Source organism: Thermobia domestica, unplaced genomic scaffold (genome assembly GCF_964235325.1).
Source record: "Thermobia domestica unplaced genomic scaffold, izTheDome1.hap1.1 HAP1_SCAFFOLD_339, whole genome shotgun sequence".
Taxonomy (NCBI): Eukaryota; Metazoa; Arthropoda; class Insecta; order Zygentoma; family Lepismatidae; genus Thermobia; species Thermobia domestica.
The window spans coordinates 70,424-192,687 of record NW_027656052.1 but is presented as its reverse complement, the minus strand read 5'-3'; the positions used below and the strand labels follow the sequence as shown (position 1 = coordinate 192,687).

At 37.1% G+C, this 122,264-nt stretch overlaps 1 protein-coding gene across 1 annotated transcript; it reads right to left on the bottom strand.

The window, feature by feature from the left end:
* Nucleotides 1–10,108: 10,108 nt before the first annotated feature.
* On the bottom strand, nt 10,109–100,389 carry LOC145676757 (bestrophin-4-like). Its single transcript, XM_081747568.1, has 4 exons — nt 100,267–100,389; nt 87,205–87,376; nt 79,747–79,876; nt 10,109–10,383 (listed from the first exon to the last, which is right to left on the bottom strand). Exons 2-4 carry the CDS (start codon nt 87,322–87,324, stop codon nt 10,124–10,126), a joined length of 510 nt encoding a protein of 169 aa, XP_081603694.1. The 5' UTR covers nt 87,325–87,376; nt 100,267–100,389; the 3' UTR covers nt 10,109–10,123.
* Between the last annotated feature and the right edge of the window lie 21,875 nt (nt 100,390–122,264).

The window sequence follows — 122,264 nt, the reverse complement described above, 5'->3', positions numbered from 1 at the left end:
CCCCAACCACGATATAATTAACGAACTTTAATTGAAATGACAACACACACACATTATATTATTGTTATGTATGTATTTTTTTTTTTTTCGTGCTATGTTGGAAAATGAAATGAAACGAAATGGAATCTTAGTTTGACGTCCCAGAATTATGCTTTTTGGACTAAGTGAGACGATGATTAAGGCAAATGAATGATGGAAGAATTGGTGGAATAAGAATATGGAAGGAAACGGCGGTAACCTGAGAAAACTCATGGACACAATGTTATCCATAACAAGCTTGCTTACAAGGGACGTATGCGAACCGTGGCAGCTAGATACTTATGAAAATTGATACCCTGACTAATTGTGGATCGCTAATCATCGTGGTGACAGTCGCTCGCTGCGGAAATGCCTCGCTTACCAGCTACGTATAATATATATATATTATACGTAGCTGGTAGTAGTATATATAGTAGTATATATAGTAGTAGTAGTAGTATATATACTATATATAGTAGTATATATAGTATATAGTAGTATATATAGTAACTTTTCGGGGGTAGTATATATATATATACTACCCCCGAAAAGTTTCGGTACAAAGTAGGTTTATGTATACTTTACGTGTATTCGAGAAAAAACAGACATATCAATGGAATTTATTTTTATCTGGAACCTACAATATGTATTTGAGAGAAAAATACAGAAATTTAACAAAAATGGACCATTGTTTTGTCAAAAATTTAAATCTTCGATTCATCAAAGTAGCCTCCACGTGCTGTGTTAATAGCTTTACAGACTTTGGGCATTTGCCGTATTAGTTTCTGTATAGTTTCGAGCTTGATTGCTATCCAGGCTTTGTGAAGACCTCAAATAATTGTTTCTCGCTAGAGGGGCGCCCCACAGTAACTCAATTGGATTACGATCCGGTGATTGTGGGGACCACACCATATTTTTGAGATCCCCCTGTTGCTCTTTTGCTGACAAATACCCTCTACAATGTCGGGATGTGTGTTTTGGGTCATTGTCTTGCTGCATGATGAACCCATGACCAATAAGCCTCTTCCCAGATGGCACTGCGTGTCTGATCAAAATCTGATGGTGCTGTTCTTTCTGCATTGCACCCTGTATTTTCACTAAATCCCCCACTTGATTGTTACCAAAGCAACCCCACACCATCACAGAACCACCCCCGTGCTTTACCGTTGGCAAAATACACGACGGAAGCAGTCTTTCGCCCTTGGAGCGACGCACGAAAACCCTGCGTCTATGACTGAAGAGCTCAAACTTCGATTCGTCAGTAAATAAGCACTTGTTCCATTGCTCTGGCCCCCAGCTTGCAAATTTTCTTGCCCACAGCAATCTCTTCTTTTTGTTTTGAGGACGCAAGAGCAATTTCCCAGTTGCCACACGACCGTTTACTCCCGCCCGCGTCCGGACAGTTTCATAGCTGATCGGCTTTCCGCGAGTTTCGTTCACTTCAGCTTGTATTTGGGGCATTGTTTTCAACCTGTCGCGTTTGTTTGTAACTATAATGTACTTGTCCTCCCTTGCAGTAGTAGCTCTAGGCCTTCCAGATCTTGCTCGAGAGCGATTTCCCTCTGTTTCAGCAAATCGTTTTAAGGTATCATGCACTGTAGTATAGAGGATTTTCACTTTTGGGGCTATTTCCCGTATTGTATAGCCTTGGTCTAGTTTCAATGCCCAATTCCCTTTTCGTACGGGGCATTATTCTGACTAATAGGGAACACTTTACACCTCACTTCAACACACACACACACACACACACACACACACACACACAACTAGCGTGCAATAGACAACTCCCAACAGTGAGATCTGAGAGAGAAGTAGATAGAGCAGCTTGAGAGACACCTGTGAGGCATTTGTAGTGTGTTCGACCTTCAATTTGCAGTGTAATGGCCGTTTTGTATCGCATGCGTAGGTAATGCACCATCACATCGGCGTGATATTTAAGTTTATTTTTCTTAATTCATCCACAAGAGGCCAAGACCTTTTCTCCCGTCGGATTCTAAAATATTTCACCTTTCATGTGTGAGCAAATTGTACTTCATTCTTATGTTACATTTTGAAAATTTCTTTATTTCGTGTTTGTCCGGAAACTTTTCGGGGGTTGTATATATAGTGTTCGAAGTGGAAAAAGAGCACAGGTGGTGTGTTTTAGTATGATTTTGACTCAACATACCGGCTATTTAAATATTGTCTTGATCATTGAAAAACCAGAGACGGTATGTCCGCATAACTGAAAAACCAGAGGCGGTATGGCATACCACTACATACCGCCTCACTTCGACCACTGTGTTGTATATATATATATATATATATATATATATATATATATATACAGTAGTACGACGTCGATAATCCGAACTAATTGGGACCATAGGTAGTCTGGATTTTCAAATTGTTCAGATTTTCGAAAATGACCAAGAAAATGCCATTTAGGATTATATATACAGTACAGCATGCTCTTTTATCGATACAGTGGTTATACAGTACCTACAGTAATTACAATACCACACATAAGGCTACTTACATTTAATGTTTCTAAAGAACCTGCTCGTACATTAAATTACACTGTTCTTGTAACTCACGTTTAAAACTTACCTTGTATAGGCCTAAGGGAAAATAAAAATGTGTATGGCAAACAATTTCATGTGAATGAGCTTTTGTAAAAACACTGACTTCACACAAGTTTGTTTATCGCTAGAGTTAAGACAAAATGTAAAAAGCTCCTTGGGACCGCATTCGGATTTTATATATACATCAGTGACCGGGTGAGGCTGTGCCAAGTTATATGCCAAAAACGCCAGAGAAAGGCAGAAAATGAAAAATATATGAATGTAACCTGATACCTTGCAGGCTGAATTTCACTCCACTCCACTCCTTCTGCAGTCTTGTTGTTCTACATTTATTCGTTTCTCTGTACGGACTTCATAATTTCTCAACTTTAGACCCTCATATCTTCCTTGTTTAGCAACACTGATAACCTATCTTTTGCTTATTTTCTTTCACGTTTTATACTAATTGTTTTAATGCCATAAAATGGTATAGGTTATGTTTGAAAAAATTAGAAGTTTGTATTGGGATGGCAACATTGCTTGTGTGACACTACTGTCATGTTCTTTGTCACGTGTCCCCCTCCTTACGTACCAGGTTATCTGCATACGTTTTTTGGGGCCGCAGTGGCTCAGTGGTAGAGCGTTCACCTCTGGTGCTTGGGGTCCCGGGTTCGATCCCAACCCCGCCAAGTGAACTTTGTGGTGGACAAACACCGTGTGCGTGGGTTTTCTCGGGGTTCTCCCGTTTCCTCCGACTTTCTTCATTCCACAATTTCATTCATTACTCATCATCACCGTCTTCTTTAGCTTTTAGCCTAACCGCATAAGCGTGGGACGTAAAACTCAAAGATTTCATTTCACCCGTTTTTCATTTTCTGCCGTTTGCGGAGTTTTATATATATATACGTCTCGCATACGTCTCTTGTTGGTCGGAGATCGAACTAAGGACCCCACGCACCAGAGGTAAGCGCTCTACCACTAAGCCACAGTTTCTGGGGGAAGGGGGCACGATGTTTGAGTTTCTTCCACATTCGGTGCTACCATGATGACTGCACCACTGATTTGAACCTTTACGTGAGCTGTAGAATTAGATTTCTGGGCTTTCGGCATCTATAACCATGTAAGCCCATCACGTATGACGTCCCTCAGCGATCACACTCACCGAAAATGTGAAAATTCTGCAAGATATTTAATTTACTTTAATATAGTAAATACAATTTCGGGAGGGCTTAAGATCGAAAGCCCCTCTCAAATACGACACTGGTCAATGGTGTAAAGTGTGTCCCACAAAACGCAGATGAAGCTTTACGGGTTTCCTTATGCGACATTTCTTTCCCCCTCCCTCATTTTTGTTACTTAAAAGTTTAGTTCCATGTCTCATGATTAGGCACTGAGACTAAGGGATACGGTGATGATAAGATGGATGATAATAGTGACATGGCGTAAGTAGGAGTAAACATGAGAATCCCGAGAAAAACCCTGCACATGGGGCTTGTCCACCAGAAAACCCACCTGGCAAGAGTTGGGACCGAACCAATAACCCGTGCCAGAGGTGAGTCGCCTCAGCCGCACAAGGGAATTCTACGGTTTCATGTGTACAATAGAACATGGATGCTTCAAATGGAATTTTAATTAGGAATAAGGCTTTGATCAATAAAACCCAATTTTACTCGATAAAACCCCTGGACTGTTTTTCTTAACGGGGTTTTCACAACCTTGGTGACTGTTGCCAGTAAAATATTAATAATGAGTACAGTAATTGGATTCACTGGAGCACAGGATTCTACGAAATAGAAAATGTATAGGTAAAATACGATGTGCAAAATTTTTCATGAAGGAAAAAGAGTGTGAATATAAGTAATTATTGTCAATGCACAGCATATTGAAATGAATTTTGAGTGATAGTGAAAGTATTATAAGTGTGCTCTTTCACTATCCTCGTTTATGCGTACCCTCCGTCGCTGACGCGCATCCTCCCTACGGACGCAATCTCTCGCTACCGTTCGGGCTCTCTTGCTACACTCCTGCGCTATCTTGATTAGATAGCATTCGTGCTTTTTAGTGGTCACCTAACACAAGTTGGTTCATGTTTTATGCACTGAAGTTTTTATGTCATACGTCCACACGGTATTTATAGTGAGCCCCCTGAAATCAATCTGCTAGTAGTAATAAAATTCTTCATTTTGGGCATGCTCTGCTAAAAGAAATACAAAGCTCTAACCTAACCTGAAAATGTAAGAAATGTGTCAAAATTTGGTAGAACCGTCTGTTCAAGCAATGCCGAGTAATTTAATAGTCTACAGCTAAGCAAAGCTGTAAAAGTCAAAAAAGCATGACTGAATCTTGGCTTAAAACAACGAGATCATAAAACAAATAAATAATAAACGAACAAGAGTAAATGCATGCACAATCGTTGTCACGTGAATTCTCCTGAAGAATCCACGTGACTCGTCACGATTTGGTGCGCATCCCATTATCTTCTATAAAACGAAGGAGAAAACCAAAAAGTAACAAAAAAATATTCGCACAAGAAGGTGGGAAAAAGCTTTGGCAGCCTTTGAACTCATCAGCAGGTGACAATTGAACAATTTACAATATACTCAAGGAAATTCATTTTTAAGAATCTGTCATAGGCAGCTAATGAAAACGTAATTCATGTTCGTATATTTTATGTTTATTGATGTTACATAAGAGTTCCCAAATGGTTAGTACACTCGAATTTAATTCCCAGTGCGTGTCACTAGTTTTCGGTGTTGATCCGGCGTCAAATTAGGAAGCAAACAAACGTATGCCGGTCTAGAAGTGTCTAGCCTTGAGAGATTGATGCTAAACTATCGCCAAAGGATAGCACTATACAGTGGAGTCTCGTTAATTCGAACTTGGATAATTCGAAATATTGGATAATTCGAACAGAAGTCCATTCCCCTTGAAAACTGTATTGAAAACAATAGTAAAAAATCGTGGATAAATCGAACTTTTGAACCTATGTTTTGGGTAATTCGAAGTAAATACAGTTGAAAAATTTTAATGTTGGACAGATGTAAACAGAGAAATGCAGTTTTAACGTGTTTTCACTTATCCAGATGCAGCCATAGGGAAGAGTAATACAAAAGATAAATAGAATATCTATGTAATGATAAAGATGAAGGTGAGTTGGAAAGCAGTAAAGATAGAGAACGTGTGCCAGTCTTATCTTGTTTCAGAATTGGTTGAAAATTTAAGATGAATTATTCATAAAGTCAACCAAATGTTATTAATATCGTATTCCACGCAATACATGAAATTCAAGAATTATTGATCGTACAAAAACAATCAAATTTAAGCAAATGAGGTTTACGACTTCTTAAAAGTGAGAACAGAATATTCAAATTGTTACTGGTGTTTAATTGTTTGGGTTATTCAATGTATGTTGTAATGTTGTACGTAAATATATTTTCCATTGTACACGTAGTTTGAATTATGTGGAATCAATGTCGTCTGTTAGTTTGCGGTATTCGATCACGCAAATAATAAGGTGCTTTAAAGGTAAAGTCTACACCATATGAATATGTTCTTGATGCACAAGTACTTTGGTTTGTTTGTTGTTATATAGGCCTATGTGAAAATGAATGTTGTTGGATAATTCGAATTTTGGATAATTCGAAGTTTTTTCGTGTTCCCTTGGACTTCGAATTAAAAATAGTCTACTGTATATTCTTTATCTTTCCCCTGTATGAAAGATGATCGAAAGTTACAAAGCATAAAACTTTTATGATAATAATTATAACTTAACGAAAATTTGTTTGTAGATTAATAACATGTCTGTCTTGGTGCAGGTTCGAAGTCCTCGGATTCTGATCACGTATATACCCAAGAAGCGAGCGTCAAAAATGATAACTCGTCTGGAAAATTGGTCGAGAGTAGAAGTGAGATTAGTGGTGCGGTTCTTGTAGGCCAAAAACACTACACCTGCTGGTATTCATAGGCAGATCGTAGAGGTGTATGGAGAGGGCTAAATTTCAAAGCAACATGTAGGGAAGTGGTGTCGTGCCTTCAAAGAAAGACGGATTAATATTGTTAATGACAACACTGGACACAGTAATAGACCCAATACTTCAACTATTGACGGGTTACGATTGGAACGACTAGAGCACCCCTTTTACAGCCCTGGCCTAGCTTCAGTGACTTTCACCTTTTCCCTGTTCTAAAGCAAAAATGCCTGGCCACCATTATCTGACATGCGATTATGTCCAAACCGCTGCCTCACGTTGGCTACGAGAAATTGACGCGGATTTCCATGCAAACGGTATATAAACATACAGATGGTGTTCAGAAAAATGGAAACACCTGTAGTTGGCAACACGTCAGATGTATGGGTTGGCAGTGGTGTCGTGGCGCCCGCAGCGCCGGACCGTTGGTGGGGGTGTGTTAGGTCGGTCTCCATACTACGTCAGGCGCAGTGGAACAGCAGTATCCAGTGGCTGCAGCAGACGGAGGTAGTGTAAAATGGGATACCTCTCAGATTTTCAAAGAGGGCAAATTGTTGGTGCGCGGTTAGGTGGAATGAGTGTGAAGGCAGTGGCTACTGTGTTAGGTGTGTCGCGTGGGACAGTGTCGAAGGTGATGACGGCCTACACAACACACGGGAAAACCACATCAGGGAAGCGGAACAGTGGGCGGAAGAAAATCATGAGTGACAGGTCACGCCGGGTATTAAAGCGCATTATCACGCAGAACCGTCGTGCCACTGCGGAGCAAGTGACGGAGGAACTCAATCAGCACCTCCCCCATCCTGTTTCGACAATCACAGTCCGCCGCGAATTACATGACATGAACTTACGGGGTAGTGTTGCACGGGCCAAACCGCTCATCAGGGATCATAAGGCTTTCGCACGCCACAAATGGTGCCGCGATCATGCAACTTGGACCGTTGAGAACTGGAAACGTGTGATATGGTCGGATGAGTCATCCTTCACCCTATTCCCAACCACGGGCCGTGTTTATGTGTGGAGAACGCCCAAAGAAGCTTATGATCTGCAGTGTCTCCGCCCAACTGTGAAACATGGCGGCGGCTCGGTGATGCTGTGGGCCGCCATATGATAGTTTTCATTGGGTCCTGTGGTCACACTTAGCGGACAAATCACTGCCAACGATTATATCGCAATTTTAGGAGACCACTTGCATCCTATGGTCCGGATGTTGTTCCCGGGCAATGACGCCATCTTCCAGGATGATAATGCACCCATTCACACAGCTGGCGTTGTTGCAGCGTGGTTTGAGGAACATCAGGATGAAGTTCAACACCTCCTCTGGCCCGCCCAATCCCCAGATCTCAACATAATTGAACATCTGTGGTCCGTCTTGCAAACACGACTCCGGCGACGATTTCCACCTCCATCCTCTCTCACAGAACTGGGCGATGCCCTGCACGAGGAATGGTGTAAAATTCCACTTGCTGCCATTCACGACCTCTATGCCTCCAACTCACGTCGCATCAAGGCTGTTCTGAAGGCGAAAGGTGGCCCGACACCATATTAATCTGGTAAGTTGCAATTTCGTTCAGGTGTTTCTATTTTTCTGATCACCATCTGTATATAAACTTTATCTGCCGTTGTGATAAGCGGTTGAACAAAAACTGTGATTACATCGAAAACCAGCGTTCAGTGCCCTCTATCATCAGCTGTGTTGATCTTCGAACTATGTCTCACACATAAGCCATAATAGGCTTTTTAATCTTATTTTGATCATCCCTCGTATTTTGTAGAAAGCGACAATATTAATAATGATTAAAATCAACTTCAAGACATGAATATTCAAACTATATCAACAGACAAGTTTTGAATCAATACAAAGTCAAAGTCAAATGACAAAAACCATCCCGGGCCCGAACCTCATCTATGTTGAAAATTTGATTGAGATCGGTCGTGTGGTTCAGGAGTTATTAAGTTACAATAATACTCAGTTTCATTTTATTTATATACATTAATGAGTTAGCGTACCAGCCTGTGACATGCAAAAACCGGGTTCGATTCCCGACGGGAGCTCATGTGATTTAGATTCCACATTAATCTGTAGTTCCGCGTCTCATATAGCCTCTCTGCTGAAAGGGACGCTAAAATAAAAATCACATCACATCTACTAATTAATGCATTTTATCCTTAAAAACCTGCAAACAAAATTTTGATTCCTACACTAAACGGCGTGACAAACATCTTGGTATTTGAAGGCGGCGCTCAAGTTTCCTTTAAATGCTGCTAGCAAATGAGAGGCCAGCGGTATTGCCATGTTTATTTTGTACACATACATGTCTATCCCCTGCCACCTGATCGCGCTGTAGTTTGTCTGCTTAACATAGCCACACCCCTTTACGACTTGGCAACGTCGTGCCAGAGTTTGCGTTTTATTCGTTTAGCTGAAATGCCAAGATGTTTGTCACAGGCTTTAGTAACTATGGGTACTGCACTCTGAGTCACAAGTCCTTCACACCAGGAATAGTTTCTAATAATAACACAAGAAAAAGTGTCTCCCTCCTTGCAACCGAGACTTTCATTCCAACCATTTCGAGCTCTTCTTTTCCTCTACCGTATACGTTGCATAATGCAGTATGTAAACCAAGTTCATCAAACACGCGGGAATTCCCAACAAGACTTTCTCACAAAGATCAGAGATAGATGGATAATTCCCTCGCAGAAAACACACGTGATCATACCAACATGGACTGTATAAACCTTTGCACTCCTTGAGTTCCATGTTCGTTAGTACCAACACAGTACAGTATGTTGCAGGTAATAAGTGGGTCGCTGAACCTAATTATTATCTCAAACTGTCTTTAAGGCATGACAAATGAAGAAATCAAATTAAGGACATTCTCGCTTATACTATTTCAACACTATATCTCTTTTAATACTAGATTTCACTTGATATATTTCCATTATATGCTATACACGCACACACTGACTTCCTTCTTAATTAACAAGCCTTTCGCTAATTCCCATCAGTTTGCACACTAAAATCAGACAGGAAAGCTTAGATCAATCTCTCATTTCTTCTTTCGTCTTTTCCGATAGGATCACTTCCCTATAAAAGGGTATGGCCAGGGTCGGATTAAGGGGGGGGCTTAGGGGGCTATAGCCCCGAGCCTCCAGATGGAAGGAGCCTCCACTCTGATCAAAATCTCAACTATCTATCTAAAAAGAATCATGAAGATATAATCATCATCATAAAATAAAATATGACCAAAAATATGAAACATATTCCCTTAACCTTCCTACTGTACTTTCACAGAAAAGTATTAGGCGAAGTCAGCAGGGAGCACATATTTTTTCTTACCAGGGGCCTCCAAATGGGTTAATCCGATCCTGACACTCTTTTATATTCATAAGCTTAGTAGTTGCTTTGCAGAATTTAATTTACCTTGGTTAAAAACAGCAAAGTTTGTACGCATATAAATAACTATTACAAAGCTAGTATTGATTGTGAATTTTTGTCCTATGTCGTGACCAAGCAATTTGAAAACAACTCCATCACAGTATGCAACCCAACATTACTTATTACTACATAAGACGGTATACACTTAAGGATACTCATTCAAAAAAAACTCTTACCTGAGTGTAAACTAAAGGTACACAGACTGTATCGTATCCAATGAGACTCCCGAGTCTTTTCCTGATATCAGACAGCTCTGTGAGCATCGTTTGAACCACGTGATCGTTCTGAATTAGACTTTCTTTCCTTGCTCTGTTTATGATATTCGTCGCCCACACGAGCGGCATCCAATATTTGGACATGGAACTCTTCTCGTCCATAAGGTCGAATATCTTCTTTTCGCTTTCCATCATCAAACCTTGAACAAAAGAAAATCAAATGAAGATAATAAAACAAAACTGTATTCAATCCAAAGATTTACAAGATTATATGGTATCACTAATGTTTCTGTATATAGGAACTGCAGCTCATAGACCAAAACCGAGGCATATACAGTTTCTGCCTCAAAGTACACACATGAAACTAATTGATACAAGAAATACCTACAACTCAAAAAAAAATACTGATTGAAAGCAGTAATATTTAATATTGAAGTTCAAGAGTTAGTGATAAACGAGGGTAAGTCAAAAATTATCCGCAATGTAGCTTTAACTTTTCTTACATTGTTCGTACTCACCTCTGTCCTTGTTTATTTTATTGTTATGCTGTTGTAGTCATGCTATGAAAGTTTGATCCTAATTCCCCATTTGTATTCCTTTTGCTGCAGAGAGATCACGGGCGCTCCCTTTCAAGGGCGCCGAACCTCCCCCCCCAAAGCTCATGTGGGCCCTATTGTAGTTATGAATATACAATATTTGGCATAATTTGAATGCAATTTGTCTCAAAATCCTCACATATATACTAGGGATGGCCACAAAGTTCCGATTCCGGCGGAACCGGTTCTCGGAGATCCGCTTTCCAGAACCGGTTCAGGAACCGGCTCCGGACCTGGATTCAAATGAAATGAAATGAAATCTTTGAGTTTTACGTCCCACGGTTATGCCGGTTAGGCTAAAGGTGACGGTGAAGATGAGTAATGAATGAAATGGTGGAATGAAGAAAGTGGGAGGAAACGGGAGAACCCCGAGAAAACCCACGCACACGGTGTTTGTCCACCACAAAGTTCACTGGCGAGAAACCTGGATTCAAAACCCGGTTCCAGAACCGAATCTTAGGAACCGGTTCCAAACCTGGATCCGAAAACCCGGTTCCAGAACCGGATCTTAGGAACCGGTTATAGATCTGGATCTGAAAACCCGGTTCCAGAACCGGATCTTAGGAACCGGTTCCAGATCTGGATCTGAAAACCCGGTTCCAGAACCCGATCTTAGGAACCAGTTCCAGACCTGGATCCGAAAGTCCCCAAAGACCCGTAAAGGAGGCACAAAGTTCACCTTCAAAACACTGCCAACAGGACCATATGCTTATGCCCTCCCCGCCCAGACCCACTTGTGCTCCCTCTAAAAAAATATATTTGGTCCACCAGTGAGTGTTTGCCAATGGGTTTGCCAGTTACCCAGTTTGTTTAGCCAAATGAGATTAGCGGCCGCAGCCTGGGCGCCTGCCTGTCGCTTCCACCATTTCATCTAGCACACTGTTCACCGCCTGCCAACAGCTCGGCTTTAGCATAGGGATGGCCACGAAGTTCCGGTTCCAGCGGAACCGTTTCCGCGAGGAACCACTTCTTGCAGATCCGGTTTTCAGAACCGGTTCCAGACATGGATCCGAAAACCCGGCTCCAGAACCGGATCTTGGAAACCGGTTCCAGACCTGGATCCGAAGAACCGGCTCCCGACCTGGATCCAAAAAACGATTCCAGACCTGGATTCGAAAAACCGGTTCCGGAACTGGATCTTTTAGAACCAGATCCGTTCAGATCCGAAAACCGGTTCCACCAGGAACCGGTTCTGGCCATCCCTAATATATACTTTCTGCATCTGAATGCCCCCCCCCCAAATATACAGATAAATCGGCGCCCTTGGCTCCATTCGAAGTTTGCACCAAAGAGGAACACTGCACAGTGATCCGATTTTTGTGGTCGGGAGGTGTATCAGGAACCGCAAGCCATTGAAGACTTTTAGCATAATACGGGAACAGTGTCTTGCCGCAACGGAGTGTCTACGAATGGATTGAAGCATTGAAATTGCCCTTCCTCGCGCACAGTGGCGTATTTAGGGGTCTGCTGGGCTTAAGCCCCCCCCCCCGAAATCTTACTTACTATAGTAAAGTATATGAAATATCTTGCAGCATTTTCACATTTTCACGCAAAGCCCCCCCCCCAAAACAAAATCGTAAATACGCCACTGCTCGCGCATCACACTTGTGCGACCATTTTTGAATGTTTCCATGGAGCGGCCATGATCTATCTGCCACAAAAGGAAGACAAATGGAGGAATTAAGATCAAGCTTTCATAGCATGACCATAAGAGCATAACAATAAAATAAGCGAGGACAGAGATCAGTATGGACAATGTAAAAAAAAAAAAAAAAAAAAAGTTTATAGCTAAATTGCGCATAATTTTGGACTTAGCCTCTTACAATAACCCAAATTTATCATTAAGCACAGTATATATGTAATAACGAAAAGGGTTGATGAGGTGACGTTTTAGTATAAGTTTTACCATAATAGATGGCGTGTTCTTCTGCCTGTTAATACGATGGCTACAAATGACACATTTCTTAGCGTCATAAAAAAAAAAAAAATAGTTTGTCGATTTTAACAAAAATTACGTTCGAGGATTTGCTCTCAAGAATATAATTTTGTTCAGCTCAACGAATCAATTAATATGCATATATCTCGTCTTTGGGTGTGTTTTTTCATTATATGAAAATACCATTGTAGAATTAATAATAATAATAATAATGTTTAGTTTACCTAAACTCCTTTGTATGTTTAACCTGTCTATATATGTGTATGCCTGTAAGTGTGTATGTGTCCACCCGGGAAACAAAAAAAAAAAAAAAAAAAAAAAATCAAGAACAACTTGATAGATTACCATCAATTCTGGTCAGGATGTGGAGGAGTCAAAATTAGGAATAAATTCCATTAATTGAGGCGATATTTCAACCGGAAATGGTTGATTTCTACCATTTCCGGTTTCAACGTTGATCAGTAGATTTAGATTTCTGGGCTCTCGGCATCTAAGACCATTTAGCCAGTCACGTTTTCAGGGATGACGTCCCTCGGCGAGCACACAATCCGGGAAAAGGGACGGAAAAAAGGATGGGGGAAGGAAGGACCTATAAGTTAGCTACCACACCGGCATTTGCCTGGTGTGAAGGAGGAAAACCCAAGAAAACCTCATTCAGGGTGGTTGGCCGGCCTGAAAAAGCGGTTTACACTTCGACTGAGTGTCCCCACCGGGAATCGAACCCGACACTAGAGAGCAAAAACACTAATAGATAGCGAAAAGCGGTTTCTTGTAATATGTTAAGGGTCCCAAGAACACATTTCACTTCCATCTTTAACTCTCTACTAAAACCGGAAGTGATAGAGTTTCACTTCAATTTCCGGTTAAATAATGAACTGCATACAGGAAAAATGATAAGAGATAGTCAGAAGCCCTTTTTTGGGATCAAACAATGAAATGAAAATGGAATCTTTCAGTTTAACGCCTCATGATAGAATGAGAATGTGCGAGGAAACAGGAGTAATCCTCGAGAAAACCCACGGACAAATGCTGTCCACCACAAATTTACTTGGTCGGGGATCGACCTAGGGACTCCATCAATGGTAAGAGCTCTACCACTGAACTACCGTGCTTCTCTTTTCGGCATTGATTTAGCGTTCTTAGTATATATACACCACCTTCTATCTTAATTAAAACCGGAAGTGGCAAAAATCACCAACTTCCGGTTTTAATGTTAAATGCTCTAGAGTAAAATCGGCGGTAGATAGCAAGAAATGGTTTTCTGTAATTAAGCGTATCAAGAATATATTCCATCTGCACTCTGCTCTTTCTACTAAAACCAAAAGTGGTAGCAATCTACTACAACTTCCGGTTTCAAAATTAATTGAGAAAATATCACGTCATATAATTCAAACTTCTTCACGTAACTGTACACGTGACACTGTTACTTTTTTACTTACGTCTGTATGAAACATTGAGATTATAAGTATACTAAAATTACAGTATGATTTGAACCAATAGTCGGGAGCTTTATACAAAGAGTCTTATCCCCCCCATGTCCGTGGTTCCCCCCATTTCCTTCCACTTTCTCGTTCCACCAATTCTTCCATCATTATTCATCTGCCTTAATCATCGTCTATTTCCCTTAGCCTAAAGGGAATAATTGAGGGACTTTGAACTGAATGATTCGATTTGATTCCAGTATCATTTGAGTTGAGTTGATTTTGAGTTTAACGTCCCGTTCAGCAGCGAGGCTATATGAGACGTGGACCTAGTAATTAACGTATAATCCGAACCACATGAGCTCCCGCCGGGAATCGAACCCGGCTCTCCCACGCCAAAGGCGCGTATGCTAACCGCTTAGCCACGAAGGAGCTCCCCAGTATCATTTGAATTTGTAACCACGTGCATAGAAACCAACTCAATCTTAATGACCTGACACTAAAAATAATACAAAATTTACCATTTTTCTTTTGCTTGTTTTTCATTGAGTGAAAGATGGTGAAATGCAACTTTCTACAATCATAGATAATGTTACTCTACAATAGAAGATATGAACCTGAAGAATTTTCAGTGTTGCAATCCATATAAATTACAGTGTTGCCAGAATAATATTCCCCTCAAAATCTACGTTAAAATAACGACTAGAGGAACGAACTCAACTGCGTTTGATTACGTATCATTTTGTTTTGGTATTCTGTGAACTATTTTTTAAATAATAGTTGTATTTAATTTGTAATAAATAAAATAGTTTTAACACACAGTTATTAAAATTAAATAATAATGTTATTTAAAATATAGTTTACAGGATACCAAAACAACGTAATACGTAATCAAATGAAGTTGAAATGAAATGAAATGAAATTTTGAGTTTTACGTCCCACGGTTATGCTGGTTAGGCTAAAGGAGACGGTGATAATGAGTAATGAATGAAATGGTGGAATGAAGAAAGTGGAAGGAAACGGGAGAACCCCGAGAAAACCCACGCACACGGTGTTTGTCCACCACAAAGTTCACTTGGCGGGAGCAGGGTTTGAACCCGAGACCCCTAGCACCAGAGGTGAACGCTCTACCACTGAGCCACCGCGGCCCCCTCAAATGAAGTTGAGTTCTTTCCCCTAGTCGCTGCCTTAACTTAGATTTTGGGGAAAATGTTATTCTGGCAACACTGTAATTTCTATGGATGGCAACACTGAAAATTCTTCACGTTCATATTTTCTGTTGTAGAATAACATTATCTATAATTGTAGTAAGTTGCATTTCATCATCTTTCACTAATGAAAAACAAGCAAAATAAAAATGGTAAATTTTGTATTATTTTTAGTATGTCAGGCTCTTAAGTAATCTTAATACTGAAACTCAGAAAACGGACAAGAAAGAAGTCACGGAAGAGAAAGAAAAGTGTCTCCTAAATATTTTAAATAAGTTACTGGGAAGGCTTTACAAAGTGGGTCTCAATACTTGGAGGAAAATATTGGGCATTAGCTTCATGATAATATGATACAGTATCAATCCAAGAAAAAGTAAACCATTCAATTTTCGTAATGAATTAAACGAAATTCAGCATCCATCATAGTGAACATTATCCAGTAATTTAAACTAAACTAGAAAGACGTCGTAAAATCTTACTCCTTGGCCAATGGTCAGCCTTGTCTGCAGAATCCATTGTAATTGTGTGATCGCCCGCCATTTAACTGTTACCATGTGATAGTTTCCAAGGCCATATTATAAGCACTTGAACTCCCGTCCCGGGCGTGCTTGGCCTGTCGGATAGCCCATTACACCGTCTCAGCTGGAAGCCCTTGGAAAAGGTGTTTGCGATCGGGGAAAATGCTTATAACGTTTATAACATACATCAGCACTTTGCATTAAAAACAATATCAACGTACAATAGCAGCACCATGAGAACCGGAATTAACTGAAAGAACCAGTTACAAGGAATTAGTAAATTGTGACTGTTCCAGTTCCAATTTATTATTTTTTTCTGATTTCATGTTATTAATATTATGATTAATCTTTTTTTAAATATAATTTTAAAACTTTGTAACGGTATTCTATAGGATATACCCTAATATTTATTGCTTTTTATTCAATCTGTGCTAAAAATATAAAGGGAGTAAATGACAAATATGTTTCAATGTAAAGAATTCTTGGCAGTTGTAAGGGATAAATTTATTATTCCTAATGTGATATAATTCTTGTCTTTTTTCTAATGCATCCTTCGCCAAAGCATATGGGCTTATACTGGATTTTCAATTTGTTTCTTGAGAAACCCTAGTAGCGTGTGCCAAATTGTCTAGGATAATTTATTACACAGAACAGGCCCGTATCCACGGGGGGCTAGGGGGCCGGGCCCCCCTAAAATTTTCACGGTAGGCTTGCAAATGAACTATAATATGGTTGGGTCGGGCCTCCTTAACTTCTACCGGCCCCCCGTACATTTTTGGACTGGCTACGGGCCTGACACAGAACAACAGCTTTGTTGTGAATTCTGTGGCCCCATGTAGCATAGTCGCTAACGCTCTCGCCTTCAGTTCCGGGTTCAGTTCCCGGTGGGGGCACTTCGTCGAAAAAGTGTAAAAAGCTTTTTCAGGCAAGCCATCCTGAATGGAGGTTTTCCTGGCTTTTCCTCATTCACACCAGCAAAATGCCGGGATGGTACCTAAGATATAGGTCCCAGGCCGTTTCCTTCCTTCCCTTTTCCCGGATAATGTGCTCGCCGAGAGCTGTCATCCCTCACGTGACGGGCTTACATGGTCACAGATGCTGAAAGCCCAGAAATCTAAATCCTGTTGTGAATTCTCCCTTCACTAATGTCTTCTTACATGGTTGAATAATCGATTTTTTTTTTTTTTTTTTACGTACCAATGTCAACAATATAAATGAAAAATGAAATCTTTAAGTTTTATGTCCCACGTTTATGCCGGCTAGGCTAAAGGAGATGGTGCTGATGAGAAATAACTGAAAAGACGGAATTAAGCAAGTGGAAGTAAACGGGAGAACTCTGAGAAAAACCCAAGTACATGGTGTTTGTCCACCATGAAGTTCACTTGGCGCGAGCTGAGATCGAACCAAGGACTCTATATGCACTAGAGGTGAACGTTCTACCACTGAGCCACCGCAGCACCAACATTATAAATGTGTTCATATATTTGCGTGCATTTATGGTGACGTGAAGACACTCAGTCTTCAATGTGTATATTCGTATATACAGAGTGTTTCAAATTATGTGACAAAACTTCCAGGCTGAGTAGTTGAGGGTTCATCTTTGACGTATGGGATTCACGGTTCCATCCTAGGTCCAGCCAAGTGGACTTTGTAACGAACAAAAATGCATTTTTTTTTTAAGTTGCTCCGTTTCCTCAGAGTTTAGTCATTCCATCAATATCGTTTACGTCATCGTCACCGTCTCCCTTAGCCTGGTGTCAAGAATGGATTCCTAATATATAAATAATAAAAAAAAGTTATGGCAACATGGGCTCCAAAATGCTTGACAGGCACTTAGCTTTCGTTGGCACTTTGCAATCTAAAGGTGAGTCATTATTCTCACTAAGGTCCTTAATCCCGAGTTTTCCCTGTACTCATCCAAACGAATCCCGGGATAGAATCTTTATTTATTTTCCTTTCTTTATTAGCGATAATTTTATTCGATTACTTAAGGCACACCACGCTCCTCTTCATTTTGTTTCTTTCATTTATCTTTTACTTTCGTATGAATAAATAAACAATGAATAAGATCGAACAATTAGAATGTAGGTAATCTATAATTGGATTAAGATCGTGGAATTGTAAGACGGGCCTATACCATACACTTTGTCGTGGGCAAACGCCGTGTATGTGGGTTTTCTCAGAGTTCTCCCGTTTCCTCTCTCTTTATTCCACCATTTTATTCATTTCTCATTACCATCGTCTCCTTTAGCGTACATGACATCACAGTGGGGTGTAAAACTGAAAGATTTTTATTACATTACAATACTACATAGATTTATCCTAAACTTAGGAACCCATCGGGAACCTAACCCGAAATCACAGACACAAACAGCCCGCGCATGAGGGACTTGATCACGAGGAACACAGTGCATATTCTAGTATATATTAAATAAATATTCGAAATAATATTAAATAAATTACTAGTTTTAAGCTCTGTAATAACCGGGCCTCTTTTTATTATGTCCATTACCGAGCATTCAACTTCCGCACTAACATTAAAGCTTATGGAACCCAAAAGTTTATTTCTATAGAAGTGAAACTTCGCCACTGGATACTATCCTATGTCAGATTAAACTAGTTTGAATTATTATTCATCTCTTAAAAATCCTACTTTATATTATTCTCTCTTCTTCTTGGTCTACCCAAGGGTCTTTTTCTTCCAGCTTCCCCCATGACTATGCATTCAAAGACTTGCGATATTCGAAACTTATAGCAATTTTTTTTTAAGGAAAATCTTGTCTGGGCGGGCAGGGGGGAAAGTGTACTGAAACACTATTTGCTCAAGGAAGTGTAATGCATACGAGTGGCAAGCAATCACAATTTATTTTAGGTTAGAGTTTGATTTCCAGTGGGAGCTCATGTGGTTCGGATTCCACATTAATCAGTAGGTCCCGTCTCATATAGCCTCACTACTGAAAGGGACGCTAAAATCAACTCAACTCAATATTACCTTAAGTCCGGGAAGCCGGTTGGCCTATTCCGAGGGGCAAAGGTATCTCGCCTGAAGTATAACTTCCACCGTGATATATTCTAACCAGTTCATTCATTCATCTACATTGCCTACAAAATATTTTTTCTAAAGTCTTTTTTTAACCCACTTCCTGTTTTATACTCGCTTCAAAGTCTAACTTCCACATCCATACAATACGACATGCAAGTCCTCTCCGCTGGTCTAGTCGTTAGTACATGCTCCTTCTATGCACGTGGTCTCGTGCTCGATTTCCGGTGGGAGAGTATGAAATTCATTTCAGTCGTTCCAATTCTACCTCATAAGGCCTCGATGCTGAAGAGGAACGCTGAACTTCAATAAATAGGACGAAGTAACAGAATTATACTTCTAGAAGTGTTCACTTTACATTCTTAATGTCAGCCACAATGATAAAACGTGTATAGAGTAATAACATACATTTCCCGTTTTAATTCTGATTTCTATTTCCTCGTTGACAGCCTTTTTTAAAAAAAGAACTAGTGGCTAGGGCGGGTATCATCTTTGGTTCAAGAGGTTTAGGGTTCCATTTCAGGTACAAGAGTATCGAATCCACGAGTGATTTTGATTCGAAAACTATATATAGGTGTCGTCCTATATAGATTCGCTTCTGAAAAAAAAAAAAAGTAAAATCAATCAATTCCGCGCTGACTGGGCTATCGAAAATCCACCAATAAGCCCATTTGTGAAGAGCTGAAATCAAACCACGGACTCCATCCACCTCAATTGAATGCTCTAATACTGGACAACCACGGCCCTCCTTGTGAAGCAAAGTTACACGTTCCACTTTCTTCCTATATCTATAATTAATATATAGATCGATTCATTCAATCGCCAATTGTTTCTGTCTTTTCAATATTGTTTCCAATATTCCCATATCTCAAGAGTTTTTCCTTAATTGTTTATCCTTAAAAAAAAAAAAAAAAAAATAGAACGCGTTTAAACATCGATAAATAAATCCACGACTCTAACAGTGACAATATTCGTTCACTTCCGCGTTCCGGAACAAAACAGTTCCGTTCCACGAAAAGTGATTGTGACTCATTTTCCTGATTGGTGTTGCTGAAAATGTTCGACAGCAACTGAATGAACGACCTCGTTGTTGGATCACGCTCTTGGACAACTTTCCTGCCTCGTGCAAGAACAACCACAAACAACACAAGTAACACTGCTGACTGATGGTGATGATTATGATTGAGCAATATTCACGTATTGGGTGACCCCTATGGGCCAATTTTTGATTCCACTCATAAATTTGAATTAACAATCCACAACACCAATGGTTTTGGCAATGATTTGGAGAGGTTATAAGAGAAATTTATTGGTTTCGCCATTGCTAACCAAACAACGTTCTTCAAGTCAAGGGAAGGTCTTTGATTTATTGGACACCATGCAATGATTGAAACATTAAAACCAATGTTTTTCTTGTAGGATATCCCGTTCTCTAATTTCATTAAAGGTGATGGTAATCTATTGAATTTGGATACGGCCATAGTATACCCAAACAGCTACTAAAAACTAAATGAAGCTATTTGTTTGCTTCTTATTGTTTGGAGATTAAAAACAACCCTTTGCAATATCGAGGCTATATGATACATGGTCTAGCAGCCTTAAAAAATTACTTTATATAGTAATATATTTTTTATGTTAACTTCCATGAGACATGGATATCTCTGGGGCAGTACTGAATACATATAGCTTAAAAATCAGATGAATCGAGACAGCACACAATAATACATATTACAATGATTGCACAGTGTATAAAGTGAGAGAGGCACAGTGCTTCAGTGGCAGAGCGTTTACTTTAAATAGGAGCTACCGTGGTTGTATCCCAGGCCATGTGAATTTGTGGCACACAACAGTGTCCGTGGATCTTCTCAGGATTCTCCAGTTCCCTCCCACATTCTCATCCTACAATTTCATAATAATTCGCTTTAAGTATTATGATTATCGGTATACTCATACTAAAGAATACCGACAAAATATATTTATCAGTATTCTTTAGCATGAAGGGCAAAATCAAGGGATGTTGATTTTTTTCCCCACATATTACGATTAGGATCGGTTTGTTTTACGGGTGCCTCGTTGGGAAGAATCTGTGTACTTTCTGAGCATATGATCCCGGGTTCGATTTCCAGAGGATATATTTGCCTCGGATACATACCCAAGCAGAATTTCAGATCCCATTTTGAACAGTAGGTTTGTCTCGAATAGTCTCAATGCTAAAAGGGAATGTTAAGCTAAACTTAATCTAAACCGCCTTACATGAGTTTACCACAGAACAACGAATGCAGGAACAATCTGAGAAAAGTATAAATACTGAAGATAGGAGGGAGGGGAAGGAAGGGGAGGGGGAGCGAGTATTGGCAGTATACGCGTAGCCATAAATCCACGAACAGTATGCTTGCAAAACCATCAACCAAAACTACCGTTGTTACTGTTTGCCTGACTCTACTATTTTATCAGGTTACCTGCTAGCTCCCTATTCTCTTCGTACGATTTAGAGAAGAAGGGGAGCCGCAGAGTGTGTCGTCACAGAGCACTTTCATAGAAAATTACTGATACAGGCCAAGTTACTATACCCACCAGCTATAAAGTAATTCTAGTTACTTCAACGTCGTACTTTTACGACAATGATAAATGACATGTAACGGAGGAATTTGTGGGATCGGGATAGTGAGAATTAATGGAGGTCAGTGACACGATTGAGCTTAACACCACCGATACACAGAGCTCCCTCGTAGTTAAGCGGTTAGCGTATGCGCCTTTGGTGTAGTAGGCCCGGGTTCGAGTTCATATAGTTCGGATTCCGTGTTAAACTGCAGGTCCACGTCTCATTGCCCCACTGCTGAAAGGGACGCCAAATTCAACTCAATCGCCAATACTCAGAGTCTCAGTAGCCAGCGCGTACGCAGAATTCCATCTAGAGGCGGTTCTAGCACTCAATCCCATATTCTTTCAGGCCAAGCGTGATCTTTTTGTGCATATACTGTATGTATCCTAATACAGTAAATTTTTATTTTTCCATAATATCTTGCTCAAGAGGCGGGTTAATCTCCGAAACCTGCGCCTTGTGTACGCCACAGAACACGATTTTAAGCTCCAAGCAGCAACACAGAGAAACACATAGAACTGAGAAAGGTAGACAGAAGTGTTGTTATTACATTAGTAATTATAGATCTAGACCCTATCAATTGAGTACAAATAAAACGTCAATTCTTGGCAAACAATAACAAGAAAAAAAAGGTAGAAACATGTCTAAATCACTAGTGGGTCCAGAAAGGTCGTTTGGGACGAATGGATTGTCTCCTGGACGATGAATGTATCTTAATAGGGTAAGAGTGGCTCTAAGATATTTGTAATATATTTATTGGTAGTCATATACGCATATTAAACTGTAGATCCCATCCTAAATAGTCCCGCTGCTGATTAAAAATGTCAGAAGAAATCAATCAATCAATTCGAAAGTCCCAGTCCCAAACATTTTTCTTAAGATTCTATTTTTAAAAAAATCAAGCTGAAGGGGAGACAACGTAATTCATGGAACTAAAACAAAAAATCACATTAAATTATGTTTTGAAACTATCATGATCGTAGTGATACTATCATGATAACGCGAGGAAACCACCTACAATGGTTTTATTACGAAACCTATTTCTGTTTTCTCTGTAATTTCGCTTCCGCCTCAATATCAGATTCGGTTTTGATCACGGAACCGATTTGCTCCGTAAATTAAATTCGGCGTCTAATCCGAAAGTTTTTAATCGGAAAATATCCTTAGATTCCGCGGCGGAATCATTTTATTCGGGAAAATCAGTATCGGTCCGGAACCGAAACTTAGTAGAACCCATTTATCGCTATCGGTTCCTTTACTGTTACTGCTGGCAACCCGAAAGGCACTCATCCTCCCAAGGGCTTGGGCACAATTTCCCAATTTGATTATTCTGTCCCCCAAATTTACTATTCAGCAGTTTAATTGTACCATTTTCAATAATTATAAAAATAAGCCCTACAAATACTCTCATGGGCGCAACTTTCATCTTAAAAACTCCTTTTAGGTACCCCTATCTGTGAGTAGCGAGTCACATAACCGTGACGGTTGTAGGAAACAGGGCCGGCCCTAGGCAATTTGCCATCCCTCTTTTCCAAATAAGAACCAATCTTAAAAGTCACGATTTTAAGTATGCTGCCCTATCATGAAGGAGAGAAAAAGTGCACTCGCACTCAGAAAGACCTGAACACTACAAATACAATCGCGTTGTGTTTATCTTTTCTTTAAATAATAATCTATTATGTTAGTAAACCATAAAGCAAACTACCTGCAGAGGAAAGATGGTAATCCTCTTTATAGAATTCAATATCAGCTTCAAATTCAATACATCAGCTTGCAATTCCAGTGTAACTAGCTTTTTTTATCTTTATTTCTTGTTTTTACCTTTCACGATAAAGAACTTTTTTGTGACAATGACAAGACTAGTCTTCATATCAAAAACGGTGATAACGAACTAAATGGAACAGGTGTTCGCTACTGTTCAAGAATAGATTTCTTGTATTTGACAACAATCAAGAAATTCATATCCATGTGACCTTAAAATAATGCGCCCTAAACATGATTTTTGAATGTAGAATTCAAATAGATCAGCTTAGTGAATTTAACTACCATCATCATGAAATCTGTTTCAAACAACAAATATTTATTTTAAATAATATAGTTATGACAGATTTTGTCGCCCCTCGAAACTTTGTCGCTCCGTGCAATATGCACATGTTGCACATATAATAGAGCCGGCCCTGGTAGGAAAAGCAGTTTCTGAAATTGCAAAACGAAGATGCAAAAAGAAGCAGATATGAATTTAGTAAAGGCTTTTTTCTTGAAGTATATGTAGTGATGTAAGGTGGAAAATTTTCCATTTTAGAACATTTTCCGCCATATTACTTCAGAAAATTTTCCGTTTTAAACAAATATCAGTGATCAAATAATTTCTCATTAACTTTAGAATTCACATAAGAAATGTTAAAGTGAAAGGATCGTCTAAAGAATCTGAAATTTTTCATGGCTCAGAAAATTCCCTGTAGTATGTAGGAACAACTGAAACAACTTTTCATGAATCGATTTTTTTTGACGTGTATGGAAAAATTGAAAAACTTTTTTATGAGTCGGAAACGTATATAAATGTTGGTTTGTGTAATCAGTATATTGGCAGATATTTTGTATTGTAAAACTACTATTATTATGTATAAAAATGTGTTAAAAGTAATAACTATTCTCGAGAGCAAGTACATATATAACTTAGAAATATTTATTTTTTTTTATTTTGTAAATTAAAATGAAATTACTTCTTGGTTTTAGAACGCAGCGCTGATAGAGCAGCTTTTTACGTTTATTATTTTCTTAAATAAGTTATATTTTACTTTCTCTTCTGAATATATATATGAATAAATATTTATTTTCAGAAAATGTTCAGTATTTGTTTTCATGAGTTATTTAAAATGGAATTGGCCCCTTTTACTTTTTACAGTACTTTACAGCCAAAAATTTACAGTACTTTATATTATCTTTATTTGTTTATATATGTTGCAAGTATGAAAATCCAGAAAAGTATAGGTATGTATTATACCTATGAGAAAACTTAGTCTTACGTGTATTGCACTGACGAAAAGTTTTGTGAGATTAAAGATGAATTCTGAGGGTAGAATACACTGAGGTTTTTGAAACATTTTTGCAGAAATGAAGAAGTGTTAGACTTTCACTTCAGGAGACTTTTTTTCTGATAATTTTTATTACAAATAAATTTTACGGCTAAACAACGATATGTTTTTTTATGAATCGGAAAATTTTCCGTTTCAAACTTTTCCGGAAAATTTTCATCACTGACTATATGTAAACATACAAGAGAAATAACGGTTTACTGCACACATTACATTACGTCGTCTCCTCACACCGCTCTGAAACACACACACGGCCTACCCCAACGCGGATCCAAGCCATTGACTTCCTTGGTAGTTCAAGAACATAAGAATACGGAAGCCCATGGAAGACAAGTTGCAGCACAGGAGGCCTCTTAATTTATAATCCACTGAACATGTCCTCGTTTTAACGACAAAAATTTCATTCTATGTAACAGTTTTTCCTCGCAATAAATCTTTTTAGGTGAAAAAAAGGAAAATGTTATTTGATCATTATTGTTATTGCAATGAAGCCTCAAGGCGTGTTGCGTTCTGACAGAACTTGGCACTGGCTCTCTGAATCTGAAGGTCCTTGCTCCGGCCTTGAGTGACCTCCGTCAAGTGTTTGTGGATGACTCATGACTTTTTTCCTCTCGCTGCTTGCCTTCCACCCATTTCGTGGATTCTCTCGAGCTCTTTGGTGGGACCACAAGCAGTTTCGTTCCATTTAGTTCCATGTGCGCTGTGCAGCATCAGACTCCTCCAGTCACGAACACTACATTCCTTTGGCATTCTTTAATCGGCCACAAAAAGAATACAAAAATACGCCACATCCACAACAGTGGCGATGCGTGCACTGTGTTATGAGGCTCTGACGCCAGATTCACCTTCAAGGTTTCTTCCAGGAATATTTCCGGGAAGTTTTGCCGTCACTGAGTTAGATAATTGTCTTGGATTTAGGTCCAGGAGGTCCTTACATTTCACGCTTGTGCAAAGCACGTTCGTTAGCAACTAGAGTTCCAGTGCATTCCCTTCACATTTTGATTTTGCTCCTCCTCCTGACAAAATATTCTGGAAGAAAGCCTGTTCACGTTGATAATTGACGCATTTCTATTTAGTTTTGTTTTAACCAATTCACTTGTTGGCGCTTTACGTATTAAAATTTGATTTTCTTGATAATATATAGTTAGATGGCATCACTGGTGGACACCAGTTTCGCTATGTTCGAATAGAGAAGCGAAACTTGTAGAAACACAGCAAGGACTATGGAAATTCTCCCTGCCTCCTTGGATGATACTTTTTTTTTATTTAAAAAAACGTGTAGTACTACCAAAATTATAATTAAGTGGGGTACTCAACTCATTATCCTTCAATAAACCTGACAGTATAAGCAAAATCGTAAGTTGCAAAGGGGCAACAAAACATTATTCGCGTTTGTATCGAGGCACATATCATCAACGGGAGTCGAACCCGGGGATCACGCGCACAGAAAGCATTCACTTTGTACTTAGTCACAAAGGGATAGATTATATTATGACAAAAAAGTATACATTACATACTGAAATAAATTATTTTTTTTAAAAAAATATTCCCCTATAATCGGATTTTACAATTAAACTGGACACGATCAATTAAAAACATTGGTGACACAATTCTACGAACTGATCGACGCAGAATTTGCTGACCTGTAAAAAGCATTTGACATTATAGCCGTAAGTTAAGGGACCAACTGCAGCATTGTCACTTGTTTGACTGGGTCCTTTGTCAGCACGGAAGCAATATGGGACATCTACCGTTTAAAGCAGAATCTGAACTACTGTGGTGCTCTCCCATCGGGAATCGAATGCGGGACATCGTACAAAAATGTATGAAATCCCTCCGTTTAACGTCTCACGATATGCCTGTTAGATTAAGTATATGGATGATTAAGGCAAGTGAATGATGACGGAATAATTGGTGGAATGAAACTATGGGAGGAAACGGGAGTATCTTGAGAAACCCCACGGGCACGATGTTATCCACCACAAACTTACTTGGCCAGAGATCGAACCAAGGACCCCACGCACCAGAGGTGGGCGCTTTACCACTGAGCTACCATGTCCCCTGCAGGACATTGTGCACTTAAGGCACACACTCTTGTTTTTATAATAGTTCCAATCTAAACATCTCTCTAATTAACCTTATATAATTTTCTACTTAATCCAATATGAGAGGGACACGAACACAGAAACATCGAAGACAGGGACTCGAACCCCCAATCGGTTTCGCCTCCAATCATCAGCCTATCATCTCAGACATCTTGCTATAGCAAATCGGCTCCGTTAGACCAGTGAGGAAGGCTTTATGACATGTGGCTCTAATGTAGACATTCCCATATAACCGGCCAATGTATAACGTCAGACTACGCCTTTATGCTTGGAGCATTGACACGGAGAAATAGAAATAGCCAAAGAGGGAAGGGAGAAAGGCGTACAGAAACGTTTGCCAGTGGATGAATATTTGATGATTTGTCACTTCATAGTTCGCTTCTCTCCATTGAATTGATTCCTTTCAATTTGTTCCAAAAAGGGATTCGTTTATCCTGAATGAATCCTTTCGTTCTGATAAGTAGTATGATTCCGAGTTTTTTGGTTTTCCAACTTGATTCCTCCAAATGAAGATTCGATTCTTCCTTTGGATCAAACCCTTTGGTTCTTTTTACTTGAATTGTGGTGGATCAATGAGTGGTGCACTCATACAAAACGATCAATAACGTCATAGACGTTCTTGTTTGCATGCTACTACTACCACTGCCTCTGTAAATCACTGGGTTGCTATATTACTGGTTATTAGTGATAAGCAGATCCGGAACAAGCTCGTTCAAAAGAACGATTTCTCTAGTGGAATGACAGGACCGAATCTCTGAAAGGAGTCGGACTAACTCGGACGGAATCAAGAGACGGATTCACTCAAGGGAATACGAGTAAAAAAACGGACTCACTCAGTCTAGCTGACGGAATGAATCAATGGATTCAGTTGATGGATTGATTTGGATGAAATCGGATGAAAGCAATACTTCAGAGCGACGCACGACGAAGAATCAAATAATAAACCTATTTTTTATAATTAGAACAGTCAAACCTTTTTTCTTCGTTTTTCTATTCCTTCTTTCCATATAACAAAACAAGCACTAGAAACCAGTTAAACTTTGTGATGTATCGAAACATGGCAATCCATCCTTGTACACTTCTACTTATTGTCACCGAAACTAACTTTGCAATACATTCTCAGTCGGTAATAATGGTCTGACTAGTTTCGTTGAAAAGAGGAATCATAAAAAAGGAGCATACTGGAGAACCATACCGGAAATAGGAATAATTCAATTGATTAGAACTAAAGGATTCGATCCAGAGGATTGAAGGAATCAAATTGGAAAACCAAGAAACTCGAGATAATCGGAACTTATATAACTTATCGGAACGAGACGATTCGAACAGAAGAAACGAATCCCTCTTTGAAACAAACTGAAAGGAGTCTTTGCAACAAATTGAAAGGAGTCGATTCCTGGAGTTCTGATGTCTGAGAATGTGAAGAAGCGAACTATGACATGACAAAACATGAATTTGGAAATCAGCATTCTTATATAGAGCCATGAACTGAAAGTGATAGAGCCCTGAGAAGAATAAAGCAAGTCACTGCCACCATGAAACGGCTCCATATATGGACACTGAAGCATTAGTCAACACACATTGTATTAACGTATTAAAAAAAAAAAAAAAAAGTGTGCGCTTGAACCTATGCTGATAAAATTATCAAGTTACCAGTAAGATGTTCTTTAACATTGCTAATTTTGGGTGTGATCAGCAAAGAAGGCGCGGCTCTGTTTCATACAGAGTTCATTGGAACCAACTGGTTTTTCTTTTCCTTTCTTTCTTTTAGTTTTATTCAAATTTTCCCTTCTTTTTGTTTGTTTATCTAGTTCCAACTTTGCATTCAAATTTTCGCCCATTTCTACCGACCCTCCGCTGACAGACACCCGAACAAAAACACTTTTACGTGACGGGCTAAGGGTATCGATATCATTTAGTGGTGGTGGTTAAAGTTTTTCAGCTTCCCGGAATCGGCTATATTATATATACAGAGACTCACTTTAATATTCGGCCACCCCATATTGTTGTCATTTGTGTAAAAGGACGCATTATTGTAAATACATAGGAATTTGTAAGCGATGACAGGGAACAACTATCATGTCTCGTGTACTATTTCATAATGTGTAAAAGTTGTAAATGCAAACTATGCCTAACTAACTGTTATGTTTCTACAAACTGCCTTCATATAACGCCACTTTAATATTCGGCCACTAAAGTCACTTGATGATCTTACTGCTGTCTCCAGTTTACAGAGCAATATGATTGGGGGAAGGAACGTCGTATGTATAACTCATTTCTCGTCTTCGTGTTAGAAAGTGTGAGTGGGTATTGGCTTTGCAGTATAACACTTCCAATGGGGCGAAAAAGTTGTAACACAACGTTTGAATAGCGCCAGCTGGTCATTTGTCTTCATAAAAGGGGAATTCCAATATGCATATTGCCCGTCATTTGAATATACCACGAAGTACAGTTGGTTCTATCTTGCGACGCTATAAGAACGAAGACAGGATAGAATCCGAGAAGCAGAAGGGTTGCCTTAGCAAGCTAAATGAACGAGACAAACGTGTGAGTGTGAGAAAAGTTAAGAAAAGCCCAAAATTAAGTGCACCGAAGATTGCAGCGGAATTGTTGCAAGGTTGTAGAAAAAATGTACACCCAGAGATTGTTCGGAAAGTACTGAGAAACGAAGGATACCACGGTAAGGTAGCTAGAAAGAAACCATTTGTCAAGAAAATGAGCAGAAAGAAACGACTGCAGTTCACTAAAATCTACGTGCAAAAGGAACCTGAATGATTGAAAGATATTTTTGCTGAGGAAAGCAAATTCAACTTTTTAAAGTCAGATAGCAGGGTTCTAGTGTGGCGAAAGGCTAATGATGAACTAAGGAAACTGAATTTACTAGCAACAGTCAAATATGGTGGTGGTAACATAGTGGTTTGGGGGGTGCATATCTGCTGTCAGTGTCGATGAACTCAGGTTTATAAATGCTAAAATGACAAAAGAACAATACCTCAGCATTCGAAAAGAGACTTTACAGAAAAGTGCGGACAAATTTGGAGTCCGCGAGACTTTTAAGTTTTATCACGACAACGACCCAAAACATAAGGCGTATGTTATACGTGAATGGCTTCTGTACAACTGCCCCAAAGTTATCGAAACTCCACCACAATGTCCAGACCTCAATCCCATTGAAACTTTGTGGGATGAACTCAACGCTAGATTTCGGAAAGTGGCGGTAACATCAAAGGAGAAACTTGAGAGAAGGTTAACAGAAGAGTGAGCCAATATTGCTCCTGAATATACCACAAAAATAACTGGAAATATGCAAAATCACTTTAAGGAGGTGATACGCAATAAAGGGTATCCAACTAGGTATTAAAACATGTTTCTTGCTTCGAAGAAGGCGACAACAAAGTTCCACATTATGTGGTGGCCGAATATTAAAGTGATTATAATTTTTGTGTTTGAGAAGAAATATTATGATTTTTGTACGTTAGAGTTAAAATTTTATGGTTTAATTTTGGTAAAAAGTTGCAGAAAATATAGAGGTTTCATATAGCATAAACAATATTATCACTCTACTTTACTCTAGTTCATAATATAAGATAAAACGCCAATAAAATGTGGTGGCCGAATATTAAAGTGAGTCTCTGTATATATATCCGTTGGCAACATACATTATACACCGTCGGATGGTAACATGGTGTTACTGATAGCCCTAACAACATTATATGGACGTTCTCTTAAAACAAGGTATATACAATAATACGAATAGCTCTTGTCTTTCCTGGTAGATCAAATATGTCAAGTCTCTGGATCTTCCATATCAGCGCTGACTCAAACTATACTATTGTGGCCTCACATAGCATAGTCGTTAACTCTCTCGCCTTTGGTGCGAGCAGTCTCGGGTTCCATTCCCGATGAGAACACTCGGTCGAAAAAGTGTAAAACGCTTTTTCAGGCCAGCCACTCTGAACGAGGTTTTCCTCATTCACACCAGGCAAATGTGAGGGTGGTACGCGGTCCCAGGCCGCTTCCTTCCTTCCCTTTCCCCGGATTGTGTGCTCGTCGAGGGACGTCATCCCTCAGAAACATGACAGGCTAAATGGTCATAGATGAACTAAATCCTAAATCAAACTATACTATTGATTACTAGAAACGCCCTCAGCATCTTCTTCCAACTCAGAATATACACATATTGCTCAAAGTTAAGATCACATATTCATAATTGTTACTACACACACACACACACACACACACACACACACACACACACACACAAAAAAAAAAAAAATGTGCAATGGTTACATTGAAGAAATGTACAAATGCTAATGATAGGGATGGTCAGTCACCGCAACACTCTCGTACCTAATTCACCAAAAAATAGTAATGCGAACAAAGAAAATATACACATTAATAAAAATATTTGTTTTCGAAGTTTAAAGGCGGCTTGAAATTCTGAGGTTACCCGTGTTACCAACGAATATATATATATATATATATATATATATATATATATATATATATATATATATATATATATATATATATATATATATACTCCTTTGGCATGAGAGACCCGGGTTCGATTCCCGGCGGGAGCTCATGTGATTCGGATTCCACGTTAATCAGTAGGCCCACGTCTTATATAGCCTCGCTGCTGAAAGGGACGCTAAACTAAAATCAACTCAATAATTGTATACCTTTCGAGTTCTCATGTGGAGACGCGGATTGTACTAAGTGGCAACGTCGCAGATAAAGAACTAAAGGAAGGATATACTAATCCATCAAATAGTTACATCAATTCTTTCCAGATGGCAGTTAAAGTCGATAGACGTTGACACTAGCATCACTTATAAGTGTAACAATCGACGTTGCCATCGAACAGACACAGACATACATACAGACAGAGACAGACAGACACACAAATACGTGTAAATGTTGAGCCAAGATTTAAAAATGTTCGACTGTGGTTACCTGAATTACCAGTACGAATCAATTCCTACTAAAACCATAGACTAGGTATACGGATTAGGCATTTTATAAAATTTGTTTCGCTTTGAAACGCAGCAAAATATGAGGGTGATTCAGAAAATAATGCCTCTAAACCCACTACTTGGCCAATAACACTGCAAAGATTCTGAACTGTTTTATCGTTAATGCACTGATGTTTAAGCAATAGACTGTACCTTGTTTCACCTTCCTATCTCTTCTCGTTTCAGAGAAATGGAGCAATCAATGTCATCTGGTGGTGACATCCGTTTGAAACAGCGGGTTGTCTGTCATTGAATTTCTGATTGCGAAAGGTTGTGCAATCAGATTCATTGTCGGCGACGAGTCGTGAAAACACCATTACGATACGGAAACGAGGTGTCAGTAGATGGAAACCATAGGCAGACCATACGTCCTCTCGTCCACCAAAATAATTCAAAGTTGTCTCATCTGCTGACAAAGTGTTGTTCGCATTCTGCCTCATCCTGCCTATAGTCCGGATCTTGCACCCTGCGACCTTTGGCTCTTTCCCAAATTTAAGAGTCACCATAAAGGCCAACGCTACGGTTGTGACGCGGAGGTAGAAGCAGCAGTTCGACATTGGTGTCGCCAGCAGTCATAATAATAAATTCGCCGACGGCAAGGGCACCGATCCTGGGGCCAAGGGAGCCCGGGCCCCCAAAGCTCATGTGGGCCCTCATGTATTTATATGAATATATATTTTATATGTATTTTATTGTTATATGTATTTTTTATGAATGCCCCCCCCCCCAAAAAAAAGTTATAGGGAAATAGGCGCCCTTGGCCGACGGCATGAAAAACCTTATTTCGCGTTGGATAAAGTATGTTATCCGTAATGGGAACTATGTCGAAAAATAATACTACCAATTTGTAACTGACATTGCAAGTTTCCACTAATATCTATGTCGGTGCTGTCAAACACAAATAAAGGTATCACCTTGGAGGCATTACTTTCCGAATCACCCTCGTAATTAACCAGGTAAAAAGTAAAATTAATATGCTATTCGTGGAATGGAAAATTTACCGGCTGATCATGATTATGATAGAAGAGAGTGTATTAGAGGATGTATTTTTGAAACTGTTTTAAATAACTTTTTTGTGGTTTTAGACTTAGTGGAAAGTCTGAATATTGTATTGGCAGTCCTGATTCAGGGCTACCAAAAATCGTACAGGTAAGTGAATCTATTTTTAAAAATCTGGCTAGTTTTTAAGAGCAATACTCTTTCTATTGTAAACTGCGACTTATAAATGAGGGTATAGGGTACACACGACACAAATGACTATGGATTTACACGTGCAACACGTCTGTGAACTATGAACTGTCATAATGGGCACGACATACAAACATTGCTGTTCATAGAGGAGATTGCATCGTTATCATGCAATGTGTATCTTCACGGTACATATTTGCGTTGGTTGGAGAACAATAAGAGTTTGGTTATAGCAAACTTCTTTGCATAATCTTCATGCAACACACTGGTGGGCGACTCAAGTCCTGTGTTTTAGACGTAAAAGACAGGAGTGCCACCATGGTACAGTACAGGAAGGATTTTTCTCAGTCATGTCATGATTTTAATCATTTCATATTTGTTTTGGCAAAAGAGCGGATTAACGGTAATTTCAAAACAAGCACTTGCCCTCTCTCTCTCTCTGTGTGTGTGTGCTGTCAATGCGAGTTACATTTCCGTAATGCTGCCAGCTAAATTCTTATTACCTCTTTTTACTAGTTTTCAGTAGGATTGTGCACAAAACGAGATAAAATTCGAGGCAAGTCAGAGCTCTTCAAATAGAAACATGCGTTTTTCGAGACTATACAGGGTGTTACATGAATGTTTCACAATAGTTTGGAAACAGGTTCCTCACATCAAAATTTAAAAAAAAAAGTTCATATGGACCTGTGCTCAAAAGTGGATAGTTTCGGGGTTATAGGGTGCCGAAAACGTAAAATAAGTGGAATTTAGAAGTTCATAGCTCCACTCAAGGGCGCCCATCAGGGGGGTAAGGGGGGCGCTTTCCCCCCTAGAGGAAATTGTACTTCGGAATATCGAAAACTCAATAGAATTTTAGAATAGTTACAGCAAAATTTGAAACTATATTTGAAATGTCACTTTTCTTGCCCCCCCTTGGAAACCACAACATGGGCGCCCTTGGCTCCACTACTATGGAACCTATCGTAGTCTGGTCAAAACGTCACTAAGGAACTGGTACATGAACTGTCTAAATATCCATCTTTCAGAACCTCCGATACTTGCACAATCATTTTTAGAGAGGCTGTTTGGGAGACTTGATCTTGATCACCCTCCATTTACCTCTCTAAAAATTGGGTGCCAGTACGGGAGCATTCTTAAACATGGATATTTGGATAGTTCACATGCCAGTTCCTTAGTGATATCTTGACCCGACTACGATAGGTCCCATAGTAGTTGAGCTATGAACTTTTAAACTGCAAGTGCACTTTCCCCTCCCCTTCATCGTTGATGATAGGGTAGCATACTTAAAATCGTGGCTTTTAAGATTTATTATTTCTGGAGAAAGGGCAGAGGCGGCAAATGATACCATTGCATATGGCAACAAATTGCCTAGGGCCGGTACTGCCTTTTATTATGAGCAAATTTAAATCTAAAGATACGCTACATTGACTTGATCCCTAGTCTTCCGTAGCAAGCGCTGCTATCGGCTGAAGGAATTCCACTCGCTTTCTCTCGCTTAGCAACAGCTGAACCCTTATTGGCTCAACGCGTGGGTGTGTGAGGGTTTGAGCTTTAGTTCGCATTTTTGCCACGGCTCAAGACATTTTGGCAGCACAATAGTAGCTCATCGTTCATTATCATTTTTACTTGTATGGCGAAGTAGCTAATTGGCTACAAACTTTTTTTTTTCAAGTTAGAATCCTTGCAGGTACAAAACGTCTTCTTCAGGAAACTATTAGAAAAAATGCAAGAATCCAAATGACAACTTTTAAAGAACTGAATCATGGACTTGAATGTCTTTTTCACTTTTCACTTTCACCATAGCATGTATGTAAAAGGTAGGTAAGGGGCTAGATACATTGGACAAGCTGCTAATATAACAACTAGAAAGATATTTGTTTATGCTCCCTGCAGCTGTCCTACTCGAAAACCTAGATCTAACAACTCCCCTCTCCCGCCCCCCCCCCACAAAAAAAACTCTTCCATTAAACAAGCAGGTAATATTATAAATTGCTGTAATAATGACCGGTAACTAAGACACAAGATGCATAGTTACTTACTGAAAAAAGACATGCACTTGTTACTAGTGAAAGTAAAAACATTACTTTCTGCCTACAGTTAAAAAAAAAAATAATAAGTATTACCCAAGCATGGATAAGAATGTTACAGGCGCCACGGTGATATTTTTTTTAAAAAAAGGCTAAGTATGAAGGCTGGGGAGGAAATACTAGCGCACATGCTTGGCTGAAGATGTGACTTGCAAGACACGGTATTATGCTTCCAAAACCGGATTAACTTTCTTCCTTGCACCTTCTACAAATGGAAAGGAAAAAGGGGATTTTCTGAACGTTCACAAGAATGTTCTCAGACACATAATCACTATCCTTCCACCAATAATAATTATTACTATTGTTATTATATCCTTCCCCAATCAGTGAGAAAGTGATGATGGTAGCAAATTAGAAGTTATAATTTGTTGCATTAATTTTTAAGTTGATTTTCCTGTTTTCATATTACGAGTAACGGAGTGTGGGTGTCACCGTAACGAAGAATAACAAATAATGAATAGACACAACCTGCTAGTCAATAGTGTATTTCAGGTACAGAGTACCCGAATAAATGATTTTTGTTTCCATGTATGAAATTCTAGGAGTAATCTTATTCTACTAATGTAGTCTTTTCCTTTTCAGATTGACTGATTAAAACCATGGATCTGAATCAGAAAAGATCATTGAATTTCTGGCAAAAGAAGATTGTCCACCGAAGGAAATTCATAATTGCTTGAAAACTGTTTATGGAGACACTGTAATGGACATCAGCAATGGCCAGCGTTGGGTGAAGACGGAGAAAGAGAAATTAAAGATAAATTGAGAAGTGGACGTTCGACATCAGTTATAGATGCAAATCGATAACATATTGATGAATTGAATCGGGGAGAGAGGTGCACTGCAGTTCATAATGTTGCTGATACATTGAACGTCTCGTATAGCTGTGCTTAAGAAATAATTGCTGACTTGGGATATCACAAAGTTTGTGCTAAAACAGCTTTAAAGTCATGGGTCAAGAGCCAAACCCCTGAATTTTTCCAAAATGGTACTGATGCCTGGGTTCGACGATGACGCAAATATATTCCAAATCATGAGACTATATTGAACGGTGGCTTTCTGTAGAGGACAGTTCAGGCTATGATCTGTAATACCTTTTGTTGTTATATGTTCATTAATATACAGGGTTTTCAAAACAATACCGACAACGTTTAGGAGGTGATTCCTGACACTAAGATAAGGCAAAAAGTATAGACCAATTTGGATGCACAAATGCTTAATTTCAGAGTTATAGGCTGCCGAAAACATTTAAAAAAAAGTAATTTTACAGATCCATAGCTCCAAAACTATGGGACTTAACGTAGTCAGGTCACGACTTTACTTAGGAACCAATACGTTTGCTATACAAAAATCCATGTTTCAGAATCCTAAATTACTCACGCAACGATTTTTATGGAGGGAGTTTAATTATGAGCATATAATTTGAAGTACTCACCAACAACTTTATAAAAATGGTTGCGGAAGTGCCACATGATTCTGAAACATGGATATTTGGATAGGGGACCTACTAGTTCCTAAGTGAAGTCTTGACCAGACTACGGTAGTAACATAGTAACTAATCATGAGAATTCATCATAAGCATATTATCTTATTCAGCTCGATCTAACCTATCGGCTGGTATACGTGTTAATTTTGAATAGAAGTAAAATTCAGTAGTGTTACATATGCCCTCGAATCACCCTAAGAAATTAACAAATAATAATAAAAAAATACTGTATGAAATTTACTTATTTACAAAATCGTACTATGCAAGCGGTCTCGGGTTCTGCTCCAGGTGGAGATACTGAGTCAAAAAATTGTAAAGCTTTTTTCAGGCTAACAATCCTGAGATATGGTTTTACTGGTTTTTCATCATTCTTGGCAAGCAAATGTTAGGTTGGTACAGTTTGCGGCAATGAAAATGTTACGAAAAGTTAAGTCCAAATTTACTAACAAGTGGTTATCCATTCAGAAACACCGGTCTCGATCGACTATTTGCTCCTAGTACTCAATCCAACTCTTACTCCTCTCCTTGTCTAAAGCAGTCTGTGTGACGTAATATACTCTTTCCATTCAGACAAAAAAAAAAAAAAAAAAAAAAAAAACAGGAACCATGTTTACAAGTTTTATAGCTCTCTTTCATTCGTTTGTTCTGAAAGGCCTTGTAAGAGCCTGAATTTAAAAAATGTCAAAATGTTTCCATAACTTCATAAACGCCTTTATTAGGATTCTTTCCCTTTTGCAAAGACTGCATATCACATCAAGCTAGGAAGATGTTCCTTGTGAAATCTATGGAAATTGTCAATCAGGACAGTAGGGTTTGTGCTTCCCAAAGTATGTTATTCGGGCGCGAGGCTCTCTCTAAACACTACTGACAGAAATGAGTGTTATTCAATGATTAATTTAATTTCTTTTCAGTAATTACAAGCAAATGTTCCAGGGGCGTCATTTGGGCAGGGCAGGAGGGTGGAATTCCCTTTTCCCTTGAACCTAGTAATACATATTGTTTGAAGAAATGTATAATAATACACTAATAAAAAAAATTGTGAAGCTCCTATGTAGGCGTAGAATCTCCGCCTCCCCCCGGGACAAAATCTAAACTGACGCTGCTCTCAACAATAAACTATATAGTTACGATAAGCAGATTGCTAGAGCGCTTACATTTGGTTTTACGAGTCGAAGTTTGATCCTAAGCCATGTGCGTTTATAGTGAATTACATTGAGAAAGAGAGATTCAAATAAGGAGACAGAAAAATATGATTTACATATGCAAGTTTAGAATTGGAGAAAAAAAAATGATCGGATAGCATTCATATTATGATGAAATTTGTGATTTTGTGAAACAGATGAACAAAAGTTTCCAAACTGCAAGGATCACATCACACAGTTGTCGAATTAAGTTGGAGAACTCTTTTTTAGAGCATCCGATGATTGCGAAGGGAGAGAAAGATATAAAGATATGGGGAATTAAGAATTTTAAAAATCTTCAACTTACGAGACGGGTTTTGAACCACGAACCTCTAAGTTACCGAACTATAACTTTATCCATTCAGCCACGGGGAACTCTAAGTCATTCATATACTTTGCCTTTAGCTACGTTGAAAAACTTAGTAGAATGGATTATTCCAAAAGTTGACTCGGTGGGTGCGCCGTTGACATTAAACGTAGACCTCTTGTAGCTTAGTTGCAGGGTGCATAATGAACTTCCCCTTGTTAAAGAAAACTCTTTAAAGAGGCCTTGTCACTTTACAATAACTTGTAGCCGTCATAAAAAAAATCTTGAAACCCAATCTTTCTATTACTGTGTACATGCTACAACTTCTTGAAAACAAGAAACAAACAGTGAACCTCCTCATTAAAAACGTGTATTTTGGCGCACCCCCCCCCTCCCTGTCCAAAAGAATCCGTTGTTTCGGAAGCGGCGAAACTTGTTTTTCCTTTATGTCAGCGGAAGGGCGATAGCAGGTAGCAAGCAAGGCGTCCCAGAAAGTTGCACACTGTTCAACTCCTTGCAAGATGGAAAAAATGTTTTATGACCCTTTCAAGACTGTGTGTACATGGTGAAATATGGTAGGGTTTCAAGATTACTATTGTTTTTTTTTTTTTATGACAGCTACAAGTTCTTCTAAGGTGGCAACCCCCTTTAAGGCAGTAAAAGTTTGTTCGTGCCGCCATGGGTATAAAACCTCATTTGACTCGGTGTAGTTGGAAAATGTGGTGGTTGAACAACCGCGTGGGGAAAACTGGCCTAAGTTGAGATTGAAATCGGTCAAAGAGGCACTTAAGGTAAAAACTTCCAATGGAAATAAATAAATCACTCGCTTTTCTAGTGCACATTATCTCTAATTTTCCAATTTTTAACACTAAGTTTGCAGAAGTATATGCACGTATGTTTTATTGTCCCGTATTAACAGGAAATACTAAAGCTGATGCAATTTCTGACTATAAGGCATAGTTTGTGGTCATCACGAAGAGAGAAACTGGATTTAACACTTTTAAAAAAGTCCTAACAACTTGCTGGGGAGAAAAAGAGAGAGATATTAGTATGAATGAAATGGTTAAACCTAAACAACCAGCCATTTAGATACACAAATTACCTGACCTAAGATGGAACGACAAGTTGACCATTATACAGTGTATCACGTAGAATTTCACAACTAATTTGTCCTAAGCATATATTTTTTTCTCTTTTTTTTCTTTGTATATATTTAAAAATAGTACCTAAACCAGTTATAGCTTATAAGATTCTCTCTTAAACAGTCACGAAAATTTCTAAAGTTAAAACACACACACGCACACAAAACAAACTTATGCAGTAGTTATGTCCAGAAGCAATAGGTTATTGAGCAAACTGCAGGAAGTGGACTGGGAAATGCCGCTCAATCAGAGAAAAGCAAAACAAACACAAATGTTCCTTTTAATTTGAAAAAAAAAAAAAAAAAAAAACTGAAAGAACCACAGAACAGCTGAAGAAGAAGAAAAAGAGAACTTGTTCCTACACAAAGTGGCTTTAAATAAAGAATAATAATAATAATAAATGTCCTGTTTAAGAAAGGTATAGCAAAATTATAAACAAATACTAGAATGCAGTCTTATATTTTAAGTAATTGCTAACATTTTTCAAAACAAAGTATTTCAGAAATCAGACTGTATACATATACGTATATAGTAATAAAATATGATTATTTCATTAAGTTTTCTGCTAATATAAGAGACTGAAAAAAAAAAACTTAACACATGAAGACCGGAAGAAAAGCAACTAGAAAGTTACATTTGATCGACACGTGAACGATATCAAAATGTAGCCTAGAAGATTTTATAGTAGAAAAAAAGTGATGACTAAGCCTATTAGGAGTTTGCTAATTATGATTATATATGTATAAAGTATGTATAAAAAGTTGTATGAATGAATGTTTCCGGCATTCAAACAATAAGGGAAACGTCTGCATACCCTCTAATTTCTATTAGTTTAGTCTTTTTTTCTTTTTTTTTTAAGTATAAATTTAGAGGTTACTCTTGTATACGCTCATTGAAATTTTTGAGTTCATATTGAAATATTTGCGGTACAAGACTGGAAATTGAATCGGTAATCGATTCAGCGACTCAATAATGGCCGATCTTCGCTCTTAAAAGAGGAAGCAGTAGAGTGTATTATTACCATTGGTAGGAAGTGGTAGGTTTCAATGTCGGTTCCCGGACAGCCGAAACAGTTTGAAAGTTTGAGTTGAGTTGATTTTGAGTTTAACGTCCCTTTCAGTATAGAGACTACATGAGACGGAACCTACTGATTAACGGGAAATACAAACCCCATCAGCTCCCGCCGGAAATCGAACCCAGGTCTCCCACGCAAAACGTGCGTACGCAAACCGCTTAGACACGAAGGAGCTCAGTTTGAAAGGTAGCAAGAAGCAGTTTTCTGAATTCAGAGCCCAAAGAATACAATTTACTTTCTAAATTTGTCATTCTATTAAAACTAGAAGTTGCAGAAACTTACTACGTAATACTTCCGAGTTCAATAAACAGATATAAACATACTATTAGATAATTATAGGTAAGTTGGAAATAACGTTAGATGTATGTTTATAATAAAACACACACACACACACACACACACACAAAACGTGTCACATCGCCTCTCCTTATCGAAAACCTGAATCCAAGATGGCAGACATCACAATGGCCGCCATAATGGCCACTATATATTGATCAAGTATAACATTCTAGCTTATAGATTTATTCACTTCGGCTGTTCTGAGCTTAAGATATAAGTAAAAAGACATTAGGAACAAATGATAAAGAAACTAAGTCTATCTGATGGATAACAATAAAAAATGATATAAAATGCAATGAGTTGATCAGTACGGGACTGTATAACTACTTTTGGGCCACCCATGCGGCTTTACCTTCATTACCCTCATCCAAGACACCATTTTATCCACCACAAATTAGAATAACCTCTCGCATCAATGGTGAGCTTCTACGACTGAGACACTGTCTACCCTCTCTTCTTCTGGAGAGGAAGTAGCTCTGAATTGTCCCTTTAATTTAGAGGCTCTGGTTCGTTATACAGCCCGTTTGTTTTTATACGTTGTTTGTTTGTTCTATGTAATGCGTGTAAAATGCGTTGCGCTGCAAAGTTTGACCTCAGTGAACTGTTTTGGCTTATTGTCGTAAGCCCATAGAAAATACGAACAAAACAAAACAGCAATGAAGTTTTGCTATTTATATTCTTCGTGCACGTCCAAATAATCCCCCCCCTCTTCCCTCTTCTTGTTGCGTTAGAGGGACAGGAAATCCTGAAAATAATGTTGTTTGGTAAAATAATGCAAACAGTACCGTTGTTTAGTGGTGAACATCCGCATGATCGAACAAAAACGAAGTCACCCAATTTTATTTCATTGTTAAATCCATGAACTCGTTTCGATATAGTTGAATATTCCCCAAAAAAAGAAATTCCATATTTGTTGCTACAAATCCACAAATATCCACAGCGTCAAATTCAAACATATCGAGTGACATGCGCGCCAACTACGTGGGTGCTCCAGGTCTCCAACACCCACACAAATATAAAATAAATATTTCTCATTGCCATTATCAAAAAATAATAAGCAATTAAAACATTGAGATGGAAGTTAAAATTTCTAACCTCTGAAACATAGTTTGTTTTAATGTGTTTGTTGGAAAGGCAATCAAACAACACACTTAAGTTAGTCACAGAATCCTTGCAATTTACTTCTGAATAGGCTACTATTAAAATTATTTGCTTCTATGACGACTTCTTTCATTTTAATTTGTATGAATGTGGTATTTTCTTTTAGTAATGTGATCATATTATCATTGCCTCTTGTAATCACTGTGCATTATGTAAGTTGTTTAAAGTATACACTTACGATTACATATGTTGAAAATATTCATTACAGTAACTTATCCTTAACCGTAGATCCGACTTTGAATCCGTTTCTCTAGCGTTCCAGTCAGCCATGTTACCGACTGACAACTTCAACTTATCCTTATAGTACCGCTATATTTTACTTATTACGCACATCCCTCTATGATAGAGTTCATACAAGATTTTAACTAAAAGGAAATCAATCAAAAAGTATCGACACTCCCCTGAAAACATATCACACATCCCGCTGTTGATATGCACCCACATAAATTTTGGAAAGTCGGCGCCGTTGTCGAATGATGTACAGACATGTTAAAAATAACGATCATCCACACACTTTCAAGATCTTCATCTGTAGGTAAATCTGCATCTACAGGGTGTTTCAAAATGAATTTCGCCATTTTAAGGCTTTGTAATATTTATTACATTTAATATACAATTATAAGTAATGCATCAAATGAAAGAGCAACTCAAACAGTTTTGTACACATGCATGCCCATGCACTATTTCCTCTGTCTGCCGTTAGAAAGCGCTAGTAGGAAAGATGGCGACTAGTGAGCACAAAGCTTCTTGTGTTTTACATTATGCAAAGACTGAATTTGTAGTTACAATGCAACCTGCTTTCTGAAGATTTGTTCGAAACTAGATATCACCCATCACCTATGCCGATATCTCAGCGCAGCGCTATCCTCTATGGGTGCTTCTCACATATGCTAAATGCAGTTGCATACTGATATTATTATGATATTGATGACATTCCTAAAATCTCTGTTTCTCTCAATCACCAATGACCCCTTATTTTTGTTACCCTTTTTGACCAATCTCCTGAGGCTTTAGAGTCAAAATAACAGTACCTCTAGATAGGGCTTGACCAGTATTTCCTATTACATCTATTGGTCAACGTATACCTTCTGAGGCCCCTGGTAATGGGACTGTGAATAAACCTCTTTTGTATGCCTTTGTCGGGAATCGAATTCGGGACAAGAAGCGAAAAACATTCGTTCGAGAACAATTATATTAGAACAAAACTAATGAAAATGTTAATAATACATATATTGTAAGTTATTGACTAAATAAAATAGCAGGGGCACGGTGGCTCAATTGTAGTATGTTCATCTCTAATGCAAAAAGGTCCCTAGTTCTAACCTAGACCATGTGTGTTTGTGTCCGTATATTTTCACAGGGTTACTCTCGTTTCCTCCCATATTTTCATTCCACAAATTATTTTATAATCGTTCAGTTTAATTGATCATTCGTTTGACCTAGCCTAAAGGACATAACCGCGAAACCTTAAATTAAATCCCTCAAAAAGAAAATAGCGTATTTTATATACAAAAGTCAAATTTTGTTATTTTCTTTTCTTTCGAATGTACAATGCAATCGAACAAAAAAAAATAAATAAAAATTGGGACGTCCATTTCTTTTTTCTTTTTGAGATTTCTTTGAAATTCAAAGTGGGTTTATAAGCTTAGAATTCCAAGAATAAAACTCGTAAGAAGTATCAATTATGTCCTTCGGCAATAGGGGCGTGATTCTCCTTGTATCTAATATTTGATCAAAGAAGCATTCATCTCTCTTCGCATTTCTATGCACGAACTGGCTGGTGGTGAATCACTACACAAGAATATTGGTAGGGTCAGCCTAAGTCAAGTTTCAATTGTTTGGATTATTTACCTCGTGTCTGTATTAAACAGCTAGCCATAAGTTTATATTATGAGGTGTTTTTCATAAAAATAAAAATATTATAGGTAATAATAATAATAATAATAATAATAATAATAATAGCATGCGATGGAACAAGTGTTTAGAAACTACCAAATGATTCTTATAGATTTCGGGGTGCTGATTTCAACAGAATAATCAAAAAAAACTATCACATAAGGTTTTTCCACAAACCTACATCTTATTATATGCTTTGGCTCTTTCTCTGAACGCTGTGTAGAGAACACATTAAATGCGTTCTCGCTACATGGCAGGAAGAGTAGCGATAATGTAAACGGAAATGAAATCTTTAAGTTTTACGTCAAACGATTATGCCGGCTAGGCTAAAGGAGACGATGATGAGAAATGAATGAAATGGTGGAATGAATAAAGTGGGAGGAAACGGGAGAACCCTGAGAAAACTCACGCACACGGTGTTCGTCCACCACAAAGCTCACTTTGCAATGTAGTTTCAAATTTACAAGAGGAAACAAATGCTTCCTACTAATTAAAGTTATTTTTGTTAACCAAATTCGGGCACCAATATTAAATTAAATTTTGTGTAATTAGAATATCATTTGTTATTACAGCATTGTCTGTTAGTTTGTTTCTAAGTATACCTAATGCTACAGATGAATGTTAATTCGGAACACTTATACGGAAAGTACGTACGTACAAATCATACCTTCTCAGTTATAGGTTTGCTGCAGGAAGTTATATACCTATAGTCAGTCATACGTTAAGTCCGAAAACTACAAAATTTACGCATGTAACCTACGTTTTTATGTACACTCATGTCCAAAATGATTGTCGCATATCTATAACTGTTTTCTTGTAAGAATATAATTCGATACTGATTTTTCAGGGTACTTTTAATACTGATACTATGTGTATAATCGGGAAATGTATATTTATGGTAAAATTTCATAGGAAAAGAATTATAAATACGAAAATTATAATGAGTAAAACAAAATGTTGCTAAATGGACAAGAAAGTTTTATTTTCGTTTTACTCTTCTTATTTACTGTTCTTTCGACATGAAATCTACCACATACATGTCTTTGCCGATTATACACATACTAACATTATAGGAAATACGAAGCGAATTCATCAAATTATATTCCTACAACAACATATTTATAGACATGCGACAATAATTTTGGACATGAGTGTACATCACATACTTTTTTCTCAGTGTGCACCAGATTTCAGCCTAGATTAATAATATAACAGATTCTGCCCTTAATAACAGTGATGTTGCATAAGAACGTAAAACATTTTAAAAAATTACTTTTTCACGATTATCATAATTTCATCTCTCCTATCACCCTCCAAAAAGTAAAAATAGTTTTAAAAAATGAAATTATCTGACTTGCTGTTCAGAGGAAGGCCTTGCAATTCTTTCACAACACGCATGCATCACACATGAAGGAAGTTGTTAATCATTAGTTCTTTACTTTTAATCACCACGATTCCACTGCTGAGGCAACTCTCATTATAATAATATTAACTGTATTCTACGTAGTGCTCAACATGAGCAAAAGGCGAGATTAATATTTTTCGTCTCTTTTTGTACATATTTATATACAAAAAGTTATGCTCTGGTTTTCTTCTTAAATTCATCTAGAAGTTAACAGAATCCTTCTGCGTCACAAAGGGTCCACGAAGAGTGTGATATAACAACATTTAAACCATGTTTATTATTGAAATACAGGGTGACCCAAAAGTAGGTGTACATCTCTGTATCGATCAAGTATAACATTCAAGCTTATAGGTTTATTTACTTCGGCTGTTCCGAGCTTAAGATATAAGTAAAAAGACATTAAGAACAAATAATAAAGAAACTAAGTCTATATGATGGATAACAATAAGAAATGATATGAAAAACAATGCGTTGATCAGTATGGGACGGTATCCCTACTTTCGGGCCACCCTGTATATTGTGTTATGAATTGCGTATCTTCAAGCGTTGACAAACACTCTTCAACCACATTATCACTTTGTAGTTTTTACGCTATGAATCATGTATAACATTAAAACAGTTTTTGGATCTAAGAGTTGGATGAACAAGTGTTGCCAGGGACGGCCTTTGGCAATTTGCCGCCCTGTGAAATGGCATCATTTGTAATCGCCGCTTTCTCCAGAAATAACAAATCTTAAAAACCACGATTTTAAGTATGCTACCCCATCATGAACAACGAAATGGAGGGAAAATGCACTCGCACTCAGAAAGGCATAAACACTACAAATACGATCTTGTTGTGTCTGTTTTTCCTTTAAATAACAATTTATTATGTTTGTGAAAGATAAAACAAACACACATACAGAAGAAATATGGTAATCCTTTTTATAGAGTTCAATATGGAACTTCAGTCTCAATATATAAGTTTGCAATTCCAGCGCAACTAGCTCTTTTATCTTTATTTCTTGATTATCCTTCTACATCTCTTAAAAAAAAATAAAAAAAAGAAACTTGTTTCCGCCTTCAATGATAAAGAACTTGTTTATGACAAAGACGAGACTAGTTTTCACAACAAAATTGTGATAACTAACTAAATGAAACAAGTGTTCGCCACTGTTCGAGAACTGAGTTCTTGTATTTAATAACAATCAAGCAATTTAGGCTGGGATTTGTTTGACTATTTGCTTTTTTGCACTGTCCATGTGGCAAACTGTGAGACTTAAACATGATTTATGAATGTACTATTCAAATAGAAGATTAGCTTACTAAATTTAAATATCATCATTATGAACTCTGTTTCCAACAAGAAATATTTATTTTAAATAATATAGTTATGACAAATTTTGATGCCCCTCGAAATTTGGCGCCCCGTGCAAATGTACGTGTTGAACATATAGTAGAGCCGGCCGTGAGTGTTGCCCAGTGGACTTCTGAAATTTCTCCTATAGCCTCGAATTTTTAAAAAAGGTGATTGTCGTCTAGGTTTCAAGATGAGACGAGAAATGTCTCGTCTTGTGAATACATTAAGTCTACGCTACACTATGGCAGCGGAATCTTTGAGGTATTAGACGGAGGACGGGAGCTTTATATGACAGAAAATCATTAGATGACGAAATAATAAAGTAGATAGCTACGTAGTCTTAAGGATTTGGCATGCGCTCGAACATAATGTATCAGCACATGAGGGAGATATTCACAGCAGCGTAGTATAGCTGTTGTAGAAAGCCAAATAAGCGCCTCCTCTGTACCAGAAGATTCCAGTGACCTGTTTTGAGGTCATGGACAGTTCCCTCCCCTCCCCCTGAAGGTTATCAACACCCAATTTTCACCCCAAAGGCCAGAAAAAGAAATTCCACGTAACCAGGAGGAGGATAGGGGCAAAAACAAATTAAACTAAGTTATTGATTATAAGGCATTATAAAAAAGAAAGAAAAAGAAGTGAAACTATTATGCATAAACTTTTCTCAATATTATGTTTATAAAAAAATAGGCAAAGAAAATATTTACTGTACTATGTTTTCTGTAAAAAAGCTACAGAAATACTTTGCACAACACGGTTTTGAACAACGTTAGTTTTGCTTTAACGCGATTTTCAATAACGCTGGCTTTCCTCTAATACGGTTTTTAATAACAAAAAAAAAAAGAAATCTTTAAGTTTTACGTCCCACGTTTATGCCGGTTATTATGAGAAATGAATAAAATGGTGGAATGAAGAAAGTGGGAGGAAACGGGAGAACCCCGAGAAAACCCACGGTCACGGTGTTTGTCCACCACAAAGTCCACACGGCGCGAGCTGGGATCGACCCAGGAACCCCAAACACCGGGTGAACGCTCTACCACTGAGCCACCGCGCCCCCCAGTTTTCAATAACGTTGGTTTTGCTCTTACGCTGTTTTTAATAACGTAGGTTTTGCTCTTACGTTGTTTTTAATAACGTTGGTTTTGCTCTAACGATGTATTTAATAACGTTAGAGCACGCGGTTTTGACGCGATTCCGAACAACACTGTTTTCATCTTAATGCGGTTTTAAACGATGGGTTTGCTCTAATGCGGTTTTGAACAACGTTTTTGAATAACTTTGATTTTGCTCTGACGCCGTTTATCAATTATTACAATATAAAGACTAGCAAATGCCTCCAAGTATTACTTTTCTTTAGTTTAAAAACTCACGATTATGTACCAAGGCTAAGCGAGACAGTGATGAAATAAGTGATAGTGGAGGAATGAAGAAAGTGGAAGGAAACGGAAGAACTACTATGAAACCCATATACAATGTTTGTTTGTCTCGTTCATTAATATAGCCTTTGGCGTGGGAGACCCGGGTTCGATTCCCGGCGGGAGCTCATGTGGTTCGGATTCCACGTTAATCGGTAGGTCCACGTCTCATATAGCCTCGCTGCTGAAAGGGACGCTAAACTAAAATCAACTCAACTCGTTCATTAATATACAAAGAAGAGGAATATGTGTTACCGTTTTTGTCCTTTATATTAATCTATGCCGTTATCTACGACAGTAGAAATAGACTCCCATGGGGTACATATTTTAAAAATTCTGCATTACCCTGTATTTACCAAGAGGAGAGATTGGAAAAGGAGTCAGAGAAGAATGTAGTGTGTCGCCACAGTTATTGAACGTTTACAATGAATGTTTAATGAAGGAAGCATTAATTGGAATTGGAGACTTCAAGATTGGAGGGCAGATTATTAACAAGATCAGGTATGCAGATGATACGGTTATTATAGCTAGAACCGAAGAGATGATTGACAAAATAGTTGACACTGGGAAATTATATGGAATGGAAATCAACATCGAAAGTCATGAAAATATCCCGTGAAAACGCGTCCTTACGGTTCAGAATAGAACGAAGAGAACTTGAAGAGGTCGATAATTTCAAGTATTTGGGAAGTACTTTGACGAGAGACGCTTACTGCACCAAAGAGGTTATGTGAAGAATTGCTATAGAAAGAGAAGCATTCAACAACGAGAGATCACTTTTAACTAGCAGACTCAATATTGGACCAAAGAAAAGGCGGTCAAGTGGTATATAGGGAGTATTGAACTATATGGTTCAGAGACTTGGATATTAAGGAAGTTACAGAATATGGAGAAATACAGAGGAATATGGAGAAAATAGAATGGACAGAGAGAGTAACAAACGAAGATGTTTTAAAACGGGTAGGAGTGAAGAAGACGCTTTCAAACAGCATTCTTCGTAGGAAGGTTAATTAGACTGGACACATCTTGCGAAAAAATCTTCAAATCATCATAGAAGAAAAGATGGAAGGAAAGCGAGGAATAGGAAGAAGACGAACATAACTGATAGATGATTTGAAAAAATAGAACATTTTGTGAGTTAAAAGAGGAAGCTGGAGATCGAGAAACATGGAAGAAACATTTCCAGGTCCAAACCTAAAATTAATTTTTAAAAATCCTCATTAATTCCAGGACCTGCCAACAGGCAGAATACTTAATAATAATAATAATAATAATAATAATAATAATAATAATAATAATAATAATAATAATAATAATAATAATAATAATAATAATAAAAGCTCTTATCTCTGGTGTAAGGAAGTGTTCCTGACTCAATAGTAGACCGTGCTTGGGGTCCCGGGTTCGATCCAGGCCCCCGCCAAGTGAACTTTGTGGTGGACAAACACCGTGTGCGTGGGTTTTCTCGGGGTTCTCCCGTTTCCTCCCACTTTCTTCATTCCACCATTTCATTCATTACTCATCATCACCGTCTCCTTTAGCCTAACCGGCATAACCGTGGGACGTAAAACTTAAAGATTTCATTTTTTCAATAGTAGACCATGGTGGTTTGAGGTGGACAATATGGAGTTTATGGGTTTTCTCAGAACTTCCCCATTTCTTACCACATTCTCATTCCATCATTATTTTTTTTTTACAATCTTTCATTTTCATTAATTATTTACGTACTTTAGTCTAGAGAGCATATTCGTAAGACGTAAAACTGAAATATTTCATTCTTCATTTACAAGTGAAGACAATTTGCATTCCATAAAAATACATACATTTTACTACATTGCATGTTTATGTTTATTTATTTATCAATAACATCTCAGCCTACCTCAACACACGAATGTACAAGTTCTTCTCTACATAAGTCAAAAAAGTATTGGGAGAAAATCACTTTGGAAAAAATAAAATAAATAAAAAAAATTAAAGTAAAAATGTTACGGGGGAAACTGTGCAGCCACGAGCTATCCGTGACCTGACCAACTGGTAACCCACCATCAGCCTGTAAGCTTCGTACAATATTAAAACATTCCATCACTTAAAAATCCATTGGTGTTTTGTGGTTTGTCTGCAGAAAGCGTGCTTGTGGTCTTGCAGTGAAGATCATGAATATGCTGCGAATGCTTAGTGCATAATGGCAATTTAAAGAAGGATTCTGTTTTGATGTTGAGTTACACAACACAAAGCGTGACGAGGAATACTTGTTAACATAAAAAAAAAAAAAAAAAAAAAAAAACATGGGAGTCTCTTCCTAGAATCTGCCGAGATAAGTGTCCTGTGTTCTGTGTTAGGCTATCAAATCACTTGAAAAAGAATGTAATGATTTATTCCTATTACTGTACCTTCCTTTCTCAAACACTTATTGTGGATTCCATCTTTAGATATAGCTCTGTTACCACTGTAGCAATGCATTAAGTCTTATCTACAATGCTCTGAGATTCATCGTTTAACACTATAGTAGTCACAAGGAGTCGTGAAGCATGACCCAGATCTACCAATTTCAGCATCCAATAGAATGCGAGTGTGTATGTCCCGGTGGTCAACCCCATCCACTAAATTTTGACAGTGTCGTCTTTAACCCTATACGGAGAACATCTCCTACAGGTACAGTGTTGTCGGATTGCCGCTAGGTTTCGTTTTGTTATTGTTGTTGTCTTTGTTTTATATTTTTGCTATTATTATTGTTACATTTTAATTCAAATAAGTGTTACAGTTTTTCAAGTGCTATTTTTTGTCGCTCGTTCGCCTTGTCTTCTAAGTTAGGCAACATTGTTTCTGCAATTCTGTTGTCTCACGTTTCTTTCGAGTGTGCGTTCGGAAGGCGAGTCGTACCGAATTCTTCCGATGCATCGCACATGAGGAAAACCAGTTCTATGATTGGTGTAGAGCTCAGGCTTCATAAGTCGTCGCGGTCGCTCCAGTTCCCTGGTAGCTATACAGTTCGCACACGTCTTCGAATTTATAAAATAAACTGTTCAGAAATCTATCATCGGTATCCTGTGGTCTGGAGGCCCTTGTATAAGATGTTAGAGAAAAAAATACCACAAAATTGACCATATTAACGACATAAGTAAAAAATCTCTTTCTCTTGGTGCGATTCTGTATATATCACTGCTGGAAGCATACTACGTACGGGAAAAAAAAAAATAGAAACTGTACACTGGTGCAATTAGGAATAGAATTCGCGACCTTGTGCTCAAGAGATGGGTGTTGCAGTACTAGATCTTTTCAAACCCTTTTAAACAATCGAAACTATAAATAAAGTGAAATATTTAGCAACACTGCACGATTGTCTTGTGAATTAATTGTGTTGAATTTTGAATTTAAAAAAAAAAATATTATGCAATACATAGGCTATAAAGGACGAGACTTACTATTAACGTGAGCTATAAACCATGATTGGGATTTGAATACGGTACAATTGGTGAGTGCACAATCATGCAAGATTAATCCTCATAGTATATACACCATTTCCCACCACACAATCTCACCTCCAAGAAAGCCCGGCGTATGAGTAGGCCTATTCGTCATGGCGACATTTTGTCTGAAGTGTAAAGCCGACGCCCTTGCCTTCCATTTGAGTTATGTTTTGTGGCTAATGTGAGTACTAGTTTCTGAATTTTAGAACTGCATTTGTTATAAGTCGTCAAGTTTTTACCTTCTGTATCTCCTCCGGGGGGGGGGGGAAGAGGGTGTCCTGTTCCAAGTGTCGTTGCTGTGGTGTATATCTTGGAAGAATGGTAGGTTCAGGTCCTCATGCAGTTGGGAAATCCTTGTATGCAGTGAATGGCCGATGATTGCTCTAGTAGCGCGATTAGGCTAGCAGTAAACGTCCACCTTCGACAATTGCAAACTCTCTTTCCAGAATCAAGCAGGCAGGGCCAAGACGAACCACTCCGGGAACAGGGTGCACTGAAATTCCGCAGACGTTCACTCCCTTATCTGTTTACACAGATAAAACCTTAATAAGCACGCAACAAAATTGGAAATGCGCAAAAAAATGTTGTGCGACGTTGCCATCACTACCATAAGTATTTCGATTAATAAAACATTCACCAAAACGCAAGTCGTTTTAGGGGAAGGGGAAACACAAAGTAATGGATGACAATATATTTCAGTTATCGTTATCATATATGTGCACAGGCGTCGTTAGAAAGGGACACAGGTTAACACGTCCTAGCCTATAATTTTCTGTATCATGTCTAACTGTAAGATTGCCTGTAAGACTTAAAACTGTAAGAAAATAGTTATTGGATAACTGTAAGGAAACAAACTTATATGAAATAAACAAAACTATAAATATTTCTAGAAGTTCCCCTTAAATATCGTGGGCAGGTGTTCGACCAATTAGAGATGAGGATTAGCTTACATTTTCGAGTTTTGACCAATCTCAAACAAGCATTTAAAAAAAATACATATTTCAGATGTGTCTATCACGTATTTTAGTAATTGTCCTTTCACTTTTCCTTAGATGATCTGTATATTTGCATCTTACTGTTCTTAGGTTGTTTGAGAAAGATTTGTTACATATTATTATCGCATAAATTTGTTACATATTATTATCGCATAAATTTGTTACATATTATTTGCGCAATTTCAACACTTTTTCCTTCTCTTAATAAGTCATAGATTACAGAGATAATCAACGATCTAATCATTAGAAAAATTTGCTCAATGTCATTGCACCGTAGGGACATCAGGATAGTGCAAATCCACGCAGACTTCCCCCTTTCAACAGGGCTGGCTCTAGGGAATTTGTGCCGCGTGCAATGGCATTTTCCGCCCCCTGTTTCTCCAGAAAGAACAAATTGTAAAAGCTACGATTTTAAGTATGCTACCTCACCATGAACAACGAAGAGGAATGAAAGTGCAATCGCACTCAGAAAGGCCTAAATACTGCAAATACAATCTCGTTATGTCTGTTTTTCTTTAAATAATAGTCTATTATTTTAGTGAAAAATAAAGCAAATACACCTTCAGAGGAAAGACGGTAATCCTTTTTATAGAATACACCATTGAGCTTCAATCACAATATACCAGTTTGCAATTCCAGTGCAACTAGCTCTTTTATCTTTATTTTTTTGATTTTCCTTCTACATCTGTTAACATTTTTTAAAAAAATAACTTGTTTCCCCCTTCAATGATAAGGAACTTGTTTGTAGCAAAGACAAGACTAGTTTTCATATGAAAACTGTGCTGGAACAGGTGTTGTTCACTACTGTTCGACAATCCAGTTCTTGTATTTGACAGCAATAAAGCAATTCATGCTGCGATTTGTTTGACCATTTGCTTTAGCACTGTCCATGTGATCCTAAACTAATGCGACCTAATGTTAAACATGATTTATGAATTTAGTATTCAAATATATGGTTAGTAAAGTTAACTACCGTCATCATGAATTCTGTTTCCAACAAGAAATATTTATTTTAAATAATAAACATAGTTATGACAAATTATGCCGCACCGTGCAAATGCAGTATTGCATATATGGTAGAGCTGGCCCTGGCCCCCGATGCTTTACGAAATAAGAACCAGTCAGCCAACTTCTAGAGGAAGACCACCACCGTTATCAATCGTGAAATAACTTGCCTAAGAACAATAATTCCAAGAGTTGCTACAAGATGCCACGACCACCAAGATAAAGTGAAGCATGAGACATTAGAAGACGGGAGGAATCGGGAAAGCGCAACAGTTGCGTTCTTTTGACAACAAATACGTTTGAAAATAACGCTAAGCAACTCTCAACATGTGGAAGACATGGGTCTTCGATCGATCGTCAAGATCAGTTCAGTTCTGAACGTGAATGATGTTGAAAGGAAACTGGAGAAGCAAGGGGACGGTGTTGTCCACCATAAACACACAATTTGAGATAGAAATTAGAACCTTTTGCATTGAAGACAAGTGCCGTACATATGGATGACTGGGACTGAACAAGGGACCCTACGCACCAAAAGCGAGCGCACATTCATTATTAATCCTTTCTGTCCTAATGTAAAACAACCGAATTCTGTGCTAAAAAAAGGAAGAGAAATTTCCATTTCAAAGATTCCAACTGGCTACAACAGGTAAACGCATCCCATCTTGTGTTTTCCTCTTTCAGCTGTGTCCTTGACCTGGTTTTCTGGAGAGTTTCGGCGCGGCAGAGGTAAAGGCAAAGGGTCAACACACTCGGAAGTTTTCAGACGTTGACCTTGATTTCGCAACATCAATGAATGACGTCACAATGATATGTAGGGATTCTTTGACATATGACAAGTGGTAGTCGTCAGGTATGTGGTAATACAAGAAAATATATGATGTTGCTTGATATCAAGAGACAATGGAAAAAAGTCCACATTGTATGCAACTGAAGTGGATTTCGTTACACTTAACTACAAGGAACGCGAAATAAAATATTTAATGGTTTTAGGGCAGTGGTTTGATTAAAGTGTGTAATCGTGTAATCAGGAAAAGAAATGGAAAAGGTATCAGGGTCGTCATACAAGGAAAACAATTTCCCCTGTTCTTGAACGAGGTTCTTTCACTACTAACAAAGCAAGGTTATTTAATGAATATGATGCGGACCAAAGGTTAATGTGATGATTTAGAGAAACCAGTGTTCGATTTCCGACCAGTAAGATGTAACATCTATATATACACTACACACACATACTGCATTTTCTGACCTTGAATAGTGAAAGTTCATTTCGTAGTAGTGCCACTTGCTTCTTGCTGGAGCAGAAAGGACACCATTTTGACTCATTGTTGATAAAGTTTCTTACGTTTGGTTTTCGAGTAATAAGACAATTTTGTATACCGGAAATCGTGGGCACCCTGAAGAGAGGGGGAGGTCATACCAGGCCCGTATCCAGGGGGGTCTAGGGGGGCCGGGCCCCCCTTAATTTTCACTGCCCCCCTAAAATTTTCACGGTAGGCTTACAAATCCACTATAATATGGTGATGAACTATAAATGGTTGGATCGGGCCCCCTTAACTTCAGCCGCCCCCCCCCTATATTTTTGGGCTGGCTACCGGCGTGGATCATACTACCAAACACTTCCTTCTTCCTGCGGAATTTTAAAATGAGCATGAAATCTTTCAGTTTAACGGTCCATGATTATGCCCTTTTCGCTAAGTGAATGGTGATGGAAGAATTGGCGGAATGATAATGTGCGAGGAAACGGAAGTATCCCGGAAAACCCCACGAACACGATGTTGTTCACTACCAACTAACTTGACCGGGGATCGAACTAGGGATCCCACGCACAAGGGCTAAGCGCTCTGTCACTAAGTTGAGTTGATTTTGGGTTTAACGTCCCGTTCAGCAGCGAGGTTATATGAGACGTGGACCTACTAATTAACGTGGAATCCTAGCCACATGAGCTCCCGCCGGGAATCGAACCCGGGTCTCCCACGCCAAAGGCACGTATGCTAACCGTTTAGCCACGGAGGAGCTCCGCTCTGCCACTGAGTTACCATGCCCTCTTTCCTGAGGAATTAACTATATAGGTGCAGAAGTAGCTGTTTTACAGATGTTAACTCAATATTAAGTTCTACAATTTTATTACCGTTCAACGAAAAAAAAAAAAAAAGAAAAACCCTCCAAATATGACACATACGAGCATATATCAATCGATAGACCTTATACAGCTGAACAAAATTATATGTATGAATGTATGAAAGATTATACGTAATCATCAGCGGATTCAGAAGCGATAGCGCAATCTTCCCTGAAGCGAATATATAATTTCTTTGGCGTTATTTCAACAACAACAGCCGACAAAACTCTTTCCTGTTCCTCACTATTTTTAGACCTATATCCGAGGGCGCCCATGTTATGGTTTCCAAAGGGTGGGGCAAGTATAAGCGACGTTTCAAAAATAGTTTCAAATTTTGCTGTAACTAATGTAAAAATTCTATTGGATTTTCGATATTCTAAAGTACAATTTCCTCTAGGGGGCGAGCGCCCCACCTTGCCCCCCTGATGGGCACCCTTGCCTATATCTGCTCTCAAATCTGTTAATAAAAACTAGCTAATATCCTCAAGTGTTACAGTGGGTAATATTTTGCGGCTCCTCCGAACATTCCATCCTTTTGCGCATGAATGAGGAAATATTAACTCTGTGGCTCAGCTATGAATCCAGAAGGGGTTGCGCACCCCCATCAAGGAGCAATATAACTCTTTTTGTGTTATTTAAACGAGATGAGATGACAATATTTTTGTGTCAATAGATTAGACCATAATCTGCTCTTAGTCTAATGTTAGTGAAAATCAGCTAATATCTCGAAGTGTTACAACGATTAATATCGTATGCCTCTTCCTAACCTACCATAATCCTTTTGTGCAAGAATGGATAGATATAAACCTTCTGATGCTGAAGGTCTTACTGGAAAGATAATTATTTGAAACAGTTTTTGTGATGATACGTCCCGTCATTCCTGGAACCAAAACGAACATAAATATTTCCAAACTGGCCAGAGACACACAGAGGAGGATCCAAGGGGGGACTATAGGAGCTATATAGTCCCCTTGACGCTCAAATATACACTGGATAAAATGGGCTTCAATCCTGCTTTACACTGGATAAAACTGCAAACTATGGTTTAGCCCCTCCGTTGGTCATATCCTGGATCCGCCACTGGAGATATATATTTTAAAAAGGAAATATGTAAATAAAACCCAGCGACTGCAAATTGAATTATACAGTTTTTTTTTTATCAAGCTGTAGAGCGGAAGTAATGTCATTACGTTATGAAAACATAATTCAATACCAGTTACCTTCTTTTAAAATTTCTAGGGCCGCTCGTGGAATATTTCAGCAGAAATGTATTGCTTAAAATATTCTCTGCTTAAAATACGAAAAATTAAATGTGAGAGGAGACTGCACTGGGACATTACTGGTTGCTAAAGAATGTATCATGCACAAAATTTATGATACTGTCACACAATTGAAGTTTCACAGTCTAGTTCCGAAGACTATAATTACTATCAGATCTGAATGAAATTTACAAGGAACTATTGGAAAAGTACGCTCTTTCGAAAAAAACAAACGAACAAACAAACAAGAAATCAAAGTCGGTGCAATTACGTTGAAACTATGCGTGAACATAGACACAGCATGTTATATATGTACGTATGTACCTATATAATAAACCAGTGGCGGCTAATGTTAGTGTTGCAGCGTTGCGCAACGACCAAAGTATTTCAAGAAAAAAAAATATTATTAACAATAGTAGTAAAGAACAGAAAAAGTAGTTTTCAATACTTGCATACATACACTTTAAATAACATATTTTTTTTTACTTCGTAACTGTCCGTTCCGTTAATCCGTTTTAAAAGGCGAAAAATTATCCGTCACAGAGTCTTTAATTTATATTGTGTTGCAGCAAGCATACAACGACCAGATTCCTTCAGCGCGGCAATTGAAGCAAATGTTAAGTCTCCTTTCCCCTATCTCAGAAGTTAAAGGGACTGGTCGTTGCAGTGCTTCTGCAACACAGCACGGTTTCCAGTGAACGAGAAGGTTTTTCACGCTAAATAAGATTTCTGATTTTTTTTTCACTAGCAATTAACAATTGGAATTTGTTTTTATGCATTCATATTTTTAAATTACGGCAACATACTGAAGCAAATCAATATAATGACAATTAAAAAAAAAAGTGATTGCAGTATTACAAAAGAAGAAAGAAAATATCTAGTAGAGGAGAAAACAAATGAAAGAAGAGCATGTTTTCTTACAAAGGGGATTTTCGTTTTGAAATCTATATGACAACTGGCAACTTCAGTCTTGGCCTTTCCCGCCAGCGTTTGCATTTTCGAGACACGAGACGAGACGAGACATTTCACGAGACGTCTCGTGTCTCGTCAAAAAGGGTTCCGTCTCGTCTCGTGGCAACACTAATCGAAAAAGACCTGACAATAAGAATACCAGAGTTCAACCAGCATGTATTAGACAGATTTGCTCCAATCAAACAGAGAATAATGACACCAATTAAATAAGGTGATTAATCGGATAAAATGTTCTGCATTCTTTATTTTTTAGAAACAGAATTTTATTTTATTTAACATGCCACATACCATTTGCATCTAAAGTTATGCTGATTAGTCAATGAGTCAATTTTATATCTTCTGTCTCTTATCGTTCGTACTGCAACACCCGAAACCACAATCCACCGGTCGCCACTGATATAAACAGATAGAATTGAGAAATTCACCCTTTTTAAAGTCGGTTAAAAATATCATTATATGTATCATAATAACTATTTCGTAGTAATACACAATGCATACAATGCCTCCACTATTCGTTAACAATGTGTCATCTTTTCATTGTCATTTTTATTAGTATTTCAAATTGTAAACATTGACAGCCGTTTCATGTCATGCAGTTGATAGGTAATACCGCAGCAATACTACGTGCTATTTCATTGATTTCATAAACTTTCGTAACAATATATTAATATTAATGTAGAAAAGGAAGAAGAAACAGTTTGCGAAAATATAATCATATAAATACTCCAAATATTCTGTGGCATTAACATTTCATAACGCATGTCGGCCATCTTGAATATTTCAAACAAAAGAATAAATGGAAGAATCCTGACATAAAGTTGGGATTTAAGTATACAAGTGGTAAATTCAGTGGCGGTTTTAGCAGGCAGGCCGGGTAGGCACGGGCATACCCAAAAATTTTGAAAAACGTATAAACGCTAAAAGATAGAATAAAGAGTAAGTAATTAAATATATTTTCCACTATTTATATTAATGGTAGTAACAAATAATAATATCAACCACTACTCTAAAAGTAATTTCCTACTGTAATTAATCAATCAAATGTGTATATGTATCCATAAGCGAAGGAGCGGACCTACCCAAAATTAAAATCCTAAAGCTGACCCTGGGTCAATTCATCCTCGGTTATAATTAGCATAAATTAGAACAAAGGTATTTTAAATGCAGATGGAAAATTAGCATAGTAACAACATATGAGATACACACGAAATTTATCAAATATAACAAAATTATTACAAACAAATTACATAAACAGTAATAAGGGCATACAAGAAAATGAATGCAATGGAGCAGAATTAACGAAAAACAACAATAAAAGCAATGATCTGCAACCAACAGATCGATCTGTTACAACTCAATGGTTCTGGTTTACTTTCGGCACATCACATTTTGGAATTTTTACAGGTAAAATTCAATCTACTTTGCATGAAAAAAACATATTTACAAAAGAATACATTTCTGCAGAAAATACAGTTGTATTTTAGGTTTACAAGTGTATGGTTGCTAGTGTAAAATCATTACAAGTGCTTTACGACGGATAAAATAAATGAGTGCATATGAAAGATGACTGTTCTAAATACTATTTTCCATCGGTAGTGTATTCTGCACAGTGTAGATAAGCAGTATTTTATGTTTACAAGTGAACGCTTCTATGAAAGCATGACAAGCGCTATTGAAACTCGTATCATTGCCAAAACACACTTCTTTTCACTACGCTCGCTTACACGTATACCCACCGTCGCTGATGCGCCTGGTCCCTTCGGACGCACTCCGCGCTATCGCGTGGCCCCAGCATCGCTCTGCCCTGACTCGATTAAACAGCATTTTTGCTTTGTAATGACAATCTAGCACAGGTTGGTTTGTTTTTGCACTCTACTTTTGTACCATATGTCCGGACGCAATATTAATCACACAATGTAAAAGAACTGTATTTTTTCTACAATTACTTCTGATGGCGCCCATGAATTTTATTTATGCGAAGTGCGATGTTTTCATGTCGGTCAGCGTAAATCATTCAGGACACAAAAAGAAGGAAATTGGTGAAAGAATTAAAGTTTTTCAACAATTATTTGCGAGTGGTGTACCAAAAGTAAACCTGCACGCGATTCAACATCACTAAGTTATTCACGGAAATTGGAGTGTGTTCTGCATTCATTAAGAGTTGATTTAATGATGAAAGATGTACATAATTCATGAACACACGTAGACCTTATGGTTTTCTAAACTGGGCTAGCACACTTTTCTAAGTCAAAATGTCCTTTCTTCGATCAGTGAAATGCTGATGAAGTGGTTAGTTTATTTCCAAATTCCAGGTTTGAGCATTTTTTCTATAAACTTTTTCACCATCTTTTTCTACTGAAGTTTATAATTCTGTATCGAATTCTTCTGACACAAAACACAATGAGGTTTGCTCCTCTTGCCTTGTCGCTATACTTTCATCAGCTGAACGTTTACGTCCATCAAACTCACGCTCCATATTCGGTGCTTGTTTCTTTCTGCGGGATTCAAGACACGTTGTGGTTACTTGTTTTTCTTCGTGCACGTAATGAAGAAGTGAAAAAAATAAAATGAATGAGCGCGCCACTTACGACATGCACGGATGAGCGAAGTCGTAGATACTTTATTGCATAGCACAGCAAATGATGACTACAAATGGTGTCTCATCATTCGAAACGGATTACCAACATGGGCAGAAAAAAATGCTGCAATAAGTCGTCTGATTACTTCCACTATTTCTTTATAGTCAACTTGCATACGTTATTCCTCATTAGAACACCAGTTTGTCCAATTCACATGCTTAGAGAATATGCCACAATTAATAATCTGAATTTTTAGTGATGTATATTGGTGATCCGTGAACAGTGGCGTATTTAGGGGGGTGGCTTCCGGGCTTAAGCTCCCCCGAAATCTTACTTAGTGTAGTAAAGTAAATTAAATATCTTGCAGAATTTTCACATTTCCAGGCAAAGCACCCCCCGAAAGTTAGCAAAGCCCCTCCCGAAACAAAATCGTAAATACGCCACTGTCCGTGAATATACATAAAAATACGTGGATGTAAAATCGTAAATAATAATTCAGAGTATAAAGGTAGTGGAACTAAATGATTGTAAATTATTGTACAGGGTGGAACTGAAGTCATTAACCAATGTTTAAGGATAAGAACGTTGTGATGGAACTGAAGTCACAAGTGAATGATTCAGGATGGAGCAAATATGATACCTACAAATAATGATTGAGACTGAAAAGAAAACGCAGTAGAATTAAAGGCAAAGGATGAGAATATTGTGTTGGAACTAAAGCCATAAATAACGATTTAAGCTGGGAAAAATGTGGTAGAACTGAAGGAATAAATAATGATTTTGTTTCAGAACGATAATACGCAAGTAATGATTCAGGATGAAGAAAGTAATAGAACTGAAATCTCTTAAGAGTCTTCATCCCGGCGAAATTAAAATACCGCTAATTTTACAGTAATTATGTGATATCTTCAAATAGATAAAAGATAATCGAAATGTGGAACAAGAGCGCCCTAGACAATATTATTTTACATGAGAAACCGTTATCACGACTCACTTATCTGCTTTCGATTTCGAGCCATTTTGAAAATCGGCATTTATTTTCGCGTTTCTAAACAGCTGAAAACGGAAAGCCACTAGGTGACTTGTGATAACGGTACCTCACGCAAAATAATATTGTCTAGGACGCTCTTGTTCCGTATTTCAATTGTCTTTTATCTATTTGAAGATATCACATAATTACTGTAAAATTAGCGGTATTTTAATTTCGCCGGGATGAAGACTCTTAAGTTATGGTTCGGGGGAGGAGAAAAAACTGGTTGAACAGAGATCACAAAACAAGGACCTAATGGTCAGAAAAATGCGATTAAACTGAAGCAATAGGTAATGATTCAATTTAAGTAAGTGTGATAGAAGGCACAAGAAATGATTCTGGGTGAGGAAAAATGTGGTAGAACTGAAATAAATAATGATTAAGGTAGGAAATAAGTAATGGAAATGAAGTCACAAGTAATGATTAAGATAGGAAATAAATAATGGAACTGAAGTACAAGTACTGATAGGATAAGAAATTAGTAATCGAACTGATATCATAAGTAAGATGGTAGTGAGAGATAAATGATGGAAGTAAAATCTCAAAGAAACGATTAATGTTGACAGTGGTGGGAATTGAAACCACGAGTAAATGAATCAGGTTGAGTGAAAAGTGTGTGGAAATGGAACAACAAATATTGACCTAGGATGAAGAAAAAGATGTGGCGGATCCGTTCTCACAGTAACAATTCAGGGATGTCCAAAGTAGGGAAATTGAAGCCACAAGTAAAGATTCACGCTGGACTAAAATGAAATAATTTATGAATGATGAAAGTGCGTAACGAAGAACTAAATGAACCTGAATTAATAATACTATTACAACAATACCTTTGCCTAATTTCTCGGACAAGGAAAAGAATATAGAAATCACGTCTAATTTCGTCTTTCATTCTTTGCAGACGAATGTAAATAAAACAGAAATAGAGGAATATATGTGTGGTATGGTTCTTCAAATACTACGTTTGACAGCGTTTACACTACATCCAGAGAAGTGAAAGCTATCAATAGTTTTTGTACAAACATTACGTTGAAGGTCAACAGCCATCTTGAGACACAGAAAAAGAAGAAGAAGAAGAAAAGAAAGCATATTTCCTGTCCCAAAGTTCTTTATTAAAAAAAAAAAAAAAAAAAAAGTTACCAGTGACGCCAGAAAGGTTGTAATAACTGTAGTTCAGTCAGAAAGAGTTGGAATGGAATCTGGACTACAATAACCTTATACGCTAAAGAAATAATGTACGAATGTACGGGATACGAAGCTGACATTTTTATGTTTCCGTAACGAAGATATGTTGTTAAACAGAAGAAAGGCACTGAGAAACGATTCAAACATAGAGGCAATAACTACTTCCTCAAGGAGAGCTGCAATAAGAGAGAGAGAGAGAAAAAGGAAAAATTTATATATAAAACGCGTGAAAACAACATGGTCTATATTGCAAATTTAGCTGTAAACTCATTTATACCACAACTACTGCCAAATCAACACTGGACAGGAAATACGTGGTTCCTTTAAGCCAGGTAGTTTCCTTGATTATTCTAAGTCAGTAGCAGTGTTGCCAGATAGGGCTACTTGGTGCCCTCGCTACTAAAATTTCGAAAGCTACTTCTTCGAATACTATTAATTATCTACAAGCTATAACTCTTCAGAGCCTGATATATTTAAGAAATACAAAATTTACCATTTTTCTTTTGTTTGTTTTTCATAAGTGAAAGGGGATAATTAAATACAAATTACCACAATTATAGATAATGTTATTCTACAACAGAAAATATGAACTGCAAGAATTTTCAGTGTTGGCATCCATAATTACAGTGTTGACAGAATAACATTTCCCCCAAAACCTAAGTTAAGGCAGCGACTACAGGAACTACATTTGATTACGCATCGTGTCTTGGAATTCTGTGAACTACTTTTTAAAATAATAGTTGTATTTAGTTTGTAATAAACAAAATATGTAATTTCAACATATAGTTATTAAAATTAAATAATAATGTTATTTTAAAAGAAGTTCACAGGATACCAAAACAACATGATACGTAATCAAATGCAGTTGAGTTTGTTCCTCTAGTCGCTGCCTTAACTTAGATTTTGGAGGAAATCTTATTCGGACAACACAGTAATTTCTATGGATGGCAGAGCTCCTCCGTGGCTAAGCGGTTAGCGTACGCGCATTTGGCGTGGGAGGCCCGGGTTCGATTCCCGGCGGGAGCTCATGTGGTTCGAATTGCACGTTAATCAGTAGGTCCACGTCTCATATAGCCTCGCTGCTGAACGGGACGTTAAACTCAAAATCAAATCAACTCAACTCTATGGATGGTAACACTGAAATTCTTAAAGTTCATATTATATATATTTTTGTTATAGAATAACATTATCTTGATTGTGGTAAGTTGCATTTCATTATCCCCTTTCACTTATGAAAAACAAGCAAATGAAAAAATAATAAAATTTATATTTTTAGTATGTCAGGCTCTTAAGAATGTGCTACTACTTTATTTTTGTACTTAAAACCACATTAGTGTCTATAATACAATAAAAGTTTTATTTGTTGAGTATTCTATTCACAATGAACAACCATTTTACTAAAACTATGTTCGATACCAGTTCAATTCTTGTTTTGGTACTTCTTAACAGGCCCGTATCCAGGAGGTCTAAGGGAGGGCCGGGCCACCCCTAAATTTCTGCTGGCCCCCTAAAATTTTACGGTAGGCTTGCAAATGAACTATAATATAGTGATGAATTATAATATGGTTGCATCGGGCTCCCCTAACTTCAGCCCCCCCTCCTACATTTTTGGGATGGGTACCGGCCTGCTTCTTAATCTCCAGATCTGACAATTAGACTTTTGTTAAGTTTGTACTGTTGTAGTATCACTGACCGTGTTGCTGTCTTGGTTAATACTTGGGCCTAATAATTAAGCGAAGCTGTGTAAACATGAACATCGCAAATTTAATTGTGTTACTGTACTGTTCATATTAATATGATGCGTAAGTGAAGTTATAATAAATTTTCGAAAATCCATGGCTTTCAGACAAAAAATTTAGCAACAGACTTAAAGAAATGAGGAATAACAACGAATAAACATACTGACACTGACAAAACTGAGTTAAGTAAACATATCTCCTTGAAAATCAGAAAAGTAACCAATTTTATACTATCACCACCTGTCCAATTAAATGCATACTTAAGTTCTACAGCAGGTGATATAGTATGGAGTTTGCCTTAACACACTACTGCTAACAATTCGAAACCGGTCGCTGCTTGACCATTACAAACCCAGACATCTAACGTCTGATATTTTTAAGTTTGGGCTACAAAGGGTTCAAAGCCGCTACTTTTGGAGAACAACTTAGGGTTGCCAACTGGCCGGTATATTACCGGACGACCGGTATTTCTGTCAGGCTCAATTATATATATTTCAAGGTTTAAAATACAATTCTTCTTAATCTGTTTTCAGCATTATGAGTGAGTGCCGGTAATTTTGTCTTTCAGAGTTGGCAACTTTAGAACAACCTGCTACTTTTTAATCTTCAGATGTGGCAACACTGGTCAGTAGCGTCATTTCAGATTCTGCTTCGGGGCGGGAGGGGGCAGGACTTCCCGATATACATAAATTTTCCAAGTTTTTCATTAGTATATTATTATACGACTGCGCATATGTATCAAATTCAGGAGCGCAATTACCCCTCTACCCTCCAAAATGAAGCTCTTCTTCTACACGGTCTACTACCCTTTCGAATTTCAGAACTAAAAACGAGGTACCCAATACACGTCACATCTTCAAAAAATTGCATGTGTAACCAGATTGGAGTACCAACAGTAGGACATCTAGGTATCCACCCTTTATTGTTCGGTCTTTAGCTGAGATTCGCAGTTCTACCAGGCGTATATTTCTCAAAACTACTAGTCTTGTAATAGTAGTGTAAAACTTTTCAAAATCAAAAATGAAAGGGAATGAAATCTTTACTTTTGATCTCATGGTTATACTGGCTAGGCTAAAGGAGACGGTGATCATAAAATAATGAATGAAATGGTGGAATAAATAAAGTGGGAGGAAACGGGAGAATCCCGAGAAAACCACCACATAACGGTGTTGGTCCACCACAAAGTTCTCTTGGTGCGAGCTAGGATCGAACCAGGGACCCCAAGCACCAGAGGTGAACACTCTACCACTGAACCACCGCGGCTCCTTTTCAAAATCAAATATCTTACTATTGTATATACCATAAAAGTATAAATTAAAGGTATCAGTATTTAGAACTGATTTATACTATTACTATTCTAATATTTCTACGACTTGTAAAAAACATATTACAAGACTAGTAGTTTTGAGTCATAGATCATTGATGTTAAAATGCTTACGTGAGATGGTTTTCCAAGCTTGCTGTGTTTTTATCCATCTATACCAGAGTTTCTCAAACTTGTAAAATGAGGTCTCTTATATTGAAGATGAGCCAAAAAAAAGAAGATACATACATACTATATATGAGTATAAATATTTGTCCTTCTAGACCGCCGGACCGATCTTGTTGACTTTTGGCACTTGGCTCGTTAAAATATGTATCCTAAGGTGCGGGATCGGGGCGTTCGAAATTTATGAGGAAAATTTAGCCTCTCACGATCCTCTCAACTTAAAATGATGAAACTTGCCATATCAATTCTTCGTTTACAACAAGCGGACCCCTGTCCCAGCGATTTTAAAAATTTCCGTTTTAATGGGGAAAAGGGGACATACATACATATATATTAATACAATGAATTAAACTATATTTATCCGCGAACTTCTCCCAGTTCGCTGGTCCGACTTTGGTGCTTTTTCGTGCATGACAGGACCATGGCGCAATCCAGGTTTCTGTCATGTTACTGCGATTAAAATGTGTATCCTAAGAGGGTGAGAGAGAGGATCGAAACTTATGCGAAAATTGAATGTCGCACGATTCTCTCAGTTTAGGAAGATGAAACTTGGTATAGAAATTCTTGATTATAATTAAGACTTGTGCTCTAACGCTTCTAAAAATTACCGTTTTAAAGGGGGGGGGGCATCTTATATACATGTAAAAAGTAACGTAACGATGTTTGTTCGCGAACTCCTCCGAGATCGCTGGACCGACTTTGATAATTATTGGTACATGACTTGACCATAGCCTAACTTGGATATTTATCATGTTAGTTTGGTAAGTGATGAGTGGGGGGGGGAGGTCAAAATTTATGCGAAAAACTGAGTATCTCACAATACTCTCAACTTAGAAAGATGAAATTTGGTGCATAAATTCTTCATGTAAAATGATAGAACTCGTGTCATACTATTTTTTCTTTTTCTTTCTTTCTTCTTTTTTTCTTTTTTCTTTTTCTTTCTTTTTTTTTAGATTTCCGTTTCAAGGGTTGCAAGGTGTCATCTTCTATTGGTATAAAATTAATGTAACAATATTTGTTCGCAATGTTCGCAATCTCCTAACTGCGACGATATTGATTATTTTTGGTACATGAGTAGAGGTTTTAGTACATTTTCGGTAAGAGGACGAGAGGATGTGAGGGGGGTGACATGTAAAAATAATCGAAACCGACCGATATTAGTGCCCAATGGTTGCCGAGATGATTACTAACATTTCTGACGTACTGTAATTGAAGTTCAATCACATCGATATGGGCTGGGTAGACGAGAGTGGCAAGTAAAAATAATAGAAAATGTTCGATATCAGTACCCAATCCGAAAGACGAATGTTTACACTGGCGATGTCGTTGAAGTCGAGATTCATCTCCCATGCGTATTCTAAGGAGAGGAGGGAGTTGAAACAGTTCATATAAACATATTCTCCCCGTGCGAATAATAGGCATTTCAACTAGAAGATAAAACAATAGGTAATACAATAAGGCAAAGATTATACAAATTCTAACAGCTTATATAGATGCACAAATAGAAAATATCCTTGACAGCCCTTAAATATTAATAACAAACCTAATACAGTGAAACCTGCCTTTAGCGGAATCGAGCGGGACTGGCAAAAATTTCCGTTTAAGTCAGGTTTCCGCTTAATGGAGGTAGACGTTTCCTTTTTTTCTTTTTTTAAAAAAAGTAGATGCTTATAATGGACATACTGAGAAAATGTTCTACGTGCCTTTTTCAATTACAACATTTCTTTCTTCTACGAATTAATACACAGAAAGTTTAAAATTAATATAAAATATGCTATGCACATGCTTTCTTTATTTTTTCCAGTAGTCAAACAGAGTTTTCTGTATACATTGCTGCTTGGCTGCTCTACTTTCCGCACACACTTTAGCCTGAGAAATTGCACTAAGTAAATCAGTCATTTTTTCGTAAGGCAAATTGTTGTAGTTCCTTTAAACTTCTCAGAGCATCTTGACACGTCTGTTTTCTACACTTTTCTTCGAACTCGGTACCGTATTCCTCTTCTTCTTTCACCTCATCTTCTCCTTTCCGACTTTCCGTATGATTCTTGATTAAGGTGAGGGGATTAAAGAAACATTGTGGGGGTGAATATGAGTAGTGGTTGGGGAAGGTCAACAGTGCCCAAAAAGATTTAACAAAAGAACGAAGAATTTATCGCAGACATACAATGTATACATATTTACCCTCTCACAGAATGTCTAAACATTTTCTAAACGCTGTAGTCCGGAATTTTCCATTAAAGGTTTCTTTTGCTTTCCGTTGTCCGCATAATAAAGTTTCCGCTTAATGAAGGGACTTTTACACGTTTTGTACTCCAAAATTCATGGGACCGTGAAATATTTCCGTTTAAGACAGTTTTCCGTTTAATAAAGGGTCCGTTGAAGGCAGGTTTTACTGTATATATTTTTTCTTCTTGAAAAACATAAAATTTGTAGAATTTTATTTAATACTTTTTTACAAATAAGTATAAAGGCTGTCTATAGAACATTGAGTAAATACAAAAAGTAGTCTACATTTGAGAAAAAGATTAAGAAACTGTGATCTAGACCATGTGGTACGTACACTGATGCTGTACACCGGTTGAGAACCCCCGCTTTATGCTAAAAAAATGAAGAATGTTAATGATTATGAAGTAATTGGTAGAATGACAATGTGGAAGAAGAAATCCTCTAGAAAATTCATGGACATGATGTCCACCATAAACTTGAATGGTCGGGATCGAACCACGGACTCTTCACTCCAGAGTTGAGAGCTCCAGCACTGGGTCACCGTATCCCCACAGGTCCTACTTACATAACTGTTCTATAAGATTCCTAGTTATAACATACATAGCAGGGCCGTGCCGTGGAAAATCAGCGCCCGGGGCGATACGACGGCGCCCCCATACATATATTCCAAGCAACTTTTTATCTTTTTTTCCTTTTTTCTCCCGAATTTTTCTAACTCCTTCACTTCGGCGCCCGGGGCCGTTGCCCTGCTCCCCCCCCCCCCCAACGGCACGATCCTGATACATAGTATATTCTCAAAGTCTTAAAAATTAAATGCTTAGCTAGTAAAACATCTGGGGAAATGTTAACTGTACAGGAAAAGCAAAAAGAAATAGTCAAATGTGCAGGTAGCACTAATTTAAACCGAAAGAAATCGTGTGGGTTGGTGAGTTGGTTCATTTAACTTACGAAAAAAAAAAAAAAAAAAAAAAAAAGTAAAGAAAAGAAAAAAAGAAACAACTGTACTTGACGACACCACACACACATATATATAAGCTTGGTGATGAATTGCAGCCAAATACACGTGCAACATATTCATTCACCTACGCTCAGCTCACTACAGTACATAACATAGTTCGCACCAACACGCATAGACATTATTTACACTTACTCATAAACACGTGTTCAGTCGGCTTGGCTTTCTTATTTGCAGACCCAATTAACAAACTACTATTTTTTCTTAAGCATTTCTTTTTTTTCACAAAGTAGTGTTAACACTCTTTGTTCTGTGAATTTGATGCAGACGGAATTAGGAATTCGGAATAGGAAAAAACAACAAACGTTAGTAATTATAATTATCTTTGCAAAGTTAAACAAAAGAACGTTTCGTGTGGTAAATTTGTAACAATAAGCAAGTAAGAAATTAGCAAGGTTATTTAAAAAAAAGAAGAAAAGGAAAACGTAACAAAAACAATATAATTATTTTTCTGGTATATATACTGGGTAGTAAGTGTGCCTTTCATGCATTACGTGCTGGGTTCAATACCTGGTAAGAAAGCATGAAACCCATTACACTAGTTTAGCTAAAGGTTTAAACAGTATGTCTCCCCCCCCCCCCCAAAAAAAAAGTTTAGTGCAATGGTCGCCAAACATATGAAGCATCTGAGCTATCGTGAAATTTTTAAATTCTACTGTGAGCTATTAACCAAAGAACTATCATTTAAAAAAAACTTATATTTGTTTATTGCCCATCAAGTAGAGGAATCAAGATTAGCAAACCGGAGCATTAACGCGATCTACCAAACACATCCCTCGAGCTACTAGTAGCTTGCGATCGACGGTTTGGCGATCACTGGGTAAGTGTATCTTCAACGTCCAACCCCATCATAGAAAGTTCCCTTGCCCTTTTGAAGCTTTGCCCTTCCTTGTGAACTAGGCATGTCAAAATCACTGTCTCAAGTGGGCTAAATAATCGTAACTATAGAATAGCGTGAGCCCAAATAATAATAATAATAATAATAATAATAATAATAATAATAATAATAATAATAATAATAATAATAATAATAATAATAATAATAATAATAAACATTATCTAATTCTGTAGGCAGAATTCACCATAATAGTAACTGGGAATACTTGATTCAATCCGCTCAAGAGAAGATGATACACATTGGAAATTCTCAATAGACGGTCGAGGATATCAAATAGACTGTGTTATGATTCAAGACAGTTATCGGAATAACTTGAAAGCCACGAAGACCCTTCCAGGGACCACCATTTTCTCTGATCATGGATAATTTTGTGCTGGCCGAAATGGATATTCAACTAAAAAAGAAAAAAAAGTAAGCAGAAGAAAAGTAGGCTACAAGATGCTGAATAATGAAAAATTGAAACGCAAGGAATTAAAGAATCTTTTAGTTGAAAAAAATCAAAGAAAAATGCTCCAACGAGGAAAAGATAGGTGCAGGTAGTAACAGAAGGTAGGAGCATCTAAGCTTTGCATACAGCAAGCTGCAGAAGAAGTAGTAGGTTACCGCGAACACAAAATGGATAAGAAACTATGGCTTACAGAACAGATGTTGCAGAAATTGAGGAAAAGGAAGAAATGGACATAAGTAGATACAGAAGAGGACAAAAAGATGTACAGGAAGTTACATGAGTTACTAATGGAAACAGGCAGAGCAAGGGAAGAGATGAGCTGATTTTGAGTTTAACGTCCTTTTCAGCAGCGAGGCTAGTTTTACAAATAAATAATAATAATAATTAAAAAGTGAGGACAGTAGAATAATAATAATAATAATAATAATAATAAAAAGAGTTGGAAAACATGCAGCTGAACGGGGTCTACTACCATCCCAATCGGTTAAGATCGAATTAAACGGAGTGACAAACATCTTGGCATTTGAAGGCGGCGCTCCAAGTTCCCTTTAAATGCTGCTAGCAAATGAGAGTCCAGCGGTATTGCCACATTTATTTTGTACACATCCACGCCTATCCTCTGCCACATGGTCGCTTTGTAGTTCGTCTGCTTAGCCATAGCCACACGCCTTAGCACTCGGCAACATCGCGTCAGAACTTGTGTTTTATTCGTTTAGCTGAAATGCCAAGATGTTTGTCACAGGCTTTAGTATCGTCGATAGCATATCACATATAATGACGTTTCATCAAATCGAACCCCAGCTTTGATGTTCAATAACTCCGGAACCATGGTTCTGCACACAATATTTCTTATGTGTAATAAGCTCGAGAAGTTCTAGCACATCCCAATTTTGATCAAGATTGGACGGGTTTCATCGAACGCGTATGATATTATAATCACTGTCCTTCTGATAATGATTTTTTAAAGGAAAAAATCAAATCGAAGGACGAAAAGAGTGTTTGAGATATACGACTTGAATTAACTCATGTTGACAAGACTATTGAAATTTCTCGTCACGTCTGGAAAACAAGAAAAGAATTGTCTTATTTCTTGTTTGGAATTAGAAATGATATTTTTCTCGGCTTTCAGCATCTGAGGCCATTTTAGCCTGTTCATGTACGAGGGAAGACGTCTCTCGGCGATCACACTACCTGAGGAAGTGGGGAAAGAACCCGGCATTTACCTGGTGTGAATAAGAAAAACAGAGGAAAAACCTTACTCATGATCATCATTATTATGGGTATTCTGTCGTCGTTGTCAGATCACTTGCACGGTTTTCCACTAGCCTCTTCGCTTTCATGTACGATTCTTCTGTTGTAACATCGTTCATTAATTGTAGTCTACTTCGCCCTCTCCCTCTCTTTCCTTCCACTATACTCTCTATCAGGTCCCTCATGATAAAGTTCCTTCTAGCCAATGTCCCAACCAGTTTCTCTTTCTCTTCTTAATAATATTTAAGACTTTTTTCATCATTTCTAATACTCTCTCATTCGTTTTCCGATTGACCCAAATAATTCTCTTCATTCTTCTTCATACTAACATTTCAAAATCTTCCAGTCATTTTTCATCATTTTTGTGTAATGTCCATATTTCTGTCCCATGCAGTACAATACTCCACACGAAACATTTTCGAGTCTTTTCCTTAACTCTTTCTTTAAGGTTCTACAAAACAGAATTGTTTTCCTCCTAAAGGCTTTTTTCGCCATTCCTACCCATGCTTTTATTTCACGTTCGCATTTCGTATCATCACTAATAATATCACCCAGGTATCGAAAACTAGTTACTTGTTTATTTTCTCCCATCCTATTTCTGTATTCGGCACTGACCGTTCTAATCAACATGACTCAGGATGGCTGCATGAGAAGGGTTTTTATACCTCTCCGACCGAGTGTGTTATGTATCTTGTCTCGTCTCACTTTCGACACAAGACATTTATTGTTTCGTACGCAACACCAACTTTTATTAATCATCCATCTCGTTTAGCATACAGAGCATAATCGAGGGACGTAAAACTAAAAGAAAAAGAAATATACTTAATTCCTAGGCACGAAGGAAAAAGTACAGGCCAAGTTCATTTCGTTGAACAAACGGTCAGATACTGTACGTAGGAATACAAATGCAGATTAAGTCGAAGAGTACAGCTCACTGATGACGAGAAGAACCCTAGCAGAAGTAGTGTGACGTAGGTATGGGCTCGCCCACTTTTTGCATGGGAGTTTCAAATGACACCACGGAATAGTACACAGATAAGTATCCGGAGTAGCAGACGACATCTAAATATAGATTACACCTCAAAAACCGAAAATGGACTTGACCGTGTCGTTGACCTTTCCCCGCTGACCCTGTTTTAGGGTTCTTCTCGTCATCTGTGAGCTGTAGATGCTCGCTTACACTCTCTTCAAATTACTTGGGAAATAGTTTATCTGTGGCTCCGCAACGAGTACGCTAAAATTTAACAAATTTGATTGATTTCATTTTTAGTTTTAGCGTCCTTTTCAGCAGCGAGGCTATATGAGACATGGATCTACAAGTTAACGTGCGATCCGAAACACGAGCTCCCGCCGGGAATCGAACCCAAGTCTCCCACACCAAAGGCGCATATGCTAACCGCTCAGTCACGAGGGAGCTCTTCAACAATTTTGAAAGGCAAGTGTCAATAATAGCCAAATGCAAATATCTCACCAACAAAAGAAGACTGCAACAGAATATATACAATTTAATTCCTTTTCAGTTATCCGCTCATCTTGTAAACAGTGTATTACTAACTATATTTCTAAAGAAGGCAAAGAAAGGTGGGGATAGAAAAGGAAAGAAATTCGTGGAAAAATACTTAAAACAAGTTGTCAACATCCATTGAGTGACACGAATATATAATTTGTCATTTGCAAATCTTGTTGCTGTTTGCCCAACGGTTATGACAAAAAATATATATACATATATCCTGGTGTCTTAGCTTGGTATGTAAAGTACATACTGCTAAAAACCTCTGGACAGGAGTTCTATGTACACTATACAGAGAATTGGTTAGTTGGTTAGTGTTTCTCTAACACTTTCACCGGGTTTTCCATTTACCACACCTACTGCAAAGATATTCCTGGAAGCAGTCGGTCTCTTTCACCATGCCAATACCCTTCATACAAGGAAAAACTCAACGCAATCTTTCAGCTGATAATGAATATTCAATATCGTATACTTTTTATAGGACACTCATTGCATAATGTTAAACCAGAACAGTACCAAAACTGGAGAACAAGTTCTAAAAATAAAATAAAAAATATATATATTTTTGTACACAAATTAAAGCACGGTGCAAAATAAATTACTGTATGGTAAATAAAGATGATGGATTGTGAGAAACTCAAGAGGAACGGGAATGGGTAATGGCGGAAACTTCATAACGAGGAACTGCATAATTTATAGCATTTACCAAACATTGTTAGGGTCATCAAACCTAGGAGGTTGAGGTAGGCAGGTCATGTAGCCAGAATGGAAGAAAGTAGGAACGCCTTCCAAGTCTTAACTGGAAATCCAATCGGAAAACGTCCATTAGGAAGACTTAGGCGTAGAGGAGAGGACAATATTAAGACGGATCTCGCAGAAATAATACAAAGTAGAAACTGGATCCAGTTGATTCAAGTACAGGAGTCAAATTGGATGAACCTGGCATTGAATCTTCGGGTTCCATAGCCCAGAGACAGAGAGAGAGAGAGAGATTGTAACAAACCAATTTTAATGCGCAAAAACCATTAAATTTCTTCATGAGGAGTTAATGGATTGATTAGTTTCCATTTGAGTCCTTTATCAGCAGCGAGGCTATATAAGACAAGAACTGCAGTTAGGATTACCATATTTAAACTATCGAATACTGAACATTCTTTCAGGAAATGACGGATTTTTTCATTAAAACGTGGAACTTTGTTTTCTTTTGTTTATTGAGCGTTCATTTAAAAAACCTTTTTTGGTCACTGCACGACTGTTTGCAATTGCAAAATAAAGCTGACAAATTTCAAAGCTATTTTTACACCACAAATTGTGAAATGCAAAGAGTGTTCAATAAGTTTTGCACAGATGGATATAGTTGCAATATGAAGATGAAATTTTAGGTTAACATACTTTGATCCTTTACCTTCAAATCGTAATAATTGCTGTTTCCTACTAAACCACAATGGACACTGAAGTAAACACCAGGACCCGACAACGGTCAGTAATGGAATTCCTGCTCGAAACAAGTGATGAGACAGCAACATCAATTCATAAACCTAGACTTTCCAGATCGGGATAGCAAATTTTGGCCTCCTTTTTCTGGGATCAGTGCAGTGTCATTCACCGAATTCTTAAAATATAGCTCCACAGACTGCTATAGTTTGTCACTGGATAAGGTACGACGTTATCTCCAGATCAAGAACCGGAGCTGCAACGTAAGCTCATCGAACTCCATCACGACAATGCCAACCGCACACAACCATGATGACGCAGAAGAAAATCATAAAAATGGAATGGGAAATCGTCCCTTAGCCTCCCAATAGTTTTGTATTGGCTCTTTCGGATTTCTGTCTATTTGGTCGTCAGAAGACCCACCTGCGAGGAGAAACATTCGAAAGTGTATTACATACATTTCTTGTATGAAACAATAGTGTAAAAGTTAGCGACCTGAATATTACCGAAGTGCATTCAAGGCATGGGACGAACGCTGGACGAGATGCGTCACAGCATATGGAAGCTACATTAAGTGATATGGTCTTGTAGCCAGAGAATCAAAGTATGTTAACCTAAAATGACTTCGTCATATTGCAACCAATAGTAATATTATAACCATCTGTGCAAAACTTATTGAATGGCCCTTATAAATTGACCAAAAAGTTTCGAGTCTCCTCTGGTTTTGGGTGTATTTCGAATTAACATTTTAGACTTTATATTTAGGATAATGCATTGAAAACACTCAAATTCTTTCAAAGAGCTAATTAATTTTTCCTAAGAGGAAGAAAGTAATCGATACTTCGTAAAAAAAAAAAAAAAAAAAAAAAAAAAAAAAAAAAACTTTTCGAATCTATTACATTGTCTTCCCAAACCATTTTCTAAGAGTGATTTCAAAGATTAACTTAACGTCTCTAAAATTTCCAGCCTGTCTTTCACATTATTTAGTGACGAAACAATGTAACTTGACTCCTACTTAATTATTATTATTATTCTACAGTAGAAATTTTGTTGTGAAATATATGCACATTAGAAAGTATATTCTATTTCTGAGAATTCATTCTGAACGAAAGATCTTAATCTGACGCAAACAGTTTAAGAATTTCTATTTCTTGTATTTTTTAAAAGACAAAATGCAAACCAAGATGCAAATACGGTTAAATGCCGGACAATTCAATAAATAAATAAATAAATACATGTCTGCCGGACATGGTGAAAAATATTTATATAAAAAAAAAAAAAAAAAGCAGGTTAAATGCTGAACGAATGGAAACCCTACCTACGTATAGTGTAAAGTAAGACCTCACCTGAATCAGTGTACTGCGTTCATGCTCTCCAAATGGGACCATGTTATTTTATTTATTTATTTATTTATTTCACAATCATTAGATACAGCCCAGAGGTCATTTTATACTGGATATCTAACAACAAATAATAACAATTTAAAGGATTTGGAAAGGTATTGGCCAGGGCCTGTTTAGTAGGTACAGTCACGAAAGAAAGTATTCTTCAGTTGACAAAATTTCTTTTCTTTATAACTCAACAACAAATTAATCTATTAGAGTGCTGATTTTGGCAAGTAATCAAACTATAACTATTCTAAGGGTAACAAAAAGATCGAAACTAATTAATTTGTTCCCGAGTTATTGGGAAAAGAAAATTGTCAACTGTCAAAAACTTTCTTTTCCGTCTGTACCATCCCGGCATTTGCCTGGTAGTACTGAGGAAAACCACAATCAGAATGGTCGGCAGCGGAAATCGAACCCACGACCTCCCAAATGCGAAGCCAACGCTTTACTACTTCAGCTACTTCACTCAGTATACACAGCAAATTATACACGCGTTCTAAGCACTAGACTATTAAGAGATCAAGAGATGTTGTGATATTCTTTATATAATATAAATGAAATTATTTATTCATTATATTCTTTAGTTACGACAATCAAATCATCATAGTTCAAGCAAACATAGCGAAGCTAACATGATAGAGATTTGCGTGTCTATTCGTCCTCTTCCACGATAACTTTCGCGGTGTGTGCCTTCATTCAGGTTGAAGAAATAAGCCTATCGTTTGGGGTTGCCTACCTCACGTTGTAACTTTGCCCATTATAAACCTACGTTAAAAAAAAATCCATTCAGATAAAAGAAAGTGTATAGTATATATTTTCTTTATAGCACTGATCATTTTACTTATTGGTCAAGTGTTAAGGGATGAAAAGGGATATGTTATCCCAAATTTTTGATCTCCTTATTTAAATAATATGATAAGAGAATAATTTTCTTCGATAAAGTTGGCCAAAATGATTGAATTTTAATGCGATATAGCGTTTATTTTCTGTGACGCAAGCACAATCATCTCCAATGCATGTAGAAAATCAATCAAGAGCGACGAATTGAACTTAATCGCATCTGATGTTTAAAAAAAATTAGTTCCGCGATAACTTTCGAGGAAATTATTCGATTTTTAACAAATATGATGCGTTGTATTTTGAGAAGTTTACGCTTAGAATTAAAATCAATCCACAATGGGGTAAATTTATCCCGATTAGGGATAAGTTACCCCCTTGAGATTTAACATCTAGGCTACGTTATATGGTAATTTGTTTTTAAAAAAAGATCGATTTTGATGCATTATGTCTTACTTTATTTCTGAGATTTTATAATCATCACCATTATTTGTAGTGATGAGCGCAAGAGTCTTGGTCTTGCAGTTTTTGCAAGAGTCTTGCATGCAAGACCAAGACCAAGACCAAGACCAGGAATCCCGATGCAAGACCAAGACCAAGACCAAGACCAAGACTCTTGCGCAAGAGTCTTGCACAAGTACTGGCTCAGTAGTAGAGCGTTCCCCTTTGATGCTGGGATCCCTAGTTTGATCCCAACTTGCACCATGTGAGCTTTTTTGGTGGATAGAGACCATGTGTGTAGGTTTTCTCGGGGTTTTCCTGTTTCCTCCTACTTTCTTCATTCTACCATTTCATTCATTTCTCATCATCACCATCTCTCTTAGTCTCGGTGCATAATCGTGGCACGTAAAACTAGATACTACATCATTTCAAAACGTATTAATGGTGTTCTTCTTCTAAAACTAAAGAGAAATGTAGTGTTGAACATCGGTAACTCCGTACATCATAGGTGCCGACTACATGGTTATGGCCTTGGCAAAGAGGATCAAGCATCCGTTAGAAATTTTTAATGTGTGTTCAAAAACTTAATATCTAAATAACATTTTCATTACATTGACAAAAACTTGTGTATGTGACCAGGGTTGTGAGGTGGGGAGGAGCGAGCGGGGCAACCGCCCCGGGCGACGAAGTAAGGGGGGAGAAAAATTCGGGAGAATAAAGGAAAAAGATAGGAAAGATTACTTGGAATATATGTATGGGGGCGCCGTCGCATACTCTCGCCCCGTGCGCTGAGTTTCCACTGCACGGCCCTGTATGTGACCGCAAGTTTGGTTTCTTGGGCGGGTGCTTATACGTTGATGTTTATCAATATAACTTTTAGCCTCCTCAGGTATATGGCACACGAGGATTGAGCGATATAATATTATACAACAATAAATAATCCATATTCACAAGTGAGAGTGGTTTTGTACAGTATTTCAAATAACTTGGAGTTTGATGCTGTGTTTTTGTATTTCTAATATAGGTCAAAAGTATTTGTATAAGTTGAGTTTACACAAAAGACATGGACAGTCGAGTCGTTTACAGTTTTTACTCAAGTTATACTAAAATATTAAGAAGTTTGATTATAATCGTTATTATTTTAATTTCTCTTTTTTTTTTTGGGGGGGGGAAGGCCAATATTGCTAACATATCATCATCATAACTATTCTACCATTATTGGCAGGACACTTGTGGCAACTCAGAAAATTCGATATACGGTGGTCCTCAGCTAGGCTAGTCTCTTCGTCTTGATGTAGCAATTTTCTGTTTTAAGAGTCTTCATCCCGGCGAAATTAAAATACCGCTAATTTTACAGTAATTATGTGATACCTTCAAATAGATAAAATATAATTGAAATATGGAACAAGAGCGCCCTAGACAATATTATTTTGCGTGAGGTACCGTTATCACAAGTCACCTTGTGGCTTTCCGTTTTCAGCTGTTTAGAAACGCGAAAATAAATGCCGATTTTCAAAATGGCTCGAAATCGAAAGCAGATAAGTGAGTCGTGATAACGGTTTCTCATGCAAAATATTATTGTCTAGGGCGCTCTTGTTCCACATTTCGATTATCTTTTATCTATTTGAGGATATCACATAATTAATGTAAAATTAGCGGTATTTTACTTTCGCCGGGATGAAGACTCTTAACATCTTCCTTCAACTAGAGCCTCCTTTGCCCCCTCCCTCTCTTTCCTTCCACCATATTATCTAGCGTGTCCCTCATAATAAAGTTCCTCCTCAGCCAATGACTCAATCAGTTCCTTTTCCTCCTTTTAATTACATCTAAAATTCTTTTCTCCCCTACTGCTACTATTTCTAACACCTTCTCATTCGTTTTTCGTTCAACCAAGCTAATTATCTCCTTTTATCGAAAGCCTCCAATATTTTTTTTCCCATCGATTTTGCGTAATGTCCGTATTTCTGTTCCATAGAGTACATATTGGAATCAGTAAAATAAAATCTCAATATTTAATTGGAAGTTTGTTCAATACAAAGATTAGCTAATCTTAGTTGAAAATTAAAAAATATATATATCTGACGCCTTTAGAGTGTAAAAATAATTTAGCAATTTGTGGTATTTCAGTAATCTGTCCCGTTTTGATATTCTTTCATGCGTCTCCCCAACCAGTAGAGTATTGAATCTATTAAAAAATATAAAAGGATTACGAAACGTTGTAATTTATCTTATAAGTAGTGAAGCGTGGGGACTCATTGAAAAGAAAATAAAGGTTATCACCCATGTTGTATACTATCATCATACTTACACGAAGGTAAACTATATTTTATTTAGAAACATACAATGTATTTCCGTTACTATTGGCGCATTGTAGAATTTATCCAGAGTAAAATTTATGTATGAAAAGCATAAAATTTCTTAAAAGCAAGACTTGCAAGACTCTTGCAGCAAGACCAAGACCAAGACCAAGACTGGGTGTGCAAGACCAAGACCAAGACCAAGACTGGATGTGCAAGACCAAGACCAAGACCAAGACCACCCAGGTCTTGGTCTTGGTCTTGCATTTGCTCATCACTAATTATTTGTATTTAAAGGCCGTACTTACCTTTTCAAAGCAGTTAATGGCAGCCATATTGAACAGTAAGAACTGGACACTTTACCTATGATCACAATTTAGGATTGAGTGAAGAATACTAATGATAGATATAACGTAACTCCTTACCTGCATCCACCATATGCTGCCATGTTGGAAAGCGTCGTTTAACTCGAAGACTAACTTGGTGAAGCGTTATTACGTAGGACAACATGGCGTAACGGACTATATTTCGACGCATCAGTCTTCCCCGTTCGTCCTGCAACAGACATAAAAAAAAAAAAGGTCAAACGATGAAAGTAAATTAAGATTATTGCGGACTAAAAGCAAGGTTAATATTTTGAATATATTAACAGCAATTAACCAGTTGTATTTATTTTGTAATAAACAAAATAGTTTTAACATACAGATATTAAAATTAAATAATGTTATTTTAATAGTAGCTCACAGGATACCAAAACAACATGATACATCATCAAATACAGTTCGAGTTCGTTCCTCTAGTCGCTGCCTTAACTTAGATTTTGCGGGGAATTGTTATTCTGGCAATACTGTAATTTCAATGAATGGCAACACTGAAAATTCTTCAGGTTTATATTTTCTGTTGTAGAATAACATTATCTATGATTGTGGTAAGTTGCATTTCATTATCTCCTTTCACTTATGAATAAACAAGCAAAAGAAAAATGGCAAATTTTGCATTATTTTTAGTAAGTCAGACTCTTAAAATTAAATTTTTAAGATCCTTTTTAAGCATTTCTATTCGTTAGTATTTTTTATTTATTTTTAACGAGAAATATTATTATACAGTTTCTTATACGTTTTTAATGTAAAATGCTGACACCTTGATAGGTCTAACCAATTCTATTGTTTAAGCCGATGCTCTTTTCCTTTACATGATTTTACACTATGTTATTCAGAATATCTGTTCATACTCTATTCCAATCTGAAGACATTTAAACGAAAGTTGGAGATCCCCTTTTTATTATATATATATATATATATATATATATATATATATATATATATATATATATATATATATGAACGGTCATAGGGGCCGACTTCGGGGGGGGAAGGACACTTTTCCCCCAATATTTAAAAGTAAGGTCCTCCCCCCCAATATCATCCAGTCGAGTAAACATTAACAAAGAGAATGTCCGTCGCAAATTTCGTCGTGCCTTTAATTCAATATTAGGAACAGCCTTCTTATTCTATAGGAAATGCCATTTTCAAAACTGTGTATAATAGAGCACTGAAGCTTCAACTAACACTCTAGCAGTATTGATATGACAAGTGAAGATCAATGTGGTGCGCAAACTTGCAATGAAATTCCAAAATTTTCAACTTGAATTTGTTTTAATCCCTTTAGGAAAATTTGACTCAGGTCGTGCATTTCGCAGCGGACCGAATTCTGGGGTGGCTTTATCAAGCAGTTGACAGAAAACAGCTGAATATGGTGATATACTTATTCATTGTTTTGCCCCCCCAAATATTTTCAAGTCGGCGCCTATGTGAACGGCTGTAGTAAAAAGATCAATACATTTTTTTAAAATATGTCTTTCCCTGGAGAATTCCTAACTTGTGAGGAGAAATATGATGTTGGAAATTAAAACATTACGTATTTAATTCACGAATTAAGTTTCAGATCATGTTTACAACATCCTCTTTTACTGCATATATAAAATGGCTGAAAAGAGAATAAAATATATTGAATCTGAACTCAAAATTTTGTGCTCTTTAAAACAGTGATATTCAACATTTTTTTTCTCGCGTACCCCTAGACACAGTTCGCCATCGAATTGTGTACCCCCGAAGTTGTTTAAAAGAAATTACATCGAAATGAACTTATTAAACTTAATACACATGTTGTGTTGATTAAAAAGGGAAGACAAATAGAGGCCCAACAAAAGGACAATCAGTGTATCAATCAAAAGACTATTTAAACAGCACATCTGAAAAAAATTAACATGAGAAATTTCAAAATTTTCTTCAACTATGATCATTTTATTTACGTACACCGAGAAACATCTTCGCGTACCCCCGGTTGAATAGCACTGCTTTAAAACACTTGGGACACATCAAATGATCAGAACTAGCATTTGCTCCCCCTTTTGTCCCGTGTCCCGCTCTATCTCGGTCTCGTCTCGAGCAAGTCTCGGTGTCACTACTACCTCTAACAAGAAGAGGAGTGACAACGATAGATTTAGTGAGAAAAGTGTGTGAGTGAGAGAGAGAAGAGAATCGTGTTTGTTAGCATTACATTAACAGTCTCATTCATATTCTCCATAGTGAGAAAAGAGAGAAATCATGCTTGTAAGAATTACATTAACAGCTTCATTCATAATCTTCATAGTGAGAAAAGAGAAAGAAGAGAAAATCATGCTTGTAAGAATTACATTAACAGCTCCATTCATACTCTTCATAGTGAGAAAAGAGAAACAAGAGAAAGTCATGCTTGTAAGAGTTACATTACAGCTTCATTCATATTCTCCATAGTGAGAAAAGAGAAACAAGAGAATTTTGCTTGGAAGTATAGCCTAAGAGCCTCTATATAGTATCCATATGTATGACGCAATTTCGTTGTCTCCGGATCTGCCGTTGGATTAATTCGTGCCACGGTCATTGGGTCTAACTGCTTCAGGATCATGGGTCATGAAATTCGCGGCTTGTCCCTTCAATGCTTCTCAGAATATAACTTGTTCACAACCAATATCCTGAAGTGCTTTTTCTCCACTCTCTAATTTCTTTAAAAAATATATATATTTTCTCTCCCCGGTTTTTCGCAATATTTCCTCAGACTTCCTCCGGGCCTCCAAGCTAATTTCTACGTTCTTCTCCATAACCATTTTTTATTTTTTTAAATAGGACTTTTAACAATGTTCACGCTTCTATTTCGTACATTACAATATCTGATGAGAAATTATTTCAGAACTAGGCCGTCTTTTCTCAATTTTTTGTTGAAAATACAAAAATAATCTTTCCTTTATCTTCATGATATAATATTTCCTGCTTCTTCGCTATATTCTGAATAATGCAAAAGAAATATTCCCTGCTGCTTTGCTATATTCTGAATAATGCACAAGAAATATTCTCTGCTTCTTTGCTATATTTTGAATAATGCACAAGAAATATTCTCTGCTTCTTTGCTATATTCTGAATAATGCACAAGAATATTCCTTGCTTCTTTGCTATATTCTGAATAATGCAAAAGAAAGATGAAGGTCACATTGGCAACTAAATAATATCTTCAAAGTGTGTCCTTGAAACACAACGATGATATTAGTCGGTATTATTTAAGAAAATGAAACTGCGCAAAGGTTGCACAATAAGATATACACCGAAAATCAATCACCGTAGGAAAAGAAAAAAAAATTGCAATTGCACGACTTATACAGAAAAAAAATTGCAATTGCACGACTTATACATTTCAGTGAGATACCTATCCAATTATATGCAGATAACTACGAGGGTTATATCACCACCTTGGTTTCGGAGAAACTGCCAGCGAAAACACGAACAAAGAAAACAGAAAAAAAGAATATTCAGCCGAGTAAGTAAGCATCCTGTTTAAACCCTGTAGCAAGGCCGGATGCTGCAATTTATTCCTGAGATTTATCTGTAATTGAAGAGATTCGTTCTGCAATGCACCACAGGGGGATTCCCATGCCAGAACTAGTGACCTCTCTCTTTCAACACCGAACAACGCCACTATTCAATAATGTATTTTTATTCATGTCTTTTTATTTATTCCAAAAAGAAAATTAACACCCGCCCCGCCCCCTCTAGCAGCATTTTCCGGTGCTTTCTAAAAAAAGAGTTTTGGCGATCGGTTGCGAAAAAAAAATTAAAAAACAGTGAAGGAAACAATGAATTAAACTTTCAAGGACAGGTTCCGCCATTTTGTAACTAAAAAAAAATGTAACACACCTTACCTTGTTATTTTTGCTTCACTGCCCATTTTAATTAGGGAGATATTTACAAAAGGAACTAAATTAAAATTATTTACATATTTTAGGGTATTCACGCAGCAGAAGCACAACAGCAAAGTGGAGATAGGAATGAAATGTCCACAATCTGCGGGGGAAAAAATCGTCTGGAACATGGCTTTGTCGGTATCAGGCGCTATACTCCATTCAGTTAAATTTGTTGACCTTTATTTTAAAATATACCATGCAAACATCCCCATAATCTGGAATAAATTACTAAGTAGTTACTATTAAACGTTGTTATAGTGCCCTTACGATCTCATATCCCCGTAAACTAGGGTGACCAAATTATCAACTAGAAAAAACGGGACAACTTTTTACTTTTGGATAGGTTGCGCCCTAAATATATAATTTTTGCCTCTCCGTTCTCTATTTCTCTCTCTCTCTCTCTCTTTCTTTCTTTCTTTCTATCTTTCACAAAAAAGGGCAAATTTACACTTTGAATATGAAACATGGAATATGAAAAAATATATGAAACATTCATCAATATCTGTCAATCAACAAAATCTGTCATCGGCAGAATTTATAACGAATTACTCTCAACATCAGATTCCAACTCCCTTTATTTTCTTTTTCTTACTTTTAAACATTATTTTACTTACAATTACTTTTTTTTTTTTCTTTCTTTCAGTTTTATAGTTCTAACCTTTGTTCCCCCTTTCGTCAATGACAGTATGTTACATCTTAGTTAAATCACGGAAACACTGTACTGTACTGGTGACAGCACCTCAGTCTTCCACCGCCCGAAACAGAGTAAAAACAGTTTGTTTTTCATAAGACTTTTTAGCCCCTTGCACTGCCGTCTGCGGAGTGGGAGTCTTTGAGGGAGAGGCCTAGGAGGGAAAACAATGCAGCCACCACTTCCAATATCGCAAACGTCGTAATGATGATGCTCAGTAATTAGACATATTAAAATATAATCACATAGCTTAGAAAATAATGATATAAATTGGGAAATTTTAGATTGGAAAGTTTTTTGTACCCAATGTACGTAAATACGGGACATTCTGGCGTCCCGGGAAAATTTTTCGGGACACCGGGAATGGTAGTGAAAAATCGGGACAATCCCATTTTTACGGGACGGTTGGTCACCCTACCGTAAACTCTTATCCAAATTGTGGTATCGAAGCAGAGTTGCCAACTTTTGAACATGGAAATACCGGACACCGTACTGGAGCACATATGCTCTTAAAGATTGTAATATCATCGCTCGTCAAAAAATGTGAAAACCCTGAAAGTGGTTATTTCACATAAAATTGAGCGAGCGATTCGGAGTTCGAATTTAATAACTTACTTCTGAACTCTGAGCCATTTATTAAACTAACTTATTTCAGTTTTTTGGTTGAGTCGGCACATGTAATTTTTGTAGTTGATTTTGAGTTCAACGTCCCTTTCAGCAGCGAGGCTATATGAGACGTGGACATACTGATTAACGTGGAATCCGAATCGTATGAGCTCGTCTACCATTGTATTTAAAACAGAAAAGCAAATATAATTGGCAATATACCGGTAATTATAGCATGCACAAAACATACTATAAAAATAAATCTTTCTGGCTTCACTGGGACTGGTAATGTCTCATAATGCCTTCAGACTTTTACTGGATGTGGATGTATTATTTAATTGGAAGATGTAACTGAGCATGAAGCGGTGCTAGCTGCGCTCTTGAAAATGTATTTTTGTTGAACTTTAGCAGTTTTGATAAGTTCAGTAAATTTTCCTATCTTCAACTCTTCAGCATATTCCGCGCACGACAGGTCGATATCAAAGCTAATTATAAGCTCTGCTTTAACCATATTCATCGACAAACGATAGATACTTTTCGTCACTAGAAAATAGGACTATAGTGCGTCCAGTAAGAGAACGTCTCTGACAGCTCGGAGTGACATTGCCACTACTCGCGTGTCAAGGTTTTTTTTTTCGGTGCAACTGTAGTGGCAATTTAATTAATGGTATAAGACAGAGTGATCGTGGTTGGTAACACTGGTATCAAAGTAGGGGCTGGAATGTCCTACCGCATGTGGTAAGAAACGTCAGAGACCATCTCTTGTTGGCCGTGCTTATAGTAAGAGGAAAAATTACCGAACATTTAACATCCAGTTTTGACGTCGTACCGGACATTGGATAACAAGATCAAAAACCGAATTGTCCGCTAAAATACCGGACAGTTGGAAAGGTGTTGTTGTCAACTTATCTCAAATAGGAAGCAAAAATTGCACTCAGTTTCGATCCTATTGCCAACTGACCAGTATGTTTGTTAGGCTCAATTACATATTTCAAGATTTAAAATACAAATATTATGAGCGGGTACCCTATGTTGAAGCCCTATGTAAGAGTTAGCAGTCCTACGTCGAAGCCATAATTCTGAATTTAAAAATATATATAACTGGTTCTACTCTCAACTTTAGCAATTCAAATGCTGAAGATTCATTATTACTCTATATAAAAATGCTGATAAGCAGATTTGTAGTTCTCCAGGTTAGACTGGGTTCTGGGTATGGTGAGTGACCGGCTGCATCACTGCTACCTTCATTATAGTACCTAAGTATACGCCCATACCCGCCTTCTTTTCAACGATGTCGGCCCTCGTAGCCGAGCGTGCTAGCGCAACATGCTAGTAATGAAAATCGTTCTTTTCAACAATGTGTTTCCTTCATTGTTACTGCTATTAATATCCCATTGTTGATATACCCAATGAAAAATTGTTAATCCTCACTTAGGATAGATATTAGAGGGGTGATCAGAAAGTAAGGTTACATATCTTGAAGTGAAACGTGTATCTATTATTTCATACAACCAATACAGCCAACAGATAGAACACACATTAGATTATTTTAAGACAGTCTCCATATCGGTTGAGGCGCTTGTCTCATCGTGGGGTGAGTTTAAATATTCCCTTCTGGTAAAAATCCTGAGTCTTTGCGTGTTCAGCAATGTTGTCCCGAAGTGTTTCACCTCCTCATTTGAAGCGAAGCGACAGCCTCTTACCAGCTCCTATAAGTACGGGAATAGGTGAAAGTCGCTTGAAGCGAGGTCCGAGCTGTAGGGAGGGTGGTCGATAATGTTCCAGCGTGCTGGGTCAGCGGCCACTGCGCTTCTCGTCGGTGACGTTTTCTCTACCAACCATAAACTTTCAACACCATTCTGCGACACGCTGACGAGACATTACAGCCTCTCCGTAAATCTCTACCAGCTGTCGGTGAATTTCAGCATGTTTTGTCCACAGAAATCGTTCAAGTGAGCGGATTTCTTCACGAGGCCAGTTTTCCAAATAAGTCGCCATTTGTGTTTTACATCTACGCCATTTGTGTGGAATTGTGTCTACAACTAGCATCGTAGGCGGCAGGTAGCTGAAACTCTGCACAGTTGCCAACACCATATAATAAAATTACCACACACTCCTTATTCCTCTCTAACAGATGAAACTCCAGCAATATCGGCCTTGTAACCTTAGTTTCTGATGCTCCCTCGTAATGAATTAAATTCAAGATTTAAGTTTTTAAAATTATTCCTACGCATGTCAGAGATGTGTGTTTTATACCTACAGAATTTAAAAAAAAATAACCAGAGAAATAAATAATGAGTTTGCTACACTTACCTGCCCAGGTATGGCAGCACTTACGAATAGCGCTAGCGAATCCGGCCACGGAAGGAGCCTATATTGTTCCCACCATCTTCTCACAATTAACGTTACATAAAAACCTAATACGAATGACATAGGAATATTCTCGCTTTGTGTACTGAAATACTGTCGAATTTTCTCGAACACTCTGCAAAAGAAAAAAAAACAATAGATTTACAGTATATTGTATATTACAGTAACGAGAAATGCATAAATTATTAATACAATAGAGCTACAATTATCCGAATTCCAGTCACCCGGATCGATATAAGAAAAAAAAAAACAATTACCAGCGTCACAGTGTACACCACGCAAAGGAGTTTAGTTTGTCACAGTATATACAACGTGAAAATTATCAGCATCAAAGTATATAGCATGTGAAGAAGTTTGGTTTGACAGTATATACAACGTGAAAAATATGTTAGCGTCACAGCGTAAACCACATGAAGAAGTTTGGTTTGTCACAGTGTATACGTGAATAAGTTAGTGTCACAATGTACATCACGTGAGGGAATTTGGTTTGTACAGTGTACACAACGTGAAAAACTTAAGTTTGAACCTTTGCATTTCCTCCCCATCTTCCACTCTATTCTCAAAAACTTTAAAACAAAATGTGAATTAATATTTGAAAATAGAAAATAATTAAGTTGTTAGATTTGTCGAATACAAAGTCCATTTAGTTTCATTTTAATGCTGTATTCCATGGGCAGATTAATATTTTGCATCCTGAGCATTATACTAACCCGATAACATCAATAGCACTGCGGGTAGTCTGTCAAGAAGGGTGATCCCATAGGAATACAAGAGGAATCGATTTTTGATTATACATAACTTGGAATAAGCTGGATGGACCACATTCATTAATGAACTCGGTTTTTTAACTTTTGACTCTACATCCTGCCCAAAACTGACGGTGATCCATCAAGTAGCTTTTGAGATTTTGTGTCTCCCGGACGGACACACGGTTAGGATAAATATTTCTGGGAGATTTTAGTAAACCAAATAAATTCCTTTATATATATATATAGGGTGTACCAACAGTCACGAAGGGCATATAACTATGAATAGCGTTATTTTATTTATCATTAGTTTCCATTGATATTTCACGAACTTAAAGCTCAAGGATGGGAGATTGTTCACACTTATGTGTGAAACATAATCTTAGGTAAATGTTCACCACTATGGGCCTCTCAGATACGGGCCCAGTGTAGCACATGAATCATTATATGTGTCAACACGTTTTGGGGCAGTGAACACCCAAGCGAACTGCATCCTGTGAAGTACACTGTGAGGGGTGGTACAACGTCATAAATGTTGGGTTATAGTTCTTTCCAGATGATGCAGGAAATGCAGTAACGATGATTGGTGATCAATATCAAAACATGATTGATACTATTGTGCATCCTGCAGTGGACAACATGCTTGAGATGTGCTTTCAACAAGATGGGGCCACAGGACATACGCCAAGGGCCTCAATTGGGCTTCTGAGGACTATTCTTGGCCAATCTCGCGAAACACTAACATAAACTGGCCCTCCCGTTCGCCTGACCTTACTCCTCTTTAATACTTTCTTTGGGATTATCTGAAGAACATAGTGTATCTGAACAAAGAATAAACAATACAGCACCTCAAGTACAATATTTGTTCAGAAATATGGACATTCGGATCAGAAGTGTTGACCTCTGTCAAGAAGCATGTGCTATACAGGGCCTGTATCTGTAAGCCCATAATTGCGGACACTTACCTGAGATTATCTTCCACACATAAGAATACGCAATCTCTAATCATAGATCTTTAAGTCTGTGAAATATCAATGGAAACTAATTATAAATAAACAAGTTATTCCCGGTTATAACCCCTTATTTACTCTTGGCGCACCCGGTATATAAAGAAATGCGAACTGTATGTATTCGTTCGTCAAAAATATAATTTCCTTCAAATTATAATTTAAACCAAAGTTAAAATTTATTGTCTTATTTAGCCTTGATTCTGATAAAGGACCCAAATGCAAAAGTCTATATTTCTACAGTGAAAAAATCCGTTCTCCGAACAGCAGTACACTGCACAAATATACGGAATCCTCGTGTTTACTACAGAAATCAGTACGAAGCATACGTTATCCGCATGCTACATAGGCACTGCCCTTACATGTTACATCATGCCGTTGCAGGATGTCTGATATCTAACAGTCTTCCTTATATTACACATATATGTATGTTACCTTCGGCAGCTATATAGGGTGTTTGAAAACAACATCGACAACGTTTGGGAGGTGATTCCTGACATTAAGATAAAACGAAAAGTACAGATCAACCTGGGTGCACAAATGCTTCCTTTCGCAGTTATAGGCTACCGAAATAATGAAAAATTGAATTTTAAAGCTTCCTAGATCCAAAACTATGGGACCTACCGCAGTCATGTCAAGACATCACTTAGAAACTAATACGTGCGCTATCCAAAAATACATGTTTCAGATTCCTAAGGTACTCATGCAACAATTTTTATAGAGTCAGTTTGGCTACGGGCATATCATTTGAAGTACTCAGAAACTATCTGTATAAAAATTGTTGTGGAAGTACCGCAGGATTCTCAAACATGGATATTTGGATAAGGCACATACTAGTGCCTAAATAAAATCTTGATCCAACTACGGTAGGTCTCATACTTTTGGAGCTATGGACCTTTAAATTTCATTTTGTCATGTTTTCGGCAGCCTATAACTTTGAAAGAAAGCATTTGTGCACCCAGGTTGGTCTATATTTTTCGTCTTGTCGGTGTTGTTTTGAAACACCCTGTATGTTATATACGTAAATTTGTATGTGAGATCCTGACCGCCTCTATTGTTTCGTACGGACAGTACGTATAGATGGAACACTTATACGGAAAATGTTATAAAACATGTGTTTTCAGTTATACGTTTGCTGTACGTTAAGTCCAAAAACTACAGGATTTTCAAATGTAACATACGATTTTACGTACACGATATACATTTTTTCTCAGTGCATAGTTCTAAGTCTACATTTGTATATTTCATCTGTTGTCACAAATACTTTATATCTCTATTCTCATATTTAAAGAAAATCAAAAGAATTTACTTTATTTTAGAAAGTCTAAATTGAACTTTCAAATTAAAAGCAGGTATGTTGAATACAATACGCCTTTATTATATTAACAAAAGCGATTTTAGTTTTTTTTTTTTTTATTTCACAATATTTTTAGTTTATGGCCCCAATCATTCAAATTTCTGTGCATATCTGGATTGCGTCTAGAACTCGGTCCGGATAATTGGAGTTACACTTTATTGTATTATTTTATTGCCAATCATAATAAATTAAAAATTAATCGGTAGCAGTTCTCGTGTAAACCACTGAAGAAGTTCACTTTGCATTCCGCGATATTTTCTGAAATAAATGGCAGTAGATGTCTACTAGGGACGGCCAGAACCGCTTCCTGATGGAAATGGTTCTAGATCCGGTTCCGGAACCGGTTTTTTGGGATCCAGGTCTGGAACAGTTTTTCGGATCCAGATCTGTAACTGGTTCCCAAGATCCGGTTCAGGAACCGGGTTTTCGGATCCAGCCTGGAACCGGTTCTGAAAACCGGATCTCCAAGAACCGGAACTTTGTGGCCATCTCTAATGTCTACCACTTCCGGTTATAGTAAAAAGTTTGAAAGAGGTAAAATATATTTTTGGTGCGTTTACATGATTGCAGAAAATTGCTTCTCGATATCTATTGCCGTATTTGCTCTATATTGATCAACGTAAAGAAACCGGAAATGGTTTATTTCTACCACTTCCGATTTGAATATAATCTCCAACACTGAACTTGATCCCTAACTTTTGAGGGTCTACAACTTGGACAAAATTGTTTGTCTCCCGGACGGACGAACCGACACACGAACGAATTATAAAGAGAGTTTTGGTAAACCAAACCACTTAATTAAGGAGTCTTATACTACGCACTTGGGTTCACTATTGCCGATGAAGGCACTCTATTTTCGGTATTGATCGGGCATCGTGAAGCAATTAGTAAGATATTTGAATTAGGAGGTGATCGAGGACATTTGAATAAGTTCAATAAATTTATCAAAACCGCCAGTTCTATGGTTCCTCGTGTTCTGAATAATGTGTGATGTCATGTTTTTCGCTTTTACGCTTTCAGACTGCCCTGGCTCAGAAACATGCAGCACGTGCCCACATGAACTTTTTTTTTTTTTTTAACTTTGATGTATGGAATAACCTCTTACACTCCTAGTTTGCCGGTATATTTATTAACACCTTGTATATTGTTCGGGTAAAATCAAGAAACAGGCTAACAACACTGGGCGAGAGCCCTCAACATTAGGAAGAGCACACACTGCTTTTAGACTTACTTTATTTATTTTACCCCCTCCCAAAAAATGTGGATGTGCGGAACACGGGAAGAATTTGCTGCTTCGAGCGGGAAACAAATGAGGGAGTCTTAGAAATGCTGGGGAGAAAAGAATAATTTTAGATATTATTAAGAAAAGGAAATACAACTGGTTAGGACATTGGCTAAGAAGAAATTGTATTATGAAGGACGTACTAGAGGGTATGGTGGCAGGAAAGAGAAGGAGAGGGCGAAGGAGACTACAATTAATCGACAGTATCAAAACAGAAAAATTGTAAGACTAAGCGTTTAGTGAAAAAACGTGGAACATCGAAGTTTCTCAGTTGCGGCAAGTGACCTGCCAATAATGGCAGAATACCTATGACGATGACCCCCTCCCCCCCAAAAAAAAAAACCTTCCTTACTGATTTTTATAAAAACACTATTTTTAACTGTTTTCGGTTATGAATATCTTGCTGACGCATTCCCTTGGAATTCCATGTTGGCAACACTGTACCATAACTATTATCTGCGCTGTTTCCAGTACAAATTGTTTATAAACAGTATTCAATGTATCACTTCCGTTTCAAAACGCCTGACTGTGACAAGAGACAAAGGAAGAAATGAAATTAGCAACAGGAACCGTGGTTCCATGACAAAGTAAAGGTCTCATAGTTGTTATATCATGCACACACGTGGTAGAACTTCGTCTCAATCGAAGGGAATGCGAGTGGATGACATATATTCAACATGAAATCATCATGAGGGATTTCACGTAATGTACCGTACATAATTAAAAATGTAGGTGTACTATTTCGAAATGGTTGACAAACCATATGCGTATCAACATACGAGCAAGGCAATTCAACAACAGGAACCAAAGTTAAAATCGTGTTGAAAGGTAGGTTGAGTTTGATTTTAATCATTTCTTCTCAGCTCCGAGACTATATGAGACTTGGACCTATTTAATAGCCTGACATACTAAAAATAATACAACATTTATCATTTTTCTTTTGCTTGTTTTAAAATAAGTAAAACCAGATAATGAAATGCAACTTAACGTAATCACAGATAATGTTATTCCACAACAGAAAATATGAACCTGAAGAATTTTTAGTGTTGCCATCCCTGAAATTACAGTGTTGCTAGAATAACATTTCCCCAAAATGGAAAGGCAGCGACTAGAGGAACGAACTCAACTCATTTGATTATATATAATGTTCTTTTGGAATGCTGTGAAGTATTTTTTATATATTATTTAATTTTAATAACTGTAGGTTAAAACTATTTTGTTTATTACAAGCTAAATACAACTATTACTTAAAAAAGTAGTTCACCGGATACCAAGACAACATGATACATAATCAAATGCAGTTGAGGTCGTTCCTCTAATCGCTGCCTTAACTTAGATTTGGGGGGAAATGTTATTCTGGCAACACTGTAATTTCTATGAATGGCAATGCTGAAAATTCTTCAGGTTCATATTTTCTATTGTAGAATTACATTATCTAGTTGTATTTCAATATCTCCTTTCACTTATGAAGAACAAGCCTTAGAAAAATGGTAAAATTTGCATTGTTTTTAGTATGTCAGGTTATTAACGTGGGATACGAACACCATATTATTTCGTATATAAATACAAGCTTTTTTGTTGTAAATTTATGCTGAAATTATTCACATTCTGCCGTGAGTAAAACAATATATGAGTTCTTGAGAACTGGCTTATTTCAGTAAAACAAAATTTTACTATAACATTAATATCAAAGATCCCAGCATTTCATTACTTATGGTTTACTGTATTACCTGAATGCAGAACTTGCTCACATGTCTGCTACCATTCTCAACCAACTTTCTGAAGCGTTTCATCTTGTTTCTTTGAATTCTATTCAACATATGAGGATTCTGTTATACTTGTTATCGTTTCAGCGTATACAAGGTATTTCAAAAAACACCGACATGGTTTGGGATATGATTCCTGACACCAAGATAAGACAAAAAGTATAGACTAACCTGGGTGCACAAATACTGCCTTTCGGAGTTATAGGCTTCCAAAAAGATATAAAAATGAACTTTTGAAGGTCTATAGCTCCAATATTATGGGACCTACCGTAGTCGGGTCAAAAGTTCACTTAGGAACTAGCATGTGCCCTATCTAAATATCCAAGTATCGAAATCCTGCGGTACTTCTGCAAAATTTTCTAGAAAGATAGTGAGTGAGTGCTTCAAATTATATGCCCATAGCCAAACTCCCTTTATAAAAATTGTTGCCTGAGTACGACAGGATTCTGAAACTTGGATATTTGGATAGGGCACATATTAGTTCCTACGTGAAGTCTTGATCCAACTACAGTAGGTCCCATAGTATTGGAGCTATGGACCTTTAACGTTAATTTTTTCATGTTTTCGACAGCCGAAAGGAAGCATTTGTGCATCGAGGATAAGGAAGCATTTTTATCTTATCTTGGTGTCAGGAATCATCTCCCAAACGTTTCGGTATTGCTTTGAAACACCCTGTATATGTACCTATTTGGCGAAGAATATCAGAACGAGTTAAGATGGCGAAGTAATAAATAATAATAACAATCATAATAAACTACGCCAAAATTTTCCATTAAAACTTACGAATTATTTCCATTGGTTAGGAGTGAAATGGGTCAAGGGTTAAGTAATCGAATCCTTAACTTAGAAAAAAAAATAAACGAAAAGATATAGAAATAACGAAAGGAAGAAAATAAAGAAAGAAAAGAGAAAGGAAAGGAATAAATAAAAAGAAACAAAAAGAAATTAAAAAGAAAACGGAAGAAAGAAAAGAAATAAATAAAAAATGACAAAAATGAAAGTAAGTAAAAACAGAAAAAAAATCTTGTTTTTACAGTATACACTATTTGTAAATTGTAACGGGATTTTTCAATCAATTCTGTTCGTAATTTTATTTTTTGTTTTTGAAAATGAAAATTCCATGATTTCGTGGACAATTTCGTCACTCCTTGACAAAACATCAATCGGTTTGAAAAAAAAAAATCAAAATGAGTCTTCTTCCATGGTCGCTATTTCATCTTCAGTTGCGAATAATCAGATCTACAGGTTCTCTAGCAAGGCGGAAGCAAGGAGAGCAGGAATAGGATGCCCAGTTATTTTCCTATCTGGTTCAAAAAGGTGTTAATGACAAACTAGAAATTAAGACTTGGAATGGATGGGTACATGTTGTAGGGATATCACCCATACAAGTACTGTATAATTATGGCTTCACGTCAATTACTCCTTTTAAATTTTGGCTTTTTAAAGCTAAATTATCGACTTTTAGTCAAGCAGCTACAGCATCATCCCTATTTACCCTACGATCATGGTTTGTACCTCATTCTCTTCAGAATAGAACAGCCTTTCAAACGGTGCCATTCACATTTGACTATCATGTTCCTGAGATGGAAATTTTGGGAGAAATCGGGATTTTTCTGATTTTTAAAAAATTTTGAACCCCTCTGGACCCCTCCTTTATTAACGCACAGATCTCAAAATCAACTAAAAATTAGTAAGGGGTGTACTACATGTGTGAAAAAATGAAATGAAATCTTTGAGTTTTACGTCCCACGGTTATGCCGGTTAGGCTAAAGGAGACGGTGAAGGTGAGTAATGAATGAAATGGTGGAATGAAGAAAGTGGGAGGAAACGGGGGAACCCCGAGAAAACCCACGCACACGGTGTTTGTCCACCACAAAGTTCACTTGGCGGGGGCTGGGATCGAACCCGAGACCCCAAGCACCAGAGGTGAACTGTACTACATGTGTGTATAGAATTTCAAGCTTCTATCTTTATTAGTAAGGGCGGGAAAAATATTTACTAATAGCACCACAATGCTCCACATTACTCCAAAAGACCCGAATGTAACAAAAATTTTCTGAGACATCCCTGTTTATCCCAGGGTCATGGTTCGTACATCATTCTCCTTAGAATAGAACAGACTTTCAAACGATACCATTCACATGTCTACATTATGTATCTGAGGCGAGAAAATCGCGAAAAAAGGTATTTTAAAAAATCTTTTTGCCCCTCCGGACTTCCTCTATACAGTGCAGAGAGCTGAGAGATCTGAAAAATATTATGGTGTGCACTGAATGTGTGTGCAAAATTTTTGTCTTCTAGGCGCAAAAATAAGCCCGCCAAAAACAATACCCCAGATTCTCGTGTAAAACAGGATCTCAGGTAAAAATTCCCTGAGACACCCTATTTATCCTAGGATCATGGTTCGTATATCATTCTTTTCAGAATAGAACAGCCTTTCAAACGGTGCTATTTACATCCCTCCATCATATATCTGAGGCGGGAAAATCGCGAAAAATTGATTTTTGTTTAAAAGTACCCCTTTCGTTACCTTTTTGTTCGTCTTTACCCCCTGTTTTAACGCAGAGATCTGAAAAAAAAATGAAAAATACTAAAGGTGCACTGAATATGTGTGCAAAATTTTAGTCTTCTAGCTGCAAAAATAAGCCCGCCAAGAATAATAAAAACAGGCATAACAAAAAAAAAGTGTTTTTTAAAGTTATAACGTCACCACACTCTTATGTCTCGACGCAGAAAGGTGTGAAATCATAGGCAACTTATTCTACAGTGCCTCCCAGCTTGAAAAAACGAAGTAAAAAGCTTTATTGGTACTTTTTTTAATCGAATAACGAAGACACTACACTAGTACCTAAATATATAGGCACTAAAATTTAAAAGGGTATACTTCCGTTATATAACACTTGACTTCCTACAGCGTCTAAAGAAAAGAGGATGTTCTGGATCCGGGAGCAGCAATTCTTCCCGTATTGCGTCTGCAATGGACTCTGCTTACACTTACATAGTAAGAGAGTCCAATGAAACGCCATTGTCAATCTTATTGTTACATCCGTGTTCTCTCCTAACGGTGTATGATTTGCGTCACTTTGGCAGTCACACACGTGTGAAGCAGACATAATGGATAATTTTCTCCTTTCGTCTGTTCTATTATGAAAGTGTCACATATGCGTAAAGAAAGCATTAAAAAAAATATATGTTGAAAGCTCATAACACATAAATTGAAGTAATTAAAAGAAAACTAACCATTACAAAATAGCAGAAGACTCATTTTCATAATAGTCATTTAAAACAGGTCTTACGATGCGATATGAAGATTGCATTTTGTGTTTGCGTCACAACTTACACGATTGTTCCAGATGCTATTTGGATTAATGGACAAATCCCCGATAAGAAACTTGAACTAAAAAGTTTGATAAACACCTGCGTCTATCATTATTTACGTGCATGGTGTGTTACAAAACTATAAAAAAAAAAGAAAAAAAAAAGAAAATAATGTACAACCACACGTTGCTAAAAGGGAAAGAGGAAGTATTTTGTGTATCCGAATGATCAGTGTCTTTGAGTTTCCAGCATGTAGTTCCGGATTTGACTCCCAATAACATCCCAGGTTTATTATTATTATTATTATTATTATTATTATTATTATTATTATTATTATATTTGCTTCACGTTATGTAACTTGAAAGATCACCACAGAAATGGAAAGCACGTTGGATATAATTCTATTTCAAACCAAGCGATTCAAATCATTCAATCTAAATCCAGCTTCAGATTATCTTTCAATCTCATTCTCGGATAACCCAAAGGTCTTTTTCCAGTGCCTTTCCGAATAACCTAGGCACTCCGCGAATATTATGAGGGATGATCGGAAAGTAAGGTTACACATTTTGCTATATATTATTTCATACAACCAATACAGCAAACAGATATTACATACATTAGATTATTTTTCAACACAGTCTTCATATCGGTTGAAGCACTTGTCGCATCATGGGATGAGTTTGAAGATTCCCTTCTGGTAAAAATCCTGTCCTTGCGTGTTCAGCTACGTTGTCACGAAATGTTTTTACCTTCTCGTCTGAAGCGAAGCGACAGCCTCCTAGGTACTCCTTCAAGTGCGGGAATACGTGAAAGTCGCTTAGAGTGAGGTCCGGGCTGTAGGGAGGGTTGTCGATGATGTCCCAGCAAAACTGCTTCAACAGCGTAGTTCTCTTGATGACATTTTCTCTACCAGCTGTACACTTTCGACACCATTTTGCGATATGCTGACGAGACACTACGGTCTCTCCGTAAACCTCTACCAGCTGCCGGTGAATTTCCGGCACATTTCGCCCACAGAAATCGAGTAATTGAGAGAACTGTTTCGCGAGACCAGTTTTCCAAACAAGTCGCCATTTGTATTTACCTACGACTAGCGCCGTAGCTGGTAGATGGGTGGAAGAAATTCTGCACAGTTGCCAACTCCATGTATTAAAATTACCGTACTCTCCTCACTCTTCTATAACAGACGAAACTCCAGAAATATCGGCCTTGTAATCTTAGTTTCTGATCCTCCCTCGTATTAGAATCGCCGATGAGGTGAGACGACACTATGAGTCAATATTATTTGCAGTAAATACAGTGAATTTGTGAAAAAGAGTTGGCAACATTACTTTTTGAATTTTTAACTCTTTCTTACATGTTAGACGTTGACATTACTGCTCAGATAAGAAAGTTACAGTGAGGAAGCATCTGTACGAACTTGAAATTGAATTATTTGGGTTCTTTGGAGATAAAAATGCCGTATAAATAAATGTATATCTGTAGTATTGCTATGGTGTCAGTACAATAATTTAAAAATGGGTAGTGACAAAACCTGGTGATTCGTGAAGATATACTTTTTGCATCCTCGAGATGAAACTGGGCCTAACTAAGCGGGATATGGGCTCACTTTAGTTATGTTAGATAGAGTACCTAACAGAGATGTACCAATTTGTGCCCATTGCCATTGAATCCAGTGGATCCTGGGGCAAAGAAGGCCTCAGCTTTATAAAGAAAGTAGGTAAACGCATCACTCAATTATCTGGTGATGATAGAGCAAGCACCTTCCTAATTCAGAGAATAAGTATGGCAGTGCAAAGAGGTAATGTAACTTCTGTATTAGGAACCATACCACCAGGTAAAGAGCTAGAGGAGATTTTTCTTCTTTAAAACACCTTTCTTTATGTCATCTGATTTTTTTTATGCTAGAAGAAGAAGAAATTTGATTTGTATATAAAGTTACCTCTACTACGTGATTTGCTTTAGGATTGTTCTATTGTTCAAAAATGTGTTATGTTAGTATAGAATTTTCTGTTAGGGTGTATCGCTTTGTTTGTAAGTATTCATGCTACGAATAACTGCCTTGATGGCCAAGCTAAGTGGGCATTGAAATAATGCTAACAACTCACAATGGAGCCAAATTATCACATAGATTCTTCTTGTCACAATTTATTTACTTCTTAAGAGTTACATCACAGTTGTTCATCAATGAATACCTAGTCCCATAATCCAGCATATACTCTCAGAACTTCCACTATTTCAAATCCACACACGGTACAAATAACTCCTAAAACTTTAACTTGGAACAAACTATCCGACCTCAACTTACACAAAATCTATAATGTCTGTTTACGCAGACAAATATTGCTACATACAACTCACCTAAGTATATAATTCAACTTGGAATTACTTTTAGAGCCACTACTTCTAACACATTGCAGAATCCCCATTACTTCAACATGAATTTACAGACAAAATAGCTTGTATTTATATATACAATGTAATATGATGTACTGTATTGTAAGTTGTATTTCTGTAACTTTTCTAGCACACCAAATAAATGTTTTACAAAGTACATCTTGATCTGAATTTTTTAAATAGTCTTTCTTCTGAACATTCCCAGACATAAAAAGACTGTTCCACCACCGCACATGAATTCAACTGAGATTCTGGCACGTTGCTTTGTGACAAGAAAATCGTCAAGAGTACATTAATGGAATAATGCTTATGGGTTACCTTTGAACGCGCTATTCTGCTCGACCGACTGCATGTATGTGTGAAAAATGACTAATATTATCTGAATAGTAAAATAATATAAGAAAAATATTTATATTATAAAACAGGATGAACTTAAATTATGTTTCAAAAAAAGTAGGGATGGCCAAAATTCTCCGGAATCCGGAAAAATTCCAGAATTCAGAAAAATTCTGATGTCGGAAAAATTCTGGAATTCGGAAAAAATTGAAATTAAGAAAATTCAAGAATTCAGAAAAATTAAAGATTTTTCAGAAATCAGAATTTTTTAAATTCCGGATTTTTCCGAAATAGGAATTCTTCCGACTTTACTTTCCGGATTCCGGAAAGTAAAAATTCTGGAATTGGCGATCCCTAAGAAAAAGAAGTTAAATACAAGTAAAAAGACACTTTATTTGTTATATTGAAAGTTCAAAAATCGTTAAAAGAGGGGCAATTGGAAAGGGCAGAAGGCAATTGCCCCCCTCCTGAGAAATAGGTTTTAATCAATAATATACTTATATACTAAATATAAAACGTAAAATTGTTATGTAAATGAAGAATCTTGCTCCATCTAGCAAAATCTGAAATTATACTTCTGAGTTAAAATGAAATGTTTTTACACATTAAACAGAGTAAAAGGAAGAAGCTCCTAATTATCGATATTTCATTATACTGTTGTTTGCTACAGCAATATTTTACTATGAACTGTTTATGAGTCCTTCCACTGGCTCTCGACTCCATAGGTATTTTGTCATTAACTACGTGAATGTAAATTAAATAAATAATGAATGAATAAATAAAAACAAATACTTACATTTTTTGTGTATCGTTAAGTCCATATCTGTACACGAAATTTATTGCGAAATATAAACAAAGATAAGCTAGAAGTTCTCTCCATATTAACTTATACACACTTCCCCGCCATCTGGAAAACAGAAAAAAAAAAACTAATTAGATTTTATTTCACAAAACTTGCATGTATTAAATGTGCATTAAAACTAAGTTAAAAATATCAGTTTGGCTAAATTGAACTAAAGAAATTGGCCAAGAGAAATCTTTCAAAACAAATATACAGTGAAGTTTCTAGGTAAATGAACGTGCCCCTTACAGAGAAGGGGTTACACAAATTACATTCATGACAGCTCATGTGGTAATCGTAGGCATTGTCCAGGAAATATACATTAGTTCTAAATGTAAATATAGGCTAATCAGTGGCGGCCGGTGGTTTGTGGTTTCGGGTGTTGCAGTACGAACGATCGGAGACAGAAGATATAATGTTGACTCATTGACTAATCAGCATAACTTTAGATGCAAATGCTATGTGACATGTTAAATTAAATAAAAATCTGTTTTTAAAAAATAAATAATGCAGAACATTTAATCCGATTAATTACCTTATTTAATTAGTAAGTTCATTCTTCTCTCTTTGATTGGAACAAATCTGCCTAATACATGCTGGTTGAACTCTAGTATTCTTATTGTCACGTCTTTTTTGATGGAAAGCATAACCAATGGTGATAACCAGGGCCCGGATGTTGTTGACCTAAAATTTTCTAAAAAGTGACCTATAAAATGACACTAAAATTCCTGTAAAATGATCACAAAAATTGACCTTAAAACTTGCGTTTATTTCGTTATACATTGACATTTTTAAATATCCATTGAATTTTTAATTAACATTTCTCACTTATATTCAAAAAGTATTGTTTCACGTAGTTGGAGTCCATTGATCATTTATTTCTATTGATCAGTCCATTGTACGGCATTGTAAGTAATGAAAGCATCAATTCACTCCCGAGTTGAAGCTAGGAAGCACTCTTAAACAATAAAAGTTCGCAAGTGTAGATTACATGAAAATAATAGATAGAAACCTGTTTAAAATACTTATACGCCTTCTAATCCATTTTTAGTTACTCACTTGATCACATCTTTTGTAGTCAACAACCCAAAACTCTCTGTTAGGCCACCTACCAACCCCCACCTTTCGTCAACCCACTACAGCTTTGTTTTCATTACCTTGTTAAGAGTGCAGTTTTTCCACCCCAATAGTCAAGAAGCATGAAAAGAGGTTATTTAACTTCGTCTTTTTCACATCCGTAAACAATGTTCATTTTAAGATTTCCTTATGTAAAAGAAAAAGAATAAAAAGGCCATAAGTGACCTAAAAGTTACCTTAAAATATTTAAAAAATAACCTGAAATTTCAAAACGGCAAAAAGTGACCAAAAGTTGACCCTAAAAAACTATATTTTTAGAACCTAGAGTTGATGGATAACGTTTTTATTTGAACTTGCCTTGTCCTATGCGTAACAGAAAAAAGTTGACTTGTCAAGATCCGGGCCCTGGTGATAACCTTTCTTTTGACATTCAATTTCTTGAAAGTGTCAATTTTTTTTGATGTGAAAAAGAACTTTTCTTCTTTTACTGACGCCATAGGTACAGTTAATATTAATTGCAGAAACTTTGTAGATTCACTAAATATTTTTTCTAGATTTTTGTGAACAATTCATTCTAGCAAACTCAGTCCCTGACAGTGATCCGAATTCCTCTTCAGTGTAGACTGAAGAGAGTTCGTAGCAAAGATTAATGTTATAAAAAATGTACATTGAACACGCTTTATTCACAATTTATCTAGGAAAATTTCAAATAAATTGTGGAAATGTACCTAGTGCATACAACATTATTGCCATAAGGTGTCCTGTAAACTTAAACCGTTTTTTTTTTTTCGAACACACTCCTGAATTGCACTTTGCTTGTTTTGTCTAAGCCTTAATTGTAAGTTTTTTCTCAGTTGAAAGCTGGGCAATTTTTTTTGTAAGTTATTTACAGAAGTCATGATATGCAATTCATTCAGAATTTGTAGGTTATGTACAGAATTACAGCACACACAATAAAATTAATAACTAATAACCAAAACAGCTGATACAAAAGAGAGACTAGTATATGAATTGCGAATGCCACATATTCATACATAGGGCTGTAAACTGGCCGGCTTTTCATTGGCCTGGCCGGAAAAATTGCTGTTATTTTGATTAAAGCCGGTGACGGGTACAAACTTCTCACCAGCCCCTTTATAACTGTTTTTTTTTTTTTTTTTTTTTTCAAATTTGTATCTAGTTCGAAGTACAGATATTGAAAAGTTAACTGTCATTCTGTAAACTCAAAACTGTTACCTTTCACCATCTATCAGCGATTAATATATTTTTTTCACCTGTTTAGAAAATTTTAGAGATATGACAGGGACTGTATCAGGGAAAATTTGAAATTTACTTTCAAGGAATTTTATACATTTATTAAGAGTGGAAAAGGACTTCTTAAAGCAATTTCCTATAGTTGAAGTAGAGACTATATGTTTAAAGAGTGAATTTCATTTTCCAAATCCAAAATTGTCACGTAAAGATTATTATAATTTTGTTCATCTGTTTCGATAATTTTAAAGGAATGGTAGTTACTAGTAAATACAATAAATTGATCAATGCCGATTGATCAATTTCAGTTTCTCATTTATAGCACAATGTATCTATTAAGCTTATTAGTGAATGTTCTAAGGACATACAGAATATATGTGTTAATGCACTTTCGTTCACGATAGTACATTTCCTTTCCATGGATAGGTCCAAACAGAGATACTTCACGCTGAGACCTATATCAAAGAGAATTTTGAGGAAATGTCGTTTTTTTTTATTTTACAGAGTTGGCAACCCTATTCATATATCAACACACGCACACACACACACTTGTGCGTGAAAGAAAAAAAGAACTACATTCCAAATCATGCGTCTTGGTTGTTACGCAATGCACGATGAACACAATATACTTCCACATGAGGCAAAACAATGTTTATCAACGTTCTGGAAAGCAACCTTGAAACCCGCCAGATATAGGAACATGTTAGCTGGGAGGGGTCCGAAGTATTTGAGGAAGGTCCAATACGTCTATGTAATAACGAACCTGTCTTTTACTGTACCCGAAAAGATAAGTAATTCTTAATTACTGTCACCTATATTTTTTAGAAAAAATGATAGAACGATTATTTCTATAAGAAAAGAAATGAAATGAAATCTTTGAGTTTTACGTCCCACGGTTATGCTGGTTAGGCTAAAGGAGACGGTGATGATGAGTAATGAATGAAATGGTGGAATTAAGAAAGTGGGAGGAAACGGGAGAACCCCAAGAAAACCTACGCACACGGTGTTTGTCCACCACAAATCTATAAGAAAAGAAAGAGTACATGATGAGGCGTAAAATAAAATACTTAGCTTACATCGATCATTTCTCTGTTAAACAAGTATAGTTCGTTAAGAAAGTCTACAAGTGCTAGTCGAGTTTCGAAATTTTGGGGAGGTCCGGACCCGGTGGACCCCCCTCGTGGCTACGCCTCTGAGCATTGCTAACTAGTCCCAAATTCAATGTGGCGTTCCCCACTATACAGTTCTATCAAGAGTATAAAATATATTTATTTTATTAAAGAAATATGTATATACTAATACACTATCCACAGAGGGGGGGGGGAGGATTCTGCATATTGACTTATTAATATTTGGTTCACATATTACTGTAGAAGAAATTTTCATTATCTATATAAGCTACGAATTAACTTGTAAATGCGGATCTACTTTCATTTGATTTCTGCTCTACTATATATTTTCTTTTTTTATTTTGTACTTCTGCTATCACTTTTATTAATTGTCATTATATTGATTTGCTTTAGTATAAGTACCGTAATATAAAAATATGAATGCATAAAAACAAATTCCATTTGTTAATTGCTAGTGAAATAAAATTCAGAAAGCTTATTTAGCGCGAAGAACCTTCTCATTCACTGGAAACCGTGTTGTGTTGCAGAAGCACTGCAACGACCAGTCCCTTTAACTTCTGAGATAGGGGAAAGGAGGCTTAACATTTGCTCCAATTCCCGCGCTGAAGGAATCTGGTCGTTGCATGCTCGCTGCAACACAATATAAATTAGAGACTCTGTGACGGATTATTTTTCGCTTTTTAAAACGGATTAACGAAATGGACAGTTAGAGAAGTAAAAAGATATGTTATTTAAAGTATATATGGGAGTATTAGAAAGTATTTTTTTCTGTTCCTACTACTATTGCTAATATATATTTTTTTTAAATACTTTGGTCGTTGCGCAACGCTGCAACACTAACATTAGCCGCCACTGAGGCTAATATCGAAAAACCGTACTCAGTATTCAAACTGCTTGGAGAGTGAGCAGAAGTATGCCCCTTCTGGATACAAAATTAGCCAATTAACCAATATTGATGCTTTTCAGATGAATTTCCTGCAAAAAAAAGAAGGCTACAATACTTAACTTTCGTATAATCTTTTGAACATCAATATCTGATTGGAATTCGCTTGTAATTGTTACACCACTTAAAAAAGGATTCATTGAAGATGCATTTTCAGAAAGTATTTTTTGTGCTTAAATTGAAAATAATTATGAACAAGTTACTAAAACGTTAGGGACAAAAGAAGACTGACTGTATCTGACAGTGTTCGTAAAAGGGAGGGTTCTTTGTCATGATACGTATGTTTTTGCCCTGACAATATTATATATATATATATATATATATATAATATATATACGCAGATCAAAGGGGGTATACCCCCTTGACGCTCAGCTATACAATGGGCTTCAATCCGGCTTTACTTTGGATAAAGCGAAAAACTATGGTTTAGCCCCTCCCTTGATCATATCCTGGATCCGCCACTATATTATGAAGGTATACGCTATTGACAGGCGGTCATTAAACGAGATTTCACTGTATTTTCCAAAACTAATGTTTGTTCAATTTTCTTTGTTGCTTTGTCTGAGAACTAAATATGAGAGGTATTTCCACTATTATTATTATTATTATTATTATTATTATTATTATTATTATTATTATTATTATTATTGAAGCGAAGCTCGTTTTTGCTCGACTTAAATGTTCGTTTGTCCGGATAGTCCTTCAAGATGCTTGAACTATTCTCAACCAAATTTGACAGTGATTCGAGAGCGTGCGCTGACTGTCGTAAGGGGTAGCATGTTTCGATCGCACATACTATTGAGGAATAAGAACCGAAAAACGGAATACCTATAGACTTAACATTGTAAAAGCATTTGGCGCGCGAATTCTTACTGTAAATAATGGAAAACAGACTTTTCAGCATCAGAAATAGGGCGAAGCCCTTTTAGTTTTGTTCCGCGAACGCAGTTTTTCAAAGCCATTATGCTTTTCGCTGATATGCCAAATTCAACTATTTGCATGTCGTGTTCGTTCACGAAAACAATTCATGCACTAAAAAATTCTATGCTCGATCAAGGTCGATCGCTTGCTCCAAATCTGTATTTATTGCATACCTAGTAGATATTTGTTCAACTTACAAATTTGAAATATGTTATAATTTGACGCCATTTAATTATATATGATTATGTTAGGCTGAAAGCACTGCAGAGTATATCAAACAATATCCCCCTATCGACATATCTGCATGTTTTAAAATGTCATTGAATGCTATATAATAATCAAAAAGTAATAAGGACTTTTCAAGAGAAATGACCTACTCTGTATACAGATATACTTGTACAGGGTGCGGCACGTAAAACCGGCCCGTCGTAATATTCTGGTATATTGTGTTTTAGGCAACACTTAAATAATCTACCTTCCTACCAAGAGATGGTGTGTCGAGGTCGGGTCGACTTACGTGACCTGCAGCAGTCACGTGCAGCCGCAGCCAATGAAACTTGTCGAAACCAGTTGAGAAAAAGGCCTCGTTGTGTTAAGCCGGGTGAGTGTCAGTGTGTGATAATGACACCAGAGAGGACAATCAGCAAAGGCTTGTGGCCTCCTCGGTCACCAGACTTGTCCACGTGTGACTTTTACTTATGGGGACTGTTAAAGGGAAGAGTATACGAAACAAATCCACACACAATTGAAGAACTCAAGACCAGGATCCAGGATGTCACCAATAGCATTACAACACAAGAACTGACAAGGGTATATATGAATATCCTCAATCGTGCTCACATGTGTGTTGAAGTGGGCGGAGGACACTTTCAGCACCTGCTGTGAAGGCTGCTGTGAAGGTGAGTAGTCATATTCAATACATTACATTTCATTTATGTGTTGTAGTTAATCATATTCAATACATTACATTTCATTTTATGTGTTCACTTTACGGGCCGGTTTTACGTGCCGCACCCTGTATATTTCCCTTGGTATATAGGTTTGTGAAAAGCAAGAAATAATGGTAATTATACCAACAGGCATTGGCGACGATTGGACGTTAAAAGTGGGGGAGCAAGACATGGTCTCAATATTTGTTTATCAATGTTAGTTTTCCTGGTGGTTTCTAAAACTTTGTTTGACGAAAGACAGTATAACTAATAGGATACTATCTTTTTCAGTTAAAATATTGTAATACTTATTTTAAATTTTATTAAGTAAATTGACAAAAGCAACGCAAGTTGATTCTAACCCTTGGTATTTTTAAAAACGAAAGCGTAAGAAGAAATTTGAATCCTTGCTCATAAACATCTTAAAATTATGTGTGGAAAATTGTGTAATCAGATTATTTAATAACAAATTTGCAAAACAAATAGAAAGAATAATATTAATCATAGTAATGAATAATGAGGTTTGTTTTGTAGAAGTTATATTGAAACTGAGTATTAATAAACAACTTATATTTTTAATTCCACATGGCACTATATGTATGTTATTGCATAGTCTTAGAAAATGAAAGACAGTAAATACTACAAGCATATGCTACGACATTTAAAGAAATACGTAATTGCAATAGTAATTGCTTTCATTGCAATTAAAACGCAATTTCTGATGTTTTCTTAACTCCACGGGAAGACAAATAACCAATACGTATTCACATAACGGCAAATACTATATGGCACCATTTTTTTTCTATGAACCAGTGATATATACAAAAACTTTACATCAAGAAAGGGTCACGTCAAAAAAGTGAGGGGGCAACTGCCCCCTCTTGCCCCCCCCTAATCGCCGCCCCTGCCAAACAGGGTACTCAATTTTTGACATTTGACATTTGCCAGCGTCTTTAAGTTAGTAACCAAACTTGTAAAAAGTTGGGATGAGCGTAGCAAAAGCCCTAAATAGCTCACACACCCAGCAGCGGTGCTGAAATTTTCAATACATACATATATATATATATATATATATATATATATATATATATATATATATATATATATATATATATATATATATATATAAACGATTTTCCTAATATACATCGTTCTGGCCGAAAATATTATTCAGCTATTGAAAGTTATGTAATTTGTCTGTTCCTTTGAATATAAAAGGAGGGGAAAAAAGAAAAAAAAAGAGAATAAACAGCAATGCGGAATAACAAAAGAATTGTTGATTGCTTAAAAACGAAAAGTCTTGAGTGTGAACTTTGAAGATCTGTAACAAGCGGATTTACGCTTTAGTACTCTCGGCAACTTATACAAGGATTCAAAGACTGTTGAAGGCCATTCTTAATGGGATTTGGCAAAGAAAGAAACGAACAATTTGGGGAAAAGAAGAAAAAAGTGCAAGTTGATGAAAAGTCTCTTTACTCTTCTGGTGTTCCCAGGTCAGTTTTCCAAGACCCTTTTAAGGTAATTGAGATAATCTAGTTTTTACATCACTGTTTTCTATCTTCGTTTTTTCTACCGTTCATGGTAAATGATGATTTGAGTATATTACCTCAAATTTAGAAGTGATGATGTAAAGGGTTTCTGCTGTTACGACAAAAGTTCATGGTTTCCTTCACGCTTTTTATTTATTTTTTTAAAAAAGTTCAAAGTAGCATTTCCTCACCTGTCGCAGTTGCGTGCTATACCTGTAGTGTTGTTTTAATGGATACACTGTTTCGAGTTACACAGTATTCACGCTATTAATTAAGAACAGGATTATTGTAAAGTCATTTTCTTAGTCAGTGCTGTGAAATACTGATAAGTCAAATCTACAAACCAGCAACACATTTAGAACCTACGCAAGGCTGTACCCAGGGCAGTGATGTTTTCAGAACGTTTTCCTGGGGAGGGGATTTGATTAAACAAGAGCTGAAAATAGTCCTACAAAATAGTAGTAACCCAAGTAGAGTTCGATCGGAGAAATGCTCCGGAGAGTTGAGTTGAGTTGATTTTGAGTTTAACGTCCCGTTTAGCAGCGAGGCTGTATGAGACGTGGACCTACTGATTAACGTGGAATCCAAACATGAGCTCCCGCCGGGAATCGAACCCGGGTTCCCACGCCAAAAGCGCGTACGCCAACCGTTTAGTCACGGAGGAGCTCACTCCGGAGAAGGGAAAGGATTTCGTAACTTAGAGAGGAAATCCCCTACGGGCCACTCCTGAAATCATCACTACCTACAAGAGTCCTTCTAATTTAACGTTCCACATTTATGCCCTTTAGACAAATGCCCTTTAAAAGAGGCGAATGATTAAAGAAAGTGAATAATGATGGAAGAGTTGATGGAATGAGAAAGTGGGAGGAAACGGGAATACCCCAAGAAAATTCACGGACACGATGTTGTCCACCACAAGCTTACTTGGGCGAAAATCGAACCAGAGACTCCACGCACCAGAGGAAAGCACTCTACTAGGGATGGCCACAAAGTTCCGGTACCGGCGGAACCGGTTCCACGAGGAACCGGTTCTCGGAGATCCGTTTTTCAGAACCGGTTCCAGACCTGGATCCGATAACCCGGTTCCAGAACAGGATCTTAGGAACCGGTTCCAGATCTGGATCTGAAAACCCGGTTCCAGAACCGGATCTTAGGAACCGGTTCCAGACCTGGATCCGAAAGCCCCCAAAGGCTCGTAAAGGAGGCACAAAGTTCACCTTCAAAACACTGCAAAAAGAACCATGCGCCTGTGCCCTCCCCGCCCAGACCCGCTTATGCCCCAGAAAAAATTTTGGTCCACTAGTGGGTGTTTAGCCAAATGAGTTGGCCAGTTTGCCTGTTTAGCCAATGAGTTTGCCAGTTACTCAGTTTATTTAGCCAAATGAGACAAGCGGCCGCCGCCTGGGCGTCTGCCTATCGCTTCCACCATTTCATCTGGCACACTGTTCACAGCCTGCCAGCAGCTCGGGTTTAGCGTAGGGATGGTCACAAAGTTTCGGTTCCAGTGGAACCGGTTCCGCGAGGAACCGGTTCTCGGATATCTGGTTTTCAGAACCAGTTCCAGACCTGGATCCAAAAACCCGGTTCCAGAACCGGATCTTGGGAACCGGTTCCAGACCTGGACCTGAAGAACCGGTTCCAGACCTCGATCCGAAAAACCGGTTCTGGAACCGGATCTTCTAGAACCGGATCCGTTCAGACCCGAAAACCGGTTCCACCATGAACCGGTTCTGGCCATCCCTACACTCTACCACTGAGCCACTGTGCCTCTTTCCTCAAGAAAAGATGTGGTATACATTTCAAAATATTGCATTCCTGATAAACTACCTTTTCACGCTTCCTCAATGAAAGATTCCCTAGGGAAAACTACGATAAATCAGCACTTTCTGATGCCTTCAAGAAAAAAAAGTAGCTACTTATTTAGTGATAATACTGATAAATCAATACTTTCTCATTCCTACTCAATAAAATATTCCCTGCAAATTTAAAGATGATGATAAGTCAACAATTTCTCATTCCTACTTAAAGAATAGATTAGCTACATATTTAGACACAATCCTGATAAATCAACATTTTCTCATTCCTACTCGAAGAATAGGTTAGCTACATAAGGTATTTAGCCATAATACTGATAAATCTAACACTTTCTCATGCCTCCTTAAGAAAAGATTAGCTACATATTTCGAGATAATATTGATAAATAATCACTTCTTATGGTTGAGCAAAGGAAATATTTACTCTATGCTGAGATTTCTAATGTAAGTTAACAAACGAACACGTAGAAGTTACTCTAATAAAACAATTATTTTCTTCTATTGCAAGAAGTATATTTACTGAATTGGGAGTATACTCATACTCACATACTCGCGTGTACAAACTTATTACACACAGATATAACACTGATATATCAAAGACAATTTACATATCATTGTACTAAGAAGTAGCAATCAATTGTTATATTTCCCATGGCTTTATTGTGGATTTGCTATTCACTGAGATAATACTTTGGTACAATGCATTTTTCAATGTTGCAGAGCAATAAATTTTCTACGTTCCGAGATAACCCTGATAAAGTCAGCACTTTTTTCTTCATGATTTCATGAATAGTTTTACTACATTCAGAGATAACCCTGAGAAATCAATGCTTTTCCCTCATGCACAGAAATGCAGTTAAATGGACCATAGGGGGTACCACAACACAACAGTAACATTGAAATAGCGCTACTAAAACACCAATGTGCAATAACGACACAAAACTGCGATAGCCTGTCAAAGCGCCAGTATTCAGTTTGCGACGCCGTTATTGCCCGTCACTTTTTTTTTTTTTTTTTTTTTTTGATCGTGACTGTTTTTGTGTTATTCTTATAGACAATCACTATAATTTCCCATCGTTCTTATTAGCGCTCGCTATAATATGCTACAGCTGTTATCGGCAATCACTCAAATTGCTGTCGCTGTTACTGACCGTCGCCGTTATTGGCCGTCAGTGTTATGTACTGTCGCTATTTTTGCATCGCTGTTTACACTCCTATTCCGTTCCAGAATATATTTATCTTCTAACAAGTAGTAGTGTCCGTGTACGCCATGTAAAAAAGTTTGCTTAGTGTAGTTATTTAGGTTACTATCACCAAGAGACAATTCATTTATAATAATGGGAATACATGAGGGCGTATCTTCACATCAACTGCATAAACCACAATAGTGTTATTCGTGGAACGCACTGTATATACAAAATGTACGCCCAGATTTTTTTATCTTAATTTCATCTAGAAGTTATCAGAACCCTTCGACGTCACGAGGAATCCATGAAAGATCTAATAGAAATAGGGATGAGCACGAGACAAGATTTGTGACTGTCTCGTCTCGAAAATGTGCTGTAAAAGTGATGTCTCGACTCGAAAACTGTATCTCTCTCTATTGGAAGAGCCGTGTCTCGACTCGAATTTTGTCAGGAAAATCCTGTCTCGACTCGTCTCGTGCGCATTCCTAAATACAAAAACATTTAAATTATATTTAATTATTGGAGCATATTGTGTAATGAATTTCTTTCTTTATACGTTGATAAATGGTCTTCACTGTGTTCGTACAATCGCTTTATCATCAATTTATAGTTCTACCGCACCATAAAGAATGTAACATTAGTGCAATGTTTGAGATTGGAGACTTGGGTGAAAATATCTCGTTTCATCTGGATTCTCGTATAGTTTTCGAGATCAGAAATTTCTTGTCTTGTGAGTAACATTACTGAGGTTTGATATATAGAAACGGTTAAGGCACGTTGACTTGAGTGAAATCACGTAGTTCTTACATTTGCCGCGAAGCGCCACATGTGGTATTACATTTTTATCTGTATAATAAGTACCTGCGAAGCGGCAATGAAGTCCTTCCCCAATGGCAGAACTTCCTTTGTCTTTCTGCGATGAGCTCTTGTGAGTCAAAAATTTTCTTCAGGAATTCCAAAATAGAAAATCAAGATGATCAGTTCTAGCAGAAGAAACACTTGTGATTGTTGGAAATACGCTTTACGTGACGTGAAAAACAGTTCAAACTATATGCGAATCGTCCGTGCATTTAAGCTATCTACACATAGCAGGCATGTTTTGATACTTATCTGTTGGCTATTTTTTTTATTTCCCTTTGGCACTTTCTTCTGCACAGGTGCGGCAAATTTTCTGCGATCACATCGCAAATCGCGGCATGTTCTGCTATGGGAAGTCCTTCAGAGCAGAGTTGCGCTCCACGGTGTCGCTACCGTCGACTGACAGCAAGTTAAAAGATTATTTTTCAGATTTGTAATGCTTACGAAGAAAAGGGAGGTCCATGATAGTTATTGAATTACGCAGCAGTGCACATGCCATAGCGGGAAATTTTAATTTCTGATAAAAATGCCGAATACACTAATCTATTGTCACAGTGTTTAAATTATATTCTGCGACCTACTATCATAGTATGTAATTTACTGAATACAACTTAATTGATAATCGAAGAAAAATGTCCGCATCATTTTATCTTCATACAGTGTTTGGCAAGACTTAAGAATGTCCAATCTTTCCTGAGGAGTATGGTAGAGCAGTGGCAGAGCGCTCACCTATGGTCTCCCAAGTCGTGCGAGCACTGGAATCCAGGCCATGTCAATTTGTGGTGGACAACATCATATACGAAATTCACTTTCACTACTCATTAATCATCTCCCTTAGCCTAATGGGCATAATCATGGAACGTTGAAGACTTAATTTATTTTTCAATCTTGTGTTAGTAATATGTATTCCGTTCTTTTAATTACTTTCTTTCTTACCACAGTCGTTATTTCTACGTTCGATATATTTTGAGTTTTTAAAGATTCATTTTATAATGGAATCTGTTCATCGCAGTATATGGTATACCAGCCGATTGATGGAAGCATCCTCATCAATGGCAAACGTAATGGGAGGATTCCGAGTTTTAATGCTCATGTAGAAGATATTACGAAAAAAAATAGCAGTTTCCATATGACGATATGTAATATCAAATCGAGTATATCCTAAAACGATGAGCTTAGGTGCTTGAAACCCCTTCCGACGAAACTATGTGTACGCCACTGACTGTCGTTGTGAAACAAGCCTACTCAAGTAGTATCAGACTCGCGAGCCCGACTCTTGAGTTCAGTAATTGACAGTGCATGCTCCTAGAAGCAAGAGCTGCAATGAGGTTAGTGAAGACCAAAATTGGCCCGTTTAGTTATTTTTGGCCACAGAATTGCGGCGGAAAGAAGAAAGAAAATCTTTGATTCCTAAATACACTGTACATCCCATTAATCATAATGAATACTATTAACCTGGCAGTGTCATCTGATGATGCACGACTTCTTGATGGGACATATTTCAATTTCAGTTTCACATTAAATACATAGCGTGCTCTTGAGCTTGTTTCTGCTAGCTACTAATGACACATTTGCTGGTGTCATAAAAATTTATATTTGTCGATTTTCAAGAAAACTTCACATGAGGATTTACTCCTCATATGCATATCATTTTGTTTAGCTCCAGGAGAGTGTAGTTTTCGAGAAAATCAGCTTTAAAAAAAAATGAAAATTTATATATGAACAACTTAGGATACTTGCTTTCATCGTACACTATAATACTATTCTAGAATTCTTTCAAACTATCTTTGGGTAAACTTTCAACATCCTCATTTGTAGCGTTCCCCACGAAACTAGGGATGGCCAGTTAAGGAATTTTTACTTGGACGTTCTTAAACGATTTATTAATACTCTGGTATGAAGCGTGGCGCTCTACGGATCAGACAAGTGGAAATTGAGAAAACCTGAAATATTCAAGCTGGAAGCATTTGAAATGTGGTGTTGGCGCAGAATATTGCGCATATCATGGACCGAAAGGAAAAGGAATGAAGACGTACTAAAAGAAGCTAATGAAGGACGATAGATCATTAAGATAATAGCAAAAAGAAGAAACAGCATGTTTGGCCATGTTATTCGGCACTCCGATTGAATCACCGTGTTGATAGAGGGAAAAGCAGAGAAGAAAAACTAGGAAGAGGAAGACCAAGGATAGAATATCTAGATTCAGTTACGAAGGAGAGACCTTATCAAAGTATAAAACAGCTCTCTCAAGAGATAGAAACGTTTTAAAATTTTCATGTTGCCCACCAACCTATGGTTGAGATGAACAAGAAGGAATCCGGAAAATAAAATCGGAAAAATTCCGGAATTTAGAAAATTCTGGAATTTTTCCGAACCCCAGATATGTCCGAAATTTTCTAAACTCCGGAATTTTTCCGAATTCAGGAATTTTTCCGAACTCCGGAATTTTTCGAAATCTGGAAAGTAAAATTTCCGATTCGGAAAATTTTGGCCATCCCTACACGAGACATAGAAATGAATTTTCAAATTCGAAACAAGATGAGAAGTATGAAATTTATCGTCTCGTTTTCGAGAAAAGAAATTTATCAAGTCCCATGAGCAATACTAGTTCACCCAACACTTAGAGCCATTAAAAACTTTCAGTCTTTAATGATTCACATAAAACTATAAAAATTGATGAAGTGATTGTAAGAACCTAATAAAGAGCGTTTATCAACGTTTAAAAGATACGGAAGTCACTACACAATATGTTTCAATAATAAACATGATTTAGCTTTTGGTGTGGAGAAACCCGGGTACGATTTCCGGTGGGAGCTCAAGTGGTTGGGATTCCATGTTAAGCTCTAAGTCCACGTCTCACATAGACTAGCTGCTGAAACGGATGTTAAGGACTAAAATCAAATCAAATAAATATAGTTTATACATTGTCTCTCTTCGCGGACCCTTCGTGATGCGGAAGGGTTTCTTTCTGACAACATCCAGATGAAATTTAAAAAAAAAAAATCAGAGCATAAACTTTGTACAAAATTTTACGAAATAAGACGAGACGAGAAAAGGGGCTTCAGAGAATCGAGACGAAACGAGAATTCAACAAAATTTACGAGACAGTGGCGGAACTAGAAGGTAAAAACTGGGGTCCATCAAGAACTCATACTATGGTTGGTATATCATAAGTTTACTATAAACTTTCAAAAATATGCAAATAATAGTTTAAATTATTTTTGTTACATTAAAAAAAATCTAGATCCGCCACTGCGAGACGTCAAGAAAACCTTATTTCTTGTCACGTCTCATGAGCAACACTATCCATTTGAAATTTTGTGAAGATTTACGTCTTGTAATAAACAAAATAAGATATGCTCTCCCATCTGTTGACAGTGTGCACTCATTTACTTTTTTTTTTTTTTTTAATTTAAGGAACAAGGAAAAATATTTATCTCATAACCTTTAAAAATTCTTAGAAAAGAAATTGGAGTTTTCTTTTTAATGCTCACCCTGAGGAATAACACTCTAGAGTAAGGAATATAGAGTAATTTTCTTCCTCCATTTGAATTATGGTCTCTCTCTACGTAGGTAATTTTCTGTTATGTAAAAAGAGTATTCGGACGGAAGGGATAGTATTGTGAAACAGGTGTGACTTACTTCGAACTGATCTTGAATTATAGAGAAGAATCAGAAGGCATTCCTCTAAATCTCTCATCCCATCTAGGATGGAAGGAGTGGCTAAGGAGAGAGGGAGGTGGTGGAAAAAGTGTCACGATTGAACTTCTCAGGAAATCTTGTGACGTCAACGAGCTTTGGACTTGGAATTTCTCATCCGGAGGGTAATTGCTTTTCAATGGCTGCCTATTACCTCTCTTGACTGCCCTTCAATTTTTATCGTTTCTGTTCAGCTGTTGCATGCATTTCCTTTAATTTCACTTTTATTCTATTGATCATTTATTTATGGTTCTGCAGTGATGTTCAAAAACAATTTAGACATTCAATTCTCCGTCAAAAGTTGTATATACAAGTACAAATTAGACGAACTGTAGCAAAAAAAAAAAAAAAAAAAATTCAAGAATTTTTTTACAAGCTCCAGAAAGGATGTAAAGTACTATCCACAAAATATACGAGAAACGTTCAACTCAAATAGTTACTTTTGTGTTTATAAACTAAAAGAACAAATCTTTAGGAGTGGAAACCGCGTTTATTTTTTGACAATACACCCCTGTACACTTACATATGTATATAATCTTTTAACTAATGCTAGAATGGAAAGTTTCGGTATAAAAAAGATTTATCAGTACACCTAAACCATCCTAGTACAATAGGTTTCCTTTCATCAAAATATGTAATGATGTGATCCAGAAAATCCTGACTTTCCCTGCGAAAACGCTTCTTCCACTTAGTCAGGGCCAGATTAAGGGGGAGGCTTAGGGGGCCTGTAGCTAGGTGGACGGGGACCTCCACTCTGATCAAAATCTCAACTGACTATCTAAAAAGAATCATGAAGATACAATCATCAACATAAGATAAAATATGACCAAAAATATGAAATATATTCCCTCAACTTTCCTACTGTACTTTCACAGAAAGGTATTAGGCGAAGTCAACAGGGGGCACATATATTTTCTAGGCCCAGGCCTCCAGAGGGGTTAATCCGGCCCTGCACTTTTCTGCTAGTCAAATGTAGAAAGCTGTCTTACGCGCTGTTTCATGTGCACTAATTTTTCGAAATGTTTGTATAGAAAGACTCTTCTTTTGTGGAATTTGCTGACATACTTGGCGTTGATTATCCTGGACCAAGTGTTTAACACACTAAATGTTCCCAGGAATGGTTGCTACGAGCTGGAAACCGTCACTGATGAACGTACGGCATCTTTGAAACGTTTACATCTTTGAAACGCTTTACTGGAACTAAACATTTCATCACTTGTGTTGTGCCTGTAGTTTTCACCCCCCACACGTTGTTCCCTGCACGTATTAACACTTTCTTGTTCTATCTTGATTACCAGTCTTTGCTGTACCCGTGGTATATGTATCATCTATCAGTAATGGGACATATTACTATTGCATGTAGTACCGCCATACTAGCATTTCTTCCTATAGTTGTAACAAGTCCCCATTTGACTTGAATGTGCCTTCTACCTGATTATTAAGCACATGAAGACTAGTATCATATGCTTAAGCCAAAACAGTCAATGTAATCCACTGTCTAATGAAATCAATTCACTCTTCAGCAGAGGGTATTCCTATAACAAATAAGGTGTTGGTAAAAAAATATGGTATAATGCACGTTTATGGGTTCTGAAATATCAACACACCCACGTTCAAAATACAGAAGTTAAAGGTATGTTGCTGATTCATTGCTAAGAGAATGTTGCGTGTAATTGAATTGTATATTAGATCCAAATTTACATAATGTTTTAAATATATTCAAATGTTCATTGCAGTATATAGAAGATAGATAGTAATTTACATATTATTTTGCTGAGGTGAATTTATACAGAGTGTGCTATTTACAAAACTACGAAATTATTGCAATTCGAAGTTAGATTGCCTATAACAAGTGTTGTCCATTACTTTCCATGAGATTATACCAGACACTTCAGTTGAAAGATTTCCTTCTATAGTCACACATTTTGGCCTATCTGGCCTAGAAAGATCTCCCACAGACTCAATTTGTTCAAATCTATCATTCAATCCATAGATTGCTTGTCAGGATGAAGGGTAACTGTTCAGAAAACGCACCACAAATAATTCAATCGTGTCTCGGTAATTGCGGTCATATAACCGTAATTTTTGAGGTACAAACACACCATATCCTTTGATAACTTTCTGTTCATTGCAAACAATTAAAAATGTAACAGGGTATAAATCTTTTATTTAAAAAAAAAATGCTTTTTTACGTGATTTTCTCAAAAACTACGCATGAGATTTTCCTCTCACCAATATAATTTTCTTCAGCCCAATGAGATTTATCTATTGGTATATGCCTTGTTTTTGCATATATTTTCTCTCGTTATACGCCAATAAAACGCTGGATTTTATTTTATTGGATCAAAACATCCAACATATTTCAGGCAAAAATTTTCTTGTACACTTTATATCCGAGGAACTACATATAGCGTAGCCAAACCCAAACTATCACTTAGCTCAGTATCATGTGCTTATTCTGTAAAAAATATGAAAATTCGATTTAGGGGCCGTTCAATTTTTTTTGGCCCCTGATTCAAAAAACCAATATATTTCAATCAAGAATTTTCTTGTACGTCTTAATCTGGAGAAGTACCTATAGTGTAGCCAAACTCAAACTATCACTTAATTCAGTATGATATGCTTATTCCGTTATGTATCTGACAGTGTTCGTAAAAGGGGGGGTTCTGTGCCATGGTTCTTTTGCCGGGACAATATATATATATATATATACACTGATGAAAAAATACAGCAAAAGGTCCAAGGTATTTTCTCTCGTTATACGCCAATAAAACGCTGGATTTTATTTTATTGGATCAAAACATCCAACATATTTCAGGCAAAAATTTTCTTGTACGCCTTATATCTCAGGAAGTACATATAGCGTAGCGAAACTCAAACTATCACTTAGCTCAGTATAATGTGCTTATTCCGTAAAAAAGATATGAAAACTCGATTTAGGGTCAGTTCAAAAATTTTGTTGATCCTGATTTAAAAACTAACTATCGGCCAAGATCGCAATCTTTTGATTCATTTTTTTGGATCATTCCTAAAATTCTTGTTTTATTTTTAAAAGTTTGCAATTTAAATACGTTGGGGAAATATGATGTATCGCCAAGATTATTTTCAAAGATTTAATTTCAGAAGAAAAATCTTTGAATTGAGTGTTGTTACGATATTTTTGTGTGTGTTTGTAACCTATCAACGTTTTGTTGACATAATTAACATTTTTGCTAAAGTACAAGCATGGATTTTGAAACTTGCATCGTGGATAATAATAATAATAATAATAATAATAATAATAATAATAATAATAATAATAATAATAATAATAATAATAATAGCTAATATCGTCGAATACAACATGCAAAATCATACAAAAAACAATAAAATTGTTCACTAAAACATTTTACACACACAAATTTCACTTGTAGAGTGAGTTGGCTATTACCCTTTCTTTGGAACTCTTTTTCTAGTAGTTCCGGGATGACAAATAAAAAAAAATAAATAAATAAAATAAAAATGCCTTACTCATTGCTTCTTATTACATCTTCCTCAATAGCTGCTTTCTTACACTCATTCTCTCTCTCTCTCTCTCTCTCTCTCTTTCTGTCCCTATAATATGATGTCACAGTTTTTGCTCCTTGGGAGTTTTCGACAGCATCCTCTTCTTTGTACGCACAATGGCCACTGTCATTACCAGGATATTTTTTCCCTCCTTTTCGTTTTGTTTTGTTTTCATTTGCTTTGTGTTTCTCTCTAAAAGTTCTCAAGATTCTAACATGATTTTGGGCTTTTCCCACAGAATGTTTTCGTTTTGTGTTTTGTTTCAAGTTACAAATAGCTCCTTTTGTATGTAAGTATACAGGTACATTACTATAGACACTGACAAAAATAATAGATTATCCAATAAATTATCCAATATGCAAAAACATTAAGACAGTTAAAGTATTGTAATTGAGGATAAAGACTTCTGATCGACAGCCTATTCTCCTGACAGGGTCTACGTCAACAAGTTTATTTGTGACGTACTGCTTGTGAATTATGTAACCAAGACCCGAATGTGGCTAAAAGCGAAATCTAAAAATGTACGAGGCATGTTTTTAAAATAAGTTGTTTTGAAATTCGGCCGCTGTTGCGCTGCAGTCGACATCCTACACACGCACGCTGTGTATCTACATCTGTTGGCAAACCACAGGCGCAATTACAGAAACATTCGTCCGTGTTTACATTTGTTTGTGCGTAGTCAAAATGCCTCCGCCAACTGGGAGTCCTGCTCACTGTGAAATATGCGCCGTGATTCGTTTTCTTAGTGCCAAAGGCTGAAATTCATCGCCAGATTCGACAAAATTGTAAAGAGTCTGTTCTCTTTCATTTTTTATCAACATTCTGCACCAAATCTTCAGTGTTGACACTTCGTCACTTATCATAAACATTCGTGCGGCCATCTTTAAAAGCTCTAACCATTTCCGCTACCAATTCATTGCTTATGACGTATGCAACATTTTTTTGTTTGTTTTATTAGCCTTTAGGAGGTTTTATCGGGTCATCCTGTATATTAATACAAAATAAAACATCTTGGGCCAGATGACCAGTGCCCAGTATCAATGTATCAGTAACCAGTACGAGTATGAATACAACATTGACCAGTTTCAACATATAAGTAACCGGTATTAATATACTAGTGGCCATAGCGGTTATTATAGATAGAACCAAGGAAGGACTGACTACAGAAGATAGACAAAATAGTGATTGTGGGAAACAATGAGGAATGAAAATCAACATCGAAAAGTCGGAAGTTTTGAGAATATCCAGTTGTAGCACGCGATTACGGATCAAATTAGAATAAAGAGATATTGAGGAAATCGATCGTATTTGGGAAATCTTTTGACGAGAGAGGCTTACTGCTCCAAAGAGATCGAGCCAAGAATTGCCTTTGCCAAAGAGGCATTCAACAAGAAAAGATCATTCTTAACTATCTGGTTTAATATTGGACTAACAAGGAACCTCTTTAGTGCGAGCTCGCAAGCGCAATCTCTGTAACGGACGCCATCACATTCCATCAGTTCTCACCTCCCCGTTATACCAATATGATTCTATATGCATTCTTTAAAAAGTGGATACCTAGATTAACGCCTTGAACGTTTTTTTTTTTTTTTTTTTTTTTAACTCCCAAACAGCTCGCCTTCGATCTTGATGGTGCGAACGTTTGTGATCACCGTGGCGCGTCATTTTTCATTCGGTGTTCATAGTGCAAGTTTTGAACATTTCGTGAATGTCGACGATGTTCATTCTGTGAAGTGTAATACATACATCTCTGCACCTTCCGGACAGGTATTTTCGGAGACTTGGAGACTATGGAAGTTAAAAATATATTTAAAGAGCTTCGAAACACGGTGTTGCAGGAATATGGAGAAGATAAAATGGACAGAAAGAGTACGAAACGAAGATGTTTTACAACAGATATAAGAGAGAGAACACTTTCAAGCAATATTCTCCGTAGGAAGGCCAATTATATTGAACATAACTTGTGAAAAAACTGCCCTTTTCATACAATCATAGAGGGAAAAACGGAAGAAAAACGAGGAATAGAAAGAAAGCGACACAACTTATCGATGATTTGAAAAATAGAAGAAAATATTTGGAGTTAAAGGAGAAAACTGAAAATCGAGAAAGATGGAAAACATTTCCAGATCCGAATTTAAGAAGGAAGAAAAACAAAGCTAGCCCCCAAGACCTACCGAACGCAGAATATTTAATAACAATAATGATATCAGCAACCAGTACCTAACAAAGCCGTAACTAGGAGGGGCGGTTGCCCCAGGCGCTGTTAGCAAGAGGGCACCGAGCGAGCAAGAAGAAAGAAAAGGTGTTGGAAATGAGTAAACGACGCCTGTGTCGCCCCGAAAACCCCCTGCGATCTGTGAAATCAATATTGTTGTTGGTTTGCAAAGAGAGAGATTTGTTAAAAAGGTTTCTTGCTGCCCCCGCTCTCAACCCAAACGTTTCAATAAGAGTCACAGCAAGTTTTTACTCATTACTTTAGAAAAAAGTTATTATATATTATTTGTTAATGACAATGTGATATAGAAGGTGCTGAGTAATGGTTTATAGTCTAGACAGGAGAGTTTCAAAATCAGAAACGGTCAAAGTCTGAAATGCGTGTTCGGCGTTTTGATGGTGATGAGGTTGCTTAAATAATCATGCTTTTCTACCCAATTGGATTAATCATGACGGTGAGAATGAAGGCTGGGAGAAATTCCCAAAGAAGGCTCCTGAATTTCCGTTACATTTCAAAATATGTTTACAGTAAAAGAATCGAAAATAAAATACTATTTGTGTGGTCACATACAGAATAAAATTATAGAAATTTACAATTATTATTAGAAATTAATACTGTCAACCATTTTGAACATTTTAAAAGCACATAGTTTCTAATGTATTAAAATTTCATTTTTTATCGATAGTATGAAACGTTGTAAACAGTTTTAAATTCCCATAATAACAAAATCCAAAATAAGCCTCTTGAAAACAGCTCTTATTGGTAAAAGAATATGTAATTATCGCTTTTGGCTGTTGAAATGGTCTGTCCAAGCAGCTACATTCAGGGTTGCATAAGAACAAAGGTGCTTCTCT

Bases quoted from the DNA above. Each gene is read 5' to 3' on its own strand.
- LOC145676757 (XM_081747568.1), bottom strand. From the start codon at position 87,324: ATGTCATTCGTATTAGGTTTTTATGTAACGTTAATTGTGAGAAGATGG. The intron at 79,877-87,204 runs GTAAGTGTAGCA...TGTCTGTTGCAG, and splicing joins GTGCTGCCATACCTGGGCAG to GACGAACGGGGAAGACTGAT. The intron at 10,384-79,746 runs GTAAGGAGTTAC...CTTTTGTTCAAG, and splicing joins GCAGCATATGGTGGATGCAG to GTTTGATGATGGAAAGCGAA.